We start from the raw sequence: 144,179 nt of genomic DNA, 5'->3' as shown, positions 1-144,179 counted from the left end.
TTTCTAAAATGTCACATTGCATTCCCTTGAAGAAGTTGCCTACCGCTCAGGAGCTTGCTTCACTTTTTGCCTGGGAGGTCTTCCGTTTACATGGGTTACGCAAGGAGATAGCGTCGGACCGGCGTAGCCAGTTTGTCTCCATATGTTGGCGTTCCTCTTGTGCTCAAATGGGGATCCAGCTTTCCTTCTCCTCGGCATATCACCCTCAATCCAATGGGGCTGCGGAACGGTCTAATCAAGCTCTGGAACAGTTCCTCCGTTGCTATGCCTCAGATCACTACAGTAATCGGTCTGAACTGTTACTTTGGGCAGAGTTTGCTCATAATAGTGCTCCAAGTAATCCCCGTTCATGGCAAAATATGGGTTTCAACCATCCTTGTTGCCCGATTCATTCATGTCTCAGGGTATTCCAGTTTTGGAGGAGCATCTCCGGCAACTCCGTTCCACGTGGGTGCAGATTCAGGATTGCCTTCATCGTTCAATGCAGCAACAAAAGTTTCAGGCTGATCGTAGGCGTCTGCCCGCGCCTTCCTACCAGGTTGGTTAGAGAGTTTGGCTGTCCTCCCGCAACTTGAACCTTCGTGTGCCTTCCAATAAACTGGCTCCCCGTTATGTTGGTCCTTTTCGAATACTCCGACGGGTCAATCCTGTGGCCTACGCTCTTGACCTTCCTCCTGCAATGCGCATCTCCAATGTTTTTCATGTCTCCCTCTTGAAACCATTGGTTTGTAAACGGTTTACCACTGTGTTGCCTCATCCCCGCCCTATCTTTGTTGACAACCATGAGGAGTATGAGGTCAGCAGCATTATTGACTCTCGTATGTCCAGGGGCTGCGTACAGTATTTGGTTCACTGGAGAGGCTACAGTCGGGAGGAGCGTTCATGGGTTCCCTCCTCTGCTGTTCATGCTCCCGCCATCCTCCGTGCCTTCCATGCCCGTTTCCCCAATAAGACTTTTGTCATCCCGCGGGGGAGGGGTCGTTGAGGGGAGGGTACTGTCAGGGTTTTTTCCCTGATCTGTTTGCCATGTGCTGCTGGCAGCCATTTTACTCACCTCTCTTGCTGACTCTTGTGCATACTGTGTGATGCTGCTCATTTCCTGCACTTCCTTTTATGGTCAGACTGGTTTACATCATCCGTGTATGACAGGAAGCAGTCTCAGAATTCTGATGTCATCACTTATTTTAAAGGGCCTCTGTTCAGTATGCTTTGCCCTTGCGTTGTCTCAGACCTGTTTGAGAGAGCTCCTGTGTATTACCTGGCTGTCTGACGTCCCTCCTGGTTCCTGATCCCTGGCTTGTTCCTGACTCTGCTGTTCTCCTTGTTCCTGATTCCGGCTCATCTGACTATTCGCTTTGGCTCCTGACTCGGCTCGTCTGACTACCAGTTCTGGTTTTGATTCCTGGCTTGTTATTTGACTTGTGGACTTTTTATTATTTTTTGCTATTAATAAAGGTGTGATTATTTTTGCACTTCTTATCTCAGTCTGATTCCTGGCACCCTGACAAAACCTAGCTGTTTCATCAGGCATCTGTTGTTAACATGGATACCTCGCCTATGAACTCCCTTAATTGGACCCTCCCATTCCTTCCATTCACAGGTGTAATTATCAAAATCTCACCTGTCTTTAAAAAATCTGTCTACCATATTAAAAGATGTATAATACACATATATCACATTGCATTATATTGTTAATCAACGAAATATCACAATATTGATTAACAATATAATGCAATGTGATATGTGTGTATTATACATCTTTTAATATGGTAGACAGATTTTTTAAAGACAGGTGAGATTTTGATCATTACACCTGTGAATGGAAGGAATGGGAGGACTCAATTAAGGGAGTTCATAGGAGAGGTATAAAGGCAAGTGTATCCATGTTAACAACAGATGCCTGATGAAACAGCTAGGTTTAAGCTGAGAAACGCGTTGCAATCTGTTGCATTTACCATTTTAAATCACTTTTGGGTAATGTACATACCCAATGGTTTTAAATATTGTTTTTAATAAAAAATTATGCTTAACAACATGGAAGCCTGAGCTTTATTGGACCTATCCAGGGCACACCTGGGCCACTACATCCTCTGGAGGATCAGTTTGCTGGGAAACTGTTATAGTCTCAACCTGTGCCACTTTGCACATTTGGTGCTACCCCACTTGTGAGTATATTTTCACTACTTGTCGTTGATATTGTTGAATCTGTATGCAGTATTACACTAGGAGAAGCCTTCTTTTGTGATCTTCTTTCACAGATAATTTGGATTTGCTGTTTTGTAAGGAGAAGAGCTGCCATGACTACAATCATCCACCCACTGTTGTAATACTAAAACATCAGCATAGAAGACTCCATCAGGGACTGTTATCTCATTCACAGGAACACACAGCAAAGACTCAGATAAGACTATTTACCTTGTGCACATTTATGGATTATTGTGCACATTGTCTCATTATTTGATGTTTATTATTATATTTTTGTATACTTTTGTGAGTTTGGTTCTGTAGATTGCACTTTGGCAATTGAATGTTTATTAAGGGAATCCATTTATGGTTGATACTCACACTAATCTCAGTTTTGTCCTGTTGAGCGCCCCCTAGAGTTGGACACGATTGTGATACCAACAGTTTTTCCAATCGCATCAGAGAGCCCATGAAAGAAGGCAGCAACAAGGGCTTCATTGTTCCAACCTACCTCTGCGGCAAGCATACGGAACTCAATGGCATACTGAGCAACAGATCTCGTACCTTGCTGAATGGACATGAGTCGTTTAGCAGCAGAGTAGGAGCGAGCCGGAACATCAAATACCCTTCGAAAATCACAGGTTTATTAGTCTCCCACAAGGGATTAGCCCAGGCAAGAGCTGTGTCAGAGAGTAACGAGATGAGAAATCCCACCTTAGCTCTGTCAGAGGGAAACGCCTGAGGTAACATCTCAAAGTAAATGCCAACCTGGTTCAAAAACCCTCTGCACTGAATATTTGAAAACCCTAAAAATCTCTGAAGTGATTTGAGAGATGTTAGAGTCGGCCAATTTATGATTGCTGAAACTTTTTCTGGGTCCATTTGTATGTTACTGGGAGTAATGATGTACCCTAGAAATTTGATCCTGTTCACATGAAATTGGCATTTTTGCAACTTGACGAATAACCTGTGGTCTCTCAAGCGTGTGAGTACACAACGTACATGTTTCTGGTGTTCGAGTAGACTCTTAGAATAAATGAGAATGTCATCTAAATAGATGATGACACATACGTCCATTAAATCATGGAAAATGTCATTAATGAAATGTTGGAAAGTTGCTAGGGCATTACATAGCCCGAAAGGCATTACCCTATATTCAAATAACCTGTAACTCATACGGAAAGCTGTTTTCCATTCATCTTCCTCTCTCATTCTGATTAAATTGTAAGCACCCTTGAGATCCAACTTTGTATAGATCGTGGCTTCATTTAGACGTTCCAAAAGTTCAGGTATAAGCGGGAGAGTGTAACGGTTCTTTTTAGAGCCCTATAGTCAATAATTGGTCTCAGGGAGTTACCCTTGTTTTTGTACGAAAAACATTCCGGCGGCAACAGAAGATGTGGATGGGGTGATGAAGCCTTTTTGTATGTTTTCATCCAAATACTGACGTAAGTGTGTAAGTTTTTGTTGTGATAGTGGATATATTTTCCCAAATGGAATTTGGGCACCCGGAATGATGTCAATGGGGCAATCGTATATCCTGTGAGGAGGAAGATTTTCTACTTGTTTTGTATCAAATACATCCATTAAATCCTGATATACACCTGGAATTGTATTTTCAGCATGAGATACTGATATGGAAAGTTGTGGGAAACATGTATTTTGACAATAAGATGATGGAAGTTTAATGCTGTTTTGAGTCCAATCTATAGTAGGATTGTGCTTTGCTAACCATGGGTAACCTACGATTAAAGTGTGTAAAGAAGTGGGAATTATGTCAAATGTCATAAACTCAGTGTGTCCTTCTTCAGTGGTCAGTAGTAGGGGTATGGTGTGATGGGTTATGGGTCCCTTCTGAATAAAAGTTCCATCAATAACTTTGACATAAAGAGGTGTCTGCTTCTTTATGGTAGATATGTTATTATTTTTTACATAATCAAAATCAATAAACATCCCAAAAGCTCCAGAGTCAATAATTGCATCAATCTTGAGGTGATGTTGATCCCACTGTAAGGACAAAGGTATGGTTAATTGGTTGATATTAGTTGATAAGGAAAGTGAATTGATGATATTTGTCTTACCCTTCTTCTGTTGGGTCAAGATAGGACAAGAGGAAACAATATGCTCTTTACTAGCACAGTACATACATAATTAAGCCTTGCGTCTTCGTATTTTTTCGTCTTGAGATATAGGTCCTTTTATAGATCCTATTTCCATGGGAGTGGGAATGTTGGAATTCTTATCTAAAGAATATGTGAGAAACTTTTTTGAGTAAGAGTCAGAGAGTTTTTCTGCCCTTCTTTCCCTGAGTCTACGGTCAATTCTAATAGACGTTTTTATTACATTATCCAGAGTTTCAGGCATCTCCAAACGTGATAATTCAGCTTTTAAGCCTTCTAATAGACCCAGTCTGAACTGATTTTTTAAGCTTACCTGATTCCACTAGGAATCTAACGACCACATTTGAAAGTCTGTAACGTATTCTTCCACTGGTCTTTTACCTTGTTTCAAGGAGCGTAGCTTATTCTCAGCGTTTATTTGTTTGTCTGAATCTTCATATAGACTTGCCATTGCAGAAAAAAAACTGTCTAAAGAGTCCAAAATAGGGTCATTATTCTCAAAGAAACGATTTGCCCAAGCACGGGGTTCACCTAAAAGATAAGATATAGTTGTGCATACTTTAATCCTATCCGTGTTATAGGTTTGTGGTTTCATAGTGTAAAGTAATTTGCAGGCATTTTTGAAGTCCCTGAAATCTGATTTTTTTTTTGCCTGAAAAGGGTATAGGAGGGTTAATATGTGGTTCAGGAGTCTCTGTGGTTTTGGGTGTCATGATATCTTTGAGTAGATTTTTTAGAACTGTGTTTTCGGCCTGTACTTCAGTTAACCCTCTAGCCAGATAGTCTATTTTTTGGTTAGGAGTAGAAAATTGAGTGTTTATCTCATTTGGATCCATCTTTCAAAATAAATAGGAGAGTAGAGGAATACAAAAAAAAAACAAAAAAACTATTTTATGACTGTTTCTGTTTTCCACCTTATATTTTAGGCTTGAATATTCTGTAATGTGCTGACAGACTTAAACTTCCTTTAAAGGAATATATATATGTATATATATATATATATATATAATTTGTAGCTATATATAGTCTCTGCACAATAAAGGTGATAATGAACAGAATAAACAATATAATAGCAGATACTGAGGTATATGTGAAACTCAGATAGATTACAATTATGAAAGAGTAATCAAATGTAGGAACGGTCATAAGTATCAGTATGGCAAGTGTGTCCAGCAAGCGTATAAGTAATATATAGCAAGCAGGAAGTTACACAGCATGTTAATAAAATGTAGTAAACAGATGAATACACAGCGTGTAAAGCAAGATCCAGCTTAGATGTTTTGTACTGAAAGGATATCACACAGCTCAGAAGTTAAACCCAGGTTAAACCCAGTAGGCAATTATGGGAAGCAGGTTAGTTAGCAAAGCAATGTTATAGCAAGCATATTGAAGTCAATTATAATACATGTTCCGTTATAAGTTTGTTTGTACAATACAAAATATACTAACGGTTCCTGAGTACAGTGGTATGAGGAGCGGTTAATGTGAGAGACGCGGATGAAGCAGTGATTTAACACGTAGAGCATAACAAGTGAATCCGGGAGAGCAATGGAGACTGCAGGCAGGTAAGTTACTCTTGGTTCAGCACACTGCGGTGAGTAGGAGGAGCGGATACAGGATTCACAGCAGGTTGAGGATCCGATCATGTGACAGGTAACGGCTCCAAAATAGATGTCGGCAAAAGTAACAAAAGGAGTTATAGAAAGCAACAGGTAATATTGGTTAAGATTAGGACACCAATAACAGGGTCTTAATAAAAGAGTGGCATGGAGGCTTAAACTATCAGGTTCACTAACAATATTCAAGCAATGAATCATGGGAAAGGTGAGCTGATATAGGTATTGATGGGGGAGAGAATGGAGTTTACAGGAATAGTGTCATGATATTACACAGCAGCACATGGCAAACAAAGCAGGGAAAAAACCCTGACACCTCCATGACGATATCACAGAGCTCCCTTGTGCTCCCCCACATTCCGTTTGCGGATGCCCTACAGATGCTCAATAGGGTTTAGGTCTGGAGACATGCTTGGCTAGTCCATCACCTTTACCCTCAGCTTTTTTAGCAAGGCAGTTGCCGTTTTGGAGGTGTGTTTGGGGTGTTTTAGAAAAGTGTAATTTCTTCAGTGTTGTCACATGAAAAGATATAATAAAATATTTACAAAACTGTGAGGGGTGTACTCACTTTTGTTGGATACTGTTACTTAGCTAGTAAAGTATAAAGACTGTTATTTCTCCTTTTTATTTTAAAACTGTTTGATTGTGTATAATTCTATTTGTTAACATATTTTTATTAATAATTGTCACGCCGCCCCGCTTTCTTTCCTGTGGCAGTTGCCACAGACGCAGTCAGCTCTTTCCGGTTGCTGGGGTGGTTGCTATGGACGCGGTGGTGCTCTGGGCGAACTTGCTGCTACGTCATCCCTCTGAGCCTCCTGGAACTGTTCCTTGGCACGAACCTGGGGCTATGTAAGTACCTCTGTTCTCTACTTATATTGCCAAGTATATGTTACTTTTCATGCTTCTGGGTGCTGTGTACTTTATTACTGGATTGCTATTACGTTACTGAACTCTGCCTGTCTGACTACTCTGCTTGTTTAACCCTAAAGTGCTGGATTGCCATAACGTTACTAAACTCTTATTACTGGATTTCCTTCCTGTTACCGCTAAGGAATACCCTGCCTACTGTGAGTACTGCTTACCTCATTTTACAAACTTTCTCTGCTCTGGGATATTTCCTATCATTCCACTTGACACCGGGATAAGAAGACTACTGGCCAAGTTTGGTCTGATAGAGGGATATCCCATGAGCATTACATTATACTTGGGCCATGGACCCAAATGAGGTAGCAAGAGCAGTCTCTCTTCAAGGACAGGTGCTGGGAAACCCATACCATACACTTGCAGAGTGTGGATTCTGAACTAGAGGCTATAACCGCTATGCTCTCCTCACTAGTTGCAGAGAAGAATGCTGCTTCTGTTTTTACACAGCCTGCCCCTGCTCTTTATGCTGCAACTTCTTCCCCTGCTTCTGGAAGTATACACCGGATACCATTGCCTGACAAATATGATGGTACTACTGATTGAAGGGGTTTCCTCAACCAGTGCAATGATCCTCACATCTTCCAGTCTGATCAGGTTAAGATCGCTTTTATTATTTATTTATTGAAAGACAAGGCCCTAGCCTGGGTCTCTCCCCTTTTGGAACAGAGCTCTCAACTCCTGAACGATGCTGATGCCTTCATTTCTGTATTGTCTTCTGTGTTTGGGACCTCCAGCTGTGCTTCTGCTGCAGAGTTCTCTCTCCTGAATCTCTGCTAGTGCAATAGAACTGTGGCACAATACGCGATTAAGTTTTGCACCTTGGAACTTGAGACCAGTTGGGATGGCAGTGCTCTCAAGGTGGCCTTTAGGAGAGGTTTGCATGAACGCATCATGGACGAACTTATTTATCGTGATGTTCCTTCTTCCCTGGATTCATTTATAACACTTTGTATCAGTCTAGATTCTCGCTTCCGGGAGAGACAAGCTGAGAGAGACAGAACTCGTAGAATCCTTCCCTCTCGTCCTCTTACTCGTCCGGTCTCTAGACTATCCTCTACCCCCTCAGCACCTCCAGTAACCTCTGTAGAGGAACCCATGGATTTCTCCTCCCTCAAGCCCTCTGAATCTGAAAGACAGAGAAGGAGATTGAGACTGTGTTACTATTGTGGTTCTAACTCACACCAGCTTAAAAATTTTGATATTCTGCCGGGAAAAGCCAATGCTTAGAGGATAATATTGGGGTACCTCTAAGCGTAGTCACTACTAAATCTCCTTACTCCTCTCAGATCCTGGTACCTGTTAACCTGACCTTCCTTCAGAATTCTGTCCACGCCCAAGCCTTTATTGATTCAGGGGCAGCTGGAAATTTTCTTGATCACCGTTTTATGATTCAGGCAGGTTTACCTCTTCTGCAGAAAAAGCAATGTCTCAAGATAACTACTCTGGATGGCACTCCCCTTGGATCAGGTTTAATCCATTTCGAATCAGAACCCATAACACTGACTGTGGGAGTCCTTCATACCGAACAGTTGCAGTTCAATGTTATTCATTCTCCAGCACAACCTGTAATCCTTGGTCTTCCTTGGCTTCGTATACACAATCCACAGTTCGACTTGGCTGAGGGACAGTTGGCCTCCTGGGGTACATCCTGCTTCCACTCCTGCCTTGCTAAGGTTACTCCTCTGCATCGCATCCCAATAGCCAGTCTACAGACCCCTTCAAGCCTTTCCTCAGTATATGCGGATTTCACAGATGTGTTTGAAAAGAAAGCAGCTGATGTGCTGCCACCCCAACATCCTTACGACTGCAAAATCGACCTCTTTCCTGGAGCCCCACTTCCTAAAGGGAGGACTTATCCACTCACCAAAGCTGAAACTAAGTCCATGGAGGACTATATTCAAGAAAACCTAGCTAAAGGTTATATTCGCCCTTCCTCTTCTCCTATCGAGGCTGGCTTCTTTTTGTCAGTAAGAAGGATGCTGGGCTCAGACCCTGTATTGACTACAGAGCCTTAAACAACATCACTATCAAGAATTGTTATCCCATTCCTTTGATCACTGAACTTTACGATTCACTTCAGAATGCTCACCACTTCACTAAGCTAGACCTATGTGGGGCGTACAATCTTATTCGTATCTTCCCAGGGCATGAATGGAAGACTGCCTTCAACATGAGATGAGGGCATTATGAATACCTTGTAATGCCTTTTGAGCTGTGTAATGCCCCTGCAGTGTTTCAAGCATTTGTCAGTGATGTCTTCCGTGACCTCAATCACACTGTCATCGTCTATCTGGATGACATCTTTATTTTCTCCTCCCCCTGGAGGAGCATCATGAATACGTAAAAAAAAGGTACTTTTTCGCCTCAGGGACAATTCTCTGGTAGCCAAACTGGAGAAATGTGAGTTTGATCAAGTTCAGATCCAGTTCCTTGGTTATGTCATCTCAAAGGAGGGTTTTGCCATAGATCCTTCTAAGCTTACCGCTGTTCTGGAATGGCCGCAACCCACCACATTAAAGGAACTACAGAGATTTTTTGGGTTTTCCCAATTATTACCGCAAGTTTATAAAGAACTTTTCCCAAGTAGTTGCTCCACTCACTGAGTTGGCTAAATGGAACAGAGACTGCAAGAATTGGCCTACTGAAGCCATGGATGCCTTCTTTCGTCTGAAAAGAACCCTTTGTTCTGCTCCTGTGCTCAGCCATCCTGATCCTGACCTGCAGTTCACTTTAGAGGTTGATGCCTCCAAGATAGGAGCTGGAGCGGTCTTAACTCAAAGGGATCCTTTAACTTCCAAGTTGCACCCTGTAGCCTTTTTCTCCAAACGCTTTACTCCTGCTGAGAGGAATTACGATGTGGGTAATCGTGAACTCTTAGCCATTAAGCTGGCCTTGACTGGATGGCATCATTGGCTAGAGGGTACTGCCAACCTCATTCAGATTCTCACTGACCACAAGAATCTGACGAATGTAGAGACAGCTCATCGACTCAATCCTCGAAAGGCTAGGTGGGCCTTGTTCTTTTCCCGTTTTAACTTTGTAGTCTCTTATCTTCCTGGGACTAAAAATAAAAAGGCTGATGCCCTTTCCCATCAGTTCCCTCAGTCTAGTGACTCTTCTGAAGCTCCTATCGAACACATCATACCCCTTTCCTGTGTGGTTGCTCAACTTAACACCACTCTACTTCAAAGTTTGCAATGTGCCCAGTCTAGAAAGCCTCCTGAAGCCCCCGCGGCTCCTGATATTTTCTTTGTACCTCTGAACCTACGCACTCATGATAGCAAATTATCAGGACATCCTGGTTTGACAAGAACTTTTAAGGTTCTTTCCCGACATGTATGGTGGCCTACCATGAAGTCTGACTCTCAGGATTATGTAAAGGCCTGCATGACTTGTGCTGCCAACAAGACTCCCCGATCCTTGCCTCTTGGCTTGTTCCAACCATTATCCATTCCTAAACAACCTTGGACACACATAACAAAGGATTTTATTGTAGACCTCCCTTCTTCTGATCATCATACGGTTATCTTGGTTGTGGTGGATCGCTTCTCCAGACTTGCTCATTTCATACCCTTAAACAAGCTACCCTCTGCCCAAGAATTATTGTCTCTTTTTCTGTTACATGTTCATCTCTACCTTTTGGAAAGCTTTTTGCAAATTAATTGGAAGCACTGTTTGCTTGTCTTCTGGCTTCCATCCACAGACTAATGGGCTTACGGAGAGAGCAAATCAGGATCTTGAAGCCTATCTCAGAGCTTCTGTTAATTCTCTTCATACCAATTGGTCTGCATTGTTGCTCTTAGCCGAACTGGCAAAGAACACCCATTGGCACTCTTCTTTACGATGTTCTCCATTTCAAGCCGCAGCAGGCTTCCAACTTTGTATCTTTCCTCTTTCCTCTCAGTCAATAAGGGTGCCTGCTGCAGACCGACATGTTACTAATCTCACTACTCATTGGCAACGTATTCACTCTCAGTTACGTTCAGCTGTCTCCAGATACAAGAGGTTTGCTGATCTTCATCAAGCTACTGTTCGTGCCTTTTCGGTAGGAGAATGTGTCTGGGTCTCTACTCGACATGTTCATCTACGTCAACCCAGTTATAAATTAGGGCCCAGATATATCAGCCCTTATAGAGTCCTTAAAAACTGTCTCCTGTTGCCTATAAAGTGGCCTCGCCCAGAAACCTGCACATACACCCAGTCTTTCACATCTCACTACTCAAGTCCTATTTCAAAAACAGATATACTTGACTCAGACATCCTCCACTCTTAATTCATGGTGAACCTAAGTATGAAGTTGCAAAGATACTGGACTTCAGATACAGGCACAGGCAACTGCAGTACCTGCAGTTGTGCTTTGGAAGGGTTACTCTGTGGCAGATCGTTCCTGGATTCCTGTCCGTGATGTGCATGCTCCTTCTTTGGTCTCCAGGTTTCACTCTGCTCATTCCTCCAAGCCACGTTAGGGTCCCGGAGGTACCCTTTTCAGAAGGGGGCTCTGTCACGCTACTCCCCTTCATTTCCTGTGGCCGTTGCCACGGACGCAGTCATCTCTTTCTGGTTGCTAGGGTGATTGCTATGGACATGGCAGTGCTCTGGGCACACTTGCTGTGACGTCATCCCTCTGAGCCTCCTGGAACTGTTCCTTGGCACGAACCTTGGGCTATGTAAGTACCTCTGTTCTCTACTTACATTGCCCAGGTATAGGTGTTACTTTTCGGGCTCCTGGGTGCTGTGTACTTTATTACTGGATTGCTATTACGTTACTGAACTCTGCCTGTCTGATAACTCTGCTTGTTTAACCCTTAAGTGCTGGATTGCTATAACGTTACTGAACTCTGCCTTTTTGACTACTGTGCTTGCTTAACCCTAAAGTGCTGGATTCCCATAATGTTGCTGAACTCTGCCTCTCTGACTACTCTGCTTGCTTAACCCCTGAACTGTTGGATTGCTATAATGGTACCGAACTCTGCCTGTCTGACCATTCTATTGGTTTACCCCTGAACTGCCTTACTTCTGGATTTCCTTCCTGTTGCCGCTAAGGACTACCCTGCCTACTGTGAGTACTGCTTACCTCATTTTACAAACTTTCTCTGCACTGGGATATTTCCTATCATTCCACTTGACGCCAGGATAAGAAGACTACTGGCCAAGTTTGGTCTGATAGAGGAATATCCCACAAGCATTACAATAATACACCGTGCATAACTTTTCGCCTAATAAATCATTCACTTATTAAGTTTTGCCTTTGTCTAATATTTGAATCATGTTACTGAAAGAGACTGTTAGTATTACGACTGTGATTTTAGCTAATTTTTTGCTAAATTGTATTCTGGGTTTCCTTAAAATCTTAAGTAGTAGCAGTTTAGATAGTTTATTGTGGGTGGCATTAAAGGGGAGTCTGGGCATTTTTTCTAAGTCTAGGACAGACTAGAGAGTGTTGTTAACCCTTGCAACCACTGAACTAAGTCACAGGCTTGCCAGGAGTGGCTAGACTGTGACAGATTAGTTAAAGTGGAAAGAGTCTGTTAACCCTTTCTGTGCCAAACTAGTGACTGGCGCAGGGTTGGTTAACCCTGGTCTTCACAAAAAAAAATTAATTAGATTTTAGTGCTTTGTGGATTTGCTAGTATGAAAATCCCAGTACTAAAAGAAATTGTGGCTCTCACAATTTCCAATGGCTACAAAAGTGCATTATATAGTTACACATTGCAAACAGTCCATTTTTCTATTCTGTTTTTATTTTCTATTTTATTTTTTTACTATGGAGGCATACCATCAGCAGACCAAGGAATGCTGGCACTGTTATGCCAGGAGAGAGATATTCCCTCTCGTGGGAACACGAAAGAGGGATTGATACAAGCTCTTATGGACTATGACAGCAGCCAGGCTGCACAAGCTAAAGCCTCAGGAGAGGTGTCTTCAGCTGTGGGCAGTGATTCATCAAGATCTGGAGATCACTTGGACTGTTATTTGCAAACTGTTTTAATGCATATGGGCTCAGTGGATCCAAGTTTGCACATGGAGCTGATCCAAAAATTCCAAGAACAGCAGGCTGCTAGGGAGGCAGCTGAGAGACAGACTGCTGAGCGCCGTGCTGAGAGAGAGAGAAGCAGCTAAGCGCCAGGCTGAGAGAGAGGCTCTGGCCGCAGAGAGACAGGCTGAGAGAGAGAGAGAGAGAGGCTGCTGAACGACTGGCTGAGAAAGAGTATCAGTTATAGCTTGCACGGTTGGAGAGAGAAACTATCTCACCTGTTGTTATTGAACCTAGAGACTCCTCTTTAATCAGACCGCGGGCAGAAAGTTTCCCTACCCTGGAGAAAGATGGAGACTTGGATGTATTCCTGCACAGCTTCGAAAAAGTTTGCAGACAGTTCCAGCTGCCAAGGGAGCAGTGGGCCAGTATCTTACCCCTGATCTGAAAGGTCCTGCCCTGGAGGCTTTTGCTAAACTTTCTTCAGAGTTTTATCAGGACTATAATGCAATTAAAGCTGCACTGCAGAGGAGGTATAATCTCACTCCTGAGATGTACAGAACGAAATTCCGTACTGCAAAGGGATACATCAGAAAACTACACTGGAGTTGTTGGAAGCCTGACAACAGCATTTAAACAGTGGATCAGAGGGCTAAAGATTGCCACTATGGAGGAGCTGAAAGATCTAATGGTTAAGGAGCAATTCATACAGCTGTGCCCAGCAGAAGTACAAGAGTGGGTGCTTGATCGCAAGCCCAAAACAGCATTGGAGGCGGGTGAGCTGGCATATTTTTACACAGCCAACACGTCACCAGTGAATGGGAGAAAATCCTTTGTTAAGGGGGCATCCACCTGGAAAGGAGCAGCTTCACGACCCTGCCTTTACCAATCCTGTTCTGCCTTTGTTTAATGTGTTTAATGTGTCTGTTCCCTCTGGGAAAGGAGGGGTGAGTGCTGCATCTGGGCATGGAGATCCCCGCAAGTGTTTTGCTTGTCACAAAATGGGTCATATCAGCACTAACTGCCCAGAAAGAAAGAAAGCATCAGCAAGAAAGTAACAATTGGGGCTTTGGGACACGGGTGCAGAAGTGTTTATTGTGCGGCTAGAGCTAGTGAGCTCTGAGGACATTATCCCTAGAAAGACTCTAGCAGTTAAAGGGATTGGGGGAATACAGCCTGCACTGCCTATGGCACGAGTGTATCTAGACTGGGTATCAGGAAGAGGGTTAAGAGATGTGGGAGTGTTAGATAATATTCCTACAAATGTATTGCTGGGTACTAATTTGGGTAGGTTATTGTCACAGTATATACCTGACCATGATACCTGTGACATAGGTTAACAAGATAGGCGTCCTAATGTACACGGGACCTTGTGTAACTATGCCCAGATATGTGCTGAATGGGAGGGGGGCAGTGTGTGTGTGTGAGACGCAGCCTTTCCCTGAGCAAGACATGTCTGCAGTGCACTGTGAAAATGTGGAAGGATGCACTGACAGGGACAGAGAGCCAAATGAGAGTGATAAACTGTTGGTGCTTGAACCAATCATCCTTCAGCACCTGGAGTGTGTGGAGGTAGTGCCAGAGGGGAAAGGTCCCTCAGTATCATCAGAGTATATCAGAGTCATGATTTTCGGCAGGCCCAGGGGACAGATCCCACATTAAAGAAGATCAGGGAGCTAGCTAGACAGCTGCCTACTGACTCTGATAAAGAGGGAGTATACTGGGATAAAGGGAGGTTGTACCGGGAGTCCATTCCAGTGGGGGGACAGGATCCCTGGCTAGCTGAGAGACATTTAGTGGTACCTAAACAGTTTAGAGTGTAACCGTTGGGAGTGGCCAATAAAATTCCTATGGCAGGATATCTAGGGGTACAGAAAACCAAAGCCTGGTTGTCCCATCATTTTTATTGGCCTGGGATGGGTACTGATGTTGCTAATTATTGTTGCTCATGTTCTGCATGTCAGAAAGTGGGGAAACCTGGAGAGGTGGGTCGTGCCGCTTTAATTCCCCTTCCCATGGTGACTGAACCATTTAAGAGTGTGGCTGTGGATATAGTAGGGCCCCTAGCTATCACAAGTAGTTCAGGGAAAAGATTAATTCTTACTGTAGTGGATTATGCAATTCGCTACCCAGAGGCTGTGGCCCTGTCATCTGTCAGGACAGATAAAGTTGCTGATGCTCTATTAGGTATCTTTTCCCGGGTAGGTTTCCCTAAGGAAACTGATCAGGGCACCCAATTTATGTCTAGTCTGATGAAGAGTCTGTGTAAAAAGGTGCAGGTGGAACACCTAGTGACTAGCCCATACCACCCCAGACCAATGACTTGTGTGAAAGGTTTAATGGGACCCTGAAGCAGATGCTCAAAACCTTTGTGGAGTCACAGGGGAAGGACTGGGAGTGTTACCTGCCGCACCTCCTATTTGCTTATAGGGAGGTGACCCAGGAATCCACTGGTTTCTCCCCCTTTGAACTCCTATATGGGTGCAGAGTGCGTGGCCCCCTTGATCTGACCAGGGAGGAGTGTGGAGGAAAATTGAGCACTCCAGAGACTTCTGTAGTGGACTATGTAATAAGGTTTAGGGACAGAATACATAGCCTAATGGGGGAGGTATAGGAAAACCTAAAGGCTGCCCAGTATAAACAGAAGCAATGGCATGACCAGACTGCCAGAGAGAGGGTGTATGATGTGGGACAGAAAGTGCTTGTCTTAATACCCATGAGACAGAACAAATTACAGGCTGTCTGGGAGGGTGAATGAATGATGTGAACTATGTGGTGTCTCTGGATGAGGAGGGTAAAAGACAGAAAATATATCATGTAAATATGATAAAAGCCTATTATGACAGAGAACCCACTGTGTTAACTGTGTGTAGTTTCCCTTTAGAAGATCATGAGACACACCCCCTTGTTGATTTACTGGCCCCAACCAGAAAAACCAACACCCTAGAAGCCGCCCAGGTTTGTGCCCACTTAACTGGGGATCCGAGGCATCAGCTGTCTGAGGTGTTTAGGCCTTACTACAGAGTGTTCACAGTGAAGCCTGGCAGGACACACTTAGTCACACATCATGTAAACACTGGGAATCACCATCCCCTCAGACAAACAGCTTGCCGGGTATCCTTGCAGGTCAGTGCTGACATAAAAAAGGAGATAGAGGAAATGATAGAGCAGGGAGTGATTTGAAAGTCATACAGCCCCTGGTTCTCCCCAGTAGTACTAGTCCCCAAAAAGGACAAAACCACTAGGTTCTGTGTGGATTACAGAAAGCTGAATTTAGTGACTGCATTTGATGCTTATCCTATGCCTCGCATAGATGAGCTATTGGACAGACTAGCAGAGGCCAAAATTTTTAGCATCATGGATCTCAGCAGGGGATACTGGCAGATCCCTATGACCCCAGAAGCACAAGAGAGGTCTGCCTTTATCACCCCTTTGGGTTGTATGAATTCAAGGTGATGCCCTTTGGGATGAAAAATGCCCCTGCCATATTTCAACGACTAGTTAACCACTTGTTGGAGGGGCACGCTGTTGCATACCTGGATGATATTGCAGTGTTCAGTGATACCTGGGAGGAACACCTTGCGCATTTAGCTGGGCTAACGATAAAACCAGATAAGTGTCAGCTGGGCATGGGGGAAGTCCAGTACTTGGGTCACCTGGTGGGAGGAGGGATACTGCACCCAGAGCCAAGTAACACTGAAGCCATAATGGCCTGGCCTACCCCTAAAACAAAAACAACAGGTTATGTCCTTCCTGGGTACCACAGGATACTATTGAAACTTTGTACCACACTATAGTACCATAGCCAAACCACTAACAGACCTTTCAACAACAAAAAAACTACCCCAAACAGTTAAATGGACCCCTGAGTGTGACAAGGGCTTTTAATATATTGAAAATTGCCCTTACTGATTCCCCGGTGCTACAGGCACCTGATTTTCACAGAAGATTCATAGTTCAACAAACAACATGAGTTTACCATACAATATAAAAAGGGCAGTATGCATGGTAAACCCTGATGGTCTATAACGCCAGAGTGAGTGTCCCCTTTGATACGTAGCTGGAGTGGCTTGTGTGCCACCTTCCTTTTTGTCTCTTATTTGGGGAAGGTGTCATGAATACCTCATAATTTAGATGCTAAGAAGTTAATTTTCTTTAGCCTGTGTGCTAAAAACATTTGTTTTTCAAAAAGAAATGTGTTGCTGTGTTTATGTGTTGTGAGTGTTTTTCCTTTAATAAGCCAGACCCCCTAATAAATAGTTTGTAAGATGCACAAGAGAGAACTTTATTGCTCCAACCTTTCAGCACAGAGCATGAAGGAACACAGGCCTCTATCCAGGAACTACACTGGGGTCATTGGCAGGACAACCAGCCTTGCAAATAATGATACGTTTATATGTTATAATGCCTCAGAAATATAAAGAATGCACTATATATGGTGTTTGGTATCAAAATACTCCTCAAAACTTCACTAAGGTATTGCCTTTCTGTGTATATGAAATCGATATACATATCAGAAGTTATAAGATGCTGTATAATTTCAGCCAAAAACTCTAAACTTTATGACCTGTTGTAAAAAGAGGGGAGTGGATCTCTCTGGCCCCTATGTAAGAAGGTTGGGTCAAGCAATTTGATATCAGAGAAACAGGTATAACATTTTGTGTTTAACAATTCAAGTGGTTCATTCTACTTGGGAGGCTGCTGCAGCATAAATGACCAACTTCCTGACCCATCTCCATGAGGAAAACATTAAGCTAGTAAAGTATAAAGTCTGTTATTTCTCCTTTTTAATTTAAAAACTGTTTGCTTGTGTATAATTCTATTTGTTAACATCTTTTTATTAATAATGCACTGTGCATAACTCTTTGCATAATAAATCATTCACTTATTAAGTTTTGCCTTTGACTAATATTTGAACCACGTTACTGAAAGAGACTGTTAGTATTATAACTGATTTTAGATTATTTTTTGCTAAATTGTATTCTGGGTTTCCTTAAAGGGACACTGAACCCAAATGTTTTCTTTCGTGATTCAGATAGAGCTTGCAATTTTAAGCAACTTTCTAATTTACTCCTATTATCAATTTTTCTTCATTCTCTTGCTATCTTTATTTGAAAAAGAAGGCATCTAAGCTTTTTTCTTTGTTCAGTACTCTGGACAGCAGTTTTTGATTGGTGGATGAATTTATCCACCAATCAGCAAGGACAACCTAGGTTGTTCACCAAAAATGGGCCGGCATCTAAACTTACATTCTTGCATTTCAAATAAAGATACCAAGAGAATAAAGAAAATTTGATAATAAGAGTAAATTAGAAAGTTGCTTAAAATTGCATGCTCTATCTGAGTCACAAAAGAAAAAAATTGAGTTCAGTGTCCCTTTAAGATTTCCCATAAAATCTTAAGTGGTGGCAGCTTAGATAGTTTATTGTGGGTGGCAATAAAGGGGAGTCTGGGCAATTTTTCTAAGTCTAGGACAAACTACAGAGTGTTGTTAACCCTTGCACCCACTGAACTAAGTCACAGGCTTGCCTGGAGTGGTTAGACTGACAGATTAGTTAAAGTGGAAAGGGTCTGTTAAACCTTTTTGTGTCAAACTAGCGACTGGTGCAGGGTTGGTTAACCCTGGTTGTCACAAATATAAAAATATATACACACACTTCCTAAGGATCGTGCAAAAAGCATAAAGTATTCCTACCACCATTGAAGAGAGATATAACAGACGGGTTACAGTCTACATCCCTCTACCTAAAGAGAGTCCAGGATCTTCATTCTTATAAGATCAAGAATCCTAACGGAGGGACCGATTTCAACAACAATTTTTCAGGAACAACACCAGGACACAGAAGGTCCATTACAGTGAATCACCTTTAAAACTGGGCGCATTCCTTACCTCATATGATTGAGGTAACAGCTGGTAAGCAGAAATCTCTTACTTGATTCAACAACTGTGAAGAATTTCACCAAAAAGACTACTAAAAAACATTTTATGTACTCATATTTACAGTGTATATTATATAGCTGAGCGCCTCTACCTTCATATTGAATCTTCTCTTTCTATACACATATATACACACACACATATATATATATACATATATACAGTATATATATACTTGCCCCTAATGCTTTAAAAAATAGTTGTGCAAAGATATATGAAAACTTGCCATTATTTTGCCATTATTTTTTCAAATAAATTTACATTTACTTCAAACAAACAGTGCTCACTGCTTACTTCATTAACTACAAAAGGACTGCACTACAAATATCTAATAAAAGATATTAAATAGTGGTTACTAAAACAATCATGAAAAGATTAATGTTATTCTTTAGAAAGAGGGAAACATATTAGATACACTATCTAAATACATTAACCCCAAGTGGGTTGAACAAATATATAGATATTGCTCTCTTGCACCTTATCGGTATTATAGTACCTTTGCTTTTTAAATAGGGGTTTTCACATTTATGACTCTCTAGTCAATATAATTATTGTGTATCAGAAACCTTACTTAAATTTGCATAAAAGTATATCATTTTGAGACACGGAAGATGTTCTCTAGCTCTAGAATATGGGTTTTCAAATCTGTTCTCAGGCTTCCCTAACAGGCCAGATTTTTAGGACATCTGAATTGGAGCGCAGGTTAAATAATCAATTGATTAGTAAGCATGGTTATTAACCTGCTCACACCCAAGTTCCTGAAAATCTGTCCTGTTAGGGAGGCCTGGGGACAGGTTTGAAAACCCCTGCTCTAGAATCATTTACATGTAAATTTTACTTCTGACCACTAGATGTCACTATTCATACACGTATACAGGATGTGGCTGAAAGTATTGGTGCCATTCCACTTTTTTAGTAAAACACACATTTTTCTATAAACTAAGTAAAAATTGACAAAAGTATTTGGTATCAACCATTCTTTATTTCAAATGTAATAGAACAGGAACTTCACTTTTGATTTATGACTTCACATATTACTTTAAACAGTAAACCCAATGAGAATGGCACAGACAAAAATATTTGTACTCTTAACCCCTTAACGACCGAGGACGTGCAGGGTACGTCCTCTAAAGGATGTCAGTTAACGACCAAGGACGTACCCTGCACGTCCTCGGTGTGGAAAGCAGCTGGAAGCGATCCTGCTCGCTTCCAGCTGCTTTCCGGTTATTGCAGCGATGCCTTGATATCGAGGCATCCTGCAATAACACTGTCTGGCCATCCGATGCAGAGAGAGCCACTCTGTGGCCCTCTCTGCACCGGACATCGATGGCCGGTATCGTTGGTGGGTGGGAGCCGACTTGGGAGGCGGGTGGGCGGCCATCGGTGAGATGTGTAAGGTGGAGGGGGGCGGGATCGGAAGCGGAGCCGACGGGGGCGCGCACGGGCGCGCGCGTGCACGGGGGTGGCGGGCGGGCGCGTGCACGGGGCGGGAGCGGGTGGGAACCGCTACACTACAGAAAAAAAGTTAAAAGAAAAGTTAAAAAAAAATGAAATAAACTTTTTTTTTTTTAAGCATCTAAGGGATCTGGAAGGGGTGGGGGGTTGGTCTTGGGGGGAAGCTACACTACAGAAAAGGGACATTTTTTTTTAAAAAAAAAGCATTTTTTTTCACTAAACTGGGTACTGGCAGACAGCTGCCAGTACCCAAGATGGCGCACATTAAGTCAGAGGGGGAGGGTTAGAGAGCTGTTTGGTGGGGGATCAGTGAGGTTGGGGGCTAAGGGGGATCCCTACACAGAAGCATATGTAAATATGCTAACAAAAAATGCACAAAAAAGCCCAAATATACCTTTTATTTTAGTACTGGCAGAGTTTCTGCCAGTACTTAAGATGGCGGGGACATTTGTGGGGTAGGGGAGGGAAGAGAGATGTTTTGGAGGGATCAGGGGGTCTGATGTTTCAGGTGGGAGGCTGATCTTTACACTAAAGCTAAAATTAACCCTGCAAGCTCCCTACAAGCTACCTAATTAACCCCTTCACTGCTAGCCATAATACACGTGTGATGCGCAGCGCCATTTAGCAGCATTCTAATTACCAAAAAGCAACGCCAAAGTCATATATGTCTGCTATTTCTGAACAAAGGGGATCCCAGAGAAGCATTTACAACCATTTGTGCCATAATTGCACAAGCTGTTTGTAAATTATTTCAGTGAGAAACCTAAAATTGTGAAAAAATTTTACGTTTTTTTTAATTTGATTGCATTTGGCGGTGAAATGGTGGCATGAAATATACCAAAATGGGCCTAGATCAATACTTGTGGTTGTCTACTACACTACACTAAAGCTAAAATTACCCCAAAAAGCTCCTTACATGCTCCCTAATTAACCCCTTCACTGCTGGGCATAATACACGTGTGGTGCGCAGTGGCATTTAGCGGCCTTCTAATTACCAAAAAGCAATGCCAAAGCCATATATGTCTGCTATTTCTGAACAAAGGGGATCCCAGAGAAGAATTTACAACCATTTATGCCATAATTGCACAAGCAGTTTGTAAATAATTTCAGTGAGAAACTGAAAGTTTGTGAAAAAATGTGTGAAAAAGTGAACAATTTTTTGTATTTGATCGCATTTGGCAGTGAAATGGTGGCATGAAATATACCAAAATGGGCCTAGATCAATAATTTGGAATGTCTTCTAAAAAAAAATATATACATGTCAATGGATATTCAGGGATTCCTGAAAGATATTAGTGTTCTAATGTAACTAGCGTTAATTTCTTCTGTTAAGTGTGATCAGTCCACGGGTCATCATTACTTCTGGGATATTAACTCCTCCCCAACAGGAAGTGCAAGAGGATTCACCCAGCAGAGCTGCATATAGCTCCTCCCCTCTACGTCACTCCCAGTCATTCTCTTGCACCCAACGACTAGATAGGAGGTGTGAGAGGGCTATGGTGATTATACTTAGTTTTATATCTTCAATCAAAAGTTTGTTATTTTAAAATAGCACCGGAGTGTGTTATTACCTCTCTGGCAGAGTTTGACGAAGAATCTACCAGAGTTTTTGCTATGATTTTAGCCGGAGTAGTTAAGATCATATTGCTGTTTCTCGGCCATCTGAGGAGAGGTAAACTTCAGATCAGGGGACAGCGGGCAGATGAATCTGCATAGAGGTATGTAGCAGCTTTTATTTTCTGACAATGGAATTGATGAGAAAATCCTGCCATACCGATATAATGTCATGTATGTATACTTTACACTTCAGTATTCTGGGGAATGGTACTTCACTAGAATTACACTGTAAGAAGTACATTAAGCTGTTTAATAACTAGAAATTATGTTTAACGTTTTTGCTGGAATGTAAAATCGTTTTCATTTGCTGAGGTACTGAGTGAATAAATGTTTGGGCACCATTTTCCCACTTGGCAGTTGCTTAATCTTTTTCTGACAGTTTCTGTTCTCTCTCACTGCTGTGTGTGAGGGGGAAGGGCCGTTTTTTGGCGCCTTTTTCTATGCATCAGTTATTTCAGTCAGCAGCTCATTGTATTTCCTGCATGATCCGGTTCATCTCTACAGAACTCAGGGGTCTTCAAACTTATTTTGAGGGAGGTAATTTCTCTCAGCAGAGCTGTGAGAATTATAGTTGACTGTGATAAAAAACGTTTATTCTGTAATTGTTTCCTGCTTTCAGAATTTGTTATCTTTGCTATTGGGATTAAACCTTTGCTAAAGTTGTGTTGTTTACAAGGATTGAGGCTATAACTGTTTCAATTTATTAATTTTCAACTGTCATAGATTTTCTGTGCTTCTTAAAGGCACAGTACGTTTTTAATATTATTCTAATTGAATTGTATTCTAAGTTGCAAGTTTATTTGCTAGTGTGTTAAACATGTCTGATTCAGAGGAAGATACCTGTGTCATTTGTTGCAATGCCAAAGTGGAGCCCAATAGAAATTTATGTACTAACTGTATTGATGCTACTTTAAATAAAAGTCAATCTGTACAAATTGAACAAATTTCACCAAACAACGAGGGGAGAGTTATGCCGACTAACTCGCCTCACGTGCCAGTACCTGCATCTCCCGCTCGGGAGGTGCGTGATATTGTAGCGCCGAGTACATCTGGCCGGCCATTACAAATCACATTACAGGATATGGCTTCTGTTATGACTGAAGTTTTGGCTAAATTACCAGAACTAAGAGGTAAGCGTGATCACTCTGGGGTGAGAACAGAGTGCGCTGATAATATTAGGGCCATGTCAGATACTGCGTCACAGGTTGCAGAACATGAGGACGGAGAACTTCATTCTGTGGGTGACGGTTCTGATCCAAACAGACTGGATTCAGATATTTCAAATTTTAAATTTAAACTGGAAAACCTCCGTGTATTACTAGGGGAGGTGTTAGCGGCTCTGAATGATTGTAACACAGTTGCAATACCAGAGAAAATGTGTAGGTTGGATAAATATTTTGCGGTACCGACGAGTACTGAGGTTTTTCCTATACCTAAGAGAATTACTGAAATTGTTTCTAAGGAGTGGGATAGACCCGGTGTGCCGTTCTCACCCCCTCCGATATTTAGAAAAATGTTTCCAATAGACGCCACCACACGGGACTTATGGCAAGTGGTCCCTAAGGTAGAGGGAGCAGTTTCTACTTTAGCTAAGCGTACCACTATCCCGGTGGAGGATAGCTGTGCTTTTTCAGATCCAATGGATAAAAAATTAGAGGGTTACCTTAAGAAAATGTTTGTTCAACAAGGTTTTATATTGCAACCCCTTGCATGCATTGCGCCGATCACGGCTGCAGCGGCGTTCTGGATTGAGTCTCTGGAAGAGAACATTAGTTCAGCTACTCTGGACGACATTACGGACAGGCTTAGAGTCCTTAAACTAGCTAATTCATTCATTTCGGAGGCCGTAGTACATCTAACTAAACTTACGGCGAAGAATTCAGGATTCGCCATTCAGGCACGCAGGGCGCTGTGGCTAAAATCCTGGTCAGCTGATGTTACTTCTAAGTCTAAATTGCTTAATATACCTTTCAAAGGGCAGACCTTATTCGGGCCCGGGTTGAAAGAGATTATCGCTGACATTACAGGAGGTAAAGGCCATGCCCTGCCTCAGGACAAAGCCAAAACTAAGACTAGACAGTCTAATTTTCGTTCCTTTCGTAATTTCAAAGCAGGAGCAGCATCAACTTCCTCTGCACCAAAACAGGAAGGAGCTGTTGCTCGCTACAGACAAGGCTGGAAACCTAACCAGTCCTGGAACAAGGGCAAGCAGACCAGGAAACCTACTGCTGCCCCTAAAACGGCATGAATTGAGGGCCCCCGATCCGGGATCGGATCTAGTGGGGGGCAGGCTTTCTCTCTTCGCCCAGGCTTGGGCAAGAGATGTCCAGGATCCCTGGGCGCTAGAAATAATATCTCAGGGATACCTTCTGGACTTCAAATACTCTCCTCCAAGAGAGAGATTTCATCTATCAAGGTTGTCAACAATCCAGACAAAGAAAGAGGCGTTTCTACGCTGCGTACAAGAGCTCTTGTTAATGGGAGTAATCCACCCAGTTCCACGATCGGAACAGGGACAGGGGTTTTACTCAAATCTGTTTGTGGTTCCCAAAAAAGAGGGAACTTTCAGACCAATCCTGGACTTAAAGATCCTAAACAAGTTCCTAAGAGTTCCATCGTTCAAGATGGAGACTATTCTGACAATTTTACCTATGATCCAAGAGGGTCAGTACATGACCACTGTAGATTTCAAAGATGCTTACCTTCACATACCGATTCACAAAGATCATTACCGGTACCTAAGGTTTGCCTTCCTAGACAGGCATTACCAGTTTGTAGCTCTTCCATTCGGATTGGCTACAGCTCCAAGAATCTTCACAAAGGTTCTGGGTGCTCTTCTGGCGGTACTAAGACCGCGGGGAATCTCGGTAGCTCCATACCTAGACGACATTCTGATTCAAGCTTCAAGCTTTCAAACTGCCAAGTCTCATACAGAGTTAGTACTGGCATTTCTAAGGTCACATGGATGGAAGGTGAACGAAAAGAAAAGTTCACTCGTTCCACTCACAAGAGTTCCCTTCCTGGGGACTCTTATAGATTCTGTAAAAATGAAGATTTACCTGACAGAGGACAGGTTAACAAGACTTCAAAGTGCTTGCCGCACCCTTCATTCCATTCAACACCCGTCAGTGGCTCAATGCATGGAGGTAATCGGCTTAATGGTAGCGGCAATGGACATAGTACCCTTTGCACGCCTACACCTCAGACCACTGCAACTGTGCATGCTAAGTCAGTGGAATGGGGATTACTCAGACTTATCCCCTTCTCTGAATCTGGATCAAGAGACCAGAAATTCTCTTCTTTGGTGGCTTTCTCGGCCACATCTGTCCAGGGGGATGCCATTCAGCAGACCAGACTGGACAATTGTAACAACAGACGCCAGCCTTCTAGGTTGGGGTGCCGTCTGGAATTCTCTGAAGGCTCATGGACAATGGAGTCAGGAGGAGAGTCTCCTGCCAATAAACATTCTGGAATTGAGAGCAGTTCTCAATGCCCTCCTGGCTTGGCCCCAGTTGACAACGCGGAGTTTCATCAGGTTTCAGTCGGACAACATCACGACTGTAGCTTACATCAACCATCAGGGAGGGACACGAAGCTCCCTAGCTATGATGGAAGTATCAAAGATAATTCGCTGGGCAGAGTCTCACTCTTGCCACCTGTCAGCAATCCACATCCCGGGAGTGGAGAACTGGGAGGCGGATTTCTTAAGTCGTCAGACTTTTCATCCGGGGGAGTGGGAACTTCATCCGGAGGTCTTTGCCCAAATACTTCGACGTTGGGGCAAACCAGAGATAGATCTCATGGCGTCTCGACAGAACGCCAAGCTTCCTCGTTATGGGTCCAGATCCAGGGATCCAGAAGCAGTCCTGATAGATGCCCTGACAGCACCTTGGGATTTCAGGATGGCTTACGTGTTTCCACCCTTCCCGATGCTTCCTCGATTGATTGCCAGAATCAAACAAGAGAGAGCATCAGTGATTCTAATAGCACCTGCGTGGCCACGCAGGACTTGGTATGCAGATCTGGTGGACATGTCATCCTGTCCACCTTGGTCTCTACCTCTGAAACAGGACCTTCTGATACAGGGTCCCTTCAAACATCAAAGTCTAACTTCTCTGAAGCTGACTGCTTGGAAATTGAACGCTTGATTTTATCAAGACGTGGGTTTTCTGAGTCAGTTATTGATACCTTAATACAGGCTAGGAAACCTGTTACCAGAAAGATTTACCATAAGATATGGCGTAAATACCTATATTGGTGTGAATCCAAAGGTTACTCTTGGAGTAAGGTTAGGATTCCTAGGATATTGTCTTTTCTACAAGAAGGTTTAGAAAAGGGTTTATCCGCTAGTTCATTAAAGGGACAGATCTCAGCTCTGTCCATTCTGTTACACAAACGTCTGTCAGAAGTTCCTGACGTCCAGGCTTTTTGTCAGGCTTTGGCCAGGATTAAGCCTGTGTTTAAAACGGTTGCTCCACCATGGAGTTTAAACCTTGTTCTTAATGTTTTACAGGGCGTTCCGTTTGAACCCCTTCATTCCATTGATATAAAGTTGTTATCTTGGAAAGTTCTATTTTTAATGGCTATTTCCTCGGCTCGAAGAGTCTCTGAGTTATCAGCCTTACATTGTGATTCTCCTTATTTGATTTTTCATTCTGATAAGGTAGTTCTGCGTACTAAACCTGGGTTCTTACCTAAGGTAGTTACTAACAGGAATATCAATCAAGAGATTGTTGTTCCTTCTTTATGCCCAAATCCTTCTTCGAAGAAGGAAAGTCTACTGCACAACCTGGATGTAGTCCGTGCTCTAAAATTTTACTTACAGGCAACTAAGGAATTTCGACAAACGTCTTCTCTGTTTGTCGTTTACTCTGGGCAGAGGAGAGGTCAAAAAGCTTCTGCTACCTCTCTTTCTTTTTGGCTTCGTAGCATAATTCGTTTAGCTTATGAGACTGCTGGACAGCAGCCTCCTGAAAGGATTACAGCTCATTCCACTAGAGCTGTGGCTTCTACTTGGGCCTTTAAGAATGAGGCCTCTGTTGAACAGATTTGCAAGGCTGCAACTTGGTCTTCGCTTCATACTTTTTCCAAATTTTACAAATTTGACACTTTTGCTTCATCGGAGGCTATTTTTGGGAGAAAGGTTCTTCAGGCAGTGGTTCCTTCTGTATAAAGAGCCTGCCTATCCCTCCCGTCATCCGTGTACTTTTGCTTTGGTATTGGTATCCCAGAAGTAATGATGACCCGTGGACTGATCACACTTAACAGAAGAAAACATAATTTATGCTTACCTGATAAATTCCTTTCTTCTGTAGTGTGATCAGTCCACGGCCCGCCCTGTTTTAAGGCAGGTAAATATTTTTTAATTTATACTCCAGTCACCACTTCACCCTTGGCTTTTCCTTTCTCGTTGGTCCTTGGTCGAATGACTGGGAGTGACGTAGAGGGGAGGAGCTATATGCAGCTCTGCTGGGTGAATCCTCTTGCACTTCCTGTTGGGGAGGAGTTAATATCCCAGAAGTAATGATGACCCGTGGACTGATCACACTACAGAAGAAAGGAATTTATCAGGTAAGCATAAATTATGTTTTTGAAAAAAAATGGTTTGAAAATAGCAAAGTGCTACTTGTATTTATGGCCCTATAAGTTACAAAAAAAGCAAAGAAGATGTAAACATTGGGTATTTCTAAACTCAGGACAAAATTTAGAAACAATTTAGCATGGGTGTTTTTTGGTGGTTGTAGATATGTAACAGATTTTGGGGTTCAAAGTTAGAAAAAGTGTGTTTTTTTCCATTTTTCCTCATATTTTATTATTTTTTTTATAGTAAATGATAAGATATGATGAAAATAATGGTATCTTTAGAAAGTCCATTTAATGGCGAGAAAAACGGTATATAATATGTGTGGGTACAGTAAATGAGTAAGAGGAAAATTTCAGCTAAACACAAACACCGCAGAAATGTAAAAATAGCCTTGGTCCCAAACGGACAGAAAATGGAAAAGTGCTCTGGTCACTAAGGGGTTAAAGGGACACTGAACCCAATTTTTTTTCTTTTAAGATTCAGGTAGATCATGCAATTTTAAGCAACTTTCTAATTTACTCCTGTTATCAATTTTTCTTCGTTCTCTTGCTATCTTTATTTGAAAAAGAAGGCATCTAAGCTTTTTTTTGGTTGAACACTCTGGACAGCACTTTTTTATTGGTGGATTAATTTATTCACCAATCAGCAAGAACAACCCAGGTTGTTCACCAAAAATGGGCCGGCATCTAAACTTACATTCTTCCATTTCAAATAAAGATACCTAGAGAATGAAGAAAATTTGATAATAGGAGTAAATTAGAAAGTTGATTAAAATTTCATGCTCTATCTGAATCACAAAAGAAAAAATGTGGGTTCAGTGTCCCTTTAACCTTATATATAACCAATACTGTGTTGTTATAAATATATATGTAAGGGCGGAGCTTGGCCACTCAGTTAACCCCTTAAGGACCAGACCATTTTTCAATGTTCTTACCCTTAAGAACCAGGGGTATTTTTATTTCTTTCATGTAATTAGCAAGAGTCCATGAGCTAGTGACGTATGGGATATACATTCCTACCAGGAGGGGCAAAGTTTCCCAAACCTCAAAATGCCTATAAATACACCCCTCACCACACCCACAATTCAGTTTTTACAAACTTTGCCTCCGATGGAGGTGGTGAAGTAAGTTTGTGCTAGATTCTACGTTGATATGCGCTCCGCAGCAAGTTGGAGCCCGGTTTTCCTCTCAGCGTGCAGTGAATGTCAGAGGGATGTGAGGAGAGTATTGCCTATTTGAATGCAGTGATCTCCTTCTAAGGGGTCTATTTCATAGGTTCTCTGTTATCGGTCGTAGAGATTCATCTCTTACCTCCCTTTTCAGATCGACGATATACTCTTATATATACCATTACCTCTGCTGATTCTCGTTTCAGTACTGGTTTGGCTATCTGCTATATGTAGATGAGTGTCCTGGGGTAAGTAAGTCTTATTTTCTGTGACACTCCAAGCTATGGTTGGGCACTTTGTTTATAAAGTTCTAAATATATGTATTCAAACATTTATTTGCCTTGACTCAGAATGTTCAACTTTCCTTATTTTCAGACAGTCAGTTTCATATTTGGGATAATGCATTTTGATTTGACCATTTTTTCTTACCTTAAAATTTGACTTTTTCCCTGTGGGCTGTTAGGCTCGCGGGGGCTGAAAATGCTTCATTTTATTGCGTCATTCTTGGCGCGGACTTTTTTGGCGCAAAAATTCTATTTCCGTTTCCGGCGTCATACGTGTCGCCGGAAGTTGCGTCATTCTTTGACGTTATTTCGCGCCAAAAATGTCGGCGTTCCGGATGTGGCGTCATTTTTGGCGCCAAAAAGCATTTAGGCGCCAAATAATGTGGGCGTCTTATTTGGCGCGAAAAAATATGGGCGTCACTTTTGTCTCCACATTATTTAAGTCTCATTTTTTATTGCTTCTGGTTGCTAGAAGCTTGTTCTTTGGCATTCTTTCCCATTCCTGAAACTGTCATTTAAGGAATTTGATCAATTTTGCTTTATATGTTGTTTTTTCTCTTACATATTGCAAGATGTCTCACGTTGCATCTGAGCCAGAAGATACTACAGGAAAATCACTGTCAAGTGCTGAATCTACCAAAGCTAAGTGTATCTGCTGTAAACTTTTGGTAGCTATTTCTCCAGCTGTTGTTTGTATTGATTGTCATGACAAACTTGTTAAAGCAGATAATATTTCCTTTAGTAAAGTACCATTGCCTGTTGCAGTTCCCTCAACATCTAAGGTGCAGAATGTTCCTGATAATATAAGAGATTTTGTTTCTGAATCCATAAAGAAGGCTATGTCTGTTATTTCTCCTTCTAGTAAACGTAAAAAATCTTTTAAAACTTCTCTCCCTACAGATGAATTTTTAAATGAACATCATCATTCTGATTCTGATGACTCCTCTGGTTCAGAGGATTCTGTCTCTGAGGTTGATGCTGATAAATCTTCATATTTATTTAAAATGGAATTTATTCGTTCTTTACTTAAAGAAGTTCTAATTGCTTTAGAAATAGAGGATTCTGGTCCTCTTGATACTAATTCTAAACGTTTAGATAAGGTATTTAAAGCTCCTGTGGTTATTCCAGAAGTTTTTCCTGTTCCTAATGCTATTTCTGCAGTAATTTCCAAAGAATGGGATAATTTGGGTAATTCATTTACTCCTTCTAAACGTTTTAAGCAATTATATCCTGTGCCGTCTGACAGATTAGAATTTTGGGACAAGATCCCTAAAGTTGATGGGGCTATTTCTACCCTTGCTAAACGTACTACTATTCCTACGTCAGATGGTACTTCGTTTAAGGATCCTCTAGATAGGAAAATTGAGTCCTTTCTAAGAAAAGCTTATCTGTGTTCAGGTAATCTTCTTAGACCTGCTATATCCTTGGCTGATGTTGCTGCAGCTTCAACTTTTTGGTTGGAAACTTTAGCGCAACAAGTAACACATCGTGATTCTCATGATATTATTATTCTTCTTCAGCATGCTAATAATTTTATCTGTGATGCCATTTTTGATATTATCAGAGTTGATGTCAGGTTTATGTCTCTAGCTATTTTAGCTAGAAGAGCTTTATGGCTTAAAACTTGGAATGCTGATATGGCTTCTAAATCAACTTTACTTTCCATTTCTTTCCAGGGTAACAAATTATTTGGTTCTCAGTTGGATTCCATTATTTCAACTGTTACTGGTGGGAAAGGAACTTTTTTACCACAGGATAAAAAATCTAAAGGTAAAAACAGGGCTAATAATCGTTTTCGTTCCTTTCGTTTCAACAAAGAACAAAAGCCTGATCCTTCATCCTCAGGAGCAGTTTCAGTTTGGAGACCATCTCCAGTCTGGAATAAATCCAAGCCAGCTAGAAAGGCAAAGCCTGCTTCTAAGTCCACATGAAGGTGCGGCCCTCATTCCAGCTCAGCTGGTAGGGGGCAGGTTACGTTTTTTCAAGGAAATTTGGATCAATTCTGTTCACAATCTTTGGATTCAGAGCATTGTTTCAGAAGGGTACAGAATTGGTTTCAAGTTGAGACCTCCTGCAAAGAGATTTTTTCTTTCCCGTGTCCCAGTAAATCCAGTAAAAGCTCAAGCATTTCTGAAATGTGTTTCAGATCTAGAGTTGACTGGAGTAATTATGCCAGTTCCAGTTCCGGAACAGGGGATGGGGTTTTATTCAAATCTCTTCATTGTACCAAAGAAGGAGAATTCTTTCAGACCAGTTCTGGATCTAAAAATATTGAATCGTTATGTAAGGATACCAACGTTCAAGATGGTAACTGTAAGGACTATCTTACCTTTTGTTCAGCAAGGGAATTATATGTCCACGATAGATTTACAGGATGCATATCTGCATATTCCGATTCATCCAGATCATTATCAGTTCCTGAGATTCTCGTTTCTGGACAAGCATTACCAATTTGTGGCTCTGCCGTTTGGCCTAGCTACAGCTCCAAGAATTTTTACAAAGGTTCTCGGTGCCCTGCTGTCTGTAATCAGAGAACAGGGTATTGTGGTATTTCCTTATTTGGACGATATCTTGGTACTTGCTCAGTCTTTACATTTAGCAGAATCTCATACGAATCGACTTGTGTTGTTTCTTCAAGATCATGGTTGGAGGATCAATTTACCAAAAAGTTCTTTGATTCCTCAGACAAGGGTAACCTTTCTGGGTTTCCAGATGGATTCAGTGTCCATGACTCTGTCTTTAACAGACAAGAGACGTCTAAAGTTGATTACAGCTTGTCGAAACCTTCAGTCACAATCATTCCCTTCGGTAGCCTTATGCATGGAAATTCTAGGTCTTATGACTGCTGCATCGGACGCGATCCCCTTTGCTCGTTTTCACATGCGACCTCTTCAGCTCTGTATGCTGAAGCAATGGTGCAAGGATTACACGAAGATATCTCAATTAATATCTTTAAAACCGATTGTTCGACACTCTCTAACATGGTGGACAGATCACCATCGTTTAATTCAGGGGGCTTCTTTTGTGCTTCCGACCTGGACTGTAATTTCAACAGATGCAAGTCTCACAGGTTGGGGAGCTGTGTGGGGATCTCTGACGGCACAAGGAGTTTGGGAATCTCAGGAGGTGAGATTACCGATCAATATTTTGGAACTCCGTGCAATTTTCAGAGCTCTTCAGTTTTGGCCTCTTCTGAAGAGAGAATCGTTCATTTGTTTTCAGACAGACAATGTCACAACTGTGGCATACATCAATCATCAAGGAGGGACTCACAGTCCTCTGGCTATGAAAGAAGTATCTCGAATTTTGGTTTGGGCGGAATCCAGCTCCTGTCTAATCTCTGCGGTTCATATCCCAGGTGTAGACAATTGGGAAGCGGATTATCTCAGTCGCCAAACGTTGCATCCGGGCGAATGGTCTCTTCACCCAGAGGTATTTCTTCAGATTGTTCAAATGTGGGAACTTCCAGAAATAGATCTGATGGCGTCCCATCTAAACAAGAAACTTCCCAGGTATCTGTCCAGATCCCGGGATCCTCAGGCGGAGGCAGTGGATGCATTATCACTTCCTTGGAAGTATCATCCTGCCTATATCTTTCCGCCTCTAGTTCTTCTTCCAAGAGTAATCTCCAAGATTCTGAAGGAATGCTCGTTTGTTCTGCTGGTAGCTCCGGCATGGCCTCACAGGTTTTGGTATGCGGATCTTGTCCGGATGGCCTCTTGCCAACCGTGGACTCTTCCGTTAAGACCAGACCTTCTGTCACAAGGCCCTTTTTTCCATCAGGATCTGAAATCCTTAAATTTAAAGGTATGGAGATTGAACGCTTGATTCTTGGTCAAAGAGGTTTCTCTGACTCCGTGATTAATACTATGTTACAGGCTCGTAAATCTGTATCTCGAGAGATATATTATAGAGTCTGGAAGACTTATATTTCTTGGTGTCTTTCTCATCATTTTTCTTGGCATTCTTTTAGAATACCGAGAATTTTACAGTTTCTTCAGGATGGTTTAGATAAGGGTTTGTCCGCAAGTTCTTTGAAAGGACAAATCTCTGCTCTTTCTGTTCTTTTTCACAGAAAGATTGCTATTCTTCCTGATATTCATTGTTTTGTACAAGCTTTGGTTCGTATAAAACCTGTCATTAAGTCAATTTCTCCTCCTTGGAGTTTGAATTTGGTTCTGGGAGCTCTTCAAGCTCCTCCGTTTGAACCTATGCATTCATTGGACATTAAATTACTTTCTTGGAAAGTTTTGTTCCTTTTGGCCATCTCTTCTGCTAGAAGAGTTTCTGAATTATCTGCTCTTTCTTGTGAGTCTCCTTTTCTGATTTTTCATCAGGATAAGGCGGTGTTGCGAACTTCTTTTGAATTTTTACCTAAAGTTGTGAATTCCAACAACATTAGTAGAGAAATTGTGGTTCCTTCATTATGTCCTAATCCTAAGAATTCTAAGGAGAAATCGTTGCATTCTTTGGATGTTGTTAGAGCTTTGAAATATTATGTTGAAGCTACGAAATCTTTCCGTAAGACTTCTAGTCTATTTGTTATCTTTTCCGGTTCTAGGAAAGGCCAGAAAGCTTCTGCCATTTCTTTGGCATCTTGGTTGAAATCTTTAATTCATCTTGCCTATGTTGAGTCGGGTAAAATTCCGCCTCAGAGAATTACAGCTCATTCTACTAGGTCAGTATCTACTTCCTGGGCGTTTAGGAATGAAGCTTCGGTTGACCAGATCTGCAAAGCAGCAACTTGGTCCTCTTTGCATACTTTTACTAAATTCTACCATTTTGATGTATTTTCTTCTTCTGAAGCAGTTTTTGGTAGAAAAGTACTTCAGGCAGCGGTTTCAGTTTGAATCTTCTGCTTATGTTTTTCATTAAACTTTATTTTGGGTGTGGATTATTTTCAGCAGGAATTGGCTGTCTTTATTTTATCCCTCCCTCTCTAGTGACTCTTGTGTGGAAAGATCCACATCTTGGGTAGTCATTATCCCATACGTCACTAGCTCATGGACTCTTGCTAATTACATGAAAGAAAACATAATTTATGTAAGAACTTACCTGATAAATTCATTTCTTTCATATTAGCAAGAGTCCATGAGGCCCGCCCTTTTTTTGTGGTGGTTATGATTTTGTATAAAGCACAATTATTCCAATTCCTTATTTTATATGCTTTCGCACTTTTTTATCACCCCACTTCTTGGCTATTCGTTAAACTGAATTGTGGGTGTGGTGAGGGGTGTATTTATAGGCATTTTGAGGTTTGGGAAACTTTGCCCCTCCTGGTAGGAATGTATATCCCATACGTCACTAGCTCATGGACTCTTGCTAATATGAAAGAAATGAATTTATCAGGTAAGTTCTTACATAAATTATGTTATTTCTGCGGTGTTTGTGTTTAGCTGTAATTTTCCTCTTACTCATTTACTGTACCCACACATATTATATACCGTTTTTCTCGCCATTAAATGGACTTTCTAAAGATACCATTATTTTCATCATATTTTATGATTTACTATAAAAAATATATAAAAGATGATGAAAAAAATTGAAAAAAACACAATTTTTCTAACTTTGACCCCCAAAATCTGTTACACATCTACAACCACCAAAAAACAACCATGCTAAATAGTTTCTAAATATTGTCTTGAGTTTAGAAATACCCAATGTTTACATGTTCTTTGCTTTTTTGTAAGTTATAGGGCGATAAATACAAGTAGCACTTTGCTATTTCCAAACCATTTTTTTTTCAACATTAGCGCTAGTTACATTGGAACACTGATATCTGTCAGGAATCCCTGAATATCTCTTAACATGTATATTTTTTTTTAGTAGACAACCCAAAGTATTGATCTCGGCCCATTTTGGTATATTTCATGCCACCATTTCACTGCAAAATGCGATAAAATGACAAAAATTGTTCACTTTTTCACAAACTTTAGGTTTCTCACTGAAATTATTTACAAACAGCTTGTGCAATTATGGCACAAATGGTTGAAAATGCTTCTCTGGGATCCTGTTTGTTCATAAATAGCAGGCATATATGGCTTTGGCGTTGCTTTTTGGTAATTAGAAAGCTGCTTAATGCAGTTTTGCACCACACGTGTATTATGCCCAACAGTGAAGGGGTTAATTAGGGAACTTGTAGGGAGCTTGTAGGGTTAATTTTAGCTTTAGTGTAGTGTAGTAGAAAACCCAAAGTATTGATCTAGGCCCATTTCGGTATATTTCATGCCACCATTTGACCGCCAAATGCGATGAAATTAAAAAAAAAAATTCACTTTTTCACAAACTTTAGGTTTCACACTGAAATTATTTACAAACAGCTTGTGCAATTATGGCACAAATGGTTGTAAATGCTTCTCTGGGATCCCCTTTGTTCAGAAATAGCAGACATATATGGCTTTGGCGTTGCTTTTTGGTTATTAGAAGGCCGCTAAATGCTGCTGCGCACCACACTTGTATTATGCCCAGCAGTGAAGGGGTTAATTAGGGAGCTTGTAGGGTTAATTTTAGCTTTAGTGTAGAGAGCGGCCTCCCACCTGACACATCCCACCCCCTGATCCCTTCCAAACAGCTCTCTTCCCTCCCCCACCCCACAATTGTCCCCCCATCTTAAGTACAGGCAGAAAGTCAGTACTTACAGCATTCTAAACTTACAAGAGGGCTTGAAGGCCCGCACCACGTGGCCTATGCAGGGCACACTGTTTACAATGCAGGAAGAGCCAATCACACGCTGATCCACGTACTGGCTAACAGTCCAGACGACATTCTAAACTTACAAGAGGGCTTGGAGGACTGGAGCAGAGGCCCGCATCACGTGGCCTATGAGGGGCAGACTGTCTATAACGCAGGGTGAGCCATTCACACGCTGATCCATTCTACAGCCATGTGTAAATGAGCAAACACTAGCCTTGACCTGCAGACTGAGCCAATACACACTTGGCACCCTCTCTAGTCCTAACACGGGCCCACACCACCAGGGGGAATACTAATAAAGCATGCCATTAAAGCACACCTTATTACACTGGGCAGCAAAACACTCCATCTCAACCAGAGCCTGAAACGCCATCAGCCTTAAAATATAACCAAGTGCCTAGGTATAGCGCATTCTCATATAAATACTCAGGAGCGCTTTTCAACATATCTGCATAGCCTGCAACAGCGAACCTAAGTGGGTAAACCTACAGAACAAACCTCAAGCACCCCAACTTATACCTTACAATATACTCGGTCAACAGGTTTTCAAGCAGAAGCTGCAGCACACCCTTACTATACCACACTGACCTGTCTATCTCTACTGTGGACACTTATATACCTTGGGTATGCCAGGTCGCAAATCTAATAAACCTGAAGGTCCTACAAACTCCAGGATGCTACAACAATATCTAAAACCACCAGACCCTAACCTGGCTCCGTCTGCCACTGCTTCAAATAACCATATGCAGTCAGAAATCCTGCAGAATCAATCCTCTCAGATAACTAACTCAGCAAGCCTTACTAAAAAAGATCTAAAGTCACTATGTACTAAGGATGGTATCAAGTAAATTATGTCAAAAGTAAAAACCTGGTACGGTGACCTGAAAAAGGACCTGACAAGCGTGTTACAAATCTGGAAGAAAACCATAAAACCACATCCAACACATGTCCCAGTTGGTATATGAACAAGATGAAACCCTACATAATCTTCTGGAGAAAGTAAAAGACTTAGAAAACAGGGGCAGCAGGAACAACCACCAAATAAGAGGCATACTGGAGACTTTCCAAATGGGGGCACTAGAAGGTTGCCTTCAAGATCTCTTTCAAACCGTCAAAAATGACACCAGCGCCCCAGAATTGATCATTGAAAGGACACATTGCGCTCTCCGTGCTATACCCCCACCCAAAGCCCCCCCACGTGATGTTCTAGTTTTAACTACTCCACTTCATGGACAAAGAAGATATCCTAAAACAGGCCAGACAAAAACAAAATATCATGCACGCTGGCAACTGTATCCAAATCTTCGCAGACCTGAGCCCTTCGACATTCCAGAAGATGAGAGACCTCAGCTACATTACCACGACTCTGAAAGAAAAGAAAATAATGTACAGATGGGGCTTCCCAGTCAGCATTTTAGCAACTAGAGGAGACACCACAGCAGTCTTCAAAACCGAAGAGGATCTACCCCACTTCTGCGAGGCTCTACAGATCTCCATCAACCCCCCGGGACCACTGAGACACGGCACCGCAGACTTTCAACCACTCTCTGGCAGTCAACAGCATCTACCAACAGAAGCTCCGGGAACCGAAAATAATCTGCAAACACCTCCAGTAAACACCAACCCGGGACACAGGGACTCTTGCTCACCAGTTAACTGACCATAACCAACTGCAAGAAGGGACTTACACCAATCTGAAATGGCTAAAGGTCGTATACCATTTTTATTCACATTTCTACTGTATGAGTTTTGGGACGGGGATACTGCCATAACTGTTACTTTTACTTGTTACATAGTTGTGGATTTTGATGTATTATAATTTGTAGTGACTACTGTGATTACAGACTTGCAAGATCTGTTTATTTATCTTGATTCTTAACATTATTGCTACAACTTACCCCTGATTGCCACACACCTACTTCAAACTATCAGGAAAACATATTTAACCACATCATAAAGAATAAACAATATAAGAAATTAATAATAGTGCAATATAGTATTTCAACTAGACAACCCCACTATATCAATAAAACCTAAAAAATTGATAATATTAGAGCAATGTAGGGAATGGTGTAAGCGTGGTTGCGCCTATAAATGCTCGCCCTAAAAAGAACCAGCAAGTTAGTATAAAAGTGGATTAACTAAAGCTACAACTAAAGAAAAATATTGAAACTACAAGAAAAATATTATTGTAATAACTACTTTATTGTATAAGCAATGTAAATATGTCATAAAAATAATTATAAAAATAAAAACATATATCAACTTTTTTTGATGTTATATATAACCTCTGTATGATATAAAATATTTTATATCTTAAAAATAAATTACTACTCTATAAATGCATGACTGGCCAGTCATAGAAAAACTAGATTCACCTATATATATATATATATATATATATATATATATATATATATATATATATATATATATATATATATATATATATATATATATATATATATATATATATATATATATACTATTTCCTCACAACACAGTTAAAACATTCACTACAGTATCTTAAATGAATCTTAAAATCCCAAAAATGTATCAATTAGAGCTAAAGTATAGAAAATGACACTTATATAAAAATTCTGTGCAAGTGCACTTGCAAACGAACCACAAATGGTTAAACAGTGATCTTATACCTATAAATGCATAAAGGCTTATAGAATCCTATAATAATGTATTTAGAGTAAGGCAAAAACTTTCCATAAATTTGATCTCCAAATATGTTCACTTTAGTCTTTGAAGAAACCTCAGCAGATACCGGTAAATGCTTTTTATTTGTTATTCCTTAAATGATGATTATATAGTAACAATCAAAGTCTTACTTTGCAGTGTGAAGAAACAATCTCCTGTAGGACTCCTGTAGATTTTTTATGTCCGGTTTAGCTCCGCTCTGTTTGTTTGTAGCGTTCTTTGGCACGCTGGCGGAAATGAGCTTAGACCTCAGGGGGGTCCGTTCAATAATCCTTCTGTCACGGATACCAGATGGCTAAGGTTACCCCCCACCGCCCTACAACCTCACCCCTGTTGTTTCTCAGTGGTTTTGGGCTCCTCAGAGCAACCACAATCTCTGGAAGCTTTTGGTTGCATGGTTTTGTGTTCCAAACTTGTTTAGAAAAGAGCTGGTGTATGACCAGGAAAACCCTCCTAGGCTGTCCGGGCTCCTGGAACTCCCAGTCGGCCGCCTCACAATGGACACCCGCCTAACCTCTCTCAGGCTGTCCAGGCTCCTGGAACTCCCAGTCGGCCACAGGACAGCAGGACATCCGCTAACTTTACCCCTGGTCGCTCCAGCAACCATGTGCCCCAGAGCTCTGCTCTTATGGGGATTAGTAGCCCCTAAGGAGGACAAGAGGTGGGGGAATTACCGGAGGGGAGCTCCTTTGGGAACTGGGGGTTTTGGACCCCCCTAACCCTATAAATTCAACGGACTGTAACTCCGGTCCCCAGTAACGAATCATGCTGATTATTGGACTGTGACATCTGGGGACCGAGAGCTTTAAAATGACACCCTGGAAGTGCTGCCGCTCTACCGGGATCACCCGAAACTGTCACCCCTAGGTATTGGGATTATGTGAGACTGTGGCTCTTATGGAGGTGCCAGGCTGTCTGGAGGGGCGGGAAAATTGTGGGATTGTCCTTTGTCTTATCAAGATGAGCAGTCTGTATAAAAGGAGTGTGTGTTTTCAATAAAATCAGTTCCTGTTTAGCCTGAATGCTAGTGTGTCTAGTTATTTAGGTGAGCTCCAGCTAAAATCACTTTCCTGAGCTACATAGCAGCCTGTTCCAGGCAGAGGAAGGACACACTGGAAGAGCTACCTAGTCTGGGTAGCTGGAGTCTGCCACAGGGTGGGACCCTGAGTACTGGTGCTGTCAGGCATCAGGGGTGGCTACAGTCTGTGGTCACTTGCCAGCTACATAGCTGCAGTCGGCAGGGAGGAAGCAGGACCCCTTTTGGCGGAGTTACCCCATCGGGGTAGCCGGGGGTATCCGTCACATTGGCTGGCAGCGGTGGGATCTGCTTCTTTTACAAGGTTCCTGCTGACAGAGGAGACGTACCACAGTAGCCAGTAAATATGGAGGCAGAGTTCCTAGGGAGAGTACAAAAGATGCCGGAACAAATGATCCTTGTTCGGAACAGGACGTTCTGACATGGAGGAACCTTGCCCTCCAAGACCTTTGGTGGGAGGCTCTGCAACAGGAGCAGGAAAATGGAAAGGTCCTCCCCACGAATGACACGAGATTCCGGGTACAGTGGACCGTGAGACTGCCTTTCCTGGGAGAACAGCCAAAGAAGGAATGGCTAGCTGTTCTACATAGACTGATCCAGCAAGAGATAAGGGTGGAGGACGGCTATCGAGCCCTCCAATGGCTCGCTATGCAAGCGCAGCCATGGCTGGAGGAAGGATCCCCCACAGAGGGCTTTGGCTTCGGCGGCCCTGGATTGTTGTTTACAAAAAGGACAGAGGTCCCACAGTTTGGGAGCGAGACAGACCAGGGTCTGGAGGATATCTCTGGGCTCCAAGAGGAAGTGCTGGATCTCTTGGAGGAGACCTGGCTGCTGGACGATCTGGATTTTATAATTGACCAGGAAGAGGCACTGGTCAAGGAATACAAGAGGCTGCTGGATCTCGCTAAGCAGCGTGCCAGGGGCATACAGATCTGGGGTGCAGCCCTCTGGGATTCATGGAGCTCGACTGTGGAGGAGTGGCAGCAAAGAGAAAGGGAACCTGGGCTGCTGGATCCTGATCAGCAGTCTGGCTCTGAGCTTATAGACTTGGACAAGGGAGTTACCCCAGCAGAAGTGCTGACAACAGGGCAGAGAGCTGCCGGCCTCTGCCCAGCACCTGTAACAGCTCCAGGAAACCTGGGAGCGGAGGTAGTCATCCTCCCTCCCCTTACAGAGAACCCCTTGCAGGTAGAGATGGATGTCAATAACTCTCCCCAGCAGCAGAACCCCTTCCCGGGAATGGAGACAGTCGGTCTCTCTCCCCAGCAGCAGAGCCAGGAGAGGAGACAGTCGGTCTCTCTCCCCAGCGGCAGAGCCATCCCCTGGGAGCGGAGGTAGTCATCCTCCCTCCCCGTAAACAGAACCCCTTCCCGGGAGAGGAGACAGTCGGTCTCTCTCCCCAGCGGCAGAGCCAGGAGCCGGGAGAGGAGACAGTCGGTCTCTCTCCCCAGCGGCAGAGCCATCCCCTGGGAGCGGAGGTAGTCATCCTCCCTCCCCGTTAACAGAACCCCTTCCTGGGAGAGGAGACAGTCGGCCTCTCTCCCCAGCGGCAGAGCCAGGAGCCGGGAGAGGAGACAGTCGGTCTCTCTCCCCAGCGGCAGAGTCATCCCCTGGGAGCGGAGGTAGTCGTCCTCCCTCCCCATAAACAGAACCCCTTCATGGGAGAGGAGACAGTCGGTCTCTCTCCCCAGCGGCAGAGCCAAGAGCCGAGAGAGGAGACAGTCAGTCTCTCTCCCCAGCGGCAGAGCCATCCCCTGGGAGTGGAGGTAGTCGTCCTCCCTCCCCTTTCAGAGAAGCCCTATCGGGGAGAGACAGGTATCAATATCTCTCCCCAGCGGCCGAATCCCTTTCTGGGAGAGGAGACAGTTGGTCTCTCTCCCCAGTGGCAGAACCCTGTACAGGGAGCAGAGACAGCCGGTTTCCCTCCCCAGCGGCAGCACAGTTTCCCATGGAGCGGAGGTAGCAGACCTCCCTCCCCAGCAGTAGATCTCCTTCTCGGGAGAAGAGACAGATGGTCTCTCCCCTCAGTAGCTTGGCAGGGTCTATACCATTTTCTTGTCCTGGAGTATATCTCACAGGGGGCAGGCCAGGGGGGTACCCGCTCATGCAGTTGGTGCCACAAGTTTGGGCACCCGAGTCTTGCCTGCCCCACCAAGGAGCAACTTCAAACAACAGCCGGGAAACCAGCAATGGCTTTGTTGGATACCCGCCCCTGCATTTGGTGCCACCAGTTTGGGCACCCAAGTCTTGCCTGCCCCACCAAGGAGCAACCTCAACCTACAATTTGGGGTGGTATACCGCCGGGAAACCGGTACCGGCTTTGTTTGTGGGTGGGTCAACCGGTTCTCAACAGAGTGTCACAGAGGGAAACAGTTTGGCCATTGAACTTAAGGACACTGGAACGTGTGGAACAGCAATTGTTTGGGAGCCGGCCTTAGCAAACTTGTTTGGGACTTTGCATTATGTGACTTTCCCTGCGCCCAGGGCGCAGGGTATAAACGTTAGCAGGAACCCCCCAGGATGCCCCAAGCTCAGGAGAGATGGGATAACCTCTTCCAGCAACCGAGAAGTGGAGGTCCACCGTCGGACAGCCCCTGTATATGTCCATGGATCTGAGAAATGCATTTCAAGTGTGTAATAAATTTAATGGATAACATATTCTTATATTTTTCAGGCATCTAATAAGTACATATATAATTGGTGCTTTAAATAATATCATATGTTTTATACACTCAGCAAGATATATACAGATATGAAATATTTATATGGGATAGTAATCCAATATAGATATAATTATATGAAACTACATATGATTGCTGATCTCAAGGTATGTATGTGATATTAAGATGATAACTGAGAAAGTAATTAAGTCCATGATGAAGGTATTATAATCTTTTTAAATCTTTTCATATAAAATATGATTTTTAGACGCATTTTTAAGATATTATAAGTGGAATATATTCATGCTTAATCTTGAAATACTCAGAATAAAATTATATTAAACGGACCATATATGGAACATATAATTATTAAAACTAGGAGATTAAAAGTATATAAAAATAGGCATTTAATAAAAATATATGTAAGACCTGTATTTACTGTATAGCAGTGTTGAAAATGAATTTTTTTGTCTTGACTGCTACCACCGATGGCCTAAATCCAGAATTACAACCAAATGGCATTTAGGCTGTTTAAAATGACATTTCCCAGTAGCTAATCAGAGAAGAGGGCGTAACCAAAAAGTTCTTGGTAACTGTTGCAATCCTGCTTGCCGCGATTTTTGCTTATAGAGAGACCAGTGTGGAACACAGTTTTCTGTAAGACAAATACGTTGGGACACTCTTTGTGGATAAGAGGCTATCAAGATTAATTATCTTACAAATGTGCTTAATTCTCCTAAAACATATGACGATAGACATATTTGGATATTAACTGAATTCTCAAACTGGTGATCTTGTAAAGAATCAGAAATTGTATATTTAATATTTTAAACAAAGGTATTCTAAAGCTTTAGTTAAATTGTAGTAAGTATACTGGTATTAAAGGGACATTCCAGCCAAAATTGGAATCCACATGGGTGCATTTCAGTTTTGCATAGAAGCATTTTTGTAATATAGATGTATTAGCAAAAATGCTTCTAATATAAGCTATAGCTGTTTCAAAAGTGTATTTAAGTATGCACCGTGCACCAGCATTGTAAACACAGCACTTGTTCAGAGAGCCTAAGGTGCCTTTACCATCTGGGAATGACTCAATTTGTTAATTGCTGACATGATACAAGCCCCACTGGCTCTCTGAGCAGCTGCAGTATTTAAAATGTTGTTGCACTTAAAATATCTAGCTGTGCTTCACATGCACGTGCAGAGAAAATGTTAACACTAAAACAGCTCCAGATCCAGTAAGATTTGTGTGAAGTATCTTGGTATATTGTTTATCTAAACAATGTGAAGTTAGCGGTCCATATTCTGGTATTTTGTTGTGGTATTTTAATGCGATTATTGTGTGTAAAGTTAATTTTAAGGGTATATCTTTTATGATCTTTGTAAAGAATATTATAACAGCATAAATGCGTATGGTTGATTCATAATCTAGTTTCTATAAATATAATTCAATGTGTTTATAAATTTTAACTAATCTAAAGAATTTAGGAATAATTATTAATTTCAATTGTTTTGTATATACATTTTAACTGGAGTTTTATTTTAAAGAATAATAACAAATAAATTGTATTATAACCCTGGTATATACTGCCAAGGTGGGTCCTAGAGCTCTCTCTCCAGTGCTTCCCTAATTAACAAGACATATTCTTTCTCCAACAACATCCACCCCATCTTTTCTGCATCAAAAATACCCGAAACTAGGTCCTGCACACTAACAGTGAAAATGACTATATCACACCCGCATCTCCTTAAACTGATCTAGATCAATGCTAAAGGCCTCAATAGTCCAGAAAAGAGGTTGATATCTTTCAATCAATTACATAAAGTGTGATGGATGCCGGCTACCCCGACTGGGTAACTCTGCCAAAAGGCTCCTGTTTCCTCCCCTGAGCCTGCAGCTGTATAGCTGGAAAGTGATTGTAGCAAGTAGCCCACCGAAATAACCAGACAAGACCAGTATTAAGGTGAAACAAGAACTGCCTTTATTTGGAAACACACTCTGCTTATATACACACAGAAAGGGTCTTATCTGACTCCCAGATCTCCCGCCATTCCCGCCCCTACAGACAGTCCGGCACCTCCATAGGAGCCACAGTCCCATAGAGTCCCCACAGTACTTAGGTCGCAGTTTCAGGGTGATCACGGGGGAACGGCGGCACTTAATTGAAAAACTCTCGGTCCCCAGATGTCACAGTCCAAAAAGTGGCATGATCCGTTACTGTTACAGCCTGGTAAAGATATTGAGGTGGGGGTGTCTGAAATCTCCCAGTTCCCAAGGGAGCTCTATTCCGGCAATCACCACAACTCTGGTCCTCCCTAGGGGCTACCAATACCCAAAAGAGCGGAGCTCTGGGGCAAAGGGCAGCTGGAGCGACCTGGAGTAAAGTTAGTGGGCGTCCAGCATGATGCGGCTGACCGGCAGTTCCAGGAGCCCGGCCAGCCGAGAAGGGTTTTCCCGGTCAGGGATCAGCTCTTGTGTGAGGAGGTACAAACAATAAAGTAGCAATATTAAGAGTCTGGGAGATCCCGTAAGCCCTGAGAAGGCCAAATTCGTTGTAAAGGGAGTGGACTGAGCAGTCGGGGGGTGGGGGGTAGCCTTGGTAATCTGATATCGGTGACACAAAGAATCAGGAGATATTATATTTAGGCAGAAGACCCAGTTCAAAAAACATAAAGAACCTACATTTATTAGCAACCGGTTTATAACTTCATTATTAACCTCGGGTAATTTAAAAAAAAGGGCAGAGTTGGCATATTTTTCAACAATGCAATCAAATTTCAACACACATACTTAGCTAAAGACACTAATGGGTCTTATATAATAGTGTCCAGTTTGTTGTTTGATACACCCGTGACACTTGCAAATGTATACGTACCAAAACAAGGGAAACATACATTATTTAAGCAAGTAACCCAGCTACTATTGGAACACACCAGAGGCACTTTGTTCCTAGGCGTAGACTTTAATCTTCCTATAGACCCTGCTCATGACACCTCAATGGGAAAGACAAGCATACCACAAAGGGTCATTAAGACCATAAACACGCATCAGCAACATTTAAAACTCCACTACATCTGGAGGACAATAAAACCCCACAAAACAAGACTGCACTTTCTATTCTCACCCGCATCACAAATACAGTAGGATAGACTACCTCATTACCTATGATCAGGAACTCCCACTATACTCCCAATCACTTGTCTGACCATGCACCTGTACAATGTACCTTAGAATGGCCAAACAACCCCACGCAACCTTTTCTGTGGAGGTTAGACCAACAAACATTGGATAACCCCTAATAAAAGTAGAAATCGACACAGCTCTATGCCATTACTTTGGAGAAAACACTATTGACAGCACTCGAGCAAACATGCTGTGGGAAGCACACAAATGTGTAGTAAGAGGGAAATTTATCAAGCATAAAGCCAGAATAGTAAAAAACAACTGGCAATTCTTAAATTCCACCCTGTCCCAAATTAGATACTGGGAATCAGAACACAATAAAAAAAAACAATTCACCCAGCATATTAGAGTCTCTGACAAAAGCCCGGGGCGACCTCAATAACCACCTTGTCAAAGAATACCAACACAAAGCCAATCTACTACAACAGAAATACTTTGACGTAAATGATAAATCAGGTGCCTCTTTAGCCAAGGCCCTCAAACGGAAACAGCTGAATTCACATATACACATGATATCAGACGCAGCAGGTCAGACTCACAGGGCTTGCAAGAACATTACAGAAATGTTTAGAAAATGTTATGAAAAACTATACAAGGCTTGTGAGAATTCTCAGATTGAAGTTAAAGTATTTAATAACTATTGCTACCCTGCAATATGTTCATATACTAACTAATCCCTATTCAGGTGGGGTCATTCTCTTAATTAAAACTAAATTGCTTTTCTCTATTCCAGTTCACTCACCTACCATAGTGAACTGATTGAAGTTGAAAAGCTACAAACTAACTAAACTAACATTTGTTGTTAAAGCATTACACTGTCTGACATATTTGTTTGAATTCAATAAAGCTTTTTTGAAACTTAAAAAAAAATATCACAAAGGAAACACTAATACAAATTAAAGTGATAAGTGAATAAATAAATACAAATAATAAATATATATGTATATAATCATATAAATTTAAATTTGCCGTGTCTGACAGCATGAGAACGAGGCTCCCCATTGGAGCCTATGGAAGCGTGCTCTTGAGAGCGCAAAGCTTCAGTGCAATGCGAACTTGTAATACCAGCGCACAGTTGCTTACTTTAAAATAAAGAAGAAGAGCTATGACCTTTCCTAGCAACGTCTTTCTTCATCAAAAGCATCTTTAGAAACTTAAAGGGACATGAAACCCAAAAAGGTTCTTTCTTGATTTAGGTAGAACATACAACTTTAAACAACTTTCCTGTTTACTTCTATTATCAAATTAGTTTCATTCTCTTGGTATAATTTGTTGAAGGAGCATCAATGCACTACTGATTGCTAACTGAACACATGGGGTGAGCCAATGATAACAGGCTGAGGTAGCTCAGTTGGTAAATGCCCTGACTACAACAAAAGCCTGTTTAAAAGATCCAAGGTCACAGGTTCAAATCCCGGCAGGGCCGACTCAGCCCTTCATCCTTACGAGGTCGATAAAATGAGTACCATTAAATTGGGTAATAATAACAACTATTACTATTCAGCTGCCGTTTTGGTGAATTCCAAGAGCGAGTGCTGAAAAAGCGCTTTGAGTCCCACTGGGAGAAAGGCGCTATATAAATACTAGTTATTATTATATATTATTATTATTATATACTGTACATACATCCCCCAATCAGCAGCTAGAACCTAGGATCTTTGCTGCTTCTGAGCTTACCTTGATAAATCTTTCAGCTAAGGATAACAAGAGAAGGAAGCAAATTAAATAATAGAAGTATATTGGAATCTTTTTTAAAATTGCTCCGTCTAAATCATTAATGTCTAACTATAACTTTACTGTCCCTTTAACACAAGTTTACCTTAGTCAATAACATTTCCTTCAGAGTATACACACCAAGCTGAGTTTTGTCATTGGTCCATAAGCTAGGGACCCAAGACAGATCCTTGTGGTACTCCAACTGAGAGAGAGGCAAAGAATCAGAGAATATGCTTATAAAGGAAACTGGAAACAAGCAGTTTATGAGACATGAAGAAAACCAATAGACAGCTGTGTCTCGGATGCCAAATTAATGTAGCATTTGTAAGAGAGGATGGTCAACTGTGTCAAAAGCAGCAGATAGATCCAAAAGAATTAGTAAGGAGTAGTGTCCCTTTGCTTTAGCTGATAACAGATAATGTGTTACTTGAGTGAGAGCAGTTTCTGTTGAGTATTTAGGGTGGAAACCAGATTGTAGTGGATCATGTTAAGACTAAGTTGAGAGAAATTGAACTACACCACCTCTGCACATGGCACAACTATGTGGCACAAATGGTCCCTGTATAGCAGCAGCAGACAATCATTGATCACCACTGTGAATATGACCAGAACTGGTCAACAAAAGCAAGTGGAGGTTTCCAGCAAACAGTGAACCAGACTCATTCTACCCTCCTCCACCAGCTTCATGCCAGCCATCAACAATGCAAGTGAACTACCACTTCCTGCTGTCACTGGGAATTTAAACTGTAATACACAACACCAAACACTGATGGATTGGAGAAGTAACTGCAGCAGATTTTGTAGAAAGTGAATATGGTTCTTGTCATTTATACATAGGGTTGCCACATTTTCTGGAAAAAAATACCAACCCGACATATATGTGCATAAATAATTATACAGCATAAATCAGGAACTTAAGATGCTTGGACAGATTTTAAATGATCATCTATAATATAATTGCATTTGAAATGTCCGTCGCCGTCGGCAGTTGCGCACGCATCCTCAATGGAATGTTAGCAGAGTGAGGCAGCCAACAGAATGTTGGCTGCGCGCTCAGCCAAAGAATTGACCTGGATGCAGCAAATCTGCATCCAGGTGAATTCCGAAAGTGGCGGGGTGGTGAAAGAATCCATTTTCGGAATCCACCGGGATGCAGCGAAGGCAAACGGAGCATTACAAAAAAAAACACTGACCACATGAAGTATAACAGAAAAAAAAACTAACCTCCCACACAAATTATTAACATCTACACCGCAAACCCACACATCGCAAAATAATAAAGTAATTAACACCTTAGTCCCTTAACTGTCAACCACCCACATCGCAATAAACATAATTACCCTATTAACCCCTAAACCGCAAAACCCCCACATCGCAATAAACATTATTAATCCCTAAACCGCAAAACCCACACATCGCAATAAACCTATTTACCCTATTAACCCCTAAATCGCAAAAACCCCACATCGCAATAAACCTAATTAACCCCTAAATCGCAAAAACCCCACATCGCAATAAACCTAATTAACCTATTAACCCCTTAAACCGCCAAAACCCACAACGCAAATAACATTAAATTAACTAAACTAAAATATACTAAAGTTACAACAACAAAAAAAAGCTAAGATTACAAAAAATAAAAAAGGCTAACATTGCAGAAAATAAAAAAACAAATTACCAAAGTTTACAAAATTAAACCTAATCCCTATGAAAATAAAAAGCCCCCCAAAAAATAAAAACACCCCCTAATCTAAGAATAAACTTCCAGTATCCCTTAAAAGGGCTTTTTGCAGGGCATTGCCCCAAGATAAACAGCTCTTTTACAGAAAAAAGTCTAAGTCCCCCTAACAGTAAACCCCCCCACCCACCAAACTCCCAAATTAAAAGAGCCTAACACTAAAAAACCTAAACTACCCATTGCCCTGAAAAGGGCATTTGTTTGGGCATTGCCTTTAAAAGGGCATTTAGCTCTTTTACTGCCCATCCCTAATCTAAATAAAACAAACCCCCCCAAAAAACCCTTAAAAAAAAAAAGTCTAAGCCCCAGGTTGGTACTCGCTGTTCCTGAAGTCCGGCGGAGAAGGTCCTGTTCCAGGTGGTGAAGTCTTCTTCCAAGCGGTGACCTCTTCTTTCTTCATCCAGAAACATCCAGCGCGGAGCGGAAGACCAATGACCGCGGAGCTGAAGACCGGCGATCGCGGAGCCATGGAGCGTGGAGGGTCCTCTTCGTACAATCGCCTCAGTACACTGAATAGTGAATTCAAGGTATGCGATTAAAGATGGCGTCCCTTGAAATCCTATTGGCTGATTTGATTCTTCAAATTCAAATCAGCCAATAGGATGAGAGCTACTGAAATACTATTGGCTGTTTAAATCCTGGAAGAAGAAAGAAGAAGTTGCCGCTTGGAAGAAGACTTCATCACCTGGATTAGGACTTTCTCCGCCAGACTTCAGGAACGGTGAGTACCAACCCGGGGGTTATTTTAAGGTTTTTTTGGGGGGGTTATTTTATTTAGATTAGGGATGGGCAGTAAAAGAGCTAAATGCCCCTTTAAGGGCAATGCCCAAACAAATGCCCTTTTCAGGGCAATGGGTAGTTTAGGTTTCTTAGTGTTTATTTTGGGGGTTTTGGTGGGTGGGGGGATTACTGTTAGGGGGGCTTAGACTTTTTCAGTAAAAGAACTGTTTATCTTGGGGCAATGCCATGCAAAAAGCCCTTTTAAAGGCTACTGGCAGTTTATTCTTAGATTAGGGGGTGTTTTTATTTTGGGGGGCTTTTATATTTTCATAGGGATTAGGTTTAATTTTTTAAACTTTGGTAATTTGTTTTTTTTATTTTCTGTAATATTAGATTTTTTTCTGCAATTTAGGTTAATTTAAATTTAGGTTTCATTTTTTTCATTTTTAGGAGTAAGGTTTTGTTTTATATATTTTATTTTTTTTGTAGATTAGGGATGGGCAGCAAAAGAGCTGAATGCCCTTTTAAGGGCAATGCCCATACAAATGCTCTTTTCAGGGCAATGGATAGTTTAGATTTTTTAGTGTTAGGTTTATTTATTTTGGGGGTGTTGGGTTTTACTGTTAGGGGGGACTTAGAATTTTTGGTAACTGCAAAAGAGCTGTTTAACTTAGGGCAATGCCCTACAAAAAGCCCTTTTAAGGGTTGTTGGTAGTTTAGCATTAGATTAGGGGGGGGGGGTTTATTTTGGGGGTCTTTTTTATTTTCATAGGGATTAGGTTTTATTTTTTTATTTTTGATAATTTTTTTATTTTTTTCTGTAGTTTAATTTTTTTTTATTTTTTTTTTAATATAACACATAGACTGAGAGGGGAGAGAGAGCAAATGAGAGGGTAGAGAGAGACAAAGAGAGGGGAGAGAGACCAAAAGAGAGGGGGGGGAGATCAAAAGAGAAGGAGAGAGAGAGCAAAATAGAAAGGGGAGAGAGAGCAAACGAGAAGGGGGAGAGAGAGCAAAAGAGAAGGGGAGAGAGAGAAAAAAAGAGAAGGGGGAGAGAGAGCAAAAGAGAGGGGGAGAGAGAGAGCAAAACATAGGGGAAGAGAACAAAAGAGAGGGAGAGAGAGCAAAAGAGAGGGGAGAGAGAGAGCAAAAGAAAGGGGAGAGAGAGCAAAAGAGAGGGGGGAGAGAAAGCAAAAGAGAGGGGGAGAGAGAGCAAAAGAGAGGGGGAGAGAGAGCAAAAGAGAGGGGGGAGAAAGAGCAAAAGAGAGGGGGGAGAAAGAGCAAAAGAGAGGGGGAGAGAGAGCAAAAGAGAGGGGGAGAGAGAGCAAAAGAGAGGTGTTAGAGAGAGCAAAAGAGAGGGGGGAGAAAGAGCAAAAGAGAGGGGGAGAGAGAGCAAAAGAGAGGGGGAGAGAGCAAAAGAGAGGGGGAGAGAGAGCAAAAGAGAGGAGGGAGAGAGCGCAAAAGAGAGGGGGGAGAGAGAGCAAAAGGGGTGGTGAAAGAATCCACCTGGATGGATTCTTTCACCACCCTGCTTTTTTCGGAATCCACCTGGATGCAGCATAAGCTGCATCCAGGTGGATTCTAAAAATGGCAGGGTGGTGAAAGAATCCAGGTGGATTCTTTCACCGTTCCATCACCACAATAGACTGCCCTTCCGAAAATGGCAGGGTGGTTCCGTCACCACAATAGACTGCCCTCTGGGCAGGCTTTCCCGCTAGTTTGTTTATAATTAGATTTCAAAACAGAAGAATTTGACCATGACAGCACCTTTATTTCTATATGTAATCTTTATTTCAACTTTAATTTGAACCTTAAAAATATGGCCATTTTGGTAAAATACTGTCTGGGTGGCAACTCTACACACTGGGGCAAAAAAAGTACAGGATACCAATTTGGGGGAAATTCTGGACAATCGGGGACAGCATAGCAGACTGACCAAATTCAGGACTGTCCCTAATCCAATTTAAAATGATTGTGACACACTGTGCAAATTCAGGACTGTTTCTAAAAAATAGGGACGTCTGGTCACCTTAACCAAGGGGCATTTGTGTAAATAAATAAATGCCTCTTTTAAATTACTTGTCACTACTTCTCTAAAGCCATATTGCCTAGTACAGCTGAAAAACACCCTGATTGAGCAGCACTATGTTTAGAAGAACTGTTTATAAAGATTCAGTGTTTATTATCTCAGGAGACAACAGATGTTAAAGGGACATCCCAGTCAAAATTTAAATGCACATATATGAATTGCATCTATCAATAGAAACATAATTGCAATATACATGTTTCATTTTTAATATTTTTCTCTGCACGTGCATGTGAAGCATAACTAGATATTCTCAGTGCACCAGCATTTTAAATACTGCATCTGCTCAGAGCACTAGTGGGGCTTTGTATCATATCAGCTATTAACAAACTGTGCACAAAGCATACTTAAACGCGTATTAGCAAAAATGCTTCTAATAAAAGCTATAGCTGCTTCAAAAGTGTATTTATTACAAAAAAGTTTCTATTCAAAACTGAAATGCATCTATGGGGATTCCAATTTTGGTTGGAATATCCCTTTAATTAGAGCTATTACTACAAGCCTATAATTTATGTATTTAAATAGATTCTCTCAAATACAGAAAATGTATAATTCATTACACTTGTTTAAATACTACCATAAAGCACTGATGTTATGTTAAAATTGCACTTGAATCATATACTGCTAGTGCCTAGTAAGTTTGTAACATATTGTACTTTCAGTAAACATATAAAGAGATTACTTAAAATGTATACTTCTACTAGTGAAGTAGCTTGCTGTGTAGCAGCCAGAAAACTAATCATCTGATACATAACAATGATGTTAGTGGTACCTGTGTAATTGAAACAGATTTGTGATGTCAGAAAACACACCTTTCACTACAAGAACTACGGTACCTACTGCCAGAGGCTGCAAGTTTTGTAGAAGGAATATGGTAAAATACGGTCATGTGATTTAGGTTTGCTGTGCACTTGGTTCACAGTCACTGCTGGTGTGATCACGTGACTGTGTTTCCCATGCTGGATCCGGTAACTATAAAGCAGCGTGAGTGCTCACTACCTGTCATCTAGGATTAACTACTTATTAATCTAGTGCATTAGCCTCATGTAGTTATATTAACCCTCTTGTTGCCAGTAATCATGTATAATATCATTATATTAAGGAAATATGGTTACAATAACTGCTTATTAAACCAATTCATGATGCATGAGCCTCCTGTAGTTATTATGCTTTATTAACCCTTTTGTTGCCAGTAATAATTCTGAGAAAGGAAACAGGGCTACACTGTTTTATTTTGAAAGGTTATCATTAGTTTTTCAAGCAAAAGAATAATACAACCAAAAGAGTACAGTTATTAATGATCATTGAAACATTCAAACAATATACATAGATTGGTTACATAGCCCCACTGTAGACACAGTTAGATAATGTAAGTAGCTATTATAGTTGGCAGTTACTGCAGTTATATTGAAGAAACATTCCAGACAAAATTGGAAACCACATGTGTGCCTTTTAGTTATAAATAGAAGCATTTTTGTCATATACATGTATTCGCAAAAATGCTTCTAATAAAAGCTATAGGTGTTTAAAAAGTGTATTTAAGTATGCACTGTGCACCAGCATTTTATAAACAGCACTTTTTCAGAGACCCTAAGTTGCTTGTACCATCTGGTTGTTAATTGCTGACATTATACAAGCCCCACTGGCTCTCTGAGCAGCTGTAGTATTTAAAATGCTAATGGACACTGAGAATATTGAGCTATGCTTCACATGCACGTGCAGAGAAAAATGCCAACACTAAAACAGTTCTAACTTTTACCAGAAGCATGTTGCCAATATATGTATATTGCACATGTTTCCATTCAAAGATGCAATTTTTATATGTGCAATTAAATTTTGACTGGAATGTCACTTAAAGAGACACTAAACCCCAATTTTTTCTTTTATGTTTCAGATAGAGCAGGCAATTTTAAGCAACTTTCTAATTTACTCCTATTATCAAATTTTCTTCATTCTCTTGCTATCTTTATTTGAAAAAGAAGGCATCTAAGCTAAGGAACCAGACCTTTTTTGGTTCACACCCTGGACAGCACTTGTTTAATGATGGGTGCATTTAGCCACCAATCCGCAAGCACAACCCAGGTTGTGAACCAAAAATGGGCCGGCTTCTAAACTTATATTCTTGCTTTTCAAATAAAGATAGCAAGAGAATGAAGAAAAATTGATAATAGGAGTAAATTAGTAAGTTGCTCAAAATTGCATGCTCTATCTGAATTATGAAAGAAAAAAATTGGGTTCAGTGTCCCTTTAAATGTTGTTCTTCCTGAGAGTGCGCTTCACTCTGCTTGTATTAACATAAATACATCATTTGTGTTTTCGCAATTTTAGAAAACATATTGCAAAAAAATGGTTCTATGCATTTCAAATTTTGGTTTATGTCTCTAACCTATTTCTTTTTCTAATATATATCAATCTGTTTATGTCCCATTAAGCATTTTTTGATGGACCTATATGTGTTCTTTTCAACCATAATAATCAGCATTTCTGTTGTGCTTTGTAAGGTGTAAGGAAATAAAATGGCCCAGGCAACTTTCCATGCTCCAAGAAGGAAAAGGAAAGTGTATGAATCCTATGAATCTCCTTTTCCTATCCCCTTGTCACATGATCTCTACATGAAGGATTTCAAGATCTGCCAGGCTGAAATCATTAATAATTTTGTAATAGTGAGAAGCACAGAGGATATTGAGTTGCTGTATGGAAAGGTAACTATTCACATGATCATGTTACCAGAATTTAGTCAGCTTCATATTTTATTGTAATTAAAGGGACACTCTACTGTAAATGTTGTTTTCCTTTAAAGGGATAGGAAGGTCAAAAATGAATTGTGCATTTCAATGTGAAATTTTTTTTGCAATATAGTTTCATTTGCAAAAAGGCTTCTAGTAAAAGTATTACTGTTTTTCTGCAGCATACACACATATGCCGTGAAGGCCTGTGCACCAGGATACAAACACCATGCCTGCTCATGGAGTCAGCAGTGGCTTGTATGATATAGATGATGTCTTCAGAAGAAATACATGCCACAGCCCTCTCTTTAATGAAGCATAATAATAATTATGAGGTCTGCGCTTCCTGTAGGCTCAGCCCATTCAAATGAGCATGCTCTGGAGAACAATGAGTTGTGGTTAAAGTGAGCAAAAGTAGTTATTAAAAATAAACATAAAGGAATGATTGTATTTAATGCAATATAGCTGTTATAACTAGTAATTATAAAAACATTTAAAGGGACAGTGAAGTAAAAATTAAACATTAATGATTTAGATACAGCATACAATTTTAAACAACTTTCGAATGTACTTGTATTATCAAATTTGCTTTGTTCTATTAGTATTCATTGTTGAAAAGCATATGTACATATGCTCAGCAACAGCAATGCTGCAGCTAATTGGTGGCTACACACATTTGTCTCTTGTTATTGCCTTCCCAGGTGTACCCTGCAGTGTATTGCCTCTCCTTCAATAAGAGAGAATCCGTTTAATAACAGAAGTCATTTGGAAACTTTTTAAAATTCTATGCTCTATCTCAGGGGTGCCCACACTCTTTGTGTTGGGATCTACTTTTCAAATGAGCAGCTCAACGAGATCTACCCACTAAAAATGGGCCGGCTCCTAAGCTTACATTCCTGCTTTTTCAAATAAAGATACCAAGAGAATGAAGAAAAATTGATAATAGGAGTAAATTAGAAAGTTGTTTAAAATTGCATGCTCTATATCTGAATCATGAAAAAAAAAATGTGTTTCGTATCCCTTTAAGGTTGCATGATTTAGCAACACATGGATGTGCAAAAGCATAATGATACAACAGATTCATCCTGATGACAAAAGTAGCCCTGACTTTAATTCGGGTTAACAGGAGCAACACCTTGTGCCATGTTACAAAACACTGCATTCAAATTACTGCCACTTGACCCCCTTTACTTTGCGCCGCGAGCTTGGCCTGATATGACCCAGTGAGGCTTAAACAAATAAATTTCCATAGTGCGCCATGCAGACCATTTCTTACCGGGTCAACGCGTTCGTTCGCCAGACGTCAATCAGACTTGTTCCTTTAACATAGCACAGCAGCCTCCACCTTTACTTTTTTCTATCTATTGAAACTTACCCTCCTAACTATACCGCTATATCCATTGGGAGAGTACTCACTCAACCATGCTTTTGATAGGCCAATTGTGTTGTAGTTCAAAAATCATCTACATTGATTGGTTGAAAACCAAACCTGTAGCACTTTTTGTGTCTGACCATCAGACTGTTTAATGACCTGCGCCTTCACACACTGCGGTAGATAAAGAGGTATCCCTAGCAACCATACTCTACTCACGCCCCAGTGTTGAGATCGCTTAACTTGACCACATAATTTTGATAACATCAGCCGCGATCTACCAGCAGCGCCTTTGGGATCTACTGGTAGATCCCGATCTACCTATTGGGCACCCCTGAATCATGAAAGAAAAATGTTGTTACATGTCCCTTTAAGGAGAAATAATCTTTATAGTAGTGTCCCTTTTTAAAAATGTACAATCAGACTTGTCAGGCTTTGTAGTTGGAGGATTTGTATTACTTTTTTCATGCTGAAGATTTTCAATAGGGCTTAAAGGGCAAGTCAACCCAAAATTTATAACTTATTTTGATTTTGTTATAAATGCATATTAAAGTGAAGGTCAACTTCACTCAACTGCCCCACGGTATCGGATAAACTTTGCAAAATGAGGGTGGGTTTAATTCATAAAATTTTTTAGATTTCATTATTTTTTAAAATCTTTACCTTTTTGAGCGCTCCGACGATAAGCGCATCTCTCCCGCCCGGCATTTTGTCAAATTGATTGACAGATGAAGATTCTTAAAAGAACAAATCATTGTTTCCTCCCGGGTCGTGACGTTTATGCAAAGGGGCTGAACAAGGATTCGTTCTTTTAAGAATCTTCATCTGTCAATCAATTTGACAAAATTCCGGCCAGGAGAGATGAGCTTATCGTCGGAGCGCTCAAAAGGTAAAGATTTTTTAAAAAATAATTAAATCTAAAAAATTTGATGAATTCAACACACCCTCATTTTGCAAAGTTTATCCGATGCCGTGGAGCAGTTGAGGGAAGTTGACCTTCCCTTTAAATTAAACTGTAGCCCATTTTTGCTGCAAATACAGTTTTCTTGTAAAAAGACTAACTTATTCTCTTCCGGCCATTTTGTAATGGCCGCCTGTCCCCTCCTTTCCCTGACATCATCCTTAGTAAATATTCAGCTGAAAAGAACATCTCTGTGTCGATTCAGCTCGTGCATGTATTGTACGCATTGCGCATTGAGCAAGTTAGTCTTTTTACAAGAAAACTGTATTTGCAGCAAAAAATGGGCTACAGTTTAATTTAAAGGGACACTGAACCCAAATTTTTTCTTTTGTGATTCAGATAGAGCATGAAATTTTAAGCAACTTTTTAATTTACTCCTATTATCAATTTTTCTTCATTCTCTTGGCATCTTTATTTGAAATTCAAGAATGTAAGTTTAGATGCTGGCCCATTTTTGGTGAACAACCTGGGTTGTCCTTCCTGATTGGTGGATAAATTCATCCACCAATACAAAAGTGCTATCCAGAGTTCTGAACCCAAAAAATAGCTCAGATGCCTTCTTTTTCAAATAAAGATAGCAAGAGAATGAAGAAACATTCATAATAGGAGCAAATTAGAAAGTTGCTTGAAATTGCATGCTCTATCTGAATCACGAAAGAAAAAATTTGGGTTCAGTGTCCCTTTAAATTTTTGAAGTTCTTATCTGTTAAAGCCAGTCAGGGAAATATATGTAGCAGGGTTAGCCTGCAAAGTCACAATTTTTGAGAGCTAAATAAATAATGGAAATATATTGCTAAGTAGTTTTACTTTCCATAACTAAAACTTTATATTAAAATATCAAAGTGTTTACTGTCCATTTTAAAGCATATTTTATACTTGCTTGTGCGACCAAATGCTAGGGACCTAACGTTATCCTTCATGGCACTTTATCCTTCCGTGTTGGAATTAGGAGTACATAGTTAAAGGGACATTGTATTCAAATGTTTTTTTTCTCTGATTTCAAAATGTGTTAGTGTTTTTTTTTTTTTTATATAACTGCAGGTAATAGACACTACAATAAAGACTAATTTGCACAGATACTGACTTAAAAATTCAGTATAAAACCCTTTTAAAAACTTATTTAGAGGCTCCCAGTTTAGCACTATTGATGAGGTTAGGCTGGGACACCCAGTGAAATGGGCTGAGAAAAGAAGAAGAGCAGCTACCCCCCCCCCCCCCGCATATGAAAAGACAGATAGCATAAACAGGAGTCTGTAATTGCACATATACATCTGACACTGTGGGGCTTGGTTAGGAGTCTGAAAACCAGCACAATTCAATTAAAAAATAAGCAAAACTATCATTTTTACAAAAACACTCCCAGATGCGCTATATCTATGGATTGTCTACAAAACAATGCAAAGAAAAATCTAGTGGACAAAGTTACTTTAAATGGATTCTGTGGAAATTGACCAAATCAGTTGTACACACACTGCCTGTTTAGTTTTAGTTTCAAATTAAACCGTTTTTTTTTTTAAAAAAAAAAGGTAGATAATCCCTTTATTACCCATTCCCCAGTTCTGCACAACCAAACACGGTTATATTAATATACTTTTTACCTCTGTGATTTCCTTGTATCTAAGCTTCTGCAGACTGACGCCTTATTTTAGTTTATTTGACATACTTGCATTTTATCCAATCGGTGCTGACTCATAAATAACTCCACGGGGTAAGGGACACAAAAGCCAAACGTATATTATTAAAGGGACAGCAAAGTCAAAATGTAACTTTCCTGATTCAGATAGAAGATAGAATTTTAAACAACTTTCCAATGTAATTCTTCTTCTCTTGGTATCCTTTGTTGAAGAATAGTCTCAGGAGCAGCGGTGCACTACTGGGTTAGCCAATGACAAAAAGGACATATGTGCAGCCACCTATGATCAGCTAGCTCCCAGTAGTGCGTTAATAGACGTGAAATTGAAAGTTGTATAATATTGCTTTCTCTATCTAAATCATGAAAGTTTAATTTTGACTCTAATGTCACTTTAATTTTGAAACACAAACTAAACAGTGCTGAATAAATGCTCTGTGCAAACAAAAAGTGTTGTAACTAAGCAATAAGATTGGGGCCTCAAATGTTTTTCATGCAAATTTAAATTTTTTTATTTTTTGTTTATTCTGTACTGGCTGCATAAGTTGCATAATGGAGATATTGTTTTGCTTTTAATCAGTCCTATTCATTTTACATTTGTTTTTCTCCGTACAGGGATATTTTGGTAAAGGTATTTTATCTAGAAGCAGACCTGGATATTATATTGCGGAACAGCATCTGACAGAAAAATGGAGAGGTATATTGTGTGGTGGTTAAATGCATTTGAATGCTCACATATTGAGTGGGATATGTTTTCTAAAACACTCATCACTAGTTAGGCCTGATCTTGAGTATTGTGTGAAGTTCTGGAAGCCAAGTCTTCAGCAGGATATAAAGAAACTGGAATCTGTTGGAAGACTAAATGGCAAGTACAAATCTAAGGCCTTAGATTTGTACTATTATGTCTAATGTGCCCTTGTAATTTCGTTCTCCTCATTACACTTAGTTAGCTTTTATTGGGTTTTAAGTTGCTGTTATAATTGATAGTTGATGCCCCTGTCAGTGTTCGCCGCTTGTGGTACCGCCCACATCCCTCGTGTCCGCTTGCTTCACATAGCTATGCACTATGATTATTGGCTAGTTGGTAGTTACACATCACACTAGGAGTGAAGTCGGCTGACCCGTTTCTGTGTGATGCGTCTTGTCTCTGCAGCTGTTTGCGGTTGCACATTACATGTGGGTGTGTGCCGCTCGGGCGTCCTGATTGGCTGAGACTTAAGGGAGGTGGGTATTTAGAGGTGGAGGGTAGTAGTGTGTGTTATGTCCATCCTGGCTTATTGACACCATTGACAAAAGCCCATGTGAGGGCTGAAACTTTGGTTGTTTATTCATTAAACGGATTACAAATTCCTGATGTGCCTGCTGTGTGAAGTTTTGTCTGGATACAGAACCCATCCGTTTGGATCCTTCACCACTAGTTGCTGTTTGTCCATTTAGCAGTACACCAGGTGATTGCTGCTGTGAAGAGTGCTGTTTCCACAACGCTCTTTTTTTGCTGCTGTGAAGAGTGCTGTTTCCACAACGCTCTTTTTTTTGTGTGTGTGTGTGTATATGTGTGTGTATATATATATATATATATATATATATATATATATATATATATATATATATATATATATATATATATATATATATATATATATATATATATATATATATTTGTACAGAAGATCAGCACTCACCAACACTTGCAACCACTCTGTGCTCGGCCAAAATGAATCCGAACAATGAAATAGGACAGGACCCGGTGTTGATCCGTAGCATAGGATAACAAGAGAAGGAAGTAAATTAAATAATGGAAGTAAAATGGTAAGTTGTTTAAAATTGTATGCTCTGTCTGAATCATGAATGTCTAATTATGACTTTACTGTCCATTTAAACCTAAACTTGTATAGCTAAGTGGAGATAAAGGAAATATGTGTTTATGATAGAAATGTTCAAGTATATTAAAGGAACTGTAAATTCAAATTTAAACTTTTATAATTCATATAGAACAAAGCAATTTTAAACAACTTCACTAAGATTCTGGTTTTTAAAAGGACATGAAATCCAAAATGTTTCAATCATGATTCAGAAAGAGCAATTGATTTTAAACAACTTTCCAGTTTACCTATTTAATTACTTGCGTCATTCTCTTGGTATCCTTTGTTGAAGGAGCAGTAATGCATTACTAGGAATTAGCTGAAAGCCAATGACAAGAGGCATATAAGTGCAGCCACCAATCGGCAGCTTCGGATCCTATCTAGGTATACTTTTCAACAAAGCATACAAAGAGAACAAAACAAATTTAGATAATAGAAATAAATTGGAAAACTGTTTCAAATTGCGTGTTCTATCTGAATCTTGAAATAAAAAATTGGGTTTCATCCAAATTTGTATTTTTCAAGTGGCCCCAGGATAACATTGTCAAATTTATTTTCCGTACCAATTGTTGTAATCACCCTGCTTGTATTTTCTTTTACTAGCTTATGCATTTTTTTTTTGTTTCCCTGTGCTTCTAATATTAGTAATATTTTTTTTTCGTTGATGATTATAAACACAAAATGTACCACAAAGCACAAAGGGAACACATTAATGTGCAGCAAATTAGTTAAAAAAAAAAATCAATTTATTATCTAAAACAATTACACTCACAAAAACAACCTTGATTTTAGCTGAGGAGTACTGTTATATCCTTTATCAATACGCTTTAAAAGAAAGTACCATATGTCCCGTCTCGTGTTTCCCTTAGTCAGTCCGTTCAGATCGCACAAGGCAAAATTTATCATTAGGCGAATGCCCCAAATGGTTGCAGACTCGCTCATTTGAGCCTGCAACTGATATTTATAAACCGCTGCTTTATAAACTCTCCCCAATTTGAAGTTGGCGGATGAAAATCACCCCGGATTCATTTGATCGGGGGTGATTGACAAGTCCTTTTCTCACGCAATTAGTTGTGTGAGGGTTGGGGTGTAATGTGAAATATGGGGAACAAATGTGCCTCACAATTGTGCATTGTTGCTCCTACAATCAAGAATACCAAGAGAATGAAGCAAAATTGATAAAAGAAGTAAATTGGAAAGTTGTTTAAAAATGTATGTTCTATCTGAATCATGAAATACAATTTTGTGTTTTCATGTCTCTTTATGAGAGTGGGAAGAATTGTCAAATCCAATTGAAGGGGAAAAAATCTGATTACTGCTGTTTATATAGTAATCAAACTGGTTAGAACCAAAATAGATAATACGTTATTCTATCAGACATTTCTATTAAAGGGACAGTTGACTACAGAATTTTTTTTGTTTAAAAAGATAGATAATCCCTTTATTACCCATTCCCCAGTTTTGCATAACCAACCCTGTTATAGAAATAAACTATTTACCTCTGTGATTACTTTATACCTAAGCCTCTGCAGACTGCCCCTTATTTCAGTTCTTTTGACAGATTTGCATTCTAGCCAATCAGTGCCCACTCATAAGTAACTCCACGGTAGTGAGCACAATGTTATCTATATGGCACGCATGAACTAGCGCCTTCTAACTGTGAAAAACTGTCAAAGTGCACTAAGATAAGAGGCAGCCTTCAAGAGCTTAGAAATTAGCATATGAGCCTACCAAGGTTTAGTTTTCAACAATGAGAACAAAGCAAATTTGATGATAAAATATATTTAAGTTGTTTAAAATTACAAGCCCTGTCTGAATCATGAAAGTTTAATTTTGACTAGACTGTCCCCTTTAACTATGTTTTTATAGATGCTGTGTTTGTTTTAGCGCTTGGATTACAGATTTGTTTTATCCAGATCAGTTTTTTAATTTGTTTTTCTTTGATGATTTTTGATCTGGGTTTATTAAACTTGGTAAAATATTTTGCCAGGATCTTGGTGAATATCCTGCAGTTGACCCATAAGAATCTTGTATTTTAGTACTTTCACAAGCTTTAAAATAAGGCATATTACTGAATTGATAAAATTGTGATTCGGTTGAGTCTTCCCTTCCCAGTAGTATTTGTGCATAAATTAGGTGCAGTACAATTAAATGAACATTCTACACTTGTGTCCCCTTAAAGGGACATTAAACACAAAATACATTTTATAAGTATAGTATTGAGGATATTCCATGCCTACGTGGGAGTAGTAATAGATAACAAGCTAAAGATGGGTGCACAATGCAGGGCAGCGGCTTCAAAGGCTAATAAGATACTAGCATGTATTAAAAGAGGCATTGATTCAAGGGAGGAAAGCATAATTCTGTCACTTTATAAAGCCCTGGTAAGACCTCACCTTGAGTATGGAGTGCAGTTCTGGGGACCGATTGCAAAAAAAGATATTGCAGAACTAGAAAAAGTTCAAAGAAGGGCCACAAAGCTAATAAAGGGATTGGAGAATTTAACCTATGAGGAGAGGCTAGCCAAACTGGGTCTGTTTTCTTTAGAAAAAAAGGCGCTTGAGAGGTGACATGATTACTTTATATAAATCTATTCAAGGCCCATATACAGAGATGGCAGAAGCTCTGTTTATTCCAAGAAAATTGTTTCTGACAAGAGGTCACAATTTAAGGTTGGAGGAAAGGAGATTTAATCTCCAGCAACGGAAATGTTTTTTCACTGTAAGAGCAATAAAATTGTGGAACTCATTACCAAAGGAGGTAGTGAATGCCAATACCCTAGATACATATAAAAATAGTCTGGATACATTTCTGTATATAAACAAAATTCATGGATATGATTGATAGTATTAAATGGGTCACCTTTTAGTGGGGTTATTTAAGCTTAACTGGAGCTTTTTGTAAGTATTTTAGATTTGTATAGGTTGAACTCGATGGACTTTTTTCAACCTTATCTACTATGTTATGTTACGTCTTGTCATGGGTGCCGCCATTCCAGTGCTGGACCAATATGGAACCTTTTAGGTAACCTAGGGTCAAAATGGCAGCACCCATGATTAAATGTATAATATATGTTAAGTGTTCTTGATGGTTCATTTTACGTGCTGGATTGTATTTAATTATTTACAAACAGCTTATTTACCTTTATTTATTATTTGAAATGGCTGCTTTATCCTGTAGAAATTACCACCTATAATGAAAATACAAATAACATGTAGAAAAGCTATGTAAACAGGATATATGTGCACTAGTTAATCTCCCAATGGGGAGTAGGGTAGAAAGAGATTTCTGGATCTGAAATAGCTGGTTGTGTTTATTGAACCCCATTCCTAATTAACATTTTAGTACTGATCTAGATAACATTAGCAGCTCTGCTTTACCTATAGGATCAGCCCATTTTTATGGGCATGTTCTTGAGAACACCAAGTGGTGGTTTAATAATCAAAACTAGCTATTTCAGAAACAAAAATATACATAAATCATACATTTTCCATGTATTTTATTATGCAATGGAATGCCCCTTTATATTAGGGAATAAAAAATATGGATATGTCAGTGGTTGCTAGTATGTAACACATTTCCACTTTATTGCAGCATCTAAACTAAATCTTCCCGTTATTTCATCTACAAAGTAAGTATAATACATTTATTGTTCAACAATGCCACTTGAATCATTATTATTTTTATTTTTTTAAAATATTACAGTCAAAATTAAACTTAACGATTCAGATAGATCTTTTAAATTAATTATTTACCAAAGCGTGCTTAATCTTGTTATATGCACCTTATCCTAGTATATGTGTATGTATGTGTATGTGTGTGTGTGTGTGTATGTGTATATATATATATATATATATATATATATATATATATATATATATTTGTCTGACTACTGTTACATGATACAGGGGACAGGGAAAAAGGAAAACAGCTTGAAATTTGACAGAAAAAATGGCATTGTCTTTTTAATATGTATTTGTTGATTGTTATTCTTCTTTAAAGGTATTTCTTTCTTAAGACACAGTGAATCCACCGATCATCAATTACTGTTGGGAATATCACTCTTGGCCAGCAGGAGGAGGCAAAGAGCACCACAGCAAAGCTGTTAAGTATCACTTCCCTTCCCACAACCCCCAGTCATTCTCTTTGCCTTGGATGCAAGGAGGAGGTGGAGTGTTTGGTGTCTGTCGAAAATTGAACTTCAATCAAGATTTTTTTTATTTTGAATGCCAGAGTATGTTTACTCTGAAATTCCTTTCAAGGTTGGGTCTAGCCGTACTCCACGTTAGTCTCTTCAGTAGGGCAGTGGTGGCTTTAAAACAGTTAGGAATTTGTAAGGTGGGCCTATCTGCGTTTTCCTAACATGTTGCTGCCCTGTTATAGAAAGCCTGAGTAGGTTTACTCTGATCTTTCTTTTATTCACAGGTCACTGTGAGGAGCGGCATCCTCTCATATCAGGTGAGCTGTCCTCCTGCTGGACAGCTGAATGTGCAGGTAAGTGCCTTTTGTCTTCTGGGGCTAGGAGGCTGGCACTGCAGGGGCTCAGACCTATCTGTATTTATTTTGGGACAAGAAATCCTTAATAAGGACAATTTAAGGCAGTGAGCAGGCACGTTCGTGTGATTGGGGAGGCTAAGGAGTTAATCTACTTCTGGATAGAAGGGGTTAACCCTAATTTGGGGCTCAGAATGTTTTTATACTAATTCACAAAGGTGGTACAGTGGGTTCAATCCTTATGTACAGTATTTGGATTTTATTAAGAGGAGACATGAGGAACAGAACTAATCTGTGAGAATACGATTTTTGTGTCTAGAGGAGAGCACGCTCTCCCTTTCTGGCGGCTTCATTTTAGTGTAGAGAACAGGCCGTTCTTAAAGATGTCTTTTCCGCTTCTTTTGTTAAATTGAAGTACTCAGTGAGATTATTACGTTGCCTTATGGCCAGATGAAGCGCGAAGTTTGCGCGCTTCGTCTTCATGCAGTGCAGCAGTCTTGTTCCGCCTCCTTCTTCCTAGAGACAGAGCGGCACCATTTTGGGTTATAGGAATGCTGCCTATAGGCCTGCCTCGTTCTCCGGGTGGAGATCGGAGCGGCGCTCTTGTGGCACAAGTTCTTTTGTTTATACAATTTTTTTTTTAGAGGGGAATCTGCATATAGTTCCCAGTGTTACGAGCCGCATTTGGTCATCCTGCCCGCTCAGCGGTGCAGCGACAGCAGTTCGAGTCATATGGCTGAACCAGCTGGATACTGCTGCTTGTTATGTTTGGAAATTACACAATAGACACTATTTATTATGTGACACAAATTGTATTCAACATTCTTCTATATAAGATCCTTATATAAGGTACATAAACTGTTGTTGTTATAGCCAGTATGAGTTTATCATCTTTAATAAAGACTCAATGTGGGGCTAATGTACCTGATGGAACAGGGGGCTGTTCTTGAGTATTAATAAAAATGAAATTGTCTTTAATTGTAAAGACTATTATATTTAATCTTCTGATAAGCTAGGCAGTGCATTGCCTCAGACGCTTTGTTAGAAGGTGGGTGTGAATTGGCGCTTATATCAACCCTATTGCCAAGTATAAAAGGGTCTCTCTCTAAGAACCCTGAGGAGGATTGTGAAATAGTGGTGTAGGAATACTGACGCTCAAGCAAGGGTAGCACTAGTAATAGGGGGGTGAGCTTCTGGGATCTACCTCATCAAATATATAATTGTTTAGTCTGTTAATGTGTAAATATAATACCCAACAAATGTCAAAAAAATATATATAAATTTAATAAGTTAAAAAATGTAATATGTTAAAAAATGACAATAATAATTTAAGAGATATATAAAACAGAGTTATCAGGTAGGATCAGAAAGTTAATATATATACTAAATAGTAATTAATGAGGCCCTTTAAATTAGCTCGTATGAAAGCATACAGAAAGGAAAGTGATTAACCACAGGTCTGTATATATATATATATATATATATATATATATATATACTACAGTGGTGGCAGTTAATAGAAAGTACACAACAATCTATAGTAAGAAGGGGTAAAAATACATCCGGATTAAGTAAATATATATCGTTGCTTAAAAATAAGACAGAGAAAATAAGGCAGAACAAATAATAAACAGTTAAGAAAACTGGACGTCCAGCGTTAAAACCAATGTGCCTTAAGTCTTAAGGGTCAATATTGCAGTACCCTGAAAGTGCACTAGTAAAAGAAAAGAAAAAGGAATACTCGTATTTTAGATGATATTACTAGATAGAATTGGATCAAGCTAGTAAACGAGTGCGGTACCTTGCGCTATTCTGTGGATCACAGAGTTAGATTAGATACTGTTCGGCTTGTACGTGGATGGTATTCCTAAAGTGGGTGTGTTCTCTTGCCGTCATCCACTTACGTAACCCTTCTTCTTCTAAGATACCCAGCTGATTTCAGGAGGTAAAAAAGTAGTAAGTCTCTGGAGTTGTGCGTAATCCTTTAGCTGTATCTTTAAGGTACCTTTACTCAGATGCTTTGTTGCCTAGAAACCCTTTTTCTCCAAGGATGATGCTGTTTAGATATGCAACAGCATCTCCTATACGTCCACAGCTTTTTGGTGCCACAGGCAGTGCCCTGCAGTTCCCCTTAGCTTCACGGAATAGATGTTACCCTCTGAGCCTCATATCTCCCAGGATGATGCTGTTTAGGCAATGCAACAGTTTTCTCCTTATCTGTCCCAAGCCTCTATGGCGTCACATGCATTGCCCTGCGGTTCCTCACTATCTCCTGGAGGAATTTTTTTTAATTTTTTGCCTACAGATTTGCAACTCGGTATCTGCGGCTTTATTTGATTTCTTTTCCTTACCTACAGGGAAAATGCAAGAGGACATTTTAGATTCAGATGGTGAGGTTTCTGCTCCATATTCTGCTACGCAGTTTGTCTCTCTCCTAAGTCTGGTGAGGAAGCTTCACTGGTAGTTTCTGAGGGCTAAATCTCAGATTTGGACAGTATAATTCCTTCATCTGATGCTGAAGTCGTCTCCTTCAGATGTATACTTGCACACCTCGTGTACTGTTATGGGAGGTTTTAGCTATTTGGGTGACATCGATATGCCTGTCGTTGTCAACCCTTGGGATTTTCGTAAATTTTATCTTTTTTATGATGTTCCTTCCTTTGAGGAAATGTTTCTAGACGTGCTATGAAAAATGTCACAGGTGTAGGAGAAGCTAGGGATACCTTTCTCCCTGTCTCCCGTCCTTTAAAGGATTTGCCTGTTGCTGACTCCATTAGACTGCACGGTGCCCTAAGTAGAAGGAAGCTTTTCTACTATGGCTCAGGGAACTTTGATCCCTATGGGCTCCTTTACGAACCCATGGAAGAAGCTGGAGGTTTTATTGTTCTTTTAGAGCTATGTCTAGTCTTATTAGACTTGCTGTACTAGCCGTCGGGCTTTGTGGTTGGAATCTTCAGCTGAGAAGCCTACCTGAGGTTTAGTGGTACAGCCTAGGCTTATAGTTCTGCAGTTGCAGGTCCTATATTTTATTTTCCTCCTGTCCTTCGCTTCTGGCATCTCCTTTCAGGATGAGACTTTGTTTGGACTTGGTTCCAATTTAGAAGAGAACCTCCCCTGGGAGGAAATCTTAGAGTATCTGCAATCCAGGTATGATGAGAGGTATTCCTTGAACTGGGTTCAGGACCTTTCTCTCAGGGAGTGATAGTTCCATTCCCAGTTTGGGAACGGGATCTAGGTATTTACCTCTGGTAAATCAGATTCTGACCTTCATGTGGGGTCTGTTCATCGAACATAAGGCCTGAAGGATTTATTGTTCCTTTGATTCGGGATCTACTCAAATTTCTGAGTTCCGTCATCGTAGACAGACTTTTAAGTCTTGGAGTATGGCAAGGGTGTTTTTCTAAATGAGATAGGGCTTAGGTGTCATCCTTCCTTCAAGTTGGTTCTCTTTTAGAGATCTTGTCCATCTTTCCCAGGGTTGGGAAATGAATCTGGAAAGGAGTTTCCTTGTCTCATCTACAAGGGTGTTTTTTTGGGTCTGCCACCAAAGTACCCGGAATGCATCCGATTCCATCTTATCTTGGAAGTTATGCAGGGCCAGGCCTGGTCAGTACCTGTATGGGTATCCACCTTAGCATAAAGCTCCTGGTTCTTTTAGGAAGTCCAGGTCCGATAGGCTTGGTCATTAATGGATTCTCTATCTAGGAGACGATATCCTAGGTCAGATGATCAAGGTTCTTCCTTCTATCTGCAATCTATTGGCCGACCAACTGCAAGCTCTAGTGGCCTGGTGGGTAGCTTTGCCATCTTGCAACCAGGTGATTGGGAGTTTGGATCTAGCTGCAGTTGATTTTCCTTCACTTTTTAGTGACTCTCTGTATGGAGGGAATTTGGTTGGATGGTTCTCTTAGACATCATTCCCTTGTTTTTTCCATAAAATGGAGAACTCTCGGATCTATCTCAGAGAATAATTCTAGTTTCAGTCGTCAAGAGTTTCTCTCCTGTTGTGGTTTTGCAGGAGTATCTGTCTCAGGGCGCGTGCTTCTGGAGACATTCCTGGATGATGTGACCATGGACACAGACCTGCTGGGCTGGTAAGCAGTCTGGGTCTAGTTAAGTGTCTGCTCTCTTCTTTAACTTCTATGGAGTGACGAGCGATTTGAAATTCTCTAATGGCTTGGCTTCAGCCGTTCTTAGCTTGGTTCCAGTCGGACAATATCACCCCAATGGTTTATTTCATCCACCAGGGACGAACTCTGAGTTCCTTAGTCATAGAGGTGGTGACTTTGATTGTTCAGTGGGGAGGAAACTCACAATTGCTGTCTGTCATCCACTTTCCAGGGGTGGACTTTTAGGAATGGACTTCTTAACAGACAGATATTTCATTCCGGGGAGTGGGCTCTCCATCCAGAGGTGTTCTCTAAGTAAGCCCTCGAAGGGAGTTGGCTTCGGAGGGCGTTTGGCAGAACACCAAGTTTCCAAAGAACGGTTCACGGTCAAGTGATCCGCAGACTGCCCTGATAGATGTTTTGGCGTTCTTTCTTGGGATTTAGTTTTGCATACCTGCTTCCTCTGTTTTCTCTTCTTCCACCAGTCATTGCTCGTATTCAACAGGAGAGAGTGGCGGTGATTTTAATAGTCCCTGTGTGGCTTCGCAGGATCTGGTATGCAGACCTAGTGGAAGTTATCTCTCCACCTTGGAGACTACCTCTGAGGAAGAACCTTCTGATCAGGGTCCTTTCCTTCATCCAAATATCGTTACTTTGAAGCTGACTGCTTGGAGATTAAACACTTAGTTTTGTCTAAGCGTGGGTCTTCAAAGTCGGTCATTGTAGCCATGACTCAGGCTCGCATGCCAGTTTCTAGAAAGATTTGTCATAAGATATGGCGTAAATATCCTTCTGGTGCGAATCCAAGGGTTACTCTTGGAGTAGAGTCAGGATTCCTAGTCTTTTTTTTTTTTGTCCTTTCTCCAGGATGGTCTGGAGAAAAGTTTTTGACGGTCAGTACCCTAAAGGGTCAGATTTCTTCATTGTCTATTCTGCTATATAGGCGTCTGGCAGACGGCCCGGATGTACAATACATTTTTCAGGCCCTAGTCAGAATCAGGCCTGTGTTTAATTCAGTTGCTCCACCTTGGAGTCTTGTTCTTAAAAAGTTTTACAACAGGCTCCGTTTGACCCTATGCATTCCATAGATAGCTATAAGAGACAAAACTTTCCAAGATAATAACTTACTATTTCTTCTGCTCGGAGGGTTTCTGAACTCTCAATGTTGCAGTGTGATTCTCCTTAACGTATATTTATGCAGTTCTCCGTACCAAGTTTAGTTTTCTTCCTAAGGTTGTTTAGGACAGGAATATTAATCAGGAAATTGTTGTTCCTCTGTCCTTATCCTTCGTCTCATAAAGAACGTTTGTTACACAACTTAGATGTTGTGCAGGCTTTAAAATTTTAGCTGCGGGCTACGAAGGACTTTCGTCAGTCCTCTGCATTGTTTGTTTGCTTTTCTGGTAAACGTAAAGGCCAGAAAGCTACTGCCACTACTCTTTCTCTGTGATTGAGAAGTGTTATTGTATGGCTTATGAGACTGCTAGACAGCAGCCTCCTGAAAGAATTACAGCTCACTCCACTAGGGTTGTGTCTTCTCTTGGGCCTTCAAGAATGAGGCCTCGGTAGAACAGATTTGTAAGGCTGCGTCTTGGTTTTCTTTGTACTTTTGCCTCGGCTGAGGCTTCCTTGGGAGAAAGGTTCTGCAGACAATGGTGACTTCTGTTTAGGTTACCTGTCTTGCCCTCCCTTATCATCTGTATCCTCTAGCTTGGGTATTGATTCCCAACAGTAATTGATGATCCGTGGATTCACCGTGTCTTAAAGGGACACTGAACCCAAATTTTTTCTTTCGTGATTCAGATAGAGCATGCAATTCTAAGCAACTTTATAATTTACTCCTATGATCAATTTGTCTTCGTTCTCTTGCTATCTTTATATGAAAAAGGCGTCTAAGCTTTTTTGGGGGGGTACAGAACTCTGGACAGCACTTTTTTATTGGTGCATGAATATTTCCACCAATCGGCAAGAACAACCCAGGTTGTTAACCAAAAATGGGCCGGCATCTAAACTTACATTCTTGCATTTCCAAAAAAGATATCAAGAGAATGAAGACCATTTGATAGTAGGAGTAAATTAGAAAGTTGCTTAAAATCTCATGCTCTATCTGAATCACGAAAGGAAAATTTTGGGTTCAGTGTCCCTTTAAGAAAGAAAACGAAATTTATGCTTACCTGATAAATTTATTTCTTTCTTGACATGGTGAGTCCACGGCCCTCCCTGTTTTCAGACAGGTTTTTTTTATATAAACCTCTGCACTTAATTCCTTTCTCTCCTTTCCTTCGGTTGAATGACTGGGGGTTGTGGGAAGGGAAGTGATACTTAACAGCTTTGCTGTGGTGCTCTTTGCCTCCTCCTGCTGGTCAGGAGTGATATTCCCAACAGTAATTGATGATCCGTGGACTCACCGTGTCACAAAATAAATACATTTATCAGGTAAGCATAAATTTCGTTTTTAAAGGGACATTAAAACCATTTGTATTTTATATTACATAGGGCATTTTAAAATGTATTATAATTTAAAATAAATATATATGCTAATCCTATTCTAAACATTTGTAATGCTTTGGGTATGTCACTCTCCACCAGTAGAATTGTGGGATGTTCCCTTATTGGCCAGTGAGCTTCTATTTTGTGGACCTGTATACTTCCTGCAAATTTCAAAATCAAAATAGCTTTAACACAAACTTTTTTATCAGATCACATAATTTGATAACAAGCAGACAATATCGTTTTACATTAAAATACAATTAGAAACTGAAAAGCTGCAGTGTAAGTATTTCAGTTGTTTTTGTTAGCTTTAGAGTTGGAAACATATTGCAGACATCAGTTAAACAGCACAGAGACACAATTAATGGGAATGATTTGAAATTTGCAGGGTTTGTGTTTAAAATATTGTTAAAGGGACAGTCAACACCAGAATTGTTGTTGTTTAAAAAGAAAGCTAATCCCTTTTTTACCCACTTCCCAGTTTTGCATAACCAACACAGTTATAATAATACACGTTTTACCTCTAATTACCTTGTATCTAAGCTTCTGCTGACTGCCCCCTTATTTCAGTTCTTTTGACAGACTTGCATTTTAGCCAATCAGTGCTCACTCCTAGGTCACTTCACATGTATGAGCTCAATGTTATCTATATGAAACACATGAACTAATGCCCTCTGGTGGTCAAAATGCATTCAGATTAGAGGCAGTCTTCAAGGTCTAAGAAATTAGCTTATGAACCTCTTAGGTTTAGCTTTCAACTAAGAATACTAAGGCCTAGATTTAGAGTTTGGCGGTAGCCGTGAAAACCAGCGTTAGAGGCTCCTAACGCTGGTTTTAGGCTACCGCCGGTATTTGGAGTCATTCAAAAAAGGGTCTAACGCTCACTTTTCAGCCGCGACTTTTCCATACCGCAGATCCCCTTACGTAAATTGCGTATCCTATCTTTTTAATGGGATCTTTCTAACTCCGGTATTTAGAGTCGTGTCTGAAGTGAGCGTTAGAAATCTAACGACAAAACTCCAGCCGCAGAAAAAAGTCAGGAGTTAAGAGCTTTTTGGGCTAACGCCGGTTCATAAAGCTCTTAACTACTGTACTCTAAAGTACACTAACACCCATAAACTACCTATGTACCCCTAAACTGAGGTCCCCCCACATCGCCGCCACTCGATTAAATTTTTTTAACCCCTAATCTGCTGACCGCCACCTACGTTATACTTATGTACCCCTAATCTGCTGCCCCTAACACCGCCGACCCCTGTATTATATTTATTAACCCCTAATCTGCCCCCCACAACGTCGCCGCCAACTACCTACAATAATTAACCCCTAATCTGCCGACCGCAAAGCGCCGCTACTTAAGTTATCCTTATGTACCCCTAATCTGCTGCCCCTAACACCACCGACCCCTATATTATATTTATTAACCCCTAATCTGCCCCCCTCAACGTCGCCTCCACCTGCCTACACTTATTAACCCCTAATCTGCCGAGCGGACCGCACCGCTACTATAATAAAGTTATTAACCCCTAATCCGCCTCACTAACCCTATAATAAATAGTATTAACCCCTAATCTGCCCTCCCTAACATCGCCGACACCTAACTTCAATTATTAACCCCTAATCTGCCGACCGGAGCTCACCGCTATTCTAATAAATGTATTAACCCCTAAAGCTAAGTCTAACCCTAACACTAACACCCCCCTAAATTAAATATAATTTTAATCTAACGAAATTAATTAACTCTTATTAAATAAATTATTCCTATTTAAAGCTAAATACTTACCTGTAAAATAAATCCTAATATAGCTACAATATAAATTATAATTACATTGTAGCTATTTTAGGATTAATATTTATTTTACAGGCAACTTTGTAATTATTTTAACCAGGTACAATAGCTATTAAATAGTTAAGAACTATGTAATAGTTACCTAGTTAAAATAATAACAAAATTACCTGTAAAATAAATCCTAACCTAAGTTACAATTAAACCTAAAACTACACTATCATTAAATTAATTAAATAAAATATCTACAATTACCTACAATTAAACCTACACTATCAATACATTAATTAAATACAATATCTACAAATAACTACAATGAAATAAACTAACTAAAGTACAAAAAATAAAAAAGAACTAAGTTACAAAAAATAAAAAAATATTTACAAACATAAGGAAAATCTTACAACAATTTAAAACTAATTACACCTACTCTAAGCCCCCTAATAAAATAACAAAGCCCCCCAAAATAAAAAATGCCCTACCCTATTCTAAATTACTAAAGTTCAAAGCTCTTTTACCTTACCAGCCCTGAACAGGGCCCTTTGCGGGGCATGCCCCAAAGAATTCAGCTCTTTTGCCTGTAAAAAAAAAAACATACAATACCCCCCCCCAACATTACAACCCACCACCCACATACCCCTAATCTAACCCAAACCCCCCTTAAATAAACCTAACACTAAGCCCCTGAAGATCATCCTACCTTGTCTTCACCATACCAGGTTCACCGATCGGTCCTGGCTCCAAAATCTTCATCCAACCCAAGCGAGGGCTGGCGATCCATCATCCGGCGGCTGAAGAGGTCCAGAAGAGGCTCCAAAGTCTTCATCCTATCCGGGAAGAAGAGTAGATCCGGACCGGCAACCATCATCTTCCAAGCGGCATCTTCTATCTTCATCCGATGAGGACCGGCTCCATCCTGAAGACCTCCACCGCGGGCCCATCTTCATCCAGCGACGTCCAACTGAAGAATGACGGTTCCTTTAAGGGACGTCATCCAAGATGGCGTCCCTCGAATTCCGATTGGCTGATAGGATTCTATCAGCCAATCGAAATTAAGGTAGGAATATTCTGATTGGCTGATGGAATCAGCCAATCAGAATCAAGTTCAATCCGATTGGCTGATCCAATCAGCCAATCAGATTGAGCTCGCATTCTATTGGCTGTTCCGATCAGCCAATAGAATGCGAGCTCAATCTGATTGGCTGATTGGATCAGCCAATCGGATTGATCTTGATTCTGATTGGCTGATTCCATCAGCCAATCAGAATATTCCTACCTTAATTCCGATTGGCTGATCGAATTCCGATTGGCTGATAGGATTCTAGGGACGCCATCTTGGATGACGTCCCTTAAAGGAACCGTCATTCTTCAGTTGGACGTCGCCGGATGAAGATGGGTCCGCGGTGGAGGTCTTCAGGATGGAGCCGGTCCTCATCGGATGAAGATAGAAGATGCCGCTTGGAAGATGATGGTTGCCGGTCCGGATCTACTCTTCTTCCCGGATAGGATGAAGACTTTGGAGCCTCTTCTGGACCTCTTCAGCCGCCGGATGATGGATCGCCAGCCCCTGCTTGGGTTGGATGAAGATTTTGGAGCCAGGACCGATCGGTGAACCTGGTATGGTGAAGACAAGGTAGGATGATCTTCAGGGGCTTAGTGTTAGGTTTATTTAAGGGGGGTTTGGGTTAGATTAGGGGTATGTGGGTGGTGGGTTGTAATGTTGGGGGGGGGGTATTGTATGTTTTTTTTTACAGGCAAAAGAGCTGAATTCTTTGGGGCATGCCCCGCAAAGGGCCCTGTTCAGGGCTGGTAAGGTAAAAGAGCTTTGAACTTTAGTAATTTAGAATAGGGTAGGGCATTTTTTATTTTGGGGGGCTTTGTTATTTTATTAGGGGGCTTAGAGTAGGTGTAATTAGTTTAAAATTGTTGTAAGATTTTCCTTATGTTTGTAAATATTTTTTTATTTTTTGTAACTTAGTTCTTTTTTATTTTTTGTACTTTAGTTAGTTTATTTCATTGTAGTTATTTGTAGGAATTGTATTTAATTAATGTATTGATAGTGTAGTGTTAGGTTTAATTGTAGGTAATTGTAGGTATTTTATTTAATTAATTTAATGATAGTATAGTGTTAGGTTTAATTGTAACTTAGGTTAGGATTTATTTTAGAGGTAATTTTGTAATTATTTTAACTATTTTAGCTATTAAATAGTTCTTAACTATTTAATAGCTATTGTACCTGGTTAAAATAAATACAAAGTTACCTGTAAAATAAATATTAATCCTAAAATAGCTATAATATAATTATAATTTATATTGTAGCTATATTAGGATTTATTTTACAGGTAAGTATTTAGCTTTAAATAGGAATAATTTATTTAATAAGAGTTAATTTATTTCGTTAGATTTAAATTATATTTATGTTAGGGGGGTGTTAGTGTTAGGGTTAGACTTAGCTTTAGGGGTTAATACATTTTATTAGAATAGCGGTGAGCTCCAGTCGGCAGATTAGGGGTTAATGTTTGAAGTTAGGTGTCGGCGATGTTAGGGAGGGCAGATTAGGGGTTAATACTATTTATTATAGGGTTAGTGAGGCGGATTAGGGGTTAATAACTTTATTATGATAGCGGTGCGGTCCGCTCGGCAGATTAGGGGTTAATAAGTGTAGGCAGGTGGAGGCGACGTTGTGGGGGGCAGATTAGGGGTTAATAAATATAATATAGGGGTCGGCGGTGTTAGGGGCAGCATATTAGGGGTACATAAGGATAATGTAAGTAGCGGTGGTTTACGGAGCGGCAGATTAGGGGTTAAAAATAATATGCAGGGGTCAGCGATAGCGGGGGCGGCAGAATAGGGGTTAATAAGTGTAAGGTTAGTGGTGTTTAGACTCGGGGTACATGTTAGGGTGTTAGGTGCAGACGTAGGAAGTGTTTCCCCATAGCAAACAATGGGGCTGCGTTAGGAGCTGAACGCGGCTTTTTTGCAGGTGTTAGGTTTTTTTTCAGCTCAAACAGCCCCATTGTTTCCTATGGGGGAATCGTGCACGAGCACGTTTTTGAGGCTGGCCGCGTCCGTAAGCAACTCTGGTATCGAGAGTTGCAGTTGCGTTAAAAATGCTCTAGGCTCCTTTTTTGGAGCCTAACGCAGCCATTCTGTGGACTCTCAATACCAGAGTTATTTTAGAGGTGCGGCCAGAAAAAAGCCAGCGTTAGCTACGCGGGTCGTTACCGACAAAACTCTAAATCTAGCCGTAAGAGAACAAAGCAAAATTGGTGATAAAAGTCAATTTGGAAGTTGTTTAAAATTACATGCCCTATTTAAATCATGAAATGTTTTTTTTTGGACTTGACTGTCTCTTTAAGTGCAAGATCATACAAGTGCTGTTTTAGATGGTCCTAAAAGTCAGAAAATGACATGCTCTAATTTTGTTTCTTTCAGGATTTAGATTGAGTATACAATTTTAAACAACTCTCTTATTTACTTCTAGTATCTAATGTGCTTTGTTCTTTTGATATCCTTTGTTGAAAAGCATACCTAAATGGGCTCAGGAGCTTGGAGCTAGATGCTGATTGTTGGCTGCACTTTTCCCTTTTCATTGGATTATCAATGTTTTCAGCTATCTTCCAGAAGTGCTTCTTCAATAAAGGATACCAAGAGAATGAAACATAATTCATAAAAGAAGTCAATTGGAAAATTGTTAAATATTTGCTGTATCGGAATCAAGAAATAAATATTTTGGGTTTTATGTCCCTTTTAAAGAATTTTCGAAAGGCAATTTTTTATCTTAAAATCGGTTTATCTAGCTAAGCAGTGTTCAGACACATAACTTACTATATAATGCTCAGAAAAAAAGCATTTGCATGATTTCTCTCCTTGCCGGCATATTTTTAATAAATGGTTTCTTAGAGATGTTTATTATTATTTATCATTTTATAATATTCTTCTATTAACCCTTTTCCACCTGGGTGCTAAGATTTTTTTTTAATGTTTTTTTTTTATTTTTTGAACAATTTTTTTGTAATTTTTTTTTAAACATTTTCAGAACCCAAATACACCGTTGGAAAGGTTAGGCGATTACCTTTCCAATGGTGGGTCTTGGGGGTCTGTAGCTGCTTAGATGCCTGAGATACAGGTTTCTAAGCAGCATGCCCCCTGCTCCTATGCTTAACATAGTTGAGTATAAATTAAGTTGCGCGGTGATGTCATCACGCAAAACGGGAAGTCCCGGCGATGCCTGTCACTCTACAGGCACGATCGCCGGGGTAGGAGCGGGTGGGAGCCCCCAGATCTCCCTCAAGGTGGGAGAGTGCTAGTGACAGCTCTGAGCCGTCGTTAGCACCGGAGTTGGAAACTGCGACGGCTCAGAGCCGTCGTTGCACTCAAGGGATTAAAGGACCACTCAATGCAGTAGAATTACATAATTAACAAGTACTCGCAGTAGCAATTAGCGCTCCAAAAAAAGACTGTGAAAATTTGATAATGAAAGTAAAAGTGCCTTAAAACTGCTGCTCATTCTGAATTTTATTTCTTACGTATACATCTAGATACCAGCGTCATGTAGAATGGGCTAAAGGTCTTTTGGAAGAACAAGGATTTGACCACTGCTCAGTTGATAAAATACTGGAGGATTATACAAGGCCAATCAATTTATCTTCAGAGGAAGACAATGTCCATGAAAACCCTTCTAATGAATCTATAACAGATGTGAAACCAGATGAGATAAAAGGAGCAGAAAGCTTTGATACCAACGAAACTGACCAGATGATTCTAGAGGGGAATCCAGAATATGATCCACTTGCGAAATACGGTTCAGATACACAGGATATGAAAGAGATGTGTGAAGAACTTGACAAAGAGACTTTAGAAAAAATGCATTGTCACAAACATGACGATTTTATTGTACACTGCGGATGTAAACCAGAAAAACTGAATCTACAAAAAGACTCTGAAGCAGTTGGCATAACAGATGAAAGCCATGAGTATGTACTTGTGCAAGAGGAAGACCGCGATGCTGAGATGGAAGATAACGACACTGAGACAAGTGTAGGTATAAGTATTTTTTTCTTTCCTTTGTTGAAAGTCAAAATTACAGTGATTTTAAACTTTAGGTAATCAAATGCCATATGTGTAATCTCTGCTTCTTTTTTTAATTTATGCATGAAAGGGTTAAATCTGTGCCTATGGTAATGCTTATATTACAGTGTTATGCCCTATCAGTCAGGCATTTTCTGCAGACTAGCAGTGTTCTAGTTAAAGGGATATTATACACTAGATTTTGTTTTTTTCATAAATGTTTTGTAGATGATCCATTTATATAGCCCATACAGGTTTTTTTTTTTTTTTTTTTTTTTAAATTAAATGTATAGTTTTCCTTATTTTTAGATACCATTGCTCTGATTTTCAGACTCCTAACCAAGCCCCAAAGTTTTAGGAGAATACCGACGTATACCTACTCCAGCTTGCTTCTGTTTGTGTAAAGGGTCTTTTCATATGCAGAGGAGGGGGAGGGGGAGTGTCTTATTTCCCACTTGCAGTGGGTGTTCCAGTAACCTTTTTAACAGAGCTAAACTGGAAGCTTCCAAGTAAGTTTTTAAACGGTTTTATACTGGATTTTTATATCAGTATCTGTGCATATTATTCTTTATAGTAGTGTCTATTACATGCAGTTATAGGAAAATTGGTGTATACTGTCCCTTTAAGGGTTCACATCTGGCATCCTGTTAGATTTTTTTTAACACATCTACTTGTGTATCATAACTCTTTATTGGGTAAACAAAATATAAAACATACAAGTAAATTCAAATAATTAGATACATGAAACCCCCAAAAAATTCTTTCATGATTCAGACAGAAAATACAACTTTAAAAAATTTCCAATTTTTACTTTTATTTTCAAATTTGCATTGTTCTCATGTTATTCTTTGTTGAAGAGCTATCTTGGTAGTTAGCATACACATGCTTGGAGCACTACATGACAGGAAATAGTGCTGCCATGTAGTGCACTTGCTAATGAATAGCATTGTTACAAAACTGTTGCCATCTAGTGCACACTCCTGAACTTGCTTTTCATCAAAGGATACAAAGAAAACAAAGAACATTTAATAATAGAAGGAAGTTGGAAAGTTATCTGAATCATGAAAGAAACATTTTGGGTTTTGTAGCAGTACTCCGCTAGGGGTCTCCCTTCCTCTGTCCAAACCCAGGGATGGCCACTGGATAGTGGGACCAGAGATATAGTTGCTGAGACCGGGATCAAGCCAGCGGCTGTATCTCCCCCAGCTGGGCGTCTCAGTGGACTTCCAGTCAGGTAGTTTCTTCTCTGCCCTGCAGCTCTTTCCTGGCAGGTATCGTCCTCTCTGCCTGGCTGCTTCTTGGCAGGAATAGATCCCTCTGCCTCCAAATAGTGGGACCAGGGCTATCGTTGCTGAGACCGGAGTCAAGCCAGCGGCTGTATCTCCCCCAGCTGGGCTGTTCTCAGTGGGCTTCCAGGCAGGTAGCATCCCCTCTGCCTGTTTGCTTTTAGGCAAGAATAGATCCCTCTGCCTCGCTGCACACTTCCGGCAGGTAACATCCCCTCTGCCTGGCTTCTTCTAGGCAAGAATAGATCCCTCTGCCTCGCTGCACACTTCCAGCAGGTAACATCCCCTCTGCCTGGCTTCATCTAGGCAAGAATAGATCCCTCTGCCTCGCTGCACACTTCCGGCAAGTAACATCCCCTCTGCCTGGCTTCATCTAGGCAAGAATAGATCCCTCTGCCTTGCTGCACACTTCCGGCAGGTAACGTTCCCTCTGCCTGGCTTCATCTAGGCAGGAATAGATCCCTCTGCCTTGCTGCTCCTTTCAGGCAGGTAACATCCCCTCTCCCTCACTACTTTCTTCAGGTAGGTATTGATTCCTTTCCCTGCACTGTCTTTTAAAAGACAAATGGGGCTCACAAGGCCAGCTCTTTGCTTACAGACTCTGTAGCAGGTCTCTCTTGCAGGGAAAGGTGCAGCCAGAATGCAGGGTCAGAACCTCTGCTATTTTTTTATTTTTTTTTAATTCTTTATTATACATAAATTATATAATTTACAGTCATAACAGCGTTCATACAACAATGTACTGTGACACAGCACAGTTAAATGACAGCGGCGCAGTACAGAGTCTTTAAGTACTTTTCCTTACATCCTTACAATTCTTACAACTTTAATCATACAATCACTATTCACAGTAAATCGACATGTTTTCATGTTAGAAAAACATCTGTGGTGGGGGGCGGTGGTGGGGTTGGGGCAGTGGGGGCAAGACTAGGGCGGTAATGGGATGGGGTTAGGGCTGAAGTATGACAAGGCAGGAGGGTGTTTAGTCCTCCTCCTCAGGGCCATCAATGATGGAATAGTCTCTGAGCAGGCTGTGACTAAGCCTGCGGCAGTCCTGAGTTGTTTTCCTCTCATTCTTCAGGATCAGACGATTTCTGGCAAACCATAGAGAGTCTACCAGAGCTGTTAGGGCTCCTCAGGACCAATGTGACTCTCCTTTCCTCATTCTGGATTGGGCAGTTCCAGAGAAACTGTGAGAATGGCTTCTCCTTTATTCTTGACTGGACCATGCTCCAGTATCGCTTGCAGGCTGCCATGGTAAAGAAGGTGATGAGGAACACCCCCTTTATAAGCCCAGACTGTACTGAGGTGACTTCATCACTGGGGAAGCCATGGTCCTGTAAAAGCCTTTTACAGAAAAAAGCCTCGTCTACATTTGGTAGCCTGCCCTCTACCTCTTTCAGCTGAGCCGCCACCGTCTGCTTCATCCACGGATCTAATTGTGGTAGCTTACCCTGGCTGCTGCTTCCTGGGGCTGGGGGGTCTTGGTTGCTGCTGCTGGGGAGCGGAGCAGGGGGAGTGCTGCTGGCTGTCGGGGCTGAGGGTGCTATTGCTGTCTTGTCTCCCCTGCGGCGCCTGGTCTGTTTGACCTTCCTCACTGGGGTGAAGCCTTCACTGTCCATCCCTGTGGTCCCTTTCTGTACAGCTGGGGAATGCTGTCTGGAAGGGCAGTGGTGGTGTGTAGCCACTGGAGCTGTGGTGGTGGTGTAGGCTTCAGGTCGCTGTGATATAATACAAAGTAAAATCGGAGGCGCCCTCAAATACTAGCTGCAAGTATATTGCTAGTATAGATGTGATATGCACTGCAACAAAGTGATAATTGTGAAACCTATCACTAATTGCTATGATATATATCAATGCAATAAAACGTGTATATACAACATAACAACCTATATATATATATAAATTGATAGACGACAAAGCAATTAATAAATATAAAATATACTACAATGATATGACTATCTCCTAATGCGTTGTAACAAAGATAGTCCACACTCTAAGAGATATTTTGCAAATCTCCAGGCAGCAGACTCATTCCAGATCGATGTTGGCAGTCACAGGTTCTGTTAAAAAGAAAAAGAGAAGAGGCGCCAAATGGTGTGTATCGTTTTAACTTCAGCAGGCCAAAGCCCCCAAATGAATCTTACTTACAAAATTTCCAGCACTTGAGAAGTGCCACAAATGCCTTCTGAACTGTTAGCAGCCGTCCAGCTAGCTGTTTTTTACCAGTACTGCTTCAATATTGTGCTGTGTAAAACAAAAAACACAAAAGTGCCACAATAGTGTGTATCAGTGTGATCACTATCAAAAGCGCAAATATTGAAATGTACTCACAGGATATGGGGCACTTGAGAAGTGCCACAAAGACCTCCTGGACACTTATCAGCTGTCCAGATCACTGCGTTCACCGGTATTCCTCTGGGCTAAATTGTTCAAGTCACAATGGTTCCAAAAAAGCACCTTGGGATTTACCTTCAGCTAGGTGTAAATATCAGTGCATAAATGGCCAGGAAAATTAAATGCCAAAAATGCTGTGCTACTCGTATAATAAAAATGTTTATTAAAAACAATGTTACACAACGCGTTTCCCAGTTTCTAAGACCGCTTCCTCAGGTGTATATTTAGATACAAAGTAGCAAAGTTTTATAGCCCTTGTCGGCGTCTACCCCGACACAGGGCGCATGCGTGAGCAACTTTAGGTCCATTAGCCAATCAGTGCCTTCGAAAAACCTGCTGAAAGGTGATAGGTTACTATCAAGGGGCTTGGTTTGTCGTGCCTCTATCTATCGCATGTATAGAGAAAAACATCAACACCCGATGTGCATTAGTGGGGTTTAAAGTTTTAAATAAACACATCATGCGTGTCATTGATTACGTTATAATGTTTAAGTGTTACCTAGACTGGTAATTCGCCCCATTTTTCAGTATTTTTCGAAGTTATTGAGACCGAACTCAAGATCGTTGTTCATGCATTTACAAATCATGGATACAATAATGGATATATTCATTGCTCTATATTACGTGTATACAAAAATCTAAACAAACAAACAAAGGGTGGTGTGAGTGCTAATCAGGAAAAGGTTTCTGTGCTTGAATCCCTAATATGGTCTGATAAAATCTCCAATTACAGACTATACGATAAAGAGGTGAGAGTGGTGTGGGATAAGCGCTCCAGCTAAGTAGAGCCAACCAGATTATTAAAAAATAAAATGAAATAACAAGAGGAACTAATGATAATAAAAGATAATTTTTATAGTGATTTAAGTAGATAACTAGTTAATGCATACAGAATATGTTAGCATATACTCAATTACATAAGATGCCGGCATCAGTAACAATCAAACATATTAATCATATTAAAAACAGAAAAATACAGCCGATATAAAATTTCTAAAAGGTTCCCTGAGTGTTTTTAAAAAATATATACGAATATGAATAAACTTGATAAAGGTAAATGACTCTTAGCACAGTGAAATTGGCTCGGCTAAATGTTACCAGTATTATTTTTAAGCAATGGAATATTTGGTCACAGTATTCAGTGGAGGCGTCTGATCTGTTCAGCCGTTAGAAGTAACTGTGAGTGATGGATCGGGAGGTGTGACGTCACGTCACCTGACTATTGTATTCCTCCAATCTCTGTGATATGCTTAAACACAACAAGTTTGAAATTTGTATCCAATTCTTAATTGTAACAAAGTATACTTGTTTATGTGATGGTTAGTATCAATACTTGCAAGTGTCCAATGTCCAAAGAATCTGTCCAAATTTGAAAAAAACGGTTTGTTTTATCAGCAGCTCTGAATCCTATGGAGTGTTGATCCGTTTGGTTTTATGTCCGTTCTGAAATGTGAAACTTGTCCTTATCCGAAGAAGCTCCTAAGCACTTGGTTTTTAGTGTATATTAGGGCTATGATGGGAGCAAAGGAAGAAACAAGGGGGCACACAGGAATTATTCATACATCGATCTCAGTGTTGATTCAAGGAGATAGAAATGAACCTGTTTTTGTGCCAGTAAAACAATTTAGCAGTTCAATAGCCTTAGTATATAATTGGTTACACACAGGAATTACTCATATGTCCTCCCTCTATATTAGTCATAGAGATAGGGATAGGGAATAAAATTCTGAATTGACAGGAGTAAGCAAATCTACGCGTTTCGGCAGTGTTAGCTGCCTTTATCAAGATCCTTGATCTTGATAAAGGCAGCTAACACTGCCGAAACGCGTAGATTTGCTTACTCCTGTCAATTCAGAATTTTATTACTGGTAGTGTTACACTCCACAGGTTCATCCCTATCTCTATGACTAATATAGAGGGAGGACATATGAGTAATTCCTGTGTGTAACCAATTATATACTAAGGCTATTGAACTGCTAAATTGTTTTACTGGCACAAAAACAGGTTCATTTCTATCTCCTTGAATCAACACTGAGATCGATGTATGAATAATTCCTGTGTGCCCCCTTGTTTCTTCCTTTGCTCCCATCATAGCCCTAATATACACTAAAAACCAAGTGCTTAGGAGCTTCTTCGGATAAGGACAAGTTTCACATTTCAGAACGGACATAAAACCAAACGGATCAACACTCCATAGGATTCAGAGCTGCTGATAAAACAAACCGTTTTTTTCAAATTTGGACAGATTCTTTGGACATTGGACACTTGCAAGTATTGATACTAACCATCACATAAACAAGTATACTTTGTTACAATTAAGAATTGGATACAAATTTCAAACTTGTTGTGTTTAAGCATATCACAGAGATTGGAGGAATACAATAGTCAGGTGACGTGACGTCACACCTCCCGATCCATCACTCACAGTTACTTCTAACGGCTGAACAGATCAGACGCCTCCACTGAATACTGTGACCAAATATTCCATTGCTTAAAAATAATACTGGTAACATTTAGCCGAGCCAATTTCACTGTGCTAAGAGTCATTTACCTTTATCAAGTTTATTCATATTCGTATATATTTTTAAGAAACACTCAGGGAACCTTTTAGAAATTTTATATCGGCTGTATTTTTCTGTTTTTAATATGATTAATATGTTTGATTGTTACTGATGCCGGCATCTTATGTAATTGAGTATATGCTAACATATTCTGTATGCATTAACTAGTTATCTACTTAAATCACTATAAAAATTCTCTTTTATTATCATTAGTTCCTCTTGTTATTTCATTTTATTTTTTAATAATCTGGTTGGCTCTACTTAGCTGGAGCGCTTATCCCACACCACTCTCACCTCTTTACAAAAATCTAAATACATGTTCTAAATCAATATCAATTAGTTATAATATGCATTTTCATATAGTTGACATAGAACATAATTATTCCACGTTATCATTATACAGTGTATAAACAGATCTCATTATCTACACCGTACAACAAATCTAAAATATAAAGAATATATAATAAAAAATATATAAAAAAATATGTATATATAAAAAATGTATATAAAAAAAACCTAAAGTAAAAAACCAATATATATCTATTATTTGTAGTATAATATACATATCTTATATTGGCAAATGTTCTTGTCAATGAAGATTACCTCATTAAATATATATTAAATATATTAAATCTAGTTTAGTTACAAATGTTCTTGTCAATGAAGATTACCTCATTGACAAGTCAAGTGTAATTCTATATTTGTAAATATTTAAAAATCAATTAAAATCAATTAAACGCGGCCATGTCTATACTTTCATTTAAGCCATGTGGTGTAAGAGTCTTAAGTTTCCAGATCCAAAATGTCTCTCTCTGTCTAAGATGAATCAGCCTATTTCTACCCCATTTGGGAGCAATGAATTCCAAAGGAAAAATATTAAAGATATCTGTTTGTCCATCATGACAGTTTATACTATGTCGTGGGACACTATGGTTCATAACCCCATTTTTTATGTTTCTGTTGTGTTCCCCCCATCTTTTCTTTAGGGGTCTTGAGGACCTACCAATATATTGAATCCCACATTGGCATTCAAGGAGATATACCAGATATACCACATAACTAGAGTCACAAGTGAATCTAGAGTTTATCTCAAATTCTTCCTTTGTGGAAAAAGATTGAAATTTTAACCTACTTCCTGATGTATAGCTGCAAAGGCCACAATTAGGTCGATTGCACTTGAAAAAACCCCTTTTTCCAATAGGCCAGTTATCCTTAATTGTTTTTGTATTCCTCCCTTTAGTATATTTGTTCATTACCACCTTACTCGGAGCTAATTTATTTTTTAGAGTTGGAGCTCTCTTGAAAGTGCATATGGGGACCTCATCCAAAATATTTTTAAGAATACAATAATTGCGTAAAATGTACCAGTGTTTGTGTAGAATATGTTTAATTTTATTGTGGTTACTGGTAAATTTAGTAATAAATCTTAAATTATTAGGCTTAGACTCTACATTGCAAGATTCTTTTTCTCCAATATTTTTATTTTCAGTGCTTTCATCCTTCTTTTTGAAATTAAAAAACTCATCTCTATCTTTAATCCTAGCTTTTCTATATCCTTCTTCTACCAGGTCTCTAGGGTATCCTTTTTCTAGAAATCTTGACCTTAGGATATCTGCCTGATCATCAAAAGTGTTTAGAGATGTACAATTTCTACGAACCCTAGAAAATTGGTTATAAGGTATATTTTTCACCCAAGGTTTATAGTGATTGCTTTTATAGTTTAAATAGCTATTTGTGTCTACTGATTTAAAAAATGTTTTGGTGGTCACTCGTCCACTATCATCCCAGCTTAAAACTAAATCCAGAAATTCTATGGTGTTTCTATTTATATTGGATGTTAATTTAAGGCCCATATTATTGTTATTTAAAGATGAAATAAATTCCTCTGCAGATTCCTCTGTACCATTCCATATTAATAACAGGTCATCAATGAAACGGCCATAGAACACCAGGTTTGCCCCCATGGGGGATTTGTAGATGTATTGCTCCTCGAATATCCCCATAAACAAATTAGCAAAACTAGGGGCAAACCTGGTGCCCATGGCCGTTCCCTTGATTTGTAGAAAAAACCTTTCCTGATATACAAAATAGTTGTGTTTTAACACGAAAGATATAGCCTCCAATAAAAATTGTCTTTGATTGGAAGGAAGAAATTGATCCCTTTTTAAAAATTCATCTATTGCATCCATACCCAGATCATGACTTATATTTGAATATAGGGAGGATACATCACATGTACACCAAATCAGATCTCGCCCTGCTTTTTCAATTTTAGAGATCTTGGATATGAGATCTGGGGTATCTTTAATGTAGGATTCTAGGCCCATAACTGGTTTTTTAAGATAGGTGTCTACATATTCAGATAAATTGCAAGTTAGGTTCCCAATACCCGAAATAATGGGTCTCCCTGGTGGACAAATTGGGTCTTTGTGTATTTTCGGGAGGTGGTAATAGTAAGCCAAATTTGGAGATGTAGGTGTCAGATAATCTCTCTCTTTTTTGTTTAGAATCCCTTCTGAAAAGCCTTTATCTATTAGTTTAGTAAGTCTGGCCATATATGTCAAAGTGGGATTAAAAGTAAGTTCCCTGTAATAACATGGATCTAACAGAATTTTATTTGCTTCTGCAATATAATCTGGCATATCTTGTAGAACTATCCCTCCCCCCTTGTCCGCCTGTCTAATGACTACATCTTTGTTTTTGGCAAGATTGGAAAGAGCTTTATGTTCATACACATTCAAATTGTGTTTAGTAATCTGATTATTCATTGCTCCAAAATCTTCTAATACTAAATTCTGAAAAAGAGTAATATTAGGACATGTAGTGGGGGGATTGTAATTGGATCTGGGTGCAAGGTTAGAGTGTATGTAATCGTCAAATAATGAATCACAAAATTCTTCAGGATCACAATATACAATTTCCCTAACAGGTCGTTCAGGCATGTCATTTGTGATGATAGGAAACTGATTGGTTGACCTTAATTTTTTGTCACAAAAATACCTTTGTAAATTTAACTTTCTGACAAACCTATTAAGGTCAACAAATAATTCAAACATATTGTGATTATTGGAGGGACAAAATGAAAGCCCTCTACTCAAAACACAAATTTCTTCATTTGTTAGTGTGTGACTGGATAAATTGAAAATACCTTCCTTCATTTTCGCGAGTTTTTGTTTTTTGGTTGATTTTGCTCTACCTCTGCAGCCACGCTTGCGTAGCTTCTCTTTTTTGGGGTTGATAATGGGATATATTCTCTTATTGGCGTTCTGTCTAATTGTTTTAGATGCATAGGTAACCTTTTCTGGTTCGACTGATAAAAATTCTGTCGTTTGTGCATCTGAAAAACCTGAGGGTTTCCAGGTTCAGAGTAATTTTCTCTATTTTCAGATCTAGGATTATATGTTTGATGGAATCTATTCTGTTCATCATAATTCCTAAAATCCTTCATGTAATTGCCATTATTAGACTCTCTAGATTCCTGTTGAAAATTAGGGGATTCTATCCTTCTCCTATAATTATTTTGGTGAAAATTCCCCATATGGCTTTCTGATCCCTTCCTTTTCTCGGTGTACTCTCCTTTGTAACCACTATCTAGTTGGTGACTTTTTTGCCAATTGTTTCCATTATCAAAGTTGTAATTCCCTTTAAAGCTTATATTTTTCTTTTTATCTTTAGGTTTTTTGTAATAATGTACCTTTTCCCATTTAGGGGAATTGACCGCTATCTGATCTCTTCGATTTATCAGTGTGGAATTGCCCTCTAGAGTGGGCTCCATTGTATCACCTATGCTGTCTGTTGCCTGGGTTTTGTATATACATCCCTCCAGATAATCTCTTTCATCTCTTGCTAGTTTTTTTATTTTTATTTTGATTAATTTCTTTTGGAATGAGTCAGATTTTTCCGTAACCTCCTTAATTTTTGCAGCATATTCAGGATGTTGTTCATATTTAGTTAATAGTGATTGCAATTTTTCAATTTCAATCTCTATGTTAGCTTAAAGAGTGCTTCTAAACTCTATTAATAAATCTATCAGTTTTAGTGAACAGTTTGTCAGTTCCTCCTGCCATTTGATCGTTAGTTCATTATCATGTGTAAAAACATAATTTATGCTTACCTGATAAATTTATTTCTCTTGTAGTGTATCCAGTCCACGGATCATCCATTACTTATGGGATATTAACTCCTCCCCAACAGGAAGTGCAAGAGGATTCACCCAGCAGAGCTGCTATATAGCTCCTCCCCTAACTGCCATTACCAGTCATTCGACCGAAAACATGCAGAGAAAGGAAAACCATAGGGTGCAGTGGTGACTGTAGTTTAATGGAAAAATTACCTGCCTTAAAGTTACAGGGCGGGCCGTGGACTGGATACACTACAAGAGAAATAAATTTATCAGGTAAGCATAAATTATGTTTTCTCTTGTTAAGTGTATCCAGTCCACGGATCATCCATTACTTATGGGATACCAATACCAAAGCTAAAGTACACGGATGACGGGAGGGACAGGCAGGCTCTTTATACGGAAGGAACCACTGCCTGAAGAACCTTTCTCCCAAAAACAGCCTCCGAAGAAGCAAAAGTGTCAAATTTGTAAAATTTGGAAAAAGTATGAAGAGAAGACCAAGTTGCAGCCTTGCAAATCTGTTCAACAGAAGCCTCATTCTTAAAGGCCCAAGTGGAAGCCACAACTCTAGTAGAATGTGCTGTAATTCTTTCAGGAGGCTGCTGTCCAGCAGTCTCATAGGCTAACCGTATTATGCTACGAAGCCAAAAGGAGAGAGAGGTAGCCGAAGCTTTTTGACCTCTCCTCTGACCAGAATAAACGACAAACAGGGAAGACGTTTGTCGAAAATCCTTAGTTGCCTGTAGATAAAATTTCAGGGCACGGACTACATCTAGATTGTGTAGCAGACGTTCCTTTTTCGAAGAAGGATTAGGACACAAAGATGGAACCACAATCTCTTGATTGATATTCCTGTTAGTGACCACCTTAGGTAGGAACCCAGGTTTAGTACGCAGAACTACCTTGTCTGAATGAAAAATCAGATAAGGAGAATCACAATGTAAGGCAGATAACTCAGAGACTCTTCGAGCCGACGAAATCGCCATTAAAAACAGAACTTTCCAAGATAACAACTTGATATCAGTGGAATGAAGGGGTTCAAACGGAACCCCCTGTAAAACATTAAGAACTAAGTTCAAACTCCATGGTGGAGCAACAGTTTTAAACACAGGCTTGATCCTAGCTAAAGCCTGACAAAAAGCTTGAACGTCCGGAACTTCTGACAGACGTTTGTGTAAAAGAATGGACAGAGCTGAAATCTGTCCCTTTAAGGAACTAGCGGATAAACCCTTTTCTAAACCTTTTTGTAGAAAAGACAATATCCTCGGAATCCTAACCTTACTCCATGAGTAACTCTTGGATTCGCACCAATATAAGTATTTGCGCCATATCTTATGGTAAATCTTTCTGGTAACAGGCTTCCTAGCCTGTATTAAGGTATCAATAACTGACTCAGAAAAACCACGTTTTGATAAAATCAAGCGTTCAATTTCCAAGCAGTCAGCTTCAGAGAAATTAGATTTTGATGTTTGAAGGGACCCTGGATCAGAAGGTCCTGTTTCAGAGGTAGCGACCAAGGTGGACAGGATGACATGTCCACTAGATCTGCATACCAAGTCCTGCGTGGCCATGCAGGCGCTATTAGAATCACTGATGCTCTCTCCTGTTTGATTCTGGCAATCAATCGAGGAAGCATCGGGAAGGGTGGAAACACATAAGCCATCCCGAAGGTCCAAGGTGCTGTCAAAGCATCTATCAGAACCGCTCCCGGATCCCTGGATCTGGACCCGTAACGAGGAAGCTTGGCGTTCTGTCGAGACGCCATGAGATCTATCTCTGGTTTGCCCCAACGTCGAAGTATTTGGGCAAAGACCTCCGGATGAAGTTTCCACTCCCCCGGATGAAAAGTCTGACGACTTAAGAAATCCGCCTCCCAGTTCTCCACTCCCGACAGGTGGCAAGAGTGAGACTCTGCCCAGCGAATTATCTTTGATACTTCCATCATTGCTAGGGAGCTTCTTGTCCCTCCCTGATGGTTGATGTAAGCTACAGTCGTGATGTTGTCCGACTGAAACCTGATGAACCCCCGAGTTGTTAACTGGGGCCAAGCCAGAAGGGCATTGAGAACTGCTCTCAATTCCAGAATGTTTATTGGTAGGAGACTCTCCTCCTGATTCCATTGTCCCTGAGCCTTCAGAGAATTCCAGACAGCGCCCCAACCTAGTAGGCTGGCGTCTGTTGTTACAATTGTCCAGTCCGGCCTGCTGAATGGCATCCCCCTGGACAGATGTGGCCGGGAAAGCCACCATAGAAGAGAATTTCTGGTCTCTTGATCCAGATTCAGAGTAGGGGACAAGTCTGAGTAATCCCCATTCCACTGACTTAGCATGCACAATTGCAGCGGTCTGAGATGTAGGCGTGCAAAGGGTACTATGTCCATTGCTGCTACCATTAAGCCGATCACCTCCATGCATTGAGCTACTGACGGGTGTTGAATGGAATGAAGGACACGGCATGCATTTTGAAGCTTTGTTAACCTGTCTTCTGTCAGGTAAATCTTCATTTCTACAGAATCTATAAGAGTCCCCAAGAAGGGAACTCTTGTGAGTGGAAAGAGAGAACTCTTCTTTTCGTTCACCTTCCATCCATGCGACCTTAGAAATGCCAGTACTAACTCTGTATGAGACTTGGCAGTTTGAAAGCTTGAAGCTTGTATCAGAATGTCGTCTAGGTACGGAGCTACCGCAATTCCTCGCGGTCTTAGTACCGCCAGAAGAGCACCCAGAACCTTTGTGAAGATGATCTTTGTGAATCGGTATGTGAAGGTAAGCATCCTTTAAATCCACTGTGGTCATGTACTGACCCTTTTGGATCATGGGTAAAATTGTCCGAATAGTTTCCATTTTGAACGATGGAACTCTTAGGAATTTGTTTAGGATCTTTAAATCCAAGATTGGCCTGAAAGTTCCCTCTTTTTTGGGAACCACAAACAGATTTGAGTAAAACCCTTGTCCTTGTTCCGACCGCGGAACCGGATGGATCACTCCCATTAATAAAAGATCTTGTACGCAGCGTAGAAATGCCTCTTTCTTTATTTGGTTTGTTGACAACCTTGACAGATGAAATCTCCCTCTTGGGGGAGAGAATTTGAAGTCTAGAAGGTATCCCTGAGATATGATCTCTAACGCCCAGGGATCCTGGACATCTCTTGCCCAAGCCTGGGCTAAGAGAGAAAGTCTGCCCCCCACTAGATCCGTTCCCTGATCGGGGGCCCTCGATTCATGCTGTCTTAGGGGCAGCAGCAGGTTTCCTGGCCTGCTTGCCCTTGTTCCAGGACTGGTTAGGTCTCCAGCCTTGTCTGTAGCGAGCAACAGCTCCTTCCTGTTTTGGTGCAGAGGAAGTTGATGCTGCTCCTGCTTTGAAATTACGAAAGGAACGAAAATTAGACTGTCTAGCCTTAGGTTTGGCTCTGTCTTGAGGCAGGGCATGGCCTTTACCTCCTGTAATGTCAGCGATAATTTCTTTCAACCCGGGCCCGAATAAGGTCTGCCCTTTGAAAGGTATATTAAGCAATTTAGATTTAGAAGTAACGTCAGCTGACCAGGATTTTAGCCACAGTGCTCTGCGTGCCTGAATGGCGAATCCGGAATTCTTAGCCGTAAGTTTAGTTAAATGTACTACGGCATCTGAAATAAATGAGTTAGCTAACTTAAGGGCTTTAAGCTTGTGTGTAATCTCATCTAATGGAGCTGATTCAAGTGTCTCTTCCAGAGACTCAAACCAAAATGCTGCTGCAGCAGTGACAGGCGCAATGCATGCAAGAGGTTGCAATATAAAACCTTGTTGAACAAACATTTTCTTAAGGTAACCCTCTAACTTTTTATCCATTGGATCTGAAAAGGCACAGCTATCCTCCACCGGGATAGTGGTACGCTTAGCTAAAGTAGAAACTGCTCCCTCCACCTTAGGGACCGTTTGCCATAAGTCCCGTGTGGTGGCGTCTATTGGAAACATCTTTCTAAATATCGGAGGGGGTGAGAACGGCACACCGGGTCTATCCCACTCCTTAGTAACAATTTCAGTAAGTCTCTTAGGTATATGAAAAACGTCAGTACTCGCCGGTACCGCAAAATATTTATCCAACCTACACATTTTCTCTGGTATTGCAACTGTGTTACAATCATTCAGAGCCGCTAACACCTCCCCTAGTAATACACTGAGGTTTTCCAGCAATTTGAAATATCTGAATCCAGTTTGTTTGGATCAGAACCGTCACCCGCAGAATGAAGCTCTCCGTCCTCATGTTCTGCAAATTGTGACGCAGTGTCTGACATGGCCCTAATATTATCAGCGCACTCTGTTCTCACCCCAGAGTGATCACGCTTACCTCTTAGTTCTGGTAATTTAGCCAAAACTTCAGTCATAACAGTAGCCATATCCTGTAATGTGATTTGTAATGGCCGCCCAGATGTACTCGGCGCTACAATATCACGCACCTCCCGAGCGGGAGATGCAGGTACTGACACGTGAGGCGAGTTAGTCGGCATAACTCTCCCCTCGATGTTTGGTGAAATATGTTCAATTTGTACAGATTGACTTTTATTTAAAGTAGCATCAATACAGTTAGTACATAAATTTCTATTGGGCTCCACCTTGGCATTGGAACAAATGACACAGGTATCTTCCTCTGAATCAGACATGTTTAACACACTAGCAAATAAACTAGCAACTTGGAAATACTTTTCAAGTAATTTACTATAATATGAAAACGTACTGTGCCTATAAAAAGCACAGAAAAAGTTATGACAGTTATAGCATCAAATCTTTGTAAAAAACACAATTTTAGCAAAGGATTGCTCCCATTAGCAAAGGATAACTAACCCTGATAGCAGAAAAAAAAAAAAAAAAAAATACAGAAATAAACGTTTTTTTATCACAGTCAACTACAATCTCACAGCTCTGCTGTGAGTGATTACCTCCCTCAAAACAAGTTTTGAAGACCCCTGAGTTCTGTAGAGATGAACCGGATCATGCAGGGAAGACAATAAACTTCTGACTGAATTTTTTGATGCGTAGCAAAAGCGCCAAAAAAGGCCCCTCCCCCTCACACATAACAGTGAGAGAGATCAGTAAACTGTCATAAATTAAATAAAACGACTGCCAAGTGGAAAAAAATAGTGCCCAAAACATTTTTTCACCCAGTACCTCAGAAAATTAAACGATTTTACATGCCAGCAAAAAACGTTTAACATTAATAAATTGAGTGTTATTAAAAAGCCTGTTGCTAGTCCCTGCAAATTAGGCTAAAGTTTTATGCATACAGTATAATTCCAGTGAAGTGCCATTCCCCAGAATACTGAAGTGTAAAATATACATACATGACAGCCTGATACCAGTTGCTGCTACTGCATTTAAGGCTGAGTTTACATTATATCGGTATGGCAGAATTTTCTCATCAATTCCATTGTCAGAAAATAATAAGCTGCTACATACCTCTTTGCAGATTAATCTGCCCGCTGTCCCCTGATCTGAAGTTTACCTCTCCTCAGATGGCCGAGAAACAGCAATATGATCTTAACTACTCCGGCTAAAATCATAGAAAAACTCAGGTAGATTCTTCTTCAAATTCTACCAGAGAAGGAATAACACACTCCGGTGCTATTATAAAATAACAAACTTTTGATTGAAGGTATGAAACTAAGTATAATCACCACAGTCCTCTCACACATCCTATCTATTCGTTGGGTGCAAGAGAATGACTGGTAATGGCAGTTAGGGGAGGAGCTATATAGCAGCTCTGCTGGGTGAATCCTCTTGCACTTCCTGTTGGGGAGGAGTTAATATCCCATAAGTAATGGATGATCCGTGGACTGGATACACTTAACAAGAGAAAGAGCAGACTTTAGATAGCCTTAATCCTCTTGGTATATGACCTTTTGCTTTATATTTTTTTAAAGTGTCAATATCCCACCAGTGTCTATGTTCACATTTTAAAGCTTCTTCAAGCTTGTGTATAAGTTGTGTAAAAGTGAGTTCCTCATCTTCCCTAGATAGTTCCTCAAGTGGAGTGTCTAAATTACTCAGTGTATGACGAAAATTTATTCTTTGTTCTTTGCTTTGCATTGTATTGCAAGCTATCAAACAAAAAGAAAATATAATAATACTATATAAGTGCAATCTGTGGTAATAAAAGCAATCTGTAGAATTACCCTATAATAGTATCCAGTTAGACTACTATTCTATTCTGTGTGAAAAACAAAGTGTGTTTGTATTTATCCCCACCATTAAATAATATACTGTAGTGAATAATTCTATATATATCTCTCTCAGGTCGCTCTCTGACAAAAGCCAAAAAATCAAGTGATATAATACAAAGTAAAATCAGAGGCGCCCTCAAATACTAGCTGCAAGTATATTGCTAGTATATATGTGATATGCACTGCAACAAAGTGATAATTGTGAAACCTATCACTAATTGCTATGATATATATCAATGCAATAAAACGTGTATATACAACATAACAACCTATATATATATATAAATTGATAGACGACAAAGCAATTAATAAATATAAAATATACTACAATGATATGACTATCTCCTAATGTGTTGTAACAAAGATAGTCCACACTCTAAGAGATATTTTGCAAATCTCCAGGCAGCAGACTCATTCCAGATCGATGTTGGCAGTCACAGGTTCTGTTAAAAAGAAAAAGAGAAGAGGCGCCAAATGGTGTGTATCGTTTTAACTTCAGCAGGCCAAAGCCCCCAAATGAATCTTACTTACAAAATTTCCAGCACTTGAGAAGTGCCACAAATGCCTTCTGAACTGTTAGCAGCCGTCCAGCTAGCTGTTTTTTTGGCATTTAATTTTCCTGGCCATTTATGCACTGATATTTACACCTAGCTGAAGGTAAATCCCAAGGTGCTTTTTTGGAACCATTGTGACTTGAACAATTTAGCCCAGAGGAATACCGGTGAACGCAGTGATCTGGACAGCTGATAAGTGTCCAGGAGGTCTTTGTGACACTTCTCAAGTGCCCCATATCCTGTGAGTACATTTCAATATTTGCGCTTTTGATAGTGATCACACTGATACACACTATTGTGGCACTTTTGTGTTTTTTGTTTTACACAGCACAATATTGAAGCAGTACTGGTAAAAAACAGCTAGCTGGACGGCTGCTAACAGTTCAGAAGGCATTTGTGGCACTTCTCAAGTGCTGGAAATTTTGTAAGTAAGATTCATTTGGGGGCTTTGGCCTGCTGAAGTTAAAACGATACACACCATTCAGGTCGCTGTGCTGGAGTGCTGTTTCCTCCCAGGTGCAATTCCTGCTTTAGCCCACAGATGGCGCTGTTCCAGGTGAGCAGGTTACCTCTGTGGTCGAGCAGGTCCTGTAGAGGCTTGGAGGGGCTGCTAGGGTGCGCTGTCTGTGGAGGCAGAGAGGCTCCTGGCACGGTCCTCCCTCTGATCTGTGCGGAGAGCTCGCAGGGGAGTTTCGCTCACTCAGATCTATGCGGAGATCTTACCAAGGGGTTTTGCTCTGATCTGTGCGGAGATCTACCTAGGTGTTTTCACTCTGATCTGTGCGGAGATCTCGCCCTATAGTCAGTGCTCTAGTTACAATGCCCGCTCATCCTCACAGGTGTTAGGAGTGTTTAGCCCCAGCATAAATCCACCCGGTGTTAGTGTACGGCCAACAAAGTCCCAAGAGACTGCCTGAGTATTCCCCCTCACTAGTGTTATGCAGAGGTTTTTAGGCCACTACAAGCATTTCATCCGCTAGGTGTTGGTAGGAATAAACAGCTCGATCGCCCTACGGTACCGACCTCCTCTCGTTTACTTAAGGTTATGCCCCACACCCAATAGCAGCAGCACCCAAACCCGCAGGAGAGGGCAACAGGCCGAGTGTGGGGGTCCCTCAGATGCCTTAGGTTAGATTAGTGAGATAAATCTACACTTGATCTTAGCCAAAAGGCCGAGAAGCAATCTATTGGTATACCTGAAAGAATCAGACAGGACCACCTGTTCCAGAAGGAACTACTACTAATGCTTTATTTCACCCAGGACTAGCTTTTACAAACACACTAGTAAACTTAGTGTGGTGACACACACTCCTTAAAATATAAACATAGAAAAACATATAGGAAACAATATAATAACGGAATATAACTTTGCCAACAGGATGGAGGCTTTAGGTAGTTCTAAACAGTATAAATAATAACCATCTATTTGTATTGTATTTTTGCACTATGGAAATACAGGTAGTCCCCAGGTTACGAACAAGATTCTGTAGGTTTGTTCTTAAGTTGAATTTGTATGTAAGTTGGAACAGGCACTTTTTTTAGGTGAAACTCTAGCCAAACATTTTTTTGTTTTGGATAGCATAGGGAAAAGTTTGTTTTGCTATCTGTGCCCCTGTTCAGAAAATTTCACATCACTTTCTGTCCTTGTGACAATTGAATTTTGAGGATTGGCAATAAAGCTCTATTTTCTCTGTTTGTAAGTATGAGTTGTACTTAAGTCGGATGTCTGTAACCCGGGGACTGCCTGTATATGCAAATTAGTCATTCATTCTCTTGTACCCATTTTGGTGGTGAACTTGCAACCAATAGAGGGCGCTGTGTTATGTTTTTGGCATAGTTCAACCAATAGATGGCGCTGTGTCACACATTGTCCATGTATGTGACTAAAGAACCATCACAGGTTTTATATCCCTTTAACATAGTTCACTCAAGTACAAGATGATAAACCCCTCACAAGGGTCTTCCTGTGCTGTAACAGCGCCGGGTCTCGCTAACATCTGCAAGACTTCTCTATCTCTTCACTGTCTGAGACGTACTGCCGGCTAGTCCCACACTATTACATCCCTAGAAGCACAACATACAGCAGGTGTACAGGGTACATAGACTGATGTCACGTGTTTTTAATACACTGTATAATATGTCTCTTGATGGGCATGCAATTTAGCATGCAATTTAACCCCTTAAAGACAGACATACCCTGCATGTCTGTTGTCATTGAAGGTATTACTAGCACAGCTTCACCGACAGCGCAGATATAGCGCAGACTTGCCAACATCAGCAAGACTTGCACTATTCCCGGCGCATCTAAATGACCACCGACGTACAGAGAGTATGTTACGGTATTAAGAAAAATAAAGTTAAAATTTCACTGTCATAAAATTTTTTTAAATCTCGCAATCTCTTAAAGGGACATAATACTTATATGCTAAATCACTTGAAACTGATGCAGTATAACTGTAAAAAGCTGACTGGAAAATATCAACTGAGCATCTCTATGTAAAAAAAGAAGATATTTTACCTCACAATTTCCTCAGCTCAGCAGAGTAAGTTCTGTGTAAAAAAATATACTTCAGCTGTTGCTTAGCTGCAGGTAAAAAAAAATGAAGAAATGAACAGCAGCCAACCAGCATCAGCAGTGCTGAGGTCATGAGCTCTTTTACTATGATCTCATGAGATTTCACTTAACTCTCATGAGATTTCATAGTAAACTTCCTTAAACTGAATAGGGAAATAAGATGAGTGTGCACGTAAGCTAACTCCCTTAGCTGTCCCGGGACAGACATACTGATTTGCTGCTTAGAAGTCCTTTACAATGGGATGTGGCTACTGAGGAATTTTTGAGGTAAAATATCTTTCTTTTTTACAGCTATGCTGCATCACTTTCAAGTGTTTCAACATTTGGGTATCATGGCCCTTTAAGTCTAAATTCTTGTGAGCAAAAAATAAATAAGGAATTTAACAGGCACTTCCATGTGAATATTAATGGCATACAAGAACTTGATTAAATGTTACAAAAGGAAAAAAAACTAATCTGGTACTGTTCTTAATGGGGGGGGGGGGGTTGGGGGGGGTTGTAGTTTAATTCTATATTAGTTGATTTTTGCTTGCATTCTAGGTTGTCGGAAAAGAAAAGTTAGTGTGCCGACAGAATCCTTTTAAAATATTTGAATATTTACAACTAAGTCGAGAAGAGGTGAGTTAGAATGTTGTGTGTTGATAATTATTTGTCCAACAATAATCTTTATTAAAGGGACATGATACCCAAATGTTGAATAAGTTGAAAGTGATGCAGCATAACTAAAAAGCTGATTAGAAAATATCACATGACCATCTCTTTGTAAAAAAGGAAGATATTTTACCTCAAACTTTCCTCAATAGCATTTTAATCTTTTATGTTCCATCCCTGTTATGCTGAGGAGAGGGTGAAAATACCTCTTTACACATAGTCACTCCCCTGGACTCCTAGCCTCCTTATAGAACACCAATAACTCTGCCCCCACATATACTGACTCACCTCATGGATGACGGGTGACTCCACCTTGTATCTCCTAAATGGTCACCCCTCCCCCCACAAATTAATTGCTGGAACCAAATAGGAGTAAGTATTAATATGCAGGAGGTAAAACATATTTGAAAGTGTATTATCCAGCTACATATTTTAGATTGGTGATGTTTAAATTTTAAAATTAGGAACCAGGTGTATGATAAATTTCTCCCTACACTGCACAATTGTATATGTATTTTGCTGTAGTATTTTTATGGGCATTGTTTTAATTCATTATTTTTATTAATTTCTAGGCTTTTTTCTTGGTATATGCTTTAGGTTGCCTTACAGTTAATTACAACAAGGTAAGTGCATAATAATATGACTAACTTCTATTTTAGTATAATGTAGGCACTCACAGGACAGTCCCGTTGCTAATAACAAGACCACATTATTCTTTTTCAAAACTTGAACAAGGGAATACATTAGTCTCTGAACTAATAATGCATTTATACTTTGTGTCAGGGGCATAACTAGACCTCGCTGGGCCCCAAGTCAAAGGCTGTGGCGGGTCCCCCATTTCAACTGGGCCCTATTTGCAGAAGCTGAATTGGCAGCCAATTAGGAGAAAGATGAGCTGATTCTCTGCGACTGAATCATCCTTTCTTTTTAGTTTACACCAGAGGATATGCACTTACACAGCCTTCCTAAACAAATATGCATTTTTTTCTGTTAGTAACACTATGACGGCCATCTTGGAAATTTTGCAGCCTTATTGTAAAGGCAAAAAAAATTAGTATTATTGTATTACACACCACCTGTCCAATTTCCTATTAAGGTTGCTGGGTTTCTTTGGTCACTGGATAAAAACTGATCCTTTCAGGTTTGTTGTTTTGTGAAATATTTTAGGGACATGGAAACCAAAATTAAACTCTCATGATTAAGATAGAGCATATCATTTGAAAAATTAAACTTTCCATTTAATTTTTGTGGTTGATTTTCCTCTTTTTTTCGGTATCCTTGATGCAACACTCCTTTCCATAAGAGCATACTGAAGTAGCCTCAAGACATGTGCACGCTCTTGAGACTACCACAGTATTCTCTCATGGAAAGGATAGAACAGTGTAAAGCCCTCCAATATTTGTATGAATATAAAAATAGCAAAATAACTTGTGGAAATGAGCTAAGTTTCAATAAATTATAAAAAAAAACAAAAAGGTCAATTTGATAACAGAAGTATATTGGAACATATTTTTCTTTTAAATTTTCACTCTTTCTAAATCATGAACCTTTAAAGCAGATATCCTCAAACTTGGCCCTCCAGAGGTTTTGGAACTACATTTCCCATAATGCTCAGCCAGCTGATATGCTGGCTGAGCATCATGGGGAATGTAGTTCCAAAACCTCTGGAGGGCCAAGTTTGAGGATGTCTGTTTTTAAAGGGACACCAAACACATTTCATGCACCTCCCTCTAATCATGGGTGCTGTCATTTTGGAACCTAGGTTACACTGCAGGTATATGAAGGAGAGTAACTGCATACGTTCAAACAGGACAGCACTGGAATGTAGTTAAAGATAGATTTCAACATGGCGGCATCCATGACTTGAGGGAAGCGGGGACTAAACTTAATTCTATGTTCTTAAAATAAATGTATTAAGTTCCAAAACAATAAAATGTGTAAAAAGTCACTTAGTGTTACAAACCTGTTCACCAAATGTACTGCACAAGAGAAATACAAAGTCATACTGAAACACTGTCTTCCGTCAGAGAGCAGGTGATAAGTCACAACTAGCCCTCCCTGGCAGTGTATAGTTGATCCGAAGTACGTTTCACTTGTTACATCTGCTTTTTCAAGTTCGACAAGAGACAGCATTTGTTACATTGTATTTCTCTTGTGTGAGAATGAAATGATTGGTGGTGTTCTAATTAATAGAATGTTTATATGTACAGTAAAAATGTTATCTAGGTACTTAACAGTACAGTGTGTGTTCATAAAAATAAGGGCATCACTAAGCATTTAGTTTGTTTATCTGCTTGATAGACCTTGACACATTTATTTCTTAGGAACCATTAACTATATTGAAACTTTGGGAAGTATTTAGCGCCATACAGCCAAATTTCCAGACCACCTATATAGCTTATCATCACTTCCGAAGCAAAGGATGGGTACCAAAAGCTGGTCTGAAGTATGGAACAGATCTTTGTAAGTAAAATATGTTTCTTTGATCCTTGTTTACATTGACATGATAGTAAATATATCAATACACATAAGAGACTGCAAGAATGTTTTTTTTTTTTCTTCTTCAAATAAACAGTTTTTAAAAGATGCATATTTTAGGTACAAAAATCTAATTTTTTTTTTAGGATCTCAAGGCCATCCATTCCTGCAATCTGGCTAGGGAATTTAACATTCCTGTTTCCCATTTGAGTCTTAAATTATAGCTGCCTTTAAAATTGCAAAATATTGAAATAAAAAAAAAATGGAATTGAACAATTTTGTTTTTAGAAAATAGCTAGATAGATACATATGGGTAGATCGAGATAGATGGATGGATATAGATAGAGCAGTGTTCTCCCCAGGACCTTTTTATCAGGTGCACCACGTGCCTGATTCTACTGACCACCTGGCTAAAATTTTAGCCTATATTAAAGGGACATGAAACCCACATTTTTTCTTTAATGATTTAGAAAGAGCATGCCATTTTAACAACTGTCCATTTTACTTCTATTATCTAATTTGCTTCATTCTCTTTATATGCTTAGTTTGAAAAGCATTTCTAAATACACTCAGTAGCTGCTGATTGGTGGCTGTGCATAGATGCCTCGTGTTATTGGCTCACCCATGTGCATTTCTATTTCTTCAACAAAGGATACCTAAAGAATAAAGCAAATTAGATAATAGAAATACATTGGAATGTTATTTACAATTGTATTCTCTATCTGAATCATGAAATAAATATTTTGGGTTTCATGTCCTTTTAACTAAAATTAGCTAATATTAAAAAAAATCATTTTTTTATTGCACAAATTATCATTTATACATTTATGTTAAACTATGCAATTAATCTGCGCTTTATAATGCCACCCAGCTGGCAAAATTTTCGATAGCTAAAGATACAGCGACCCAACTAAGATATATCATACTAAACTTAATAAAGTACTAATGGCAGCTAAATCAGAGGGTATTTTAAATAATGAGATATTTAGATTCCTACAGAAAACAGAACCTAGGGTTCCCTTCTTTTACCACCTCCCAAAGGTTCATAAGAATACAGAGCAACCATCAGGTAGACAGATCATTTCGGGGATTGATTCCCTGAGTGATAAAGTCTCAAAATATATTGATTTTTATCTGCAGCCTATAGTCAAAAGAACCAAGGCTTATATTAAAGATACTACATAAACTATTAATATTTTTGAAGGTTTAGAGTGGAAGGATAATTACTTTTGGTTAATGTGAAATGTATCGGCCCTATATACATCAATTGCGTATGAAAAGGGTATAAGGGCTTTAAAACAGGAAATATCAAAGTGGGGTATCCCTCTAGAACATCAAAATTTTATCCTGGAGTGCACAAATTTTGTATTGGAACATAATTATTTTTCTTTTTAAAATGTTTTTTTAATAGACAAACTAAAGGAGCGGCGATGGGGACTACGTTTGCCCCATCGTACGCAAAATAAATACATGCATAGTTTTGAGACTGAGATGATTTGGAATAATAATCCTTTTGCGGGAAATATTAAAAGATATCACCGTTATATTGATGATGTCATCGTACTCTGGGAGGGTGATGACATATCATTTAATGAGTTTGATATATTTGAATAAGAATAATTTCAATTTAAAACTTACAGGAAAATATTCTAAATCCAGAATTGAGTTTCTGGATTTATGGTGATATGTAGATGACCGTTTTAAAACGGCTGTATCTAACTACAGAAAACCAACTGACAGCTTTATTAACAGCTTTATTAACAATAAGAGTGCATACTTGAAAAGATGGAGAGAGAATCACCTAGATTACGAGTTTTGAGCGCTATAGGGAAAGTAAAGAATGCAACAAAAGTTGTGTTATTTTACCCCCTATAGCGCTGCCATTAAAGGTTTTAAAAAAACGGGCTTGTGCGGGCAATATGGAGATTTTGAGCTCCATACCGTACCAGAAACAAGCGGTGTTTTTACATGCTTGTGCGCGCATTCTCCATAGACATTAATGGGGAGAGCCGGCAAAAAGTTTAACACCTGCGATTGCGGAAACAAAGATTCCGTAATGCAGCCCCATTGATGTCTATGGGGAAAAAGAAAATACAGTTTAAACCTAACACCCTAACATAAACCCCGAGTCTAAACACCCCTAATCTGCTGCCCCCGACATCCCCTAACTTTAACATAATTAAAATAGAGCTAAATTAAACTTACAATTATTAACTAAATAAACCTATTAACCACTAAATCACAAGCCACCCACATCGCAACAACCTAAATTAAACTATATTAACCCTAACACCCCCTAACTTTAACATAATGAAATTAGATCTAAATTAAATTTACAATTATTAACTAAATAATTCCTATTTAAAACTAAATACTTACCTGTGAAATAAAACCTAAGGTAGCCACAATATAACTAATAGTTATATTGTAGCTAGCTTTGGTTTTATTTTTATTTCACATGTCAGTATATACTAGGGTTATAATTAGGGTTGCACCGATACAGATACTAGTATCGGTGCCGATACCAAGTATTTGCATGAGTACTTGTACTCATGCAAATGCACTGATACTTAAACCGATACCTCCGAATCGCCATCTTGTAGCGTTTTTCAAACTGCATGTTCCCATTTAATTTTAAGCTGGAGTGGAGACTTAACTAAAAAATGTTTACTTCTGTTCTGCCAATACAAATTGCTGTTATTTGTATTATTGTACATCAGAGCAGTGCTCCAAAAGCTGCTACTTTACAGCTGGAAGCCTACCTGGGAGAGATCATTGTACCTCGTTCAGACAAACCCCTGAAGTACTGGGCAGTTAATAAACAGATTTAATGGTCCAAAAATATCTTTCTGACCCATGCAGTAGTGTGACAAGTGAAAGACTGTTCAGCTTAGTGTCAAACGTCCTTACTGATAGCAGAAACAGACTTATAGCTAAACATGCAGAGATGCTTCTGTTCCTTAATAAGAACTTACCACTAACTTTTGAAAAAATATTCTAATTGCTAGATTGCCTGTTATACTGCTAGTTCTCATCTTGCACAATTAAGCTCAAAACCTACTGTACTCTGAGGAACATCCTTAGCCAGGGCTGGACTGGGAATAAAAAGCAACCCTGGAAAAATATGAAGACCAGCCCTATTTTTTGTTGAGTCAGTAGAATGCAAATGCCTCATTTTTATCAAAGGGGATTACTGGGTACTACTTCCCTAATATTATTTTCAGAATTCAATTATATAACTTTTTATTAATTACACATATCAGATTGATGAGTTATATAGGCACCCTACAACCCAATTGCATCCAGTAATCACCCCTTTAAATGGTAGCTTTCCAGCCCCAGCTGCTGCAGCTGGGTTTTATTGTTGTTATTAATATATGTTATTGTAATATTTTTATTTATAAACATGTTCTGTGAACTTTGTGACAACAAGCACATAAAACTGTTTTATTATTTCAAAATGTCTTTTGAGATACAGTTCATAATTATAAAGAAGCGATCTTAAATCATTATTCTGTATTGTGCTTGGTAAACTATCATGACTTTAAAAAAAAGTATTGGTAATTGGTATCGATGAGTATTTGAAAAAAAGTATCGGTACTTGTATTTGGTCTTAAAAAAGTGGTATCGGTGCAACCCTAGTTATAATACAATTTATTTATTATTATTCTTTAAAACAAACCCCCAATAAAAATGTATATATACGAAACAATTGAAATTAATAATTATTCCTAAATTCTTTAGATTACTTAATATTTATATACACATTGCAATATATTCATGTAGAGACCAGATTATGAATCAAATTATACATGCTTATGCTGTTATAATATTCTTTACAAAGATCATAAAAGATATACCTTTTAAAATTAACTTTACTCACAACGAATCACATTAAAATACCACAATGAAATACCAGAATATGGGCCGCTAACTTCACAGTGTTTTGATAAACAATATATCAAGATACTTCACCCAAATCTTACTGGATTTCAATAGTTTTAAGATAACTTTCAGACAAGTATAATTAAGTTATTAAGGCCTCAAATGATTCTCTATAACTTCAATTAAAAACACCAGAAATTGTATATATTATTAATGCAAACAGCCAATTTATGTGATTAGCTAAGACTACACAGGACTATGGATATAAGCATAAAATACAAAGTGCCCTTTTAAAATTATTAACTTCAATTAACTGTAGCAGTAATGAATGTATTTGCTTTAAAATATTAAATTATAGTCACTGCCATACGTTGCCACATAACCAAATGATTATTCAGTTTCCAGAATTTCTTGTGGGTCATCTAGAAGGATTTATCCACTATATCGCAAAGGTACAGGCCTCAAAACTGTTATCTTTCTTTATTCAAGAAAGTGTCCCAAAATGGCAGAGAATCTACTTGGCACAAAGCCTATGTATTTTCCTCTCCAAAACGTATGCTTCTTTGAGTCTGTGTGTCCTTTTTCTACTGTGTGTGACAACTTTTATTTTAATCATTCCCACAAGATTTTGATAGGCCCTCGGATGCTTGTCTCTGATTCGCTCTGGGATCGAAACATATCATTGGTTATTTGGAACATATGGTTATCTGATACCACAACTCCCCTTGGTTGCAACTCCCGCACAAACCACCAGATGGCAGCAGACAACCAGAAATGCAGTCTTGCTATCAATACTGCTGCAGTCTAGTATCTAACCTTAAAAATGTTTATTAAATATACTTAAGTTTATTAATACTGAAAATTAATCTGATCAACATATATATCCCATTTAATATAATTGAAAATGTACAATTTGAGATCAAACACAAGTATATTATCAATTATATGTTAAAATAGAAAATGTTTATATAGACTCCCTATACATTCAGATACCAGGTCTATGCATAGCCTTAAATCTATACAATATATCTATCTGATGTATACTTTATAATATTTATAATGTATTTAAAGTTATTTTTCCCAGTTATAAAAATATTTAGTGCATAACCATATGATATGACTTAGGTCACCACATGCAGGCAATCCTGCATCAGCATCTATTAGCCCCATCTGGAGCCCAATTTGTCCCTTAGATGTCTGGAAGATAGAAAAACAAAAATATGTTATATATTTTAAAATGGGATTATTACAATTGTTATTTAATATATTACAAATCTTAATTGCATTTCCAAGATCCATATATAGATATTTATACAGTCTGAGTATCAATTAAATCTTTGAGAATTATACAGTTCATATAGATGAATTTCTAACTTCTCTTTTTAAAATCAAGATTTAAATTCTTATGCCTTCAGCAAAATATGTTTCTCTGTTTTCTCCTGCTATTTTCTATTTGAGACGTATATCTGAGCTTCGTGTATTTGAAACTCAGTAGGGGACACTTAACACTTAGATAATAAGGGCTATCTCCTCTGAGTATGTTTGTATATTCAGATATCAGTTCAAATTAAATGACTGCTTTTTCAGATAGGGAAAAACTCTTTACACAGGCCTCCTTTGAAATGGATAATTGGGACATTCTGGCTTGTAATGTGTATTCTAGTCACAGCAGGGGGGTTATGTTAACCTGAGATTTTACAGATGTGAGTCCCTTTGTTTTATAATCAGGAAAAAGGCATCTCATGTCTGACCTCATATTTGCAATACATAGAATGTATTAAGTGATAAAATAAGCATGCTCAAATTTAATATTTGATAGGTTGCATACTTATATATATATATATATATATATATATATATATATATATATATATATATATATATATATATATATATATGTATTGTCTACTGACATTCACAGATACCCTGACTGACACACAGGTAAGTTTGTATTTATTTAACTAGGTAGACTAGTTAGTAAATAGTTTATTAACTATTTACTAACTACCTAGCTAAAATAAATACAAACTTACCTGTGAAATAAAACCTAACCTGCCTTACACTAAAACATACCATTACAAAAACAACAAAATTATACAAAAAAAAATAAAGATTATTCCTATTCTAATACCCTTTTAAAGAAAAAAAAAAACAACCCAAAATAAAAAAGCCTAATCTAGAATAAACTACCAAGGGCCCTTAAAAGGGCCTTTTGGAGTGCCCTTAAAAGGGCCTTTTGTAGGGGATTGCCCTGAGTTAAACAGCTCTTTTGCTCCAAAAAAAAAATACAAACACCCCCTAACACTATACAAACCTCCACCCCCCAAACTACCAAAGGGTCCTTAAAAGTTAAAGAGCTCTTTTGCTACAAAAAAAACACCCCCTAAAAATATACATTACACAAAATAACAAACAAATTATCAAAAATAAAAAAATTATTCCTATTCTAATACCCATTAAAAAAAAAAACACCCAAAATAAAAAACCTAATCTAGAATAAACTACCAATGGTCCTTAAAAGGGCCTTTTGTAGGGCATTGCCCTAAAGAAATCAGCTCTGTTTATGAAAAAAAAATACAAATACCCACTAACATTACAAACCCCCAAACCCACAAAATTAAAAAAAAAACTATCTAAAAAACCTAAGCTACCCAATGCCTTTAAAATGGCATTTTTATGGGCATTGCCCTTAAAAGGGCATTTAACTCTTTTACTGCCCAGATCCTAAACTAAAAACTAAAACCCACCCAATAAACCCTTAAAAAAGCCTAACGCTAACCCCCGACAATCCACTTACAGTTTTTGAAGTCCCGCTTGAGCGATCTTCATCCCGGAGTTGAAGTCCTGAACCTCATCCAATGGAATTAGAGCTGCTTAAATCCTATTGGCTGATTTGAACAGCCAATAGGATTTTAGCAGCCCTAATTCCTATTGGCTGATTCAAATTTTTCAGCCAATAGGAATGCAAGGGACACCATCTTGGATCGCGTACCTTGCATTGAAGATTCAGTGTACGACGGCGACCGTATGAAGAGGATGCTCCAAGCTGGATGTCTTCAAGATGGACCTGCTCTGCGCCTCCGGGATGAAGATAGAAGATGCCGTCTGGATGAAGATTGAAGAGGCCGCCTGGATGAATTTTTGCCGACTGGATCAGGACTTCAACTCCGGGATGAAGATTGTTCAAGCGGGACTTCAAAAACTGTTAGTGGATCGTCGGGGGTTAGTGTTAGGTTTTTTTAAGGGTTTATTGGGTGGGTTTTATTTTTTAGTTTAGGGTCTGGGCAGTAAAAGAGCTATATGCCCTTTTCAGGGCAATGGGTAGCTTAGGTTTTGTTAGAATTAGGTTTTTTATTTTGGGGGGTTGGTTGGGTGGTGGGTTTTACTGTTGGGGGGTCTTTATATATATTTTTTTTACAGGTAAAAGAGCTGATATCTTTGGGGCAATGCCCCACAAAAGGCCCTTTTAAGGGCCATTGGTAGTTTATTGTAGGCTGGGGGGGCGTTATTTTGGGTGGGAATTTTTTATTTTGATAGGGCTATTAGATTAGGTGTAATTCTTTTTTATTTTGGATAATTTTGTTTATTATTTTGCGTAATTTAGTGTTTGTTATTTTTTGTAACTTTTAGTATTTTTTTGTTTTTGCATTTAGATTTAGATTTTTAGAGTAGTGTTAGGATTTTTTTAATGAGTAGTTTAGTTTAGTTTAATTTAATTAGTAGTTAGTTTAATTTTAGTTTAATTATTATATTAGTTTAATTGGTAAATTAAACTTAGTTTTTTTTAATTTGACAGGTAAGATTTAATTTAAACTAGGGAAATTCTAATTTTAATATAAAGTTAGGGGGTTGTTAGGTTTAGGGGTAAATAGTTTAATTTTAGTTTATTTCGATGTGGGGAGCTTTTGGTTTAGGGGTTTATAGTTTAGTATATTTTGTTGTGGGGGGGCTTGCGGTTTAGGTATTAATAGGTTTAGTATAGTGGAGGTGGTGTAGGGCTTAATAACTTTAGTATAGTGGGGGCGATGTGGGCGGACGGCAGTTTAGGGGTTAATAATATTAAAATAGTGTTTGCGATGCGGGAGAGCGGCGGTTTAGGGGTTAATAACTTTAGTATAGTGGTGACGATGTCGGGGAGCGGCGGAATAGGGGTTAATATTTTTTAAAGTGGCGGCGATATCGGGAGCGGCAGATTAGGGGTTAATAAATTTAATATAGTTTTTGCAGGAGGGCCTCGGTTTAGGAGTTAATAGGTAGTTTATGGGTGTTTAGTGTACTTTTTAACACTTTAGTTATGAGTTTTATGTTACAGCTTTGTAGCGTAACACTCATAACTACTGACTTTTTAGACGGCGGTACAGATCTTGTCATTTTTAGGCTGTAATGCTCGCTTTTTAGCCAGAACGCAAAACTCGTAATACAGGCGCTATGGGAATCCCATGAAAAAACTTCCGCCTAGTTTTAGAGTTTGGCGTTAGCCGTCAAAAGCAGCGTTAAGGGGTCCTAACGCTGCTTTTTACCGCCCACTGGTATTTAGAGTCAGGCAGGGAAGGGTCTACCGCTCACTTTCTTTCCGCGACTTGAGGCTACCGCAGATCCCCTTACGTCAATTGCATATCCTATCTTTTCAATGGGATTTGCCTAACGCTGGTATTTCGAGTCTTGGAAGAAGTGAGCGGTAGAACCTCTAACGACAAGACTCCTACCGTCAAAAAAAGTCAGTAGTTAAGAGCTTTATGGGCTAACGCGGGAACATAAAGCTCTTAACTACTGTGCTACAAAGTACACTAACACCCATAAACTACCTATGAACCCCTAAACCGAGGCCCCCCCACATCGCAAACCCTATAATAACAATTTTTTAACCCCTAATCTGCCTCTCTGGACACCCCCGCAACCTACATTATAGCTATGAACCCCTAATCTGCTGTCCCTAACATCGCCGACACCTATATTATATTTATTACCCCCTAATCTGCCCCCCCCCCCACCGTCGCTGCCACCTAACTACACTTACTAACCCCTAATCTGCCGACCGGACCTCGCCTCCACTATAATAAATGTATTAACCCCTAAACCGCCGCACTCCCGCCTCGCAAACACTATAATAAATTGTATTAACCCCTAATCTGCCCTCCCTAACATCGCCGCCACCTACCTACAAATATTAACCCCTAATCTCCCGCCCCCAACGTCGCCGCTACTATAATAAAGTTATTAACCCCTAAACCTAAGTCTAACCCTAACACCCCCTAAGTTAAATATAATTTAAATTAATCTAAATAAATTTACTATAATTAAATAAATTATTCCTATTTAAAACTAAATACTTACCTATAAAATAAATCCTAATATAGCTACAATATAACTAATAGTTACATTGTAGCTATTTTAGGATTTATATTTATTTTACAGGCAACTTTGTATTTATTTTAACTAAGTACAATAGCTATTAAATAGCTAATAACTATTTAATAGCTACCTAGTTAAAATAATTACAAAATTACCTGTAAAATAAATCCTAACCTAAGTTACAAATACACCTTACACTACACTGTCAATAAATTAATTAAATAAATTACCTACAATTAGCTAAACTAAAATACAATTAAATAAACTAATCTATAATACAAAAAAAACAAACACCAAATTACAGAAAATAAAATTTTTTACAAGAAGTTTAAACTAATTACACCTAATCTAAGCCCCCTAATAAAATAAAAAAGCCCCCCAAAATAATAAAATGCCCTACCCTATTCTAAATTACAAAGTAATCAGCTCTTTTACCAGCCCTTAAAAGTGCTTTTTGCGGGGAATTGCCCCAAAGTAATCAGCTCTTTTACCTGCAAAGAAAAATACTATACCCCCCCAACATTAAAACCCACCACCCACATACCCCTACTCTAACCCACCCAAAATTCCCTTAAATAAACCTAACACTAACCCCCTGAAGATCTCCCTACCTTGAGTCGTCTTCACTCAGCCGAGCCGAATTCTTCATCCAAGCGGAGCAAGAAGAGGTCCTTCATCCGGTAGAAGTCTTCATCCAAGCGGAGCAAGAAGAGGTCCTTCATCCGGTAGAAGTCTTCATCCAAGTGGGGTCTTCTATCTTCATCCGGAGCGGAGCCATCTTCCATACAGCCGACGCGGAGCCATCCTCTTCAACTGACGGACTAACGACGAATGACGGTTCCTTTAAGGGACGTCATCCAAGATGGCGTCCCTCGAATTCCGATTGGCTGATAGGATTCTATCAGCCAATCGGAATTAAGGTAAGAAAAATCTGATTGGCTGATTGAATCAGCCAATCAGATTGAAGTTCAATCCGATTGGCTGATCGAATCAGCCAATCGGATTGACCTCGCATTCTATTGGCTGTTCCGATCTTGGATGACGTCCCTTAAAGGAACCGTCATTCGTCATCTGTCCGTCAGTTGAAGAGGATGGCTCCACATCGGCTGTATGGAAGATGGCTCCGCTCCGGATGAAGACCTCTTCTTGCTCCTCTTGGATGAAGAATTCGGCTCGGCTGGGTGAAGACGACTCAAGGTAGGGAGATCTTCAGGGGGTTAGTGTTAGGTTTATTTAAGGGGGGTTTGGGTGGGTTACATTAAACAACATTAAAACCCACCACCCACATACCCCTACTCTAACCCACCCAAACCCCCCTTAAATAAACCTAACACTAACCCCCTGAAGATCTCCCTACCTTGAGTCGTCTTCACCCAGCCGAGCCGAATTCTTCATCCAAGCGGAGCAAGAAGAGGTCCTTCATCCGGTAGAGGTCTTCATCCGGAGCGGAGCCATCTTCCATACAGCCGATGTGGAGCCATCCTCTTCAACTGACGGACAAATGACGAATGACGGTCCCTTTAAGGGACGTCATCCAAGATCGGAACAGCCAATAGAATGCGAGGTCAATCCGATTGGCTGATTCGATCAGCCAATTGGATTTAAATTCAATCTGAATTCGGCTCGGCTGAGTGAAGACGACTCAAGGTAGGGAGATCTTCAGGGGGTTAGTGTTAGGTTTATTTAAGGGGGGTTTGGTTGGGTTAGAGTAGGGGTATGTGGGTGGTGGGTTTTAATGTTGGGGGGGTTGTATTTTTGATTACAGCTGATTACTTTGAGGCAATGCCCCTCAAAAAGCCCTTTTAAGGGCTGGTAAAAGAGATGATTACTTTGTAATTTAGAATAGGGTAGGGCATTTTATTATTTTGGGGGCTTAGATTAGGTGTAATTAGTTTAAACTTGTTGTAAAAAAATGTATTTTCTGTAATTTAGTGTTTGTTTTTGTATTATACATTAGTTTATTTAATTGTATTTTAGTTTAGCTAATTGTAGGTAATTTATTTAATTATTTTATTGGTAGTGTTCGGTTTAATTGTAACTTAGGTTAGGATTTATTTTACAGGTAATTTTGTAATTATTTTAACTAGGTAGTTATTAAATAGTTATTAACTATTTAATAGCTATTGTAACTAGTAAAAATAAATACAAAGTTGCCTGTAAAATAAATATAAATCCTAAAATAGCCACAATGTAACTGTTAGTTATATTGTAGCTATATTAGGGTTTATTTTATAGGTTAGTATTTAGTTTTAAATAGGAATAATTTATTTAATTATAGTACATTTATTTAGATTAATTTAAATTATATTTAATTTAGGGGGGTGTTAGGGTTAGGGTTAGACTTAGGTTTAGGGGTTAATAACTTTATTATAGTAGCGGCGACGTTGGGGGCGGCAGATTAGGGGTTAATATTTGTAGGTAGGTGGCGGCGATGTTAGGGAGGGCAGATTAGGGGTTAATACTATTTATTATAGTGTTTGCGAGGCGGGAGTGCGGCAGTTTAGGGGTTAATACATTTATTATAGTGGCAGCGAGGTCCGGTTGGCAGATTAGGGGTTAATAAGTGTAGGTAGGTGGCGGCGACGTTGGGGGGGGGGCAGATTAGGGGGTAATAAATACAATATAGGTGTCGGCGATGTTAGGGGCAGTAGATTAGGGGTTCATCGCTATAATGTAGGTTGCGGCGGTGTCCTGAGCGGTAGATTAGGGGTAAATAATATAATGCAGGTGTCAGCGATATGGGGGGACGGCAGATTAGGGGTTAATAAGTGTAAGATTAGGGGTGTTTAGACTCAGGGATACATGTTAGGGTGTTAGGTGCAGACTTAGGAAGTGTTTCCCCATAGGAAACAATGGGGCTGCGTTAGGAGCTGAACGCTGCTTTTTTGCAGGTGTTAGGTTTTTTTTCAGCCAGCTCAGCCCCATTGTTTCCTATGGGGATATCGTGCACGAGCACGTTATTCCAATTTACCGCTACCGTAGGCAAAGCTGGTATTGAGGGTTGAAGTGTAGATAAATTGTGCTCAACGCTCCCTTTTCTGAGGCTAACGCAGCCATTCAGACAACTCTAAATACCAGTGTTGTCTTAAGGGTGCGCTGGGAAAAAAAAACAACAAAACTCTAAATCTAGACCTTCATTTTTAGGAGTGCGGTACTGACGTTGCGTTACAGGCTAAAAGGCTTGCGGTACTGCATGGCTGTAGTTGTGTGGCTGTATTAGGGGCCCAGGTATGTGGAAGAGACCTTGGCGTGGTACCTGGGCTTGTCCCATTTGGCCAAATGCGGTAACTAACTCTTCCGGTTTTGCTTTTTAATCCTAGCTGAGAGCTTGTGAGTGAGAACTGGACTTTATGTGTGTTGTATTGAGTGATCCAAGATCCCTGAAAATTCAAGTGATTGATTGGATACCAAATTTCAAAAGTAATATATTACTCAGTCTAAAGAAACAGGAAACTTTTTGGATCCAAAAGCTTAAAAGTTTACATCCAAGGGGTCTAAATGTCGATATAGCAGCCTTCATGTAGATTACAAATATATGCATATGTACACACATCTATTGGTCTGCTATGCATATATCTACATACATATTTAGTTGTACTAATTGGATTTAGACAGGGAAGATTATAACTGTATCTAGATAGAGAAGAGATAGCATCCACATAATGTAGGTACACATAATGAAACAGGGAACGTTCACATAAATTTATTTCCATATATAAGTATATGTATTAAGATTATTATTTGAATTAGTGTTTTAGTTTCTTAGCTTTTTAGTTTTTAATAATTATGAATTTTCAATTTTTTTTAATTATTAGTTTGTTAGCTTTACCTTTTTGGGTGACTTAATTATATCAGTTTTTCCCCTTTCAATATAGCGGAGAAGAGTTTGGATTTCTGAGAGGGGAAAAGGGTTTTAAACCGTGTTTACTTCTTGTCATACTTTGTATTATTCGTTGCATTTTTTAATAAAATATAGTACATTTTATGTTTGAATATTTTTTTTTTTATTTTTCATAAGTAATAAACATTTACAGAAACAGAAATACCTTCCTCTGCAGCGATCTCAATGATTATGGGATCCAGAGTGTAGGTTTGTACGTAAACATTTCTAAACAGTAAATGATACAGTTAATAATTATTATAATAACTCAGTCATTGCTACTGAAATTTACACAACTATGGAGGGTCAGCAGTTAAAGATTAAATACCTTTTCTTCATACTGTCGTGCAATCCTTGGCAAGAGATAGTACAGTACTTGTGTCTGATAGAAGGCTTGCCCTCCGCTGAACCCCACCAAAACTTTTAATTCGATCTGAGCTAACCCACTCAAGTCACATACTGCTGAACTATTAAAGAATACAACTCTAAGGGGAGGTAAGGTTAGGTAAAATAGGTTATCAAGGGTCAAAGGGGGAAGGGACGGGGAGGGGGGGGTGACGATACATTTTGTCTCAGTGTTTGTTATGTATACTGCTATAGATATAGGTATCGGTGTGCAGAATAATCACCTAAGGTTAACTCTTCCGTTAGTTTCAAGTGTCTACCCTTCATTTCGCTATCCAATAGTACCATATTGCCTGGACTACTTCCTTATTGTCTAAGGTGTTGGATGTTAAATCGTACATGTTATACGTGTACTGAATTTTATTGTATACCTCTGTCCAGGTGGGGCTACCTGTCTTCCAGTACCTGGCTATACATGTCCGGGTGACTGTACATAATATCCTAATAAATGTATTTATGTGTTTTTTAAATCTATTGATAGGGATGTGCAATAAAGCCTGTTGAATTGTGAGATCTATTTTTTCGCTCAGGATCCGACTAAGGAAAGAAGACAGAGTTTTCCATAGACCTGAGATTACTCCACAGTCCCACCACATATGTCTATATGTTCCTCATTCTCCGCACCCTCTATAACACAGTGGGTTTCCCTGTGCATGCATATGGGCCGTTCTAGTGGGTGTCAGGTACCATCGGTGTATAGTCTTAGTAATATTTTCCTTTAGGTCCACACTTTGTCTGCCCTTTGAAATTTTGATTCCCATTCTTTGTTGTCTTTACTAATATGTAGTTCCCTCTCCCATGCCAACATAGTAGAGGTTTTGGTCGTGATCTGTGAATCCTGCATGGCTATATAGAGAATGGATATAGTGTGTCTGGTACGGTCCTTTGTTTTACACATATCTTCTAATGGTGTTGTGTGGCCATCTCTAGTTTTCCTTATATATGAGTGCATTGCGGATTGTATCTGTAAATATAAATACCAATGAAGTTTAAGGGGGCTCAGTTTTGTCTGCAACTGAATGAAGGATAGTATAGCTCCGTCTTCCATAAAGTCTGCTACTCTATACAATCCTTTGTTTTCCCATTTCTGTATTTGAGCCCTGAGTTCTTCAGGTAAGATATATCTTATCGGGATGTATAGGGAGTATTGTGGTAGAAGCTTAAATTTATTACTTGCTTTTTTCCAAGTGTTTATAGTGAGATTTGTAGTATAAGGTTTATCTGTCTCTCTAGAGGGCTGTGTTTTCTCCGGATCCCAAAGTATATCGTCAGTCTCGTCCCATCCTCCTAAAGTCGCTTCTAAAGTGGGCCATATGACCTCTGTGTTCCTCTTCAATAAGAGGCTATCTTGTGCCAATCTGGCAGCATTATAGTATTCTAATAGATTAGGGACCCCAATACCTCCTAGATTTTTATGTCTGTATAAAACTGGCCTCGCTATTCTATTTGTTTTGTCTCCCCTGATATAACCTAGTATGTCTTTTTGAATTGTCTCTAAATCTGTTTTAACCATTTTAACAGGAAGGGTTCTAAATAAATATAGTATCCTTGGCAAGATGTTCATCTTAACCGAGGCCACTCTGCCCAGCCACGAGAACTTGTAAGTTTTCCATTTTGCTATGTCTTTCCTAATCTGCCTGAACAGCGGAGGATAGTTAACTTTATACAGTAGGGACGGGGAGGAGGGAAGGTGGATCCCTAGGTATTTTAGAGTATGCTTCATCCATTTAAAGTGAAAATTTGTTTCTAGTATCTCCTGTGTCTGTCGAGGGATCGCTATGGGAAGAGCCTCACATTTCTCTGCATTTATCTTAAATCCCGAAATAGATGAGAATGTGTCTAGTGTTTGGTGGAGAATAGGCAATGAGATTAGGGGGTTCGTCAAAGTCAAAAGTATGTCGTCCGCAAATAAGGCCATTTTATATTCCATCTTATTTGTCTTAAGTCCTGTTATATCTGTCTGTGAACGAATTTTAGCAGCTAAGGGCTCTATGCAAAGAGCAAAAAGCAATGGAGACAGAGGGCACCCCTGTCTGGTTCCATTACGAATTGGGAAGTGCTGAGATTTATATCCCGCTGATGAGACCTGAGCTCCCGGTGTGGAATAGATGGCCCTCAATGCTTTCATAATGGCTCCCTCAAACCCCATCTTATGTAACACCGAAAACATATATCCCCAGTCAATGCGATCAAACGCCTTCTCCGCATCCAATGATAGGAGCAGAGAAGGCGTTTTTGATTCTGTCAGGGCCTGTACCAGGTTAGTTACTTTGCGTATATTGTCCGGGGCTTCTCGACCTTTGATAAAACCCACCTGATCCGGGTGTACCAGGTGGGGTATGATATGTTTGAGCCGGTTCGCTAATATTTTAGTAAAAATTTTAAGGTCCTGATTAATTAGGGATATTGGGCGGTAGTTTTGGCATTTTTTGTGATCCTTCCCAGGTTTAGGAATTACTACTATCTTTGCAGTCAGGAGCTCGGGTGGGATAACCCCTCCCTCCATAATATAGTTACATATTTTAACTAGATGTGGGATTAGTATGCCTTTAAATAGCTTATAGTATTCGCCGGGGAATCCGTCCGGTCCCGCCGCCTTCCCTGGTTTGAGGTCTCTGATAGCCCCAAGCACCTCCATAGAGGATATGGGGGCATTAAGGGTTTCTCTCTGTTCCTCAGAAAGAGTCTGCAATAGATCTTGACTGAAAAAGGTTGAGGTTAGTTCCTCTGTCTCTTTATCATGTGAGATCTTTTTGCCATCATATAGTTCCCCATAGTAAGTTGCGAAGGTGTCTACTATTTCTTGGGGGTGTGAGGTCACTGAGTCACTAGATGTCTCTATTGAGGAAATAACTGAGGCTTTACATCTTTCTTGGATTTTATGCGCCATGTATCTGTCTGTTTTATTTGCGAATAAAAAGTATTGTGCCTGATAACTTTGACTGGCTCTAATGGCACGAGATTGTAGAAGAGCGGCTAGGGCAGTTCTTTTGGATTGGAAAGTTTTCTGAATGGCCGTTGTTCCAATAAGTCTATGTTTCTTTTCTAATTCTTCGATTTCTGTGTGAAGTTGTTTTAACTGTTGTCTGTACTTTCTAGTTTGTATTGCTTTCTCCTTAATAAGTATCCCCCTTAATACTGCTTTGTGGGCCGCCCACGTGATCCCTGGATTAGCCACTGTGTCAGTATTAATACTCCAGTATTCAGTGAGAAGTCTAAGTATATTGTCATGTGTCTGGGGGTTTCTGATACACGACCAATCAAAGGTCCATGTCTTACTTCTGTGTGGGTCACAAAGTCCCTCTAGCTGTAAAGTAATGATCGAGTGATCAGACCACACACAAGCATGGATCTGTGAACCGTGTAACAGAGGTTGTAGTATTTGGCTTACATATATGTAATCCAATCTGATGTAGGATTTATGTGGCGCTGAGTAAAACATAGTGTCATTAGTCAGGCCATAAAGTGTGGCCCATGTATCTACCAGGGAGTGAGGTAGTAATGTGTCTTGTATTGCTTTAACAATACGGTTATGTCTGGTTTGTTTGTTGGTTAAGGGTCTTTTGGCCGTGGGTTCGATATTTAGCATTGTGATATTAAAGTCTCCTGCCATAAATATTTTAGTATGGGACCATTGTGTGAGTAGATATGATATATGTTGAAAGAAGTTATGTTGATTTTCATTCGGTGTATAAACATTGCATAGAGTAATTTCAGTGTCTAATATTCTCCCTTTAACTATTATATACCTCCCTTCAGTATCTGCAATTACCTCTTCTTTTATGAAATTAAGTGAGGAGTGGATAAGGATAGATGTGCCTCTTTTTTTAGTTGTTGTTGTGGAGTGAAAATGGGAATTAAAATGTTTTGCCCAATACTTTGGAATTCTATCGTTAAGTAGGTGGGTCTCTTGGAGAAATAATATATTGGCATGTAGGGAGGTGTATTGTGTCACTGCCATGCGTCGTTTTACGTCAGTATTTAGTCCCCTTACATTATGGGACAATATCTTTATCCTAGGGATCATGTTATTGTGTCTATTGTGGACTGGTGCAAAAGAAAGTTTGTTACCTGTGGATCTCTGGTCTGGAAATCTAACGGTATAGAGTGCAGGTACTTGGAAATGTATATGGTGAACTTTTCTGTGTCGTCACTGGGGATGGGGAGGGAGCTAGAAGAAAAAAACAGTGTTAATAACATAAAAAGCAATTTTTCCGGGTCTCCAACAGTAGGACCCTTAATGGTTGAACTTTGAAATAACATAGGAACAAGTTATAAAATAAATTAACTTATATTATTATACTCTGGGGGAAACTAAAGGCCCCGCAATATCTTATTACATCCATATTAATAGATTAGTGAGAGTCTCTGAGAAGGAATGTCAGTGGAGAGGACCACGCCTCTCGGGGAAGGAAACCTAAAACAGTGATTCCAGATATTGTAATGGATGTCCAGATTTATCTTCGTTTAGTGTTTCTTTTGTCAGCCTTCCCACCTCTCAGACTCTAAAAAAAAAAGAAAAGTCTTCAAGATGGAGACACTGTCATCTATGATGTTTTCCCTCTTGTTTCTTTAGTTTTTTGTTTTTTATAGTTGATATTCTGCCATTTAGATGGATCTGGTGGTCTGCTTGGGTTTTTATTCTTCTCTGGGTTCAGTTCTGTGGTTGGGGTAATAGGTGTCTCCAAAGCCAAAATCTTGCAAATTTCAGGTATGTCTTCTGGATCTTTAAGTGAAATTGTTTTAGAGTCTTTTGTAATGTGTAAAGCAAATGGAAATCCCCATCTGTATAAAATCTGGTGTTTCCGGAGAAGAGTAGTGAGAGGACGAAGGGCACTCCTCCTTTGTAATGTCCTGACACTGAGATCCTGGTAAAATTGTATCACGTTGCCTTGATGTTTATATGTGGGATGTTTCCTGGCCGCTTGCAGAATTTTCTCTCTATCTGGGAAGAAGGTTAGTTTGATAATAATGTCTCTTGGGGGAAGACCTATTTTGGGTTTGGCTTTTAATGCCCTATGTGCTCTCTCAATATGGAAGATATAATCAGCTGGGGAGTTTGTAATCTGCATGAAGAGTTGAGTGAGATAAGCTGGGAGTTCTGTAGGGCTCACTTCTTCTGGAACCCCTTTGAGGCGTATACTTTTCCTTCTGCTCCTGTTTTCCAGATCTTCAAATTTATCCTGGAAATCTTCCATCAGTTCTAGTTGAGAGGACACTGATTGGGACATTTCATCCATCTGATCTACCATGGCATCCTTTTGATCTTCTAGTGTCTCAATCCTGTTACCCATCTCCATCAAGTCGGATTTAAAGTCAGAAAGGCTATTGGTGACAGATGTGTGTATAGAATCAATTTTCTCCCATAATTTTTCAAAATTATCTGTAATATCTTTCTTGGAAACCAAATTTCTGAGATCAGCTTTCGTTAGTGGGCTTTTGTCTTGTGGTGCTAATTGAGAATCGATGTCAGATTCTTCTTCCATTTCTGCATCTGTTTATTACTTTGAGAACTCTTAAAGAATGTGGACACAGATGTAGATTTTATTGTTTTATCACCCTTAGTGGGTCTTCTAGAGGTCATGGTGCAAGGGGAGGGTCTAGACCGCTGTTGATTGGAGTTGTTCGTTCAGATTGGGCAGCCAGTTGCATAAACAGTGACCTTGTTCAAAAGAAATGACCCTGCAGAGTTGGCTTTATATTGGTTAGTCAGGCAGATAGTTCATTTAGGCATACAAGAGGTTTTGTTTTCCCTCTCAGTACATGTTATGATTTATATCGATGTTGCAAGCATTATGGAGTAGAATTTTCAGGTCCCCCCACAGTAATCAGGTTGTCATTCACATTATCCTCTCCGATATGACTGTCAGTCTACTATCAGCAGATATAAGCCACTATGGGTATGATGCAGGTAACTTTGTGGCTCTTATATCCCCGGTGGTTATACTAAAATAACTTTCCAGAAGCAGTTTTTAATGTAGGGTGGTTCACTGACTCCCCTCTCTCCAGAGTGTATAATCTCAGATGTAGTTGATATATTGATATTATAAAGAGATATGTTGGTATCTCCCCTCTCCCCAGGGGACTTATCCTCACAGGATGATCACGGCAAAAGGTATGTGGGGTATGACCTATCAGCACTTCAGTCTGACAGGAAAGGGGGGGGGGGGAGAGGGTGATGAGAGAGAATCAAGCAAAAAGAAAGAAAGATGAGAAGAAAAAAAGCAGTCTTCCCTTTAAAACTGTCACTTAGATGTGTTCTGCTGATAAAGTACTGCTGTGAGATCTTAATAAATCCAGCAGGGGTCAGTGTTGTAATGCAGCCATATGGAAAAGTTCTTAAGATGCCTGCACTGTATTATATAGAAGGAACAGTGAACGGGGTATAGCATAAATTTAACCCTTTTCCTTTTTAATATTAAACTTGTGTGTTTAGTGTAACTGTGGGGGTTGGCTATCAGGTGGTTGTTCCTCCGCTTTTCACTTATTTTAGCTATCCAGCAGCGGTGTGGTTATTTTGCCTTCTAGCTATTCTCTAATACTTCAGAGCCGTCAAAGTAGGTGTGTTAGAGGCAAGAAGCATTAAGGCAGCTCAATGTGCACACTTATATCCGCAGCTAGCTTGCACTATGCTTTCAAATGTGAGCCCCTGTGTTCCGCTTCTCCTCCCACCTCACGCCAGCCCACAGCTTTTCCAGTTAGGCGTCCGCCACAGAACTCACCCCCACCTTCTCTTCCGGTTTCTGTTTGTGATGGCTCCGGGCAATCGCGCTATTTCGCAACTTTTTACCGCCTTCCAGCTTCACTTCTCCCAGGTGAGCCCCTCAGTGTTTCTGGAACTCACCGGGGTTTTCTCGATTGTCCGCTCTGTCGATTTGTAGCGCAGGTAGGAAGGAGTGAAGAATCTCCGGTCTCCGGAGCAATATGTAGACAGCTGGAGGATCCGTTAAGGTAGTTCTTATTATTTGTTTGCTGAGGCAGAAGTCTCTTATCCGCCCGGTTCCTCAGGTCTCCCCTCGTTCAAAAATGTCGATAGTTGTTCCAAATATGTGCAATAAAGCACTTTTATTGTGTAAAAAGGACCAACTTTAGTGAGAGCTCAGACACAGCACGTCTGCTTCCTTTGCTAGGCTAGCTCCGCCCCCCCAATATAGTACATTTTAAAGGGACAGTCTAGTCCAAAATAAACTTTAATGATTCAGATAGGGCATGTAATTTTTAAACAATTTTCCAATTTACTTTTATCACCAATTTTGCTTTGTTCTCTTGGTATTCTTAGTTGAAAGCTAAACCTAGGAGGTTCATATGCTAATTTCTAAGCCCTTGAAGGCCGCCTCTTCTGTCAGGGTATTTTGACAGTTTTTCACCACTAGAGGGTGTTAGTTAATTATTTGTCATATAGATAACACTGTGCTCACGCATGTGGAGTTCAGCTGAGCAAGCTCTGATTGGCTAAAATGGATGTCTGCCAAAAGAACTAAAATAAGGGGGCAGTTTGCAGAGGCTTAGATACAAGGTAATCACAGAGATAAATAGTGTATTTATATAACTGTGTTGGTTATGCAAAACTAGGGAATGGGTAATAAAGGGATTATCTATCTTTTTAAACAATAACAATTCTGGTGTAGAATGTCCCTTTAAGGTTTTGGATAAACCTTTTAAACAATTTATTTATCAAATATGGTTTAAATAATTAGTTGTAGTAGGTGGCGCAAAACAAGTTGCTATTCCCAATGTGTCTTACTGTAAATATGTGTGATAATATGTGGGCTCAATATATGTTAATGTTTTGATGAGTCCTAATTTTATATTCTCTTTTGGAAAAAATGGATGTCGAAACTATTTAAGAAATAAATATGATTCTTTATTTGATTATGGTAAATTTACCCAATAGTAGTGATGCTAAAAGTACAGTTAAACAAAAATTATTACAATTCCTTCAAAGTTTAAAAAATGACACCGGTGTCTCTATGTATAAAAATGTATATAATATATAAAAATTAAATTAAATTAAAATAATAATGTTGAAATCTTATAATTTATACAGTTTTGGGTTTATCACAAGTTGTAATTTCTAACAGAATGTTTGTAGATACAATTTTATAGTGGATAAAACAATAGTTGCTGTATAGTTCATATAGGATACTTTGTTTCAAGTTCAGCTATGCAATTGAGATCTTATCTTAGGCAACTATATATCAAATGTAGAGGTATGTTGGTGCGATTTTTATCACACTATAATATAAGTATACAAATTAGTACCTTGAAGTGTATCTGTTTGATATCGCTTTTGTTAGATAATTGCGGTTAAATAAACGCCGCTATGCCAGTGTTTTGATTAAGTTTCAAGATCAAGCTGGTGGCAGTTCTATATGAGCTGCTGGCGGTTAAATAAATGCCGCTTTGGTTTCCTCTTATTAGGTGGGCTTATCTGTTTGCTGCGAGAAAATTCACTTTTATATAAGTGTTTGGGTAGTTGTCGTGGCCGCTCAGTTACCTTATCCTTTGTCGGTCAGTGACCGATCGCGCTCTTAAGGGTTTCTTGGTGGGATCTTCGTTGCGGTTAAGTGCTAACAGTTTGCTGATGTTTTTTAAGTATCTCCGGTTTTTCTATTCTGTGGCTTGTCTGTCGGTCAGTGACCGATCACGATGGTATGGTTGTTGGATAACCTCCTGATGTGGAATTTTTGCGTGCCTTTCCGGTCTGTTGTTCCCAGGTTTCTTAGATCGGTCACTGACCGACATCTAAGAAACCTGGGAACAACAGACCGGAAAGGCACGCAAAAATTCCACATCAGGAGGTTATCCAACAACCATGCCATTGTGATCGGTCACTGACCGACAGACAAGCCACAGAATAGAAAAACCGGAGATACTTAAAAAACATCAGCAAACGGTTAGCACTTAACCGCAACGAAGATCCCACCAAGAAACCCTTAAGAGCGCGATCGGTCACTGACCGACAAAGGATAAGGTAACTGAGCGGCCACGACAACTACCCAAACACTTATATAAAAGTGAATTTTCTCGCAGCAAACAGATAAGCCCACCTAATAAGAGGAAACCAAAGCGGCATTTATTTAACCGCCAGCAGCTCATATAGAACTGCCACCAGCTTGATCTTGAAACTTAATCAAAACACTGGCATAGCGGCGTTTATTTAACCGCAATTATCTAACAAAAGCGATATCAAACAGATACACTTCAAGGTACTAATTTGTATACTTATATTATAGTGTGATAAAAATCGCACCAACATACCTCTACATTTGATATATAGTTGCCTAAGATAAGATCTCAATTGCATAGCTGAACTTGAAACAAAGTATCCTATATGAACTATACAGCAACTATTGTTTTATCCACTATAAAATTGTATCTACAAACATTCTGTTAGAAATTACAACTTGTGATAAACCCAAAACTGTATAAATTATAAGATTTCAACATTATTATTTTAATTTAATTTTTATATATTATATACATTTTTATACATAGAGACACCGGTGTCATTTTTTAAACTTTGAAGGAATTGTAATAATTTTTGTTTAACTGTACTTTTAGCATCACTACTATTGGGTAAATTTACCATAATCAAATAAAGAATCATATTTATTTCTTAAATAGTTTCGACATCCATTTTTTCCAAAAGAGAATATAAAATTAGGACTCATCAAAACATTAACATATATTGAGCCCACATATTATCACACATATTTACAGTAAGACACATTCGGAATAGCAACTTGTTTTGCGCCACCTACTACAACTAACTATAACTCTTTAATCTTTGGGATAAAGTTTACTTCAGGTGTGCTAGATTCCCCACCAGCTAGACAGTCTAAACCTACCAAACATGGTTTAAATAATGAAATGTCCTATTAAGTTTTGATTGGACGTTATATTACTTGCTTGTTTTGTTGTAAAGATGAAATTATAAAGGTTGTCTAATTTTAGAATTTTTTTAACAAAATGTGGATAAAAATGTAGTTAAAATATATTAGGAATGTAACTTGCTCCTTCAAAGAATGCCTATATGATGCGGCTGAAAGACATTCAATTTTAACCAATAGAATTGACCCTGGGTGTTTATATGGAAGGGAGGATTCCCAGTAGCTGACTACAATTTTCACCCTCTTGAAAAAGTCTGCATGTTAACGGAAGAAACGCGTAGAGGTAATAGGCCTTTTTGAACCATCTGAGTACCCGTAGTCCCAGAGGCGGGGTTTCCATCTCTAACAGAGAACTGCTTGATGTTACCAACAAGGAACGTTGGATACAAGTTTTGCCGATAAGATGGATGAGGAGACCGGATAATTGGATTTGACATTTGAGTATACAGCGTTTGAAAAATGAATTCTTTTATCAGCTTTTAATTGCTTATATTAAATAAAACATTGTAAGTGCATTTCTACAGTGCGTGTTTTATGTGATCTATGACTACGGCATTTGAGTTTGTTTTTGCGCTTTTTCTCGTTTTAGAATATAGATACAGCGAATAGACTAGTTTCTGTTTATATCCAAAAAAAAGTTATCAATATATATCTCCCAAATACTCTTTTTAAAGGGACAGTCAACACCAGAATGTTTGTTGTTTTAAAAGATAAATAATCCCTTAATTACCATTTCCCCAGTTTTACATAACCAACACAGTTATAATTATACATGTTTTACCTCTGTAATTACCTTGTATCTAAGCCTCAGCAGACTGCCCCCTTATTTCAGTTATTTTGACAGACTTGCATTTTAGCCAATCAGAGCTGACTCCATGGTACATTTACGTGCTTGAGCTCAAAGTTATCTATATGAAACACATGAACTAATGCCCTCTAGTGGCGAAAAATTATCAAAATGCATTTAGATTAGAGGCGGCCTTCAAGGTCTAAGAAATTAGCACATGAACTTCCTAGGTTTAGCTTTCAACTAAGAATACCAAGAGTACAAAGCAAAATTAGTGATAAAAGTAAATAGGAAAGTTTTTTTTTTAATTACATGCCCTATTTGAATCATGAAAGTTTTTTTGGGACTTGACTGTCCCTTTAATAAGCAGATTTGTGCAAAGTGATGAAAGCTAAGGTTAACAGTTTAATTTTTATTGCTTCAGACAAATCTGCTGAAGGTTTATGTATATATGACATTACCACAGGGAAAAAACACATGTTTTGGTGATCATTTTTTAAGGTTACCTCTGCCATGGTACACTTTTGGAAGAAGTTTTTTTAATTAAAAATAAATAAATTAAAATGATGCGTTGTTTTTGACGAAGAACAGTTTACAGCCAAATTTATGATGATCATATCGCAAAAGTTTTAGTTGCTTTACTGAATTATCTGACTGTCTTAAAGGGACATTAAAGCCAGATTTTTCATTTGTGCATTGGAAATTATTCACTTAATTGTAAAAGATCTGCATGGATGTTTTAAAAGCATTTAAAACTGTTGTTTTGTTACTGCATTATCTTTCTGAATCATGGGTTCCATGTCCCTTTCATTTCTAGCTGTTCCTGTTTCATAGTTCAGAGAATTCTCAATCTTTTTAATTGTAAAGACAAAAGTCACACATGAAATTAACTGTACTTTATGTCATCTCTTTTAGTGTTGTACCGTAAAGGCCCTCCTTTTTACCATGCAAGGTTTGTAAAATATGTGATTTTACGTTCACACACAAGTATGCAACTTTAATATATATATATATATATACTTTAAAAAATTGCATTAGAAAAATATGTGGTGTAACTAAAACAATACATGTGTAAATGCCTGTAAATTGAAGGAGAAAATAAATGCTGTTACATAATTTGGGTAAAAAAAGCAAAGGAAATTTATTATATGGTGTGTATTTTTACATGCAAATATGTTAGATTGAAACTTAATGCTTCACTCAGAACGATCTACAATTTGTTTGTGCATCTACATACGTAACTCTACAAATGAGTTAATTGTGTGCACTCTATCTTGGTTACAAACACATACAAATAAGGTGCTAGCAGTCATATGATTATTAAAATAATATATAAGAGAAGTCACAGCTCAAAATAAAAGCTGTGATAAAGAATTACAAGGCAGCACTCAAATTGCATAAATAACAAGTGGTTTATCCGATGAAGCCCTAAAGTCAGCCCACTAAAGGGGAGGGGCAAAACGCGTCATGCCTGACGTTTGTGAAGCGGCAATTGTTTGAAGTGGAGTGCTAATTTCCTGGCAGCTGGTTCTAAGCTGGTTCTAAGCGTACCGAGTTACTCTGATGTGGCTCTAACAACTGACAAGCATACAGCAGTCTTGAATTGAAGTTCCGGTCCTGTGAATACAAGGAGGCATTAACCGCATAGGAGCCTTTACACAAACCGCTTTGTTTGGAGATTTACCAGAGATACAGCATGTGGTATATGCAGAGTTTTAAAGTGGATCAAGTGGTAACTATATAAGCTGGTTTTGGATGTTACACTGGAACTTTGTACCGCGAATGTGGTGAGGCTGCTTGCTCAGTAATTCAAGGTGTTTTCCCAATCAGTAACACTGGAACTGCTTCATTGTAACAATTGTATATACAGAGAGTGTGATTCACACTAAGTGCTCTGATACTAATGGACATTTGGTAATCTGTGTCTTATTGGAATAATTGTTGCAATATTTATCTTTCACATGTTTGTTTGTAGCAAGCGGAATATTTTACATGATTTGTTACATACAATTGTTTATTAGAACCATAGTTATACGGTTTTGTGTTAGATAATAGGTACAACCAGGCCTGGTTTATACTTGTCACTCCTTTTTTACCTATACAATGGGTTTGGGGTAATTATGTTTTTGACATGTGAAGGTTTAGCAAATAAACCACTTGTTATTTATGCAATTTGAGTGCTGCCTTGTCATTCTTTATCACAGCTTTTATTTTGAGCTGTGACTACATACGTAACTCTCCTGTATGTTTGAGATCAATAATATGGGCTAGATTACAAGTGGCACACTATTGTTAGCGCAAGTCACAATAAGCAATGTCGCTTATTACAAGTTGAAAGTAAAACTAAATTAGCGCAGGTCAGGTTTGCGTTTGGCCTAAACTCTAAGAGTTAAAAAAAAATATGTGCATTAAACACAAAATAAATACAGCAAAATAAAGTGTTACACTCATCTATATACACTATCTGATAAAAACTATTGTATAAATAATAATATAAGGGTTAAAAGGTATATGGTATATAGCAAGTTATTTGAATGCAAAACGCTTTATTGTGTGTGTTTTGTATATATGTGTGTGTGTGTATATCTATATACTTATATTTGTGTGTTTATGTGTTTTATGTGTGTAAACACACACACACACACACACACACATATATATATATATATATATATATATATATATATATAATCACAGGAGAGCACTCTCACTTAACAACTCAGCTGCCAGGGTGCTAGTAATGAATAGATAATGGTAACAAAAAACATGCACTCACTGGACTTTTTAAACACACTTTTTTACTGTGAAAAGATAGTGACGTTTCGGGGGACAAAGTCTGAGGAAGGGGATATTTTGTCCCCCGATACGTCACTATCTTTTCACAGTAAAAAAGTGTGTTTAAAAAGTCCAGTGAGTGCATGTTTTTTGTTACCTATATATATATATATATATATATATATATATATATATATATATATATATATATATATATATATATATATATATATATATATATATATATATATATATATATATATATATATATATATATACACACAGTATATACATACATACACACACTTTGGAGCCCTTTCCACTCAAATACCTTTAAAACTTAAAAAAATGATTAAAATACCTTTAATATTGTATCATGTTTTCTAGTGTAAATATTTTACATTCCAATGTTTTTCACAAGCTAAAAAATGTTCTTTGTATTTCAAAATATATATTTCTATATATATCTGTATATATTCATATAGATACATAAATATATATATATATATATTTATTTAAAAAGAACATGACGAGAGGGAGGCAGGGGATAACCCAAATACTATGCTTATTAAATATAATTAGTGTTTAATGTTCCTTTAAAACATGTAATTTTATCACTAGCAATCCTGCAATGCTATGTGTTTAACCCCCACAAAGGGGTTAAACTCGAAGTATTACTTGGGAGTCACAGCTGATTGGTTGTGCATAGTGCCGAATTATGAAACATTGCACAATGTTTACTGTCCCTTTGAACACACAGAAATATTGTTCGGGACTTACAAAGCACTGCTGTTCTCAAGTGGAAAATGTTGTTGATCCAATCAGCAGCGCTAGTTACACCTCTGAATTGTTTTCTGCTAGGGACCAGCAGTGCTCTGGGGTTAAACACACATGCAGGGTCGGTAGTCTTAAAATGTCAAGCTCTAGCGGATTGGATCATGTAATAATTTTTTAGCTATGATGGTCCTTTTAAACTCATTGCAGTGTGAGTGGGCTATAGTGGTTTAATAATGTTAGATTAATATTTGATATAATAATTCTTTCAGCTACTCTGTAATTGTTGAATTGGTGAATGATAAGTTTGAAGGTTTTCCACTCCGACCTCTAACTTGGAAGTCTTTGGCTGGACTTAACAGAACCACGGTTAATGTTTCCAAGGTAAATAAATGCTGTTTTGTAAAGTACAACAGTATTTGCAAATTATAACATTTATGATACCATATTTTTAATGGGATATGAAACCCAAAATGTTTCTTTCATGACTCAGACAGAGCATGTCATTTTAAACAACTTTCTAATTTACTTCTATTATCACTTTTTCTTTGTTCTCTTGGTATCTTTTGTTGAAAAGCAGGGGCGTAATTTCAGGAACCGGTCCAATTCTAGAGAACTATATGGCAGCAGTTTTGCAAGAATGCTATCCAATTACAAGATCGCTAGATGGCAGCACTACTTCCTCTTATACAGATGGCCCTCGGTTTACTACGGTTCAATTTACACCGTTTCAGAATAACAACCTGGTTTTTTTTAGTCATGTGACTGCTGTTGAAAAGCATTGAGAAGCAGTGCATTGATTAAAATAACCAGTAGGTGGAGCTGTCCGCTTGTGTTGCAGCAAAGATATGCAAGCCAAGCAAGCTGAAATTAATCAGTTAAACCAGACCTGAGCTATTGAGCAGCTTGCAAAGGAACAAGATCTTCCTGTCTATAAATCAGTCCAGATTGGAATGCATAGAAAGAACTGTTTGCAGAAAAATGCAAGTGAAGTGTGTGTTGTGTGATTATTTTATTAGGTTTATAATGCTGTTTTAGCAAATGTTTTGTTCATTTAACTTAGTTTAATTATATATTCTGTGTTGTGTAATTATTTTATTAGGTTTATAATGCTGTTTAGCATTTAAAGTCTTTATTTCAAAGCTTTAAAAATAATGTATTAGGTATTACTTATGACAATTTTGATAGGGGCCTGGAACCTAACTCCCTCACTTCCCATTGACTTACATTATAAACTGGGTTTCAATTTACAACGGTTTCAATTTACAACCATTCCTTCTGGAACCTAACCCTGATGTAAACTGAGGGCTACCTGTATAGTGCTCCAGTTGACTACCTAGGTATCTCTTCAACACAGAATATTATGGGAACAAAACAAATTTGATCATAGAAGTAAATTGGAAACTTTTAAAATGTATGTATGCTCTGTCTGAACCCCAAAATATTTTTTTGGGGGTTTCATATCCCTTTAACTGAATTTCCTATTTGTGTTAGTTAAAGGGACAGTCTAGTATAAATTAAACTTTCATTATTCAGATAGAACTTTTAATTTTAATCAACTTTCCAATTTACTTTTATCATCAAATTTGCTTTTTTCTCTTGGTATTCTTAGTTTAAACTAAACATAGGTAGGCTCATATGCTAATTTCTAAGCCTTTGAGGGCTGCCTCTTATCACATGCTTTTTAAATCTCTTTTCAACACAAAGAGACAGAAAGTACACGTGGGCCATATAGATAACACTGTGTTCAGGCACAGAAAGTTATTTAAGATCTAGCACAATACAATGCTAACTTTAAGACAATAGATAATAAACAGTCACAGTCATGTGATCAGGGGGCTGGAAGAAGGTTTCTAGATACAAGGTAATCACAGAGGTAAAAAGTACATTAATATAACTGTGTTGGTTATGCAAAACTGGGGAATGAGTAATAAAGGGATTATTTATCTTTTAAAACAATAACAATTCTATGGTAGACTGTCCCTTTAATATTTTTCTTTATGTGCACTCTCAATAGGAGCTTCTGTTTTGTTATCTAATCAAACCTCCCAACTTCACAGAAAAGGATATGACGTCCCCAGAGTGTGTCAAAGAAATCAAAGTTCAGGCAAGTTAAAGAGTGTTCTTTACGCCAGGTTATTTATTTACAACTACAGTTTATTTCCCTGAGTCCTGAGGATGGAAGCAAAACTGTGTTTGCTAGAAGCACCTTAAAGGGCCATTAGAGTGTTAAAATGACATGCTCTAATCCGTTAGTACATGTCATTTTAACCCTTGCAAAGTGCTAATTCTATGTGTTTAACCCCCACAAAGGGATTAATCACATAGTTAAAGTCCTGCTCAAGACCCGCAGAGCACTGCTAGTCCCAAAGTGGAAACTGCCTCTGATCCAATAAGTAGAGGTACCCAGCTGTGCTACTAGTGTTATTGATTGAATCAGCAGCAGTTTCCATGTGGGACCAGGAGTGCTCTGCAGGCCCCAAGCAGAACTATTAGCATCTGTTTGATAGCATTAAAGCATTGCTAGTGTTAAAATGACATTCTCTTATGTTTGCAATATGCTTTCATTAGCAAAAATGCTTCTAGTAAAGGTTATTACTGTTTTAGCAGCATATTCACATATGCTACGTGTGACTGACTAGATGATCAGGATTAAAACACTATGCCTGAGGGTGGTGTGTATTGGGGGTCAGTAAAGATATAATCTGTGTCATACAAGCCACTGCTGACTCTGAGGTTTGATTTTTAAATGCTGGTGCACAGGGCACTCACAGCATATCTGAGTATGACACTTAAAAACAGTGATCATTTCTACTAGAAGCTTTTTTGCTCATTTGAGCATATTGCAAAAATGAATTTATTTAAATGCACCCATGCACAATTTAATGCTGACAGTTCTATTCCTTTAAGTTAACAAAGTAAGTAAGCATCAGGAATTACAAGCAAATACAAATGCAGTGTTTCTTGCTTTCCTTATAGTGGATTTTTTATTTCAGGAGTTGATTGCGAGCCGCTGGGTTTCTTCCCGAGAAAGAATGGAACAGGATGAACTATAAGATGATGAATAAGCGCCAGTCGTAGAAGCGAAACGCATAAGATGTCCGTGTACAAGTAGTCACATGTTTTTAAAGCATTTTTGAACAAAGGACTTTTATTTTTCAACTGTTGAGTGCAGCGGCTTTTTTGGTTTCTGCACTATAAGATGTATGATACAGGTTGTTAATAAAATAAGTAATAAAAAAACATTGCATGGTGTTTAGTTGTTTTTTTTTTTTTTATTTATTTAAGATTTTTACTTGGTGAAAAATCTGCGACATATAAATTGTATTAGGTTAAAAAATAGGAGACAATCCTGCATACCCCAGAAAGTGAAAAAATGCTGTCAAATAAAAAAAATGGTTTTCTGAAATGAATTTTAAAATCTGGTTTTACTGAATGCACATGCAGCAAATCTTTGTAAATATTAGACCAAAAAAATAATAAAGAAATTGGCTTATAGAGAAAAACACATGTAACACATTTAGGGCGAGATTATGATTGGAGCGCAAACGTTTCTGCGTGAACGATAATGGGTTTTTCGCGGGAGGTTGTGCTCGTAGGTCTTACCACTGGTATTACAAGTTGACAGTAAACGTAATAGCTTAAGCGCAATTACGATTTACGCTAGAATGATTACCACAACTTCAGAGCTCTAGATAACTTGCACAAAACACATACAAAATACATTACAAAGTACAGTTAAACTCACAATAACACCATCTAATAAAAAAGTTATAAAGGCTCAAAGATATGAGGTCTGAGGTGTTAGAAAAAAAGACAGGAAAAGGTCTTTAACATAGAGATACATATATATACATGTCTAAATATGTATATGTATAAGCTTCCATGAATAATAAAAACAGTCCTTTTATTTATATGCCATTAAAACAAAAGCACACGGAACAGGGGAAGTCGATTGGTTTTAGGCGTTTCGACAGGTGCCGTAATCATAGACCTCACAACACAATATTCAACTTGATTTACAAACCAACTTATGCTCTACTATTGGTCAATAGAACATTTAAGAGAATGCCCCCCCATACATACTACAAAATATTACTTAAAGCTGTTAAAGAGACATAGGTAAGTAAATAAAACTTGTATCTGTACGAAGTATGCTAATCCACATCAAAGGGATAATAAATACCCAATGTGTAATATATACTGTGACATGCAGCAACAAATATTCATATTATAACATGATATACAGTAGCCAAAGATTAGTCACAGGGGTACCTTTCTCAAATCAAAAATATTTCCTTCCTATCTATAACAATAAAAATAGTGGTAAACAGAATCTTATGGTCAAATAACCATAGGGAGTCAGGAACACGTAAGACTAAAATGTTATTACAAGTTTAAAGGGAGGGATAAACTAGGGAACAAAAAATGTCTTTTTTTTTTCTCTAAGTTAATACATTAATTTATATTAACTGTTTATTGCCAATAGTTACTATCAAATTCAGAATTAAATCTATTTGGTATCTGTGTATCCAGTTTAAAGATCCAAAATTACCCCTCTTTTAGGATTTCTATAGCTCACCATTTAAAAGTATCTACATTTTTGTTATGATTGTCCAAAAAATGTCTGGACGGTGCTGAACATTGCTTATTATTCGTTATGTAACCTAGGTGTTCTCATATTCATGTTCCTACATCTCTACTGGTCATGCCTACATATTGTAAATGATGTTCAATGCACTCTATTAAATAGATCACATACGTAGTAGAAGAATTTATACAGCCCTGTCCTGTGCTACAAGAATAGAACTCATTCCCTACCACTAAATATTCACATGCCTTACATCTTGTTCTTCTGCATCTATAAATTCCATTTACACTAAGCCAAGAGCTGTTTGAACTTTGCTTGTCCTTTTAATATTATACATGGATTAATAATCTGGATGAAAAAGGGACTGCTGTTTGCTTTGTATATATATATATGTTTGTATACATATTATTATTCTTTATAAAGTGACAACAGATTCCGCAGAGCTGCCCATGGGTACAAGGATAAAAGTACAACGGAGAAACAATACAATAAAAGACAACATTTTACAGACAGTCCTGTAGTCTAGCAAGAGAGGAGGTGATGGTAGAGGACGCAAGGAGCAGGTCATTGTTGGATCTTAGGGGGCGGGCTGGGGTACATTTGTTGATGAGTGGGGACAGCATTGGTGAGGGATTTGTAGGTTAGGGTGAGAATTTTGAATTTAACTCTGCTGTGAATGGGGAGCCAGTGAAGGGACTCACAGAGAGGTGCAGCAGAAACAGTGTAGAGAGAGGTGGATTAGCCTGGCAGATGCAATTAGGATGGATTGGAGGGGAGAGAGGGAGGCCAGTTAGTAAGTTGTTACAGTAGTCAAGTCGGGAAATTACCAGGGAATGGATTAGCTGTTTAGTAGTTTCAGCACTCAGAAACGGACGAATTTTGGAGATATTGCGTAGGTGGTTGCGGCAGGATGAAGAAAGTAATTGGATGTAAGGAATGAAGGACAGATTTGAGTCAAGCGTGACTCCAAGGCAGCAGACTTGGGATGATGGGGAGATAGTGGTGCCGCCAACAGTGATGGAAAAATTAGAAACTGGAGTAGAGTTGGGGGGGGTTAGAAGTAGTTCGGTCTTGGACATGTTTATTTTTAGGTGGTGAGAGGCCATCCTGGAGGAAATGCCAGCTAAGCAGTCGCTGATATGAGAATTGACAGAAGGAGAGAGTGCAGGGGTGGAAAAGTAGATCTGGGTATCATCAGCATAGAGGTGATAGTTGAAGCCATAGCTGTTGATAAGTTTACCCAGTGAAGAAGTGTAAATAGAGAAGAATAGGACTCAGGACAGAGCCTTGAGGTACTCCAACAGACAGAGGCAATAGAGAGGAGGAGTCACCAGCAAAAGAGACGGAGAAGTATCTGTTAGAGAGATAAGAGTGAATCCAGGAGAGGGCAGTGTCACAGAGCCCAAGAGAGCTGAGAGTCCATAGGAGAAGGGGATGGTCAACAGTGTCAAAGGCAGCAGAGAGGTCAAGTAAGATGAGTATAGAGTCGTAGCCTTTGTTTTTAGCAGAAAGGAGATCGTTTGTAACCTTGGTGAGGGCAGTCTCAGTTGAGTGTTGGGGACGGAAGCCAGATTGCAGGAAGTCGAGCAATGAGTTGGAGGACAGGAAGTGGGATAGGCAATCGAAAACTAGTTTTTCAAGGGTTTTTTAAGCTAGTGGGAGCAGTTATATAGGGCGGTAGTTTGCAGGAGAGTTAAGGTCGAGGGAGGGTTTTTTGAGGATGGGGGTGACCTTTGCATGTTTGAAGGAGGCAGGGAATGAGCCGGTAGAAAGAGGCTGAATATGTGAGTAAGAGCCGGAGTGAGGGTGGGAGACAGAGAAGGTATATTAGATGTGAAGGAATAGGGTCAAGTGGGCAGGTAGTGAGGTGTGAGGAAGACAATAGGAAAGCCACTTCACTCTCAGTGTTTGGGAGGAGGGTGCACAGAGGGGGTGACAGGGAACGAAGTTGGGAGATCGCAGGCTTGTGCTGGGATGTTTCTTTGGATGGTAATTATTTTATTGAAAAAGTAGTCAGCCAGGTCTTGAGCACTGAATGCAGAGGAGAGTGATGAAAATGGAGAAGAGTCTTTTAGGGTTTGAGGAGTGAGTTCGATATAAGAGAAGAGAAGTAGGTTTGCTTAGCTAAGTGAAGGGCAGAGGTGTAAGAGTAAAGAATGAACTTACAGTGCATGAAATCAGGTTCAGAGCGAGATTTCCTCCAGGCACGTTCAGCAGTGCGGGAGCATTTTTGTAGGTGGCATGTATGCTGGGAGTGCCAGGGCTGGAGCTGACGACGTGTGGCTTTGCGAAGTTGGGGCAGAGCGAGTGTGTCAAGTGCAGAGGAGAGAGTATTGTTATACTGGGTTATAGTAAGGTCAGGGCAGGATATCGTGGAAGTGTGGGGGAGGTGTATTTGAATAAGGTTGGAGAGTTGGGGAGGGTCCACAATGTGCAGATTTCTACAGGGGAGAGGGGGAGAAGTAGGTTTAGCCTGTATATTAAGATTAAAGGTGAGCAGATGGTGGTCTGAAATGGGTGACAGGCAACCTCAGAGAGAGAGCAGAGATAGGAGAATAACAGAACAATAGAGTGTCCATCGTGATGGGTAGGGAATAGGGTGGATTGTGAGAGGCCGAAGGAGTTTGTGAGTGAGAGAAGTTTAGAGGCAGCAGGGGCAGATGGGTTGTCATTAGGGATGTTGAAGTCCCCCAGAATTAGAGTAGGTGTATTTGTAGAGAGAAAGTTAGGAAGCTAGGCAGAAAAGTTGTCAAGGAATTGGGAGGTTGGTCCAGGGGAACGATAGATAACTGCCACTCTGAGAGACAGGGGGAGAACAGGCGAATGCAGTGAACTTGGAAGAAAAGGAGAGAGATGGAAATGGATATAGGTACTGATATGTCACATGCAATACACAGGTCTGACCACACGAGAAGTAAGAGAAAGAATACGTGAACATATAACTAACATAAAGGCAGGTAAACACTTTAAGCACAAGCTCTCCAGACACTATGATATGGATGTTGATAGAAAAAGTAAGACAAAAAAACAGGGGTGGTGATTTGGACTATGTCCTAGCGGAAAGGAAGGTCTTCTGGATTTTCAAGTTGGGTACTAGGATGCCCCAGGGACTTAACGAGTTTGACCTAGTTAATTTTTGGAATTCATTTTTGGTATTAATTCTTGGTATTAAAATTTTGGCTTTAAGTTTTAGTATTGATTGATTTATGTGTTATCAGTATCAGTACCGCTATCAAGAATTGCAACCAGAATTTATCATATTAGCTATTCAAAGAACAATAATTAAAGGGACACTGAACACAATTTTTTTCTTTCATGATTCAGATAGAGCATGAAATTTTAATCAACTTTCTAATTTACTCCTATTATCAATTTGTCTTCGTTCTCTTGCTATCTTTATTTTAAAAGCAGGAATGTAAATCTTAGCAGCCAGCCCATTTTAGGTTCAGCATCATGGATAGTGTTTGCTTATTGGAGGCTTACATTTACCCACCAATAAGCAAGCATAACCCAGGTTCTCAAGCAAAAATGGACCGGCTCCTATGCATCACATTCCTGCTTTTTAAATAAGGATAGCAAGAGAATGAAGAAAAATTGATAATAGGAGTAAATTAGAACGTTCCTTAAAATTGCATGCTGTATCTGAATCATGAAAGAAAAAATGTGGGTTTAGTGTCCCTTTAAGGTGTAAACATACCCTCTAAAGAGAATATGAAATATATGGGGATAGATAGAGAGTTGTTACCAGGGTGCTGTACTATCATAGCCGAGTACTATATATGTATCTTTTCTTTATATAGAAATAATAGGTATGGTTTAGATGAGTTAACCAACTAATGCAGCGAAATATATAGAGAGGACATGAATGTACTCCAGATTCTGTGTATGACAAAGTGTGTTTTTGGTATTTGTATCCATATTACTGTTACTATTAATGATCTTATTGCATATTCGAAAATCAAAATGTAATTACACTCTGACATACATCTGTGTCCAGCCCATGATTAGAGTAAAATGCACTGCACTGCTTTCTAAAGTAAAATAATTTTGTATGAGCAGATTTGCATCTGTATAGCGAGAATGAATGCATAATGTGGGCTGGGCCGACGGCATCATTATAGACTTTAAAACCTATCACAGAGGCTTTTTAGATTTTTAAAGATCTAGTCCGGATAGGCAGGTCATACAGCTATGACTACGGCCATTGGCCAAAACGTGTCAGCTGGCCTGTGATGCAGCTGGCACAATCTGGACATTTATGGATCAGTGTGAAGTTTGGAGAAGCTGTTTAGCGTGTTTTAAAGCTGATCAATAAAGGATGTTTATTTTATATTAAACCGACTTCCCGGTTTTACATTTATTGCATGGATACCAGAGAATTATAGCAGAAATTAAAGGGACAGTCAACACCAGAATTTTTGTTGTTTAAAAAGAAAGATAATCCCTTTATTACCCATTCCCCAGTTTTGCATATCCAACACAGTTATAATAATACACTTTTTACCTCTGTAATTATCTTGTATCTAAGCCTCTGCTGACTGCCACCTTATTTCAGTTCTTTTGACAGACATGCAGTTTAGCCAATCAGGGCTCACTCCTAGGTCACTTTACGTGCATGAGCTCAATGTTATCTATATGAAACATGTGAACTAATGCCCTCTAGTGGTCAAAATGTACTGAGATTAGTGGCAGTCTTCAAGGTCTAAGAAATTAGCATATGAACCTCCTAGGTTTAGCTTTCAACTAAGAATACCAAGAGAACAAAGCAACATTGGTGATAAAAGTAAATTGGGAAGTTGTTTAAAATTGCATGCCCTGACTTTTCGATTCTCTAGGTTTCCGGTGGAGGAGGAGTAAGCACAGGCAGGTGCGCTTCCTACTCCAGTCCCAAATTGCTGTTGGCGGTAATTCTCTTCGCGCCCTACCCCAGGAATAGGGGTTGCTGCACGGACAGCTAGTTACAGCGCTCTGGGAACCTGACAGTGCCTCTACATCGCACTGTTGCCTAATACAAGCCCCATTGGGCTCAATGTTACCATCTGAACTATCCTATTACCTAACATAGGAAAGGATCCATTGCTGCAGGGCTTCTCCTACTCGTGGGATAATCACACTATCTGCTTTTTTCTAAGCTAAGGAACCGGCGCTACTCCAGCGACTTACCAGCTTACCAGCGACTTACCAGCTGAACACTAACGTTTTGCTTCGCTGTGGCGGAGGATTCGGGCTGTTTCTGATCTAAGTGGAACCCCCCCCCCCTCTCCCACCGGTGCTGCGTGAGAGGGGGAGAGTGTTGAGTTGCCTCATTGGTGCTTAGGCTCCCCCGGCTGGGTCTGCTGCCTTTCCCCCGTCTCGCTTTCTGTGGAGCTGGTGTCCCTCGCTCCTCTCCCACCGATGCTGCGAGAGAGGAGGAGGGGCTGAGAGGTCGGTGTGGCATCGGAGGAGATCGGGCGAAAAACGGGCTGCATTATCCGGATCCTGGGTCTTGGTGACACCGGCAGAAGCCCCTGGAGGCTGCAAGGAAACGGAAGTATACAGCCGATCTACTTTCTCATTGAGCATTCAGTTCCAACTCCAGCCTGATGACATATGCCGCCGACTGGGCTGAGCTGCACGGCACATCATCACAGCCTAACTTAGAGCTGCTGCAGATCTTCTCTATCTCCCAGTATATATGAACCTTCTTGCCTCTACAGTGATAATAATATCAACCCTGCTGTTTTTGGAGCCAGACAAGAAGATAGTGACACCTAGCATCATCATTTACATCCAGCTGAAACACCGCAAGTATAAGTGTATTTAAAGATGATCTGATATGAATGCAATTGCTGAATTATTAAAGCCTGCAGCATTTGACTTTAATGCCATAATCCTAACATTTGCTTATTAACAAACACTAACATTCATGCAAGCTTATCTCTGGACTATTGCTGAACTGCCTCTCATTGACTGTTATATTCCTTAGGAACAATCTGAAAGTCTTGAACCTTTAACACATCCACCAAACTAACCTCATTGTCTGTATATATAACTACTAAATTTTGGCAAATTAATTAAGGGATTAAGCTGAAACACCGCAAGTATAAGTGTACCTAAAGCTGAACTGACATGGATGTAATTGTTGAACTACTAAATCTTCTAGCATTTGACTTTAATGGCAGAATCCTAACATCTGCTTATTAACAAACACTAGTATTCATGCTAATTTATCTCTGTGCTATTGCTGAACTGCCTTTTATTGATTGTTTGTAGAATACTTTCTAAGGTTCTTTGCAATATCTAGGATACTTTGGAACATAGTGCTAAGATAAGAATAAGGGGATTATGTCACTCTATGATGAAATGTCCTGATTTTTTGTGTTCTATTTTGAGACTGTTTACTTATAAGTTAACTATTAAGATGAATTTACTTTAGGTTTTCTTTAATTGACCGGCAGCCCATTTCAGAGTACAGAACATATCTTAAAAATATATCTTAAAGTTAAGATATGGTGTTGAATTATAGCTTAAGTGTCAAAGAGTATTTCCCTTTGTGTTTTCTACTCTAGGGGGGTAATGAAAACAGTCCTAGGGTAAATAGTTGATAATCTCTGTTGTGACAATTATACAAAGCTGGGTACAGGCCAGACTTAAATAATATTGAATACATAAGTGGAGTAAATTGGTGACTTTCTCCGTATCATATAGTACATCTAACCCAGAGAAATAGAAAGACATTATATAAGAATTGTCATCCTCAGGTGAATTTCAGGACTGGCGATAATTATTGAAATAAAAATATTTACTGCATAAGTAGCAGATTGTTAAGAGACACTTACAGGTATTAAAGGGGGTAAATTAATGTAGTAGTTCTTTTGATTTCATATACTGGCAAATTAAATGTGAATATACACAAAAATTGAGTACAAATTATAAGTAAATTGGATACTGTTAAAGTATAGCCTAACTCTTCAGGAATTAGGAGTGATCGCAGTTATTAGAAATAGGAGAAAAGAATAATCTGATACATAGGTTAAGCTTGTTTTGGTGTAACTTTTGCCTAAAGCAACACACCGCCATAATTTAAAAACACTATAACTCACTTTTTTTTTTTTTTCTTTTTTTGCACACCCTCACTGAATATCCTCACAACCCACTTCTCACTCTCCCCTTTTTTTTTTTTTTTTTTTTTTTTTTTTTTTCTCCCTCCTCACAATACATAACACCTTTTTTCACCAATTGGCACTTTTGGGCGGGGGAATCCATCCCCCGCCCCTCTTTGTTTTTTCTAAGCACTTAATCAATTCATGGATAAATTCGTGCACACGCACATTAAGACCCCTTCACCAGCTATGGCGGCTAGACATAAAGACAAGAAAAATAAAAATGTGATAGAAACTCAGGTAGATATTCATTCACTTTCCTCTAACCTCTCCTATAACAAAGAAAGTGCAGATACTCAAGCATTAGTATCCAGTATAACTGAAGCACTTGCCCCAAGATTTGAATCTCTCAAACTTGAGATTAAACAAGATATTGTATCTCTTACTAACGAAATAAGACAATTCTCAAATAGACTTCAAGAAGCTGAACAAAGAGTGTCAGACTTGGAGGATGTCAGCTCAATCCATAGCTCTAAATTAAAAGCTGCAGATATAATGCTATCCAAAATACAAGCTAAAATAGAGGATCTTGAAGATCGCTCGCGGAGAAACAATCTAAGAATAATAGGGGTCCCAGAGGGGAAACTATGAAAATTTGGGAAAATTTATATCTGAAACCTTAGTACAAATACTAGGATTACCTCCTTCTTACCCTCCAATAATAGTTGAAAGGGCCCATAGAGTAGGGCGCCAATCTGACGAAGGAAGAGGGAAGATCAGAGCTAGACCAATAATAGCTAAACTACTAAATTTTCAGGATAAGATGGTAATCTTTCAGTACTACCGAAAGAACCAACCTATCTCCTTAGGGACAAACAATATACTATTATTCCAAGATTTCTCCGCTGAAACAGCGGGGAAAAGAAAAGAACTATCCCCTACTTGCACGAAACTTATTAAAGCAGGTTACCGTGCCACCATAATTTACCCAGCTAAATTAAAAGTTACTCTCAATGATGAAGTCCATTTTTTTGAATCTGCAGAAAAAGCAGAGAAATTTGTAGAAGAACTGGGAAGGAATGACAATAGGTGAAAGAAAGAAAATAAAATAAAATAAAATAAAAATCAGCATAATTTCCGAGTTTACAGACTACAGTTAGATATATGATGCAAGGTGTAAGTTCTGTAAGGGGGTTGTGCAGGGCCCCCGGGGGAATGCCTGCACTAGGAGGGTATATAGCTTTAGGAATTCCTTCTTTTTTTTTTTTTTTTTGTTTTTTTTTTTTTTTTCTCAGGGTGGATGAGGGATGGGCAGGGCAGATAAGTGTAAAATAACCTCCTGGAATATTGGAGGTCTCACCTCCCCCATCAAACGAAAATCAGTTTTGGTTCATTTACAAAAAATTGGTACTGATATAGCTATGCTACAAGAAACTCATTTAAATATGCAGGAAGTGCTAAAACTGAAGTTCTCATGGGTAAAGGAAGTGTTTGCTTCCACAGGCACAAAAAGGAAGAGAGGCGTGGCAATTTTGCTAGGGAAAAGAATTAAATATGAAACTTTGCACAGTATTTCAGACCCGGAAGGGAGATATATAATTTTAAAATTAAAGATAGAAGGAATCCTATATACACTTTGTAATCTATACGCTCCCAATGTGTTTGATCCAATGTTCTGGGACACTCTGCAATCAAAAATAATTTCTGAATCAACAGGATACCTAATTCTAGGCGGGGATTTCAATATGGCCCCACACCAACCCTTGGATAGACTTAGACAGAAGCCTACGGTGGGGAGGAATAAGCGAGACAGCCTAGAAACTAAAATGTTTAAGAAAATTTCCAAAAATTTGTTAGTTAGGGACATATGGAGACTCCAGAACCCAGATCTAAGAGATTTCACCTGTCTGTCTCGAGCTCATAAGACTCTATCTAGAATAGACTTGTTCCTTATTGATGAAAGACTATGTAAAATGAAAATTATAGCCAAAATACTCCCTATTTGTATATCAGATCATAGCCCTATTACAATAGAAATTCAATATAATGACTTCAAACTAGGATCCTCTCGCTTCTTCTTCCCCACATGGCTGACGAATGATGTAAAATTTAAAAACTGGTTAAAAAGCAAATATGAAGAGTATGCTGAATTTAACAAGACTTATGTTGATCGCCCAGATATTTTCTGGGAGGCTGCAAAGGCAGTTCTTAGGGGGGAAATGATTTCATATATTGCTAATAGAAATAAAACACTAAGAATTAGAGAATCAGAAGTGACAAAAGCTGTAATTAACTCATATAATCGCTATTTGCTTGATAACTCCCCGGGAAGTTGGATCAGATACATTGGAGCAAAAAACGAAAGAGACTCATTTCTAACCTATAGAGAGACTCAGAAGGAGCTTAAACTTCAGGCAAGACTTTATCGCTATGGCAATAAGGCTGGAAAGTTATTGGCCAATCTGTTAAAAAGAGAGAAAAGATCCCCATTAATAGATAAGCTTCTGCATAAGCAGAAAACCCATATAAATATAGATGTTATTTCCAACATTTTCTCAGAATATTTTTCAAAGATTTACTCTCTAAGGGATTCAGATAAAGTTAAATCAGATGAATTCTGGAGCAAAATTGTCCACCCTGTACTTGACGGTGAAAAAATGCTAATGGTTAACTCCCCAATTTCTCAGGAAGAAATTCTAAAGACTATTCAGGATCTTCCATCAAATAAGGCACCTGGTCCAGATGCATTACCAAATGAATTTTACAAAATCCTTGCACCATTCGTTGTTTCACCGCTAAGTAAGCTTTTTAACCACATGTTTATTGATGGAAAGGTAGTCTCGCCTCAATTTTGTGCATCTCACACTACACTGATTCTTAAACCCGGGAAGGATCCAACAAAAAAGGAATCTTATAGGCCCATAGCATTATTAAATTCCGATTATAAGATCCTGACCTCCATTTTAGCCAAGAGATTGCAATTGGTACTTCCGGAAATAATACATAAAGACCAAGCAGGATTTTTGCAGAAACGAAATCTAACAGCAAAGATCAGGGAAGTATTAGTCACTATGGATTATTTTAAATCTACTGATTTGGCGGGGCAGAGGAGAGAGGGGGACTCCCCAGATTTAGCAATTGTTTCAATTGATGCAGAAAAAGCATTTGATTCAATTCATCAGGATCATTTGCTCTCGTCTCTCTATAGGTTTGGGTTCAGAGGACATTTCCATAAATTTGTGGAGAACTTATATAAAAAGTCATTCACGAGGTTAATTGTTAATAATACACTATCTTCGGAAATATCATTAGAAAGGGGAACACGCCAGGGATGCCCCCTCTCCCCTCTCCTCTTTAACATTTCAATTGAACCTTTGGCAATAGCAATAAGAACACAAATGGAAGGAATAAAGATAGGTAGAACAGAGCTTAAAATTGCGTTATACGCGGATGACATCCTGCTATATATCTCTAACACGCAAAACAATATACCTATACTTATTTCAATTATAGAACAATTCGGATCCTTCTCGGGTTATAGGATTAATGCGTTAAAATCTGAATTATTATGGATTAGAAGGAATCCTGATTCTTCGATAGAAATTCCTTTTAGAGTCTCAGAATCATTTAGATACTTGGGGATAATGATCACTTCCGATTTAGACAAATGTTATGATCTTAATGTAAAACCAGTACTGAGAGAGATTGAGGTGAGTTTGAAATTATGGCAGAATCTCCCACTCTCGATTTCAGGTCGCATTGCCGCATTTAAAATGATCTTGCTTCCAAAGTTATTATTCATTTTACAGAATACTCCAATAATCCTCAGAAGGAAAGATATTGAAAAAATTAATAGTATGATGAGAATTTTTATATGGCAGAACAAAAAACCCAGAATTTCGTTAATGAAACTTTCACTTCCTAAGAAGTACGGCGGACTTGCACTGCCAGATATACAATTCTACAATCTGGCCTCACTGGCCCGAATAGTTATAGATTGGATTCTAAATAAAGATTATGTAAC

The 144,179-nt window shown here is 39.3% G+C and overlaps 1 protein-coding gene and 1 pseudogene across 1 annotated transcript; both read left to right on the top strand.

The window, feature by feature from the left end:
• Positions 1–12,841: 12,841 nt before the first annotated feature.
• Positions 12,842–14,161, top strand: LOC128636382 (uncharacterized; annotated as a pseudogene).
• A 38,136-nt stretch (positions 14,162–52,297) lies between these two features.
• Positions 52,298–131,685, top strand: TSEN2 (tRNA splicing endonuclease subunit 2). Its single transcript, XM_053689019.1, has 12 exons — positions 52,298–52,393; positions 53,911–54,111; positions 58,714–58,795; positions 63,555–63,591; positions 77,381–77,879; positions 98,143–98,220; positions 98,826–98,876; positions 100,578–100,716; positions 125,849–125,885; positions 128,755–128,866; positions 130,500–130,589; positions 131,479–131,685. The coding sequence occupies exons 2-12, from the start codon at positions 53,926–53,928 to the stop codon at positions 131,536–131,538; spliced, it is 1,371 nt and encodes a 456-aa protein (XP_053544994.1). The 5' UTR covers positions 52,298–52,393; positions 53,911–53,925; the 3' UTR covers positions 131,539–131,685.
• Positions 131,686–144,179: the final 12,494 nt, after the last annotated feature.

Source organism: Bombina bombina, chromosome 7, assembly GCF_027579735.1.
Source record: "Bombina bombina isolate aBomBom1 chromosome 7, aBomBom1.pri, whole genome shotgun sequence".
Classification (NCBI taxonomy): domain Eukaryota; kingdom Metazoa; phylum Chordata; class Amphibia; order Anura; family Bombinatoridae; genus Bombina; species Bombina bombina.
The sequence above is the reverse complement of the archived record's forward strand: the minus strand, read 5'-3'. Positions and strand labels throughout refer to the sequence as shown.

What these genes read in the sequence shown, in the direction of transcription:
- TSEN2 (XM_053689019.1), top strand. Translation starts at nt 53,926, where the DNA reads ATGGCCCAGGCAACTTTCCATGCTCCAAGAAGGAAAAGGAAAGTGTAT. An exon ending in TCTGACAGAAAAATGGAGAG is followed by an intron (nt 58,796 to 63,554) that starts GTATATTGTGTG and finishes ACTTTATTGCAG; the next exon opens with CATCTAAACTAAATCTTCCC. An exon ending in TACAACTAAGTCGAGAAGAG is followed by an intron (nt 98,221 to 98,825) that starts GTGAGTTAGAAT and finishes ATTAATTTCTAG; the next exon opens with GCTTTTTTCTTGGTATATGC.